The sequence below is a fragment of the Canis lupus genome, chromosome 5 (assembly GCF_011100685.1).
Source record: "Canis lupus familiaris isolate Mischka breed German Shepherd chromosome 5, alternate assembly UU_Cfam_GSD_1.0, whole genome shotgun sequence".
NCBI classification, from domain to species: Eukaryota; Metazoa; Chordata; class Mammalia; order Carnivora; family Canidae; genus Canis; species Canis lupus.
Window position 1 is genome coordinate 31,809,308 of NC_049226.1, and position 130,532 is coordinate 31,939,839.

At 58.8% G+C, this 130,532-nt stretch overlaps 12 protein-coding genes and 1 long non-coding RNA gene across 72 annotated transcripts in view; 7 read left to right on the forward strand and 6 right to left on the reverse strand.

Annotated features, from left to right (window-relative positions):
- Positions 1–10,552: 10,552 nt before the first annotated feature.
- Positions 10,553–32,692, reverse strand: KIF1C (kinesin family member 1C). 5 transcript variants are annotated; one of them, XM_038536510.1, is made up of 23 exons: positions 32,516–32,692; positions 30,853–30,959; positions 30,473–30,605; positions 29,965–30,041; positions 29,464–29,643; positions 28,777–28,842; positions 28,214–28,392; positions 28,016–28,127; positions 27,826–27,903; positions 27,649–27,714; positions 27,487–27,562; positions 26,985–27,063; positions 26,639–26,784; positions 25,520–25,689; positions 25,285–25,364; positions 25,098–25,173; positions 21,185–21,264; positions 20,256–20,350; positions 15,237–15,320; positions 14,717–14,903; positions 14,536–14,608; positions 13,191–13,802; positions 10,553–11,863 (listed from the first exon to the last, which is right to left on the reverse strand). In XM_038536510.1, the coding sequence occupies exons 3-23, from the start codon at positions 30,576–30,578 to the stop codon at positions 11,171–11,173; spliced, it is 3,315 nt and encodes a 1,104-aa protein (XP_038392438.1). In that variant the 5' UTR covers positions 30,579–30,605; positions 30,853–30,959; positions 32,516–32,692; the 3' UTR covers positions 10,553–11,170. The 5 variants fall into 5 exon arrangements, with proteins under 5 accessions (XP_038392438.1, XP_038392436.1, XP_038392440.1 ...); XM_038536508.1 differs by having other exon boundaries at positions 30,853–30,973; XM_038536512.1 differs by having other exon boundaries at positions 30,469–30,605; positions 30,853–30,973.
- A 403-nt stretch (positions 32,693–33,095) lies between these two features.
- On the forward strand, positions 33,096–39,771 carry INCA1 (inhibitor of CDK, cyclin A1 interacting protein 1). 6 transcript variants are annotated; one of them, XM_038536514.1, is made up of 7 exons: positions 33,096–33,217; positions 34,240–34,327; positions 37,999–38,112; positions 38,324–38,363; positions 38,621–38,814; positions 39,191–39,365; positions 39,534–39,771. In XM_038536514.1, exons 2-7 carry the CDS (start codon positions 34,245–34,247, stop codon positions 39,678–39,680), a joined length of 753 nt encoding a protein of 250 aa, XP_038392442.1. In that variant the 5' UTR covers positions 33,096–33,217; positions 34,240–34,244; the 3' UTR covers positions 39,681–39,771. The 6 variants fall into 6 exon arrangements, with proteins under 6 accessions (XP_038392442.1, XP_038392444.1, XP_038392445.1 ...); XM_038536516.1 differs by having other exon boundaries at positions 39,200–39,365; XM_038536517.1 differs by having other exon boundaries at positions 38,642–38,814.
- Positions 39,772–40,054: 283 nt separating this feature from the next.
- Positions 40,055–54,605, forward strand: CAMTA2 (calmodulin binding transcription activator 2). Of its 13 annotated transcripts, none has more exons than XM_038536527.1 (23): positions 40,055–40,163; positions 41,441–41,535; positions 41,738–41,841; positions 42,980–43,047; positions 43,129–43,264; positions 43,806–43,892; positions 44,102–44,255; positions 44,550–44,684; positions 45,112–46,055; positions 46,650–46,776; positions 47,947–48,081; positions 49,557–49,672; positions 50,171–50,355; positions 50,587–50,665; positions 50,751–50,973; positions 51,067–51,371; positions 52,317–52,513; positions 52,759–52,942; positions 53,099–53,170; positions 53,285–53,305; positions 53,473–53,642; positions 53,792–53,869; positions 54,002–54,605. In XM_038536527.1, exons 2-23 carry the CDS (start codon positions 41,505–41,507, stop codon positions 54,063–54,065), a joined length of 3,615 nt encoding a protein of 1,204 aa, XP_038392455.1. In that variant the 5' UTR covers positions 40,055–40,163; positions 41,441–41,504; the 3' UTR covers positions 54,066–54,605. The 13 variants fall into 13 exon arrangements, with proteins under 13 accessions (XP_038392455.1, XP_038392456.1, XP_038392448.1 ...); XM_038536528.1 differs by having other exon boundaries at positions 43,821–43,892; XM_038536520.1 differs by lacking the exon at positions 40,055–40,163 and adding an exon at positions 40,593–40,749.
- A 96-nt stretch (positions 54,606–54,701) lies between these two features.
- On the forward strand, positions 54,702–58,668 carry SPAG7 (sperm associated antigen 7). Of its 4 annotated transcripts, none has more exons than XM_038536533.1 (7): positions 54,702–54,860; positions 57,120–57,187; positions 57,277–57,476; positions 57,591–57,675; positions 57,826–57,915; positions 58,001–58,157; positions 58,260–58,668. In XM_038536533.1, the coding sequence occupies exons 1-7, from the start codon at positions 54,776–54,778 to the stop codon at positions 58,367–58,369; spliced, it is 795 nt and encodes a 264-aa protein (XP_038392461.1). In that variant the 5' UTR covers positions 54,702–54,775; the 3' UTR covers positions 58,370–58,668. The 4 variants fall into 4 exon arrangements, with proteins under 4 accessions (XP_038392461.1, XP_038392463.1, XP_038392464.1 ...); XM_038536535.1 differs by having other exon boundaries at positions 57,388–57,476; XM_038536536.1 differs by lacking the exon at positions 54,702–54,860 and adding an exon at positions 55,483–55,894 and having other exon boundaries at positions 57,388–57,476.
- A 646-nt stretch (positions 58,669–59,314) lies between these two features.
- Positions 59,315–64,458, reverse strand: ENO3 (enolase 3). 3 transcript variants are annotated; one of them, XM_038536539.1, is made up of 13 exons: positions 63,794–63,931; positions 63,590–63,690; positions 63,085–63,171; positions 62,761–62,856; positions 62,550–62,608; positions 62,331–62,400; positions 61,850–61,983; positions 60,793–61,015; positions 60,490–60,687; positions 60,159–60,360; positions 59,747–59,855; positions 59,552–59,610; positions 59,315–59,468 (listed from the first exon to the last, which is right to left on the reverse strand). In XM_038536539.1, the coding sequence occupies exons 3-13, from the start codon at positions 63,167–63,169 to the stop codon at positions 59,399–59,401; spliced, it is 1,305 nt and encodes a 434-aa protein (XP_038392467.1). In that variant the 5' UTR covers positions 63,170–63,171; positions 63,590–63,690; positions 63,794–63,931; the 3' UTR covers positions 59,315–59,398. The 3 variants fall into 3 exon arrangements, with proteins under 3 accessions (XP_038392467.1, XP_038392465.1, XP_038392466.1); XM_038536537.1 differs by lacking the exons at positions 63,590–63,690; positions 63,794–63,931 and adding an exon at positions 64,391–64,458; XM_038536538.1 differs by lacking the exon at positions 63,590–63,690 and having other exon boundaries at positions 63,794–63,941.
- A 1,618-nt stretch (positions 64,459–66,076) lies between these two features.
- Positions 66,077–68,737, forward strand: PFN1 (profilin 1). The gene is made up of 3 exons (XM_038536550.1): positions 66,077–66,360; positions 67,640–67,832; positions 68,384–68,737. Exons 1-3 carry the CDS (start codon positions 66,229–66,231, stop codon positions 68,479–68,481), a joined length of 423 nt encoding a protein of 140 aa, XP_038392478.1. The 5' UTR covers positions 66,077–66,228; the 3' UTR covers positions 68,482–68,737.
- A 448-nt stretch (positions 68,738–69,185) lies between these two features.
- On the reverse strand, positions 69,186–74,040 carry RNF167 (ring finger protein 167). 7 transcript variants are annotated; one of them, XM_038536541.1, is made up of 10 exons: positions 73,902–74,040; positions 73,408–73,597; positions 72,874–72,954; positions 71,564–71,637; positions 71,316–71,403; positions 71,017–71,107; positions 70,709–70,814; positions 70,466–70,559; positions 69,774–69,854; positions 69,186–69,690 (listed from the first exon to the last, which is right to left on the reverse strand). In XM_038536541.1, exons 1-10 carry the CDS (start codon positions 73,944–73,946, stop codon positions 69,386–69,388), a joined length of 1,155 nt encoding a protein of 384 aa, XP_038392469.1. In that variant the 5' UTR covers positions 73,947–74,040; the 3' UTR covers positions 69,186–69,385. The 7 variants fall into 7 exon arrangements, with proteins under 7 accessions (XP_038392469.1, XP_038392468.1, XP_038392471.1 ...); XM_038536540.1 differs by having other exon boundaries at positions 73,087–73,597; XM_038536543.1 differs by having other exon boundaries at positions 71,512–71,637; positions 73,087–73,597; positions 73,894–74,019.
- Positions 73,509–76,877, forward strand: SLC25A11 (solute carrier family 25 member 11). 2 transcript variants are annotated; one of them, XM_038536549.1, is made up of 8 exons: positions 73,509–73,606; positions 74,950–75,102; positions 75,188–75,394; positions 75,562–75,652; positions 75,746–75,836; positions 75,923–76,022; positions 76,104–76,155; positions 76,276–76,876. In XM_038536549.1, exons 2-8 carry the CDS (start codon positions 74,951–74,953, stop codon positions 76,429–76,431), a joined length of 849 nt encoding a protein of 282 aa, XP_038392477.1. In that variant the 5' UTR covers positions 73,509–73,606; position 74,950; the 3' UTR covers positions 76,432–76,876. The 2 variants fall into 2 exon arrangements, with proteins under 2 accessions (XP_038392477.1, XP_038392476.1); XM_038536548.1 differs by lacking the exon at positions 73,509–73,606 and adding an exon at positions 74,121–74,336 and having other exon boundaries at positions 76,276–76,877.
- A 1,465-nt stretch (positions 76,878–78,342) lies between these two features.
- On the reverse strand, positions 78,343–81,006 carry GP1BA (glycoprotein Ib platelet subunit alpha). Its single transcript, NM_001003083.1, is given in 2 exon segments — positions 78,343–80,828; positions 80,971–81,006. A coding segment is annotated over 1 exon segment (2,034 nt). The 5' UTR covers positions 80,823–80,828; positions 80,971–81,006; the 3' UTR covers positions 78,343–78,788.
- Positions 79,707–83,875, forward strand: LOC119871838. Its single transcript, XR_005359438.1, has 2 exons — positions 79,707–80,212; positions 82,827–83,875. It is a non-coding gene; the product is annotated as an uncharacterized LOC119871838 (long non-coding RNA).
- An 11,173-nt stretch (positions 83,876–95,048) lies between these two features.
- CHRNE (cholinergic receptor nicotinic epsilon subunit) lies at positions 95,049–108,987 on the forward strand. Of its 13 annotated transcripts, none has more exons than XR_005359440.1 (14): positions 95,049–95,406; positions 96,554–96,651; positions 102,282–102,550; positions 102,656–102,765; positions 102,846–103,001; positions 103,160–103,260; positions 103,439–103,824; positions 105,013–105,127; positions 105,214–105,400; positions 105,501–105,610; positions 105,708–106,173; positions 107,688–108,030; positions 108,294–108,491; positions 108,634–108,987. XR_005359440.1 is itself a non-coding variant. In XM_038536565.1 (13 exons), the coding sequence occupies exons 1-13, from the start codon at positions 95,366–95,368 to the stop codon at positions 105,855–105,857; spliced, it is 1,575 nt and encodes a 524-aa protein (XP_038392493.1). In that variant the 5' UTR covers positions 95,054–95,365; the 3' UTR covers positions 105,858–105,982. The 13 variants fall into 13 exon arrangements, 4 of the variants coding, with proteins under 4 accessions (XP_038392491.1, XP_038392493.1, XP_038392492.1 ...); XR_005359444.1 differs by having other exon boundaries at positions 95,051–95,406; positions 102,282–102,427; positions 102,506–102,550; positions 107,688–108,491; XR_005359439.1 differs by having other exon boundaries at positions 107,688–108,491.
- LOC119876292 (uncharacterized protein C17orf107-like) lies at positions 101,183–105,193 on the reverse strand. Of its 5 annotated transcripts, none has more exons than XM_038536569.1 (7): positions 104,834–105,193; positions 104,549–104,743; positions 104,189–104,467; positions 102,680–104,072; positions 102,275–102,371; positions 101,832–101,953; positions 101,183–101,675 (listed from the first exon to the last, which is right to left on the reverse strand). In XM_038536569.1, the coding sequence occupies exons 1-4, from the start codon at positions 104,897–104,899 to the stop codon at positions 103,974–103,976; spliced, it is 639 nt and encodes a 212-aa protein (XP_038392497.1). In that variant the 5' UTR covers positions 104,900–105,193; the 3' UTR covers positions 101,183–101,675; positions 101,832–101,953; positions 102,275–102,371; positions 102,680–103,973. The 5 variants fall into 5 exon arrangements, with proteins under 5 accessions (XP_038392497.1, XP_038392496.1, XP_038392499.1 ...); XM_038536568.1 differs by having other exon boundaries at positions 102,671–104,072; XM_038536571.1 differs by lacking the exon at positions 102,275–102,371.
- Positions 106,344–130,532, reverse strand: part of MINK1 (misshapen like kinase 1) — a 42,013-nt gene continuing 17,824 nt past the window's right edge. The window contains exons 2-35 of one of the 11 annotated variants that reach the window (XM_038536559.1): positions 125,199–125,291; positions 122,178–122,243; positions 119,897–119,953; positions 119,688–119,813; positions 117,911–118,021; positions 117,481–117,571; positions 116,952–117,082; positions 116,776–116,830; positions 116,556–116,634; positions 116,165–116,340; positions 115,714–115,783; positions 115,367–115,577; positions 113,882–113,995; positions 113,359–113,445; positions 112,964–113,179; positions 112,552–112,725; positions 111,970–112,230; positions 111,507–111,592; positions 111,237–111,347; positions 110,995–111,104; positions 110,773–110,861; positions 110,543–110,566; positions 110,259–110,419; positions 109,903–110,005; positions 109,684–109,821; positions 109,424–109,532; positions 108,934–109,101; positions 108,686–108,829; positions 108,386–108,520; positions 108,182–108,282; positions 107,902–108,051; positions 107,657–107,816; positions 107,431–107,570; positions 106,345–107,138 (exon numbers count right to left, since the gene is read on the reverse strand). In XM_038536559.1, the coding sequence (XP_038392487.1) occupies positions 107,055–107,138; positions 107,431–107,570; positions 107,657–107,816; positions 107,902–108,051; positions 108,182–108,282; positions 108,386–108,520; positions 108,686–108,829; positions 108,934–109,101; positions 109,424–109,532; positions 109,684–109,821; positions 109,903–110,005; positions 110,259–110,419; positions 110,543–110,566; positions 110,773–110,861; positions 110,995–111,104; positions 111,237–111,347; positions 111,507–111,592; positions 111,970–112,230; positions 112,552–112,725; positions 112,964–113,179; positions 113,359–113,445; positions 113,882–113,995; positions 115,367–115,577; positions 115,714–115,783; positions 116,165–116,340; positions 116,556–116,634; positions 116,776–116,830; positions 116,952–117,082; positions 117,481–117,571; positions 117,911–118,021; positions 119,688–119,813; positions 119,897–119,911 (3,930 nt within the window). In that variant the 5' untranslated portion in view covers positions 119,912–119,953; positions 122,178–122,243; positions 125,199–125,291 and the 3' untranslated portion in view covers positions 106,345–107,054. Of the gene's footprint in view, positions 107,139–107,430; positions 107,571–107,656; positions 107,817–107,901; positions 108,052–108,181; positions 108,283–108,385; positions 108,521–108,685; positions 108,830–108,933; positions 109,102–109,423; positions 109,533–109,683; positions 109,822–109,902; positions 110,006–110,258; positions 110,420–110,542; positions 110,567–110,772; positions 110,862–110,994; positions 111,105–111,236; positions 111,348–111,506; positions 111,593–111,969; positions 112,231–112,551; positions 112,726–112,963; positions 113,180–113,358; positions 113,446–113,881; positions 113,996–115,366; positions 115,578–115,713; positions 115,784–116,164; positions 116,341–116,555; positions 116,635–116,775; positions 116,831–116,951; positions 117,083–117,480; positions 117,572–117,910; positions 118,022–119,687; positions 119,814–119,896; positions 119,954–122,177; positions 122,244–125,198; positions 125,292–130,532 lie in introns of all 11 variants that reach the window. The other 10 variants (XM_038536553.1, XM_038536555.1, XM_038536552.1 and 7 more) reach the window with 10 other exon arrangements.

Consider the following 130,532-nt stretch of genomic DNA (forward strand, 5'->3'; position numbering starts at 1 on the left):
ATGTGTACGCGTAAAGAAAACAGGCGAATATGTGTATATGACCACATGTATGTGCACACACATATATTCTGCATTTATAAGAATTGATGATGGTGATGGTGACCGTCTCTGGGGGATTTATCCTGGGGTCCACCATAGTGCAGAGACCCACTTTCACTGCATATATATTTTTTTTTCAGAACAATTGTTTTAGTCTATTTCCCTTCATTTAATCTCTTCATTGATTGGACAGAGAGCATTCTCACCTCTCCATTCTTCCACCCATCTAAATAATAAAATAATAAAATAATGTCCGAACGGAGAAAAGAAAAGTCGGTGTGTATATCCATGGCCTGCGGTGGCCAGTCGGACTCCTCTGTGTGGGCAGCCGGGTTCCAACCTCTTTCCCGTTTCCCAGCGCGTGGGATAATCCTGCACCGGGTCCTGCTGTCACCTTCAGCTCCGACCCCCACTCATGTTCTGTCTTTTCATTTCTCACAGCGTTTTTAGGCGGTTTGGGTGTTTTCAAAAATTCATTTGACTTGTTATTATTCGAATTTTCAAACATACAGCAAAGTCAAGGCTAATACAAGGGACTGGGGCTGGGTATTCATCAGCCCCATCCAGCTACCATCAACTCGTGGCTTTTTTTTTTTTTTTTAAGATTTTATGTATTTATTCATGAGAGAGAGAGAGAGGCAGAGGCACAGGCAGAGGGAGAAGCAGCTCCCCGCGGGGAGCCCGATGCGGGACTCGATCCCAGGACCCCTGGGTCAGGCCCTGAGCCGAAGGCAGGCGCTCACAGGCTGAGCCCCCCGGGCACCCCTCACCGGCGGGTCTTATTTCGCTGCCAACCCAACCCCACTGGGGAGATTTTCCTGCCCGGCGAGAGCAGACTTGAAATCTGCTTTTCTTGGGGAAGGAACTTTTATTTCATAACTGTATTTAATAATTTTATTGACGTATCATCTACATCCCACAAAGTTCGCACCTTAAAATGTACAGTTCGGTGGTTTTGCCGCCATCACCGGATTTTAGAACACTGTCGTTTTCTGGAAAGGAAAAGAGCCCGTGGCAGCGCTCGCCCGCCACCCCCACCCGCCGCGGAGCGCTGCGCCTGCTCTAAACAGTCCACGTCACCCCCACCGGTCCCGACGCGGGGAGAGCTTCCTTCAGGCCCTCGGAAACCCAGTGCCGGGACCATTGAGTCAAATGTCAGAGAAGCTCGAGGCTTCAAGAAAGTCTACGCTGGGCCCTTCCTGCCGCTGTGTTCAGGAGCGGGCGCGGGGCGCTCCCCGGGTCTAGGTGACGCTCCTGCGGGTGACGGCGGGACGTGGCCAGGTTCACTTAAGGGAACTACGAACCGGGATCCGGGAGGCAGCGACGAGGTTTCCCCAGCTTCCCTTTCCCTCCTCCTCCTCGTCCTCACCAGGCTGCATGGAAGGCGAGAAGAGCCACCCCCCCCACCCCCGCTCCAAACTCCTCCTTGGGCCCCCCAGGCCTCCGCGGAAAACCTCACTCTTTGTCAGAACCTACACAAGAGCGATGCCCTTAAAAGGAGAGGACCAAGGGCGCGGGGAGGTGGGGAGGCCGGGAGGGAGGACCGTCCTCCCCAGGCCGCCTCCTCCTACCCGCCCCTGCTCGGGCCTGCACAGACGGGAGCGCACACCAGGGCCCTCGCTGGGAAAACTCCCAAGACGGGAGTCTGCCGTCTGTCCCTTCCTTGAAAGAAGGCAGGGTTTAGGGGGGCTCCCTGCCCCAGCGCACCTCCCTCGGGAGGCACCAGAGGCAGCGGCTGCATAAAGAAGCCGGAGGGTGGATTACGGACGGGAATCAGAATGGGGTCAGCGTGTCTCTTTCCGCGATAGCCCAGTCTTCCTCCGCCGCTGACCTTAATCCTCTGCTGGAAACGAACTAGGGGTAGTGGAAGGGGGAGGTGGGCGGGGGATGGGGAGACCGGGTGACGGGGATGAGCACTGGGTGTTATAGTATATGTTGGAAAATCGAACCCCAATAAAAAAATGTACAAAAAAAAAAAGAAAAAAATTTTAAAAAGAGTTAAAAAAAATCCCCTGCTCCTCCCTCAGCATCTCAACCCCTTTCAGGAAACACCTGTAGACCAAATGCCTTTGGTGCAGGAGGTGATGCTCAGAGAGGCAAAGCCCCCCCCCGGGGGGGGGGCACTCATGAGCCTGCGCTTTTCCGAAGGATGGTTATTAATAAGGCGAAGAAACACATGCTGACAGCCATAAAATGTAAGTGAAATCTGTACTTTGTGTCCTGTGCTGGGAAAACTGGATGTCTATTTGTTTCCACTTTCGAGAAGCACTTAAGATCTTTTCATTAATGTCGGATGAATTATTTTCATAATTCTAAGACCTGTGATCTTTTTTAAGACCTGTGATCTTTTAAAGATTTTTAGGGATCCCTGGGTGGCGCAGCGGTTTAGCGCCTGCCTTTGGCCCAGGGTGCGATCCTGGAGACCTGGGATCGAGTCCCATGTCGGGCTCCCAGTGCATGGAGCCTGCTTCTCCCTCTGCCTGTGTCTCTGCCTCTCTCTCTCTCTCTCTGTGACTATCATGGAATAAATAAATAAAATCTTAAAAAAAAAAAGATTTTATTTATTTATTCATGAGAGACACAGAGAGAGAGAGAGAGAGGCAGAGACACAGGCAGAGGGAGAAGCAGACTCCCTATGGGGAGCCTGATGCAGGACTCAATCTCAGGACCCTGGGGTCATGACCTGAGCCAAAGGCAGATGCTCAGCCACTGAGGCACCCAGGTGCCCCTTATTTTTATTTTTAAGTAAGCTCTACACCCAACATGGGACTTTGAACTCACCACCCCAAGATCAAGAGTTGAAGGCTCTTCCCATGGAGCCAGCCAGGGACCCCACATTTTGTTCATTTGTAACCTCCAGTCTATGAATGTTGTAGAAATTTATGTTTGTCTGAGCATCTAGTAGAGAAACCTTTGTTCATGTAGACTGTGAACTGTGATCCTAACATGATGACCATGGGGTGCCTGGGTCACTCAATTAGCTCATCGTCCGACTCTTGATTTGAGCTCAGGTCATGATCTCAGGGTCGTGGGATTGAGCCCCACATCAGGCTCCACACTCAGCACAGAGTCTGCTTAAGATTCTCTCCCTCTTCCTCTGCCCCTCACCCTGCTCTGTCTCAGATAAATAAATCTTTAAAAAAAGAAATATTAAGACGCTGACCTGATCCAGCGTCATCATCAACGCTCTACGACATCAATATACAAGCCCCTGTGACCTCTCAGGAACCGATCTAAAGGCATCCCTTCTTGGAAAAACAAACGCTAATATGTAAATCTCTAAGATTAACTAGAGAGCACAATACAGAATCTCAGTTTTCCAAACTCACCCGTAAAACCGTAGACCCAAACCAAGCAATTCACACAAATATTCGGGACAATAGAAGCTCTCTGGGAGGATTTCATGACTTAACGGTGGTTCAGTGGTTCGGTCACAGTATATATGGGGGCTGGGGAGGAAGCTGCTAAGTCAGAAAAAGAATCAGTCTTACTACCTGATGGCGTTCCATGTGACACATGTCGAAGGAGCCATGGACTGGTTGCCAGCACTTCCAGTGAGCCGGGCATGGGGCTAAATGCCCACTGACTCAACAGCCTCAGGAGGCCACGTACTATTATTATTCCCATTTACTGTTGGAGAAACCGAGGCACAGAAAGGTCACATAACTCGTCCAAAGTAACACAGCTAGTGAGTGGCTCAGCATCCACACCACTGGCCAGGACATTTTATTGATAAAGGGAACTCAGTTCTTTCACTCAACAAACACATGAGCCTCTACCATAAATTAGGTAACAAGGAAGGGGAAATTGGATGGGGGTAATTCAGGAGGAGAAAGGAGAGAAGCATGTAAGTAAATAATAAAGCAGAAGATGATTAGGTATCCCTAACGAGGTATATAAATCTTCCCTGTGTGTGTGGGGGGGGCGGGATTCAGAGGAGAGAAGAGAAAGCCTCCCCTCGCATCTGGTTGGGATGATGAGGAAGACTTTACTCGGAAAGTAGGGTTTGAGGTGCCTTTAATTTTTTAGAGAGAGAGAAAGAAAGAGGGGTACAAATCCCAAGCAGACTCTCCACTGAGTGCAGAGCCTGACTTGGGCCTCGACCCCATGACTGCGAGATCATGACCTGAGCTGAAACCAGGAGTTGGACACTCCACCATCTGAGCACCCCAGGGCACCCCTAAATATTGTGAAGTTTTTTTAAGATTTTATTTATTTATCCATGAGAGACAAAGAGAGAGAGGCAGAGACACAAGCAGGCTCAATGCAGGGAGCCTGACATGGGACTTGATCCTAGGTCTCCAGGATCACACCCTGGGCTGAAGGTGGCACTAAACCGCTGAGCCACCCAGGCTGCCGTATCGTGAGTTTCTTTTCTTTTTTTTCTTTTTTTAATATTTTATTTATTTATTCATGAGAGACACAGACTGAGAGAGAGGCAGAGACACAGGCAGAGGGAGAAGCAGGCTCCACGCAGGGAGCCCGATGTAGGACCCGATCCCGGGACTCCAGGATCACACCCTGGACTGATGGCAGGCACTAGACCGCTGAGCCACCCAGGGATCCCCGTATCGTGAGTTTCTAATGGGAGAGTACCAAGCCTCATCCATGGGGCTTATTTTCTAGAAAGTTTACTCCGCAGAGGTTATCTCTCTGGGGGAGAGGGAGTGCTGTTGACACTCACCTTAAAAGGAAGATATCCTGGCTGGCTGGCCTTGTTCTGCTCTGGGGTGAGCAGCCTGGATTGGAGACAGTCACGGGGAGGGTAACACTGTGGCCCTAAACAAGCACCTGCAGGGTGGGATCCCACACTGGGAGGGGCTGGGTTGGAGCAGAAGAATAAGATGAACCGGGTAAGGATTCAGGCCGACCAGGGTTCACCTGATGCCTGCCATCCCAGGCCAGGGTCCCTGAGACAGAGGGCAGCATAGGGTCAGGGTGCTGCTGCCGGTGCTGGAAGACACGATGACTCATCTGTGTGGGAGAAGTCTCTAGAACCAGTGAGGGTTTCTGCTAGGTGTTCAGGGTGCCCACCCCACACCCAGGCCAGACGGGAACTCACAGGCTCCGAGGATTTCATGTCCACCCTCCCACCCAAGCCAACATTAGAATTCCGATGGCATTGTAAGGTCTTCACAATAGGACCCCCAGCCGTTGTCAAGGGCTCTGGGTACTTCCTTACCAACAAGTGTACAGATGAGGGAAAGTGATAAATCACTGGACACCGGGATCCATATTGCTCTCCCCACATTCCCGGCGGGGACAGTACGGAGAGTGAGGAGCCGTCCTTCTTTGTTGACTGAGCGACGAGAACAGCCTTAGGGACCCCAAACTCCCTCGCTATTGCAGGGCTATTCCCCTAGGATGCCCATTCCCCCTGGAGCGGGCACTGGGTGTTTGCTGTAGGGTTAGGGTGGGTTGACAGGTAGGAGCAGGTAGGCAGGTAGGAGCTTTGGGGCTGTGAGCCCCACCTACTGAGAAGCAAGGGACTCTGCAGGTGGGAAGGGGAAGTCATGCCCCTGCCCCCAGCCCCTCCCAGGGCCCCCGCCCCTCTTCCTGGGGCACGTCCAAGGGTTGAGACCTTTCCAGGGGAGACCTACAGTGACCTGTCTCCCCGACTCTGCCCATCCTCTCGCCCCTGGCAGGTGTAAGTGGGATCTGGGGACACAGCAGTGAGTGTCCCCACCCCGACATTCCTCATTAAGTAAAGTGCTTCCACCTTCCGCTTGCGGGATCCACACTCACTGGGCTCCCAACCCCGCCCCACAAGAGGCCTTTATATCAACCCCCTGCGGATCACACTTGGAGCAGTAGCGCACCTGCTCCCTGACCCCCTTCTGGGGATCTCGCCCGTCTCCGGACACCGAACTCACCTCCCATCAAACTAATTCCAAGAGCGCGACCTGCGCTTCATTATTTTTCTTCCCCTTCCCTTAACGTCTAGGCTACGTTGATCCTAAGTCGTGGCGTCCCATCCACAAGCGGCAGCGGGGACAGGAGCCTCTGGCCTGGGGGTGAGGAATGGGGGCCCTAAGTTAGAACACGGACGCTCCCCGGGCCCGGATCCTGCCCCCCACCCGGAGCACAGCTCACAGCCACCCCCCTGGGCTGCTTGGAGGATGCCTCTTCTGCACCTGCTACACGGTCCAGACTCTGCCCCCAGGGCTGCAGGTGCCCCGCCAACGTCCCTTCTGTCCCTCTCTTTGGAATGCAAGAGCATCCTCGACAGGGAAGAAATGCTAACTCTGAAGGGGGCCAGGTCATCCCTTCTGGAAATCCAAGCGGAAAACTGGTGGTTGCCACAGGTGCCCCCGCGTCTGACCCCCGAGAGCCTCCATCCTCCACCTTCCCGGGTCAGCCCCGCGGGATGCGCAGGCTTCTGCGCATGCGCGCCCCGCCCCGGAGATGCTCGCGGGGCCCCGCACGGCCGCGCTCTGGAGGCTCTGTGAACGCGCCCGCGGGAGGCCCGCGAGGGAGCCGGCGCCCTGTCTCCCCCTGGCGGCCAGCGGCGGAACTTCAGGGCTGGGACGTCTTGCTGGGGGAGCAGGGACCCCCTGCGGAGGGCACAGATGGGAAAAAGAGCTTCAGCGTCACTCACCCCGGAGCTGACCTCGTGTGCGGCGCCCCCCTCCCTGCCAAGGCTTCCTTTCCAGTTCAGAACGCCAACCGCGCGCTGCCCATGTGTGCCAGGCCCTTTAAGTGTATTATTATCTCCTTAAATCTTCCCAAGGGTGTCATTGGGCTGTTGGTCCCAAGCACAGAGAAGAAACTGAGGCCCAGCACAGCTGATGATGAGAGACACGGTCGTAATCCTGGTCAGTGTGCCCTGCCTGCTGGGGACCCGGCCCTAAGTTTGGAGAGAGGGGAACTGCTTCTCTGCAGTTGAGAATCCTCTGCAAGAAGTGGAATGCTTATGCTTTCCATGCTCATTTCTTTTTTTTTCTTTTTAAGATTTATTTATTTATTTATTCATGAGACACAGAGAGATAGAGAGGCAGAGACACAGGCAGAGGGAGAAGCAGGTTCCATGCAGGGAGCCCAATGCGGGATTCAATCCTGTACCCTCAGGATCATGCCCTGGGCGGAAGGCAGATGCCCAACCACTGAGCCACCCAGGCGTCCCATCCATGCTCATTTCTTTTTTTTTTTTTTAAGATTTTATTTATTTATTTATTTATTTATTTATTTATTTATTTATGATAGACATAGAGAGAGAGAGAGGCAGAGACACAGGCAGAGGGAGAAGCAGGCTCCACGCACCGGGAGCCCGACGTGGGACTCGATCCCGGGTCTCCAGGATCGTGCCCCGGGCCAAAGGCAGGCGCTAAACCCCTGCACCACCCAGGGATCCCCCATGCTCATTTCTAAAGAACTTTTCATTCTGGTCTGTGTGCTGGGGGCACAAGCTTGGGGCTCCAGGAGCTCAGGGCAAGATGTTCTCAGATATCTGCACACATGCTCCAGGGATCCCGGGGGCGGTGGGGGCGCCAAGGTGGACCTGCTCACTGAGGAGGCATCAGGGACACTGCAGGTTAATGGCAGCTCCTGCAACCGTGGCATTGTTTTGGGATGAGAGAAGCAGTCTCTACAACACACATCTGGTGACCAGACCTTTAGAGGAGACACACTATCCAGACGATGCCAGGCTCCTCTCCCCTTCCAAGAGAGATCGAAATGGGAACTTGTTACAATAAGGCGAAACTGCTGGCCTTGGGCCTGGACAGAGGGAAACACTAAACCATCTTTAAGCAGTGGCCAGATATGTTAACGAAGCGGCTCAGAGTAGCGGGGCCATAGGGCCTGTGAGCCAGGTTAGGTTAGGTGGGATACTTAGAGCCAGCCTGCCTTTGGTGGCATCCCCTAAAAGTCTACTGTTAAGGAAAGCAGGACCCCGGAGACACCCAGGGTCTCAAAGTCTCCACATGGTGGTGCAAGCAGAGCTGGTGATACAGCAGGAACGGTGGGTCTCTGAGGACGGCAAGTAGAAGCCACCCAAGGTCTATCTGAACCAAAATGTCATCAAGTAGCTGGGGACATTAAATCTTTAAAAGGGAATAGAGCAACTTCAAACAAAGCCAAATTAGAAGCTAGGAATTACAGAAAGCTATGAAAAAGATGGTTTTTTATAAAGAAAGTTTGGGGATCCCCATATTTAAGATCTCAAAATTCCAGGTGGAAATAAAAATCCCAGAAAGTCCCAATGAATAAGCAACAAAGGAAAGAGGCCCCTCCAAGAGAGATATGAAGACGAGCAAATGGAATTTCCAAGGAAACCAGGGGTGAAATTGGAGAAATGTCCAAACTGAGTGGGAAAGAAAGCTGGCAGACTGGGTGGCTTCTCCCACGATTTGAGGGGGGCCACAAATACCAGCTCCCGTGTCTTTAGGCGGCAGCTTCGGGGGAGGCCAGAAGCAGAAGGCTGACTCAGGAAACCTGAAGTGAGAGTTTACGGTGGCTTCTAGAAGGAAAGGTGACATGTGACATCCTGGAGGCAGGAGGAGGGGGGTCTGGACTCCAGTCAAATCACCAGGGGCCAAGCCCTAACTTTGTCTCTTAGGAACTGTAGGATCGGGCAATCCATTCATCTATTTAGAGCTCAGTCCTCCCATCTGAAAAATGGGACACAAAGCAGACCGACTCTACAGGGTCATCTTAAGGATGACATGCATGTGGAGTGCGGGCACCGGCAGTGGGAAAGGTTGGGGGGCGCCTCTCTGAATAAAATCTAAAGTTCATCACATTTTGAAAGGTTGGTTTGGAAGGACAAAGTGGATCAATGAAATCGGTAGATACTACACATTTATATAAGGCAGTCTTCAGGGCAGGGTGGGGAGAGGAGTAATCCAAATATATTTTATTTTTTAAAGATTTATTTATTTATTTATTCATGAGAAACACACACACACACACACACACACACACACACAGAGGCAGAGACACAGGCAGAGAGAAGCAGGCTCCATGCAAGGAGCCCAATGTGGGACTTGATTCCGGGTCTCCAGGATCACACCCCGGGCTGCAGGCGGCACTAAACTGCTGCGCCACTGGGGCTGCCCCCAACTATATTTTAAAATGAGCTCAGGGAGCCTGGGTGGCTCAGTGGGTTGAGCGTCTGACTTTGGCTCAGGTCATGATCTCAGGGTCATGAGATGGAGCCCCACAACCAGCTCTGTGCTCAGCGGGGAGTCGGCTTGAAGGTCTCTCTCCTTCTCCCTCTGCCTCCCACCCCCCCCCCTGCTCTCATGCTCTCTTCCTCTAAAATAAATAAATAAGTCTGGGGGAGAGGGGAAGAGCTTTCCCATCCCAAGCCCCAAATTACTTGTCCATACCACTCAGCGTGCTCCCACCTACAGGGAATGCTGTATTCTATCATTTTCTTGCTCACACTTTGTCTCCTTGGCCAGATTCTAAACTGCTCAAGTAAACAGTGTCGCCAAACTATCCATTACAATCCAGATCCTGGGTCGCTGCCCACAGGTCCCTGAAGACCTGGCAGTCAGAGCTGCCAAAATATAGGTGGCCAGCATGAGGGTGTGAAACCAAGAGCAAACATATCGTACCCTCGCTCAGAGCGGTGGTTTGGCTGCAGGTTGGACAATGTCTATGGTTTCGGCTGCTAGTGACTCAACCCTAAGGAGCTGTGGGCAAACAGCTCACATTTTCAAATGGGTGGAAGTGTTTTCCCAAGGACAGGAGGAAAACAGGAGGTTTGCAGATTGGGTGAGGCGCAGGCAGGGCAAGGATACAACTCAACCTCCGAAATCTTTACAACACAGAGTGTCACTGTGGGCCCTTCCCTGCAGGTCAGAGCATCAAAGGGAAGAGGCAGCATCTTTCTTCCACAGTCTTAATACAAAATGCTACTCAGAATGCTGAACACACACCCCCGATAGATAGGCAGGGTACTGGACGGGATGGAAATGATCAGATAGATGCCATAAGCTTGACCAACTGGATTGCAGCTAAACACCAACAGAATAGAAGCCAGGGAGATTCTGGCCATGGGGGAGACCTTCCAGAAGGTGAGGTGATTGGGTGGAGCTGAAGCCCACTTGGCCCCCAAATCCTCCATGTCCTGTTAGGAAGAGCCAGATGGGGGTGGGTCTCCCTCCCTCCACATCATCTCATTCCTCCCTCTCTCCTTCGTCTGGGACCATGGGCAGGGTTGGGGGCAGAGGTGAGAGTCACGATGTGGAACGTTCAAGAAACCAAGACAAGATGGAAGCGGTCTTAGATCTCCATCTGGGTGGTTGTGAGGGTGCACACCTATATAAAAATTCACTGAGGGGCACCCGGGTGGCTCAATCGATTAAGCACCTGCCTTCCCTCAGGTCATGATCCCGGGGTCCTGAGAGAGACCTCCCACAGCAGGCTCCCTGCTCGGCAGGGAGTCTGCTTCTCGATCACCCTCTGCCCCCTGCTTGTGCTTACTCGCTCTCTCTCCCCATGAAATAAATCTTTTAAAATATGAAAGTTTCCCAAGATCTAAAAAAATAATAATGGAGCCGCATGCTTAGGATCCGTGCATTTTACTTGTATGATCTACACCTCTGTTAAAACCCAAACCAAACCACCACCAGCAACAAGCTCCCTCTGTTTGCTATCCTTTATTGAAGGGCCTCACACCCTCATGAGACCCCAGACAAACCAGAATCCAGGTAGGTCCCCCAGATACAGCAGGAGGCCTGGGAGGAGAAGGTAATGACTTGCGATGCCGCCAGCCTCACCTCTGAGAAACAGAAGCCCACCACAGACAGACAGACAGACAGGGGCCTGGAAGAGCACTCTCCTCACCCTAAGTCCTCTCCCTTGTGCCCCACTTTAAAAGAAAGTCAAACACTGGCTACGCAGCCCCCCACCCCACCCCTAGCAGCATTTGTGGGGCCCCCCACCCCCACAAGGGGCGCCCCCAAGGCAGCTCCCATCCTCTTCCTTCACTTTGGTTTGCTCCTGGCAACTCCGTGCGCGCTTCCTTCCTGCAGCCTCCGGCCCAGCTTCTCCCACGCCGTCCAGCACCTACTCGGACCTTCTCGCCCACCTGTGGCCTTCCCGACCCGGGCTCCTGGGGCAGCGGTGCCCGGCAGCTGCTCTGCCCCCGACTCAGCGCCCCCGACTCCCGGCGGGCTCGGGCTCACACAGCCGCCCCGCTCTCCTTGAGGTCAGGGGCCGAGCGCTGGCGCCTCATGCGCGGGGGAGTGGTGTACGGGGGGTAGCGGGGCCCTGGGGGCCGCTGCGCTGGGTACGGCTGGGGCTGCTGCGGGTAATAGTTGTGCTTTTTGGGCTGGAAGTGCTGGGGTTCGGGCTGCGCGGCCCCACCCCCCCGGGACCGGCCGCCTCCGTCCAGGGAGTTCCTGCGGGGCCGGTGGGACCTCCGCGGACTCGGGGGCCGGCGCGCCGGGGCAGCTGGAGGGGGCGCGACCTCCTCAGGGGGCGGGGGCGCCGCGGGGGCCTCCCCAGCCGCCGCCCCCGGCCACGACTCCCGGTGCTGGGGGTTGCTCTTGAACGGGAAGCGCAGCTTGCAGTCGTGAGGGGGCACAAAGCGGGCGGGGGGCCTGCGCAGCCCCCCGCCCCGGCCCCCCGCGCCCTGCAGCCCCTGCAGCCGCAACTGCTCCTGCTTGAGCCAGCGCAGACGGCCCCGGCGGAAGGCTGGGTCCTCCTCCATGAGCCGCGACACCCGCTCCCAGCTGGACAGGGGCGGCGACTGGGGCCGCACTGGGGCCGGGGGCGCGCGCTCGCTGGGGGCTTCCTCCTCTGCTGCCACATCCGACCCGGACGATGCAGCCCAGGCGGCCTCTGCAGCCTCTTCGTTGTCATCCTCATGATCCTGCGGGGGAGAGGGCGAGAGGGCGAGAGGGCGAGAGAGCAGGGCCGTGAGCAGAGCCAAGCGCTGAGGGGCAGGGCAAGGGGGCGCTGGGGCGTCTGAGCTGGATCCTGGTTGCTCCCTCCTGGCCCTGTGGTCTGCGGCCTGGCCTGGGGTCGTCACTGTGTCCAGGCTGCTCAGGCCAAAACACGGTACCTCTGGCACTGGGCGGGCGGAAGAATCAAGCGTTAACCGTGGAAGTGAGTAGCAGAGCCCCGCAGATAGCAGGCTCTCGGTAAACCGTCATGAGTAAGCACCGTGCCCCGGGCATGGAACAGTAAGTGCGAAGGCAAGACAAACACCTGCCATCATTTAAAGGCAGATTCACGGCCGACAGGTGAATGAGAAAAATACATAGTCCGGTACAGTACTGTGTCTCTATGAAAAGTTAAATTTGAGTGCATACTTATATTCTTTAACATGTTATTTACACCCCACAGAAGATCTGTACTGTATGACATGATGTGCATTATGGAAACATGTACATCCGGGTGAAAGGCAGAGCAGAGCAGGGGATGGGAGCCAGGGTGAAGGTGGCTGCCCTGAAGGCAAAGGGAGTGTCCACTACAGGAAACACCTGGAGGAAGAAGGGGGAGAAGCCTGGAGGCAGCAGGTGCCCCCAAGATCCAGGACCAACAAGGAAGCCAGGGCAGGATAAGGTAGGCTGTCAGGAACCTAGGCCCGGTCGTGGATGTGGCTCATCCACCAGGGAAGGGGCGGGGAATAGGCGGATGGGGGACAGACGGAACACAACACGACACAGCAGGAAGTGTCTGCTGCAGGGAACCGCGGTGGCCAGCGCACTGCCTGGCACACAGGAGGCGCTTGGATGTCTCCTTGTTCAGTGAATCCCTGCAAGCCAGAATTGGGCGGTCACAGGCCCCTCAAGGGCTGCTGTCACAGGGTGAGATGATGGGACGCAGTAGGGGTGCTCCACATGCCAGCTCTGGCAGGCAGCAGTCCCCACAGGACGGGGGGTCCTGGGGTGCACATGAAACCATGTCGAGTAGCCATTTAAGAACTGTGTGTTTCCCATGGGGCTTCTCAGGCTCTGCGGACCTTGAAACACCTGGGTACTCCTTACAAATCCTTACAAATGCAGATTGGTCCCAAGATGCAGAGACTGAGCAGGTGTAGGGTGCAGGTCAGAGATGCTGGGGACAGCGCCCTGGGGACCACCTGGCCAGGACTCAGCTCACACCCAGAAAGGAAGCAGGAAGCGGGGGAGGTCTTTGTGGGGAGGGGCCGAAGGAGGGAGGGGGATGAGGGAGCGGGCTGCAGCCCTCCTCACCTGGGTCAGCGGGATGACCCTCTCCATGCGCAGCATGCGGTCCCTGAGGGCCTGCAGCTCGCGGTCCTTGCTGCTGTTCTGCAGTTTCACCTCCTGCAGAATCCCTGTCAGCTTGTCAATGTGCGCCCGCAGGTCCTCCACCTCCGCCCCGCGGGCACCCTCCTCGCCGCCGCCTCCACTGCTGCCACCTTCCTCCTCGCCCACCGTGTCCCAGACATCCCGGGCCACGGCCCTCCAGGCGTCCCCAGGGCCCTCGGGCTTGCCGTAGGTGCGACACAGCTCTCGCATCTTGAGCGCAGCCAGGGCCTCGATCTCGGCACGGCCGTGGCGGAAGTCGGCCAGGGCCACCTCGTAGCAGATCTCCTTGACCGCCTGCATCTTCAAGTCAGCCATGGTGGCCCAGCGGGGGTCCTTGCCCTGCAGCCGCCGCCGCTGGGGGATCTGGTACACGCGCCGTGGGGCCCGGCGCTTGCCACTGCTGGGCAGGCCGCAGCGCTTGACGATGGTCTGCACCGTGGTCGGGGGCAGCTGCTCCCTCAAGGAGGAGATGAGGCGCCAGCTCTCCTCGCAGGAGCGCTTGTCTGAGTCATCCCCGCTGTCAGAGTCTGCATACTGGGGCCAGAGTGGGGGAGTGGTAAGGACATCCCGGAGCACCGGGGCCTCACTACCCCAGAGCTGCTGCCATCCACACAAGGGGAACCAACGGGTCTGTCACAACCACGCAGAGGATTCCTGGGTGCCAGGAGGCCACATAGCGGCTGGCAGAGCATGATCCACCAGCAGGAGCCACCACACTATGGGGTCTATGCAGCCCGCACCCAGATCAGTGCTCAGGACTGGATTACACATTCACAAGCAAATCCGCTTAAGAAACGATTGTAGGCAAATAATAGCACAGGTGGTACTCGGATTTGGTAAAAATCAGGGAGGTTGGATCCAGGAAGCCCTACTCAAGTGGGAGGGACTCCTGCACCCAGTTCGCTCCCCGTCACATTCCTGATGCATCTCCTCCTAAATGCCACAGCCACCCCTCAAGCCCATACCTGCTCCGCACACTGGCTCAGACAGCACGGAATCAAAGCAGTCGGGTTGAGCACTGCCAGCCCATCTCCCACCTCTACAGGCCCCGCGCCCCTCTGGTCCACATCACGCCCCTCTGCACACCCCCCCCACCTGTCCCCTTGTGTGTAACCCCCATGCCCTTCCCCCTAGTCCAGTCCCTCTGTGCCTGAGCCCCGTGGGCCCCCCAGTCCCTCTGCACCCATGCCCCCTGGGCTCCCCCCCAGTCCCCACCCCCCACCCCCGTGCCTGCACACCCCCCCCCAATGCCCTGCCCCACCCTCACCAGTCGCTGCTGCTCCAGCAGAAGGTCAGCCTCCTCCTTTTCCTTCCGGTACTGATTCTCCAGGTCCTGCAGCCTGGGGGTGGGACAAGAGGGAAGAGCTGCTTGGGGCTCTGGAGCCACTGTAGTGGGGAGGCCAACAACAGTGGCTGGGGGACAGTCGAGAGAGCACCCACACCCCTACCTCTTCTCCATCTCCAGCTTGATGTCAATGCCTTGCTGCTCCAACAGTTCCTTCTGGGCAAAGTTCCAGTCGACGGGCTCGGAGGGTGGGCCAGGGGGTGGGGGCACCCCTCGCTCCCGCTCTAGCCGTGCCTGCTCGGGGTGATTGAAGCGGAACACGTGGTTCTTGCCCATCACAATCCTGTTCCCTGGAAAACCAAGCAGAGAAAGGTGGGCTCACTCCCCCAGAGCAGCAAGCCCACCCCATGCCCAAGGGTATGGGGCCCTGCCTACAAGCTCAGGACCCTAGCACCATCTCTCTCACGACCCAAAGTCTGAGGGCAGGGTCCCCTGCTGATTCTTTTCCTGCTAGTCACAGGGAATCGGGAAGTGTGGCCCCCTCCTCCTGCTTCCCCAGGGCCGCAGGAGACACTGAGAGCTGAGTCCCTCCCTCCTGCACATCCCCATACTGTCTCCTGCTTATTTCTGGGTCCTGCCCTGGGGACTCCCCTGGCTAGGCCTGCCCGGGGCCCTTCCTCTACCTGACTTCAGCACCAAGGGCTCGGTCACCAGTCTCCCATTGACATAGGTCTCAGCGCCTTCACAGGGCTCCAGGGTGACCACCACTGTGCAGAGGAAGAGGAAAAAGGGGACCATTAGACCCTTGAGGGGGATTATGGTCACAGACACCCATCTTGCAGTACCCCTGCAACACATGCATGCACCCCGAGGCCCACCCCCAGTACCTGTCAGGGGTGCCACGGCCCCTCTGGTGGCAGGCAGCACAGAAAAGGAAGAGCAGAAGGAGGATTAGAGCCCCAGCTACAATTCCAGAAGCCTTTGCAGGAGCTCCCTGGTGCCCACCCCCGCTCCTCCCCAGCATGGGCTCAGGAAAGCAGTAACTCTAAGAGGACTGGGTCTTTCGTGTCCAGCAGTCAGCAGGCCGTCGCTTCTGCCTTCCAGACGTGCACTCCTTCCTTTCCAGAGAATGCTTTTCCTGGCCCAGCCTGGCTCCTGCCACAGGCTCCCAGCCCACTGATGTCTGATGCACCCTGCAGACTGCCACCTGACTGCCCTGCTTGAGCCACAGCCAGCAGAGCGCCGTGTTCACTAAACAAGACAAAGCCAACTCGACTCAAAACATCTATCAGGGTGCTCCTCGGTCCTCTGCTGCTCGTTGGGACCAGGGCATAAGCAGCTTCCCACCCTCAGGGAGCGGCACCCCACTGTCATGGAGGGACCGTGGTCAGCGCCTTAGCTGAGGGGCGCTGGACAAGCTGGCTGGCCTCCATGGGTTCTACAAACTGGGATGAGTAAGTCCCTCCTTACAGAATGCTTGAAAGGCTCAAATGAGGTGCTGTGTGAAGCTATTTAGACCACAAGGAATAAAGCAAGCAGGATGAGCGGTGGCGTAAGGCCAACGGGCCTGGGTGCTGTGTGAGACCAAGGCAAGCACAGAACCCCGCTGCGGGCGGAGAAGGAGGGCGCCGGGTAGTGGTAACCCCTGAGCACAAGCTCCAAGGCAGACTCAAACCCCTCACTTCATCACTGCGGATGCTGGGCAAGGGGAAAAAGACGGCACAGCAGAGGGTGGGGGGGGGCTTGTGGGGGGTACCCAGCTTGCCCCCATCTTTCCTACCAGGCCCCCAAATGCCTTCACTGGCTCCGCAAGTACTTTGCACCCTCCTGTGTGCCAGGTGCTGCTTTAGGTCCTGGAAATACCCTGGAGATAAACCCCAAAGCCCAGCTCCCAGAGCTCACTGCCAGCTGCTTAGACGGGCAGCAAATCAGTCAGATGATCGGGCAGTGGAGGGACAGGCGTTAGGGAGGGAAGGGGGCCTGGCGAGCAGAGGACTGTGCTCCCGCTGGGCTGGGCTGGCGTGGCCTTTCCCATGTCCAGGCATCCAAAGCCACCTGTGGGGGGAGCAGCACTCAGAGCCCGCCCCCCCCAGCTGGCCATGGGGCCACTGGGTCCCCCTCGTCAGCGCCCAGCTGCGTGGTCTTGGGCCAACGCCCTAAGTGCCGGGAGCCTCGGGTCCCTCACCAGTGGCAGCCCGAGCCGGCAGGGCAGAAATGAGGATCCACCACGGCCCTCTCGGCAATATGCTGCTGAGTCCCCAGTCCGAGGTAAGAACCTGCTGCAGGGGCTAAGCCTTCACGGCCCCTCCCTCTAAGGTGCACAGTCGGGCTGCTCTCACTGCTGAGTAGGTGTGGTGTGCCTGCCTGTCATCTCTCCCGAGGCTGGGCTCCCCTGCGACCCTGGATGCTTCTGGTTGTCACCTAGCACGTGGCTTGGGTGACCTCGGAACAGGAACTCGGCTGGAGCCCACTGAGCTGACCTCATAGCTCGCAGCCTGCGATGCCAGAAGCATCTGCTGCCTCTGGGGACCTGAATGACCCCAGAACCAGCGCCTCCATCTCCTGACCCTGAACTACTCCAGAACCAGCACCTTCACCCCCTGACACTGAGCCACCCCAGAACCAGCACATTCACCTCCTGACCCTGAGCTACCCCAGAACCAGTGTGTTCACCCCCTGACCTTGAACCACCCCAGAACCAGGGCATTCACCTCCTGACCCTAAGCCACTCCAAAACCAGCGCATTCGCCCCCTGACCTTGAACCACCCCAGAACCAGCGCATTTACCTCCTGACCCTGAGCCACCCCAGAACCAGCACATTCACCCCGACTCTGAGCCACCCCAGAACCAGCACATTTACCCCCTGACCCTGAACCACCCCAGAACCAGGGCCTTCACCCCCTCACCCTGAGCTACCCCAGAACCAGCGCCTTCACCCCCTCACTCTGAACCACACTGAAGCCAAATGGGCGGGCCTCCAACCTGAGCTGTAAGCCACACAACAGAGCCTTTCCTATCTTTAAAACGTGCTGACCACAGGTGCCCCATGTCCCTGTGTCCCCTGCAGACCCCTGAAGCACATGCATGGGCTTAGCTGAGGCAGCGCTCCCGTGTACCACCTCCAGCTTCCCTGCCCTCCATGTTTCCCATGGCTCCATGCAACTTGGGCCTGAGTAAACCCAAATCATTCCATTTTTTTAGAAGAATGACAGAGGTGAAGCTTGGGGTGGCTGACTCGGCATGCTCTGACAGCCTCTCAGGGGGCTGGCCCCTGCACCCGCCCACTGTGCTGCCTGCTGTCGCTTAGCATTTGGGACTCCAGACCTGGCAGGGCCCCTGGAGGCCTGCTCCACTTGGCCTCATTCCGACAGCCTCTTCCTGGACAAAGGGTCACCCACCTACACTTCCTCCAGGGAGCCCCCATCACAAGCCCCAGAACTAGGCACTTGCTGAGGATGCTCAGGGATGAAGGCCCCAGAAGGGATCCGCTCCCATGTCAATCTCAAGAAACACCTGTGTTGAACCACCGCAAAGCTTGTGTTACACACGTGTTGACTCTGGGTCAGAGACTTTCCAAACAAGTGAATCTGAGAAAAACAAAAACTGACTCGCGGGATTCTCCATCTAGGCGTGATGAACGTAAAGCACAAAACAAATACTGAATATACCGTCTTTGTGACCAAAACTATACCTCTCTAGCCCTAAAAGCCTGTGGACTTGTCAAAATAATGGAAAAAACTATTCAAAAAGATCTCAAGTTGATTAGAGAAGAGATGGGAACGTTTAGATAAGAATGCTTCAGGGACGTCTGGGTGGTTCTGTGGTTGAGTGTCTGCCTTTGGCTCAGGTCATGACCCTGGGGTCCCAGGATGGAGTCCCACATCGGGCTCCCCACAGGGAGCCTGCTTCTCCCTCTGCCTGTGTCTCTGCCTCTCTCTGTGTGTCTCTCAGGAATAAATAAATAACAATTAAAAAAAAAAAAAAAGGATGCTTCAGGCCTATCTCCCTGGTCAGTCTGTTTGCCACAAAGCAGTCACAGGGTTTCTTGGAAAACAAACCAGGGCCTGCCACGGTCTCTGCTCCCACTGTCCTACCCTCCTGAGGAGGCCAGAACCCGTGTTCGGATGCCCTCCCAGGTCCTCCCTGCCTCACAGCTCTCAGCCCAGCCAGGCTGGTTTCTTGTTCGTATGCCTAGTGCCTCAACCTTCCAGCCTTTGCACCTGCTGTCCCCTCCATACCCACATGGCACCCACCTTCTCTTCCTTTAGGCTTTCTTTTTCTTTTGAGTGAGTGAGAGCACGAGCAGGGAAGAGAAGGAGAAGTAGGCTCCCCCAGACTATGATCTGAGCCAAAGGCAGATGCTTCTGAGACCCAAAGGTGTCCCAGAACGTCTTTATTATCTGAAAGAACAGGCAGTGCTGGGGATCCCTGGGTGGCTCAGCGGTTTAGCGCCTGCCTTTGGCACAGAGCGTGATCCTGGAGTCCCAGGATCAAGTCCCACATTGGGCTCCCTGCATGGAGCCTGCTTCTCCCTCTGACTGTGTCTCTGCCTCTCTCTCTGTGTGTGTGTCTCTCATGAATAAATAAATAAAATCTTTAAAAAAAAAAAAAAAAAAGAACGGGCAGTGCTCCCTTGAGTCTTACCTCCCAAATCCCCACCTCCTCCCAAGAGCTGGGGACCAACTAATCTACCTTCTATCTTCACAGATTTGCCTATTCTAGACACTCCGTATAAATGGAGTCATAAGCTATGTAGTCCTTTGGGATGGGCCTCTTTCAGCATGTTTTCAGGGCTCCTCCATCCCGGAGTGTGTATCAGTGCCTCGTTCTTTTTATTGACAGATAAAATTTCATTGTAAACTACATAAAAAATAAATAATTAAATTTAAAGAACAACTGAACCAAGATACAATGATGACCTTAAAACAATACCCTGGGGATGGATGCCTGGGGGGCTCAGTTAGTTAAGCATCCGACTCTTGATTTTGGCTCAGGTCATGACCTCAGGGGGCCCATGTCGGGCTCCACTCTCCAGTGCACAGTCTGCTTGAGACCCCCTCCCTCAGCCCCTCTGCCCCCCACCTGTGTGGGTGCATACGTGCTCAAAAAATAATTATGCTAAAACACCCCAGAAAACAAAAACCACCTTGAACCACCCCAGTATCATTTTGTTGACAGACTATTCCCTTCACACTTAAGTCCTGTGATTCCTAAAAGCTTCTGCCTCTACGGCCCAATCAGGGCTGAAAATCTATGAGAGTTTTGGAACCAGAGGGATACACAGGCCAGAAGCCACTGCAGTCATAGCGGGATGGACAGAAGCAGGTTTCTCAGACATAAATTCAAATATCCCACTGAAACAAATACAGCTTTTCATAAAAAGTAACTGGGGTGCTCTCTTACACTAAAAAAAAAAACAAAACAAGTTAGGGGCAGGATGTCCTCCTCACTGAATCTTCCCCCACGTGTGCCACAGGGCTGCGTCGGCCTCAGGGACCTGCACTCCCCCACCACAGCAGACTGCATCTCCAGGGCAGGTGGAGACAGCCAGAGCTCGACCCAAGCTCAAAGGCCCTCGGAAGGCAGAGGCCCGTCCCCTCCTGCACTGCGCTCCCAGTGTGGGGACCCAATCCCGCGTCTCTATCCAGTGTGGGAGGAACTGCATGCCGTGGCCACTCTGTTCTCACCCCTCAAGCCTTACCTTCTCCATCCGGCTGAGGGATACTCCGGAACAGACAGTGTTGCTCCCGAATGAACTGCCCGGTCAGCTTGATGTCCACATCGACCTGGCCAACCCTGGAGAAGCAACGGTCGACATTTTCTGAGCATGCACCAGGCCTTTTATGAAGCCACTAACGAACACAGGATCACTCAACTCCGTAGGCCCAGCACAGTTATTCTCATTTCACGGATTAGGTAGGTCAAGGAATCTGCCCCAGGTCACACAGCCTGGCAGTGGTGGAGCTGGGATCTGATCCCGGACCTGCCGGATTCCAAAGCCCGGTGCCCCCACTCACGGTTAAACAACGGAAATGTGGGGAGCCTGGGGTGGGATGGGCACTCTGCAGCACGGGCCTCCCCTGTCCCCAGGGATGACCACCCTGAGGACTCACTCCTTACCCAGGATCACCACCAAGGACAGCTGTACATGCTTATGGTGGCACCCCTTTGGCTCCGGGAGGTGACCTCAGGGGCCCCGCGCACCAGGGGTTCATTGGCATTAGCCGGCAAAGCCACCTGCCATATGGGCACTCCTGAATGTGAAGCTGGGCTTCATGCCTCCAAGGGACACCCAGGCAACGCCATGGTGACTAAGAATGTGGCAGTTTTAGTTTCCCACACGTTATTTTGCACACATAAATCGGGGCGCTATCCCTACAAGCCAGGCTGGTTCCCGGCGGCATGTCATCCATCCCATTGCTGGGCAGAGGGCATAGCCGCTGAGCAGCTGGGCTCATGGCTTGTCAGGAAGCCCGGAGGGCGAGCCGGGCTGGGTGGGCAGCTGTCCTGAGCTCTGGAGTGTGTCCAGGAAGGTCATCAGAAAAGGGAGGCATCGCTGTGGCCACTTGTCTGCAGCCACACCCAAGGGGAGAGGCTGCCCCCCACCCCCAGCCACTGAGTAAACACTACCTGGTGATGCCATCCTTGATATGATAGAGCAGGCATTCGGACATCAGGGGGTCTTCATTCAGGTTCACCAGGTGGGGAGTCTGATGGTGGAGGGCAGAGATCAGGGGCGTTGCGGGAGGTGGGGGGAGCTATGCCCCCACCTCGGGGAGCTCTCCCACCCCCACTTATACAGCACCCCGGGACAGCCTGGCCCACTCTCCGCACACACAGGGGTCTCCAGACCCACTCCCCTTCCCCCCCCACGGCCCCAAGTCACCCACCCACCCAAGTCCCTGACAGTGACCCCAGGATCCCCTGCCATCGTCTCTGCTTTCCCGGACCCCTCCGTCCCACCTCATCTTTCCCTTCAGCACGCCTCTTGCTGCCTGTGGAGAGTGCAAGCGGGCGCTAGGTGCGGGGACCCGCACCTCCCACCTCTTTCCAGAGGGACTTTCTCAGGAACACAGGTGACATTAATAATTAAGAAACAGTGTCAACTTGATGCAAAAGCAACTGAAACCAATGGCCTCATTGCCCACAGCAGGCTCCCCACTCTTCCCCGGCCACTGCAGCCCCAGGCCTCCTTCACCCGGGGCCTCCCTAGCTGAACCCATCCCATCAGGGTGCTGCTCTGCACCCAAAACCCAGCTCAGGGCCCTCCCCAGAAGCACCTTTCCTGACTGCACTCCCTCTGCCCACATGCCCACCCTCTGCAGGCAGGGAAACTTGGGCAGCCCGGAGAGCTGGCCTCGTCCCTCAACAACTCCTCATGGCCCTGAGCCCAAGCCCAGAAAACCTCCCTTCCTTCCGCCCACTGCCCCCTTTTGGCCTGCCTCCTGCCCACCCACCCCACTGCCCAGGCGGGCCCTCCACTCAGACCTCTCCGCCTGGCACCCTGTGGCCACCCAACTTGAGCCTGCCCATGTTGGTACCCTCGGGCCTCCAGGGTAGGGCCTTCGGGTCAGGGCCTCCTGGTCAGAGCCACCAGGTCAGGGCCACCAGGTCAGGGCCCCCACCTGTGTGTCCGAGCCCCGTCCAACAGCCCCCTCCCCCTTCTGTGCTCCTGCCCTGTGGACTGCAGAGCGTCCGCTCCAGAAGGTGGCCTCTTGCACCCCTGACCACCCTCATGAGCTGCTCCTAGGTGCCCCGGCCTGGAACAGCCTCTCCCCACCCCCAAAATTGTTCACTTCCTGTCCCTCAAGGTCTGTCTCAAATGCCACTTCCTCCACGAAGCTTCCCCGAGCCTTCAAGCGAACACGAAATGCCCTGCCCACCTTCTATGAGGATTTACCGCGGCCTTTCCGTGTACAAGGCCCCAGGGCCCATGGACGAGCCCCGGTCATATGCTGCTGTCCCCGCAGTGGGGAAACCAGAGGCAACCTGGCTGTGGAACCCACGACAAGCGGGGGACGGATGTCCCACGGTGGTTTCTGGCCTCTTCACGCCCTCTGTTCGCTGTCCCTTCGTCCCCAGGGAGCTGAGCCACCACAGCAGGGACGCGCTCACGTGAAAGAGTGGAGACCGGAGCTCAGCGGCAGGAGGACAGCATGGTGGCCCATCCTTGAGGACGAGGACGCGGACAGTAGAGGAAGAGTCAGGACGGGAGGGCACAGGGTGGCAGGGAAACAGCCAGGGTCCGGGCCCACGGCACTCCGGGAGCGCCCTGAACAGTGAGCCCACAGCAATGTCCGTGGTGGGTACAACGGATACAACGTGTGCCCCCGTGTCTGCCCCAAGCCAGGCACCCAACAATCATGGCCGCCACCCTCCCCTAGTCCCGAGGGGTGCTCTCAGCTTCCTGGCTGCAGCATCAGGCCTGCTCTGGGAACGGCAAACCCAGATGGGTTCTGGAAGCAGAACGTGATCTGTCCCTCAGGAGAGGGAACATGATTTAAGGCAGTGCTTCCCGGTCTTCATTCAGCCTTGAAGCCCTTTGTGCGGATGAAACTGAACCTGGAAGCCTCCCCGTCACGCAGATGAGCAGGGCGATGCTGGGGGTGGCACTGGGGGGCGGGAGACCCCGGGAGGGAGGCACTGAGCCAGGCTGGAAACCAGTGATTTCAGAAGGCCGTGGGCCCAGTGGTGGGAGTCCTGGGCCAGGGCGGGGGCTTTCCCTCAGGTTCTCTCTCAGAGACCAGTTGGCTTCTCCCTAGGACCCAGTCCCCGCCAGGGTGCTCCCAGGCTGGAGCCATCCCCACCACCCTTGAGGCCCAGCTCTCTTCTCCCCCCTCAACCCGCACGCCGTTTCCCATGAGAAGGCATGCAGCCTCGCCACCCCAAGCACAAACCTCCTTCACCAGTAAGACCAGCAAGACCAACAAGAGGCAACAGGATGAAGAGGGTAAAGGAATGGGAGCTCTGCAGCTGTGCTCCGGGAGCATAAGTAGCGCTGTTAAAATCTTTGGGGGGCGCTTTAGCAAAATACATCAAAAGTTCACGTCTCCCATTTGACCCTAAATCTCCACCTCTGAGCATTTGTTCCCCAGATGATAAACCTCTAAAGCCATGGACCAGAACACGAACGCGAAACCACCTGAGCGCCCGTCAGCAGGAGGCTGGTTAAACGCAATCTCATACCTACTCGAACATTCTGACGCCATAGAACAGACGGAACCCTGATAGTGTCACCTGGAGAAGCAGGTAGAGAACCACCACTGGTCCAGAGACAGCCCTGCACACACGTGGACAAGTGTGTGTGGCACACACCAGACACACCTGTGTGGGCTCAGACCAGCCTTTGATGAACACGTCAGGGACACGTGCAGGCCCCTGGGAGAGGAAGATCCTTCCTCCAAACTGACCTCTCATGCCATGGGCATGTTCCTCTTATGGGAACAATTCAAAACCAACCCAAACCAAACCCTGTCTACTGGTCCCTGGCCTTAGGAGGCAGCATCCTTCCCCGGGGCAGCATGAAACACCCCCGGGAAGGAAACATCCACCTCCTCATGGGTACCCAGCACCCCTGTGTGGCCACAGACCTTGCAGAAAGCCATCCCTGCCCACCACTCCCCCCACTATCCCAGATGCAGACGACAGAGAGACCCCAAAGCCCTGAGTGCCCAGCGCCAGACCATGCCCCCGGGCCCCTCACCATGCCCTCTCCCTCCCTGGCCGTGCCCCAACCCAGGCAGGGCAAACCTCTCCTCCCCTGGGATCCCCATCCGATGACACCTACATGCTCCATTTCCCAGATGGCCCTGACCTAGAAGATGAGGAGGAACCTCCTTCCAGTAACCTGGCACCTCTTCCAGGCAGCCCTGCCGGCTCTGAGCACAGTGCACCCGACGGGGCCCAATCCTGCAGCCTTCATGCTGTGGACCAGACAGGCGGGGCTGGCTCCCAGCACGACTGGACACCCCGCTCTGCTCCCATGGACCCCAGGACGCCCTCCAGCCACACGCACTGCCATGAATGTGATGGTGGCCTACAGCCCACGTCCTCTGAGCAGCCTGGCCCCGCGCCACCGGTGGGGACCAAGGGCTCCCCTGAGCAGGTGTCACACGTACGGGGCACAAAATTCTACAACACAGACGGCACAAAGGGAGCACGTGGCCGCCCCAACCTGCCCCCAACCCCGCCCTCCTCCCCCACTCCCAGGGTGACCACCCAAACCCATTTCTTGTGAATCCAGAGACGAGTGCCACATGAACTCACACTCACACACATGCATGCACGTGTGGGTTCATGTTCATTAACACGTGGACTACAAACAGCCCGTGAACACCCACCCTGGGGAGCAGGGACCTGGCACCCATCTGCAGCCCCTAGAGCCCCTGCCATAGGCTGACTGTCGAATGGAGGCCAGACAACACGCAGGAGGTGACTCGTGCGGAACAAACGCACAGGTCAGAGTGGGGCTCATCCCATGCCCCCCTAACCCTCTGCCTTGACCCTTTCAGGCTCTCCCAGGCCTCAGCAGACCCTCACTCACCTTCTTCGGAGAGAAGACGCCCACAGTTCCCCCGTCCTCCCGGACAGCCACCCCCATCTCAGCCAGCAGCGCTTCTCTGGAGGTGGAGAGACGAGGGGTCTCAGGGGCCCCATGGGCTCTTCCCCTGTAGGGCCCTAATGCCCTCCAGTCCCCCACCAGGGCCCCGCCGTCAGCCCTCCCCTCACACCTCTCCATCCTCAGCGCTTCCGTCTTGCGCAGCTTCTCCTCCCACGTCTCGTTCAGCTCGGCTATGATCTTCTCTGTCTCCTAGGCGCACAGGACAGGTAGGGGGCTTGGGGCGGCCCAGACCCCGGGGGCTATGCTGCTCCTGCCACCTTTCCTTTGTCCTCAACTCTGGCCTTGTAGAACCCAACGCCCGGCAGCCCCCCACCTCCCTCCCCTTGCCCGCTCCGGCTGCCCACCTGCAGCCTCTCCATGGCCTCCTCAGGCCCAATCTGGGGCTCGGCACTGGGGGAGAACGATGGCTCCAGCTCCCCATTGTGTGCGGGGGGATGTGAAGGGGACACTGGGGCTGGGGGGGATGACGTGGCTGGCAGGGCACCTCCGGGACTCCCCTCGTCCACCTTCAGGCCTGCCGGGGAGAATGGGATCAAGGAGGCTAAGGGAAGGTGGAACTCTGAACGAGAGGCGGAGGAAGGGTGGCAGGGGGACCAGCCTATAAGGACTCCGGAGACATCTGGTCTACCCTCCCTTAGTAGGGAACTTGTTAAGGCCTACTGTGGCCTTAACAAGTGGGCACCCAGTCTCCGCTGGTTCCCCTCCAGACACGGAGAGTTCATTAGTGAGCACAAGAGCCAATTCCTTCCACCACGAGGTGACTTGCACTATCAGAAAGTGCTCAGTTGTGGCGTGCCCCATTCTGCCCCACATGACACCTATGCCTGTTTCTAGACCTGCCTCCTGGGATAAGAGAGGTTCTACTACTCTCCCGTTTGCAAGTCCACCCTCCAGATGCCAGAGGGAAACACTGTGTCTCCGTTACCCTGCTCCTCCGGAGAATGGACTCTCTTAGTCTCCCCACTGCACCCCTTGGCCCCGACTGTCCGCAGTGGGAAGAACCCTGGGGCCAGAGGCAAAACCCGTGGGTTACACAGCCTCTAACTAGGACGTCACCTGGCATTCGTGAGGCTGAGTGTTACGTGGTAGAAACCACCCATCCTTCTGCTGACTGGCGTTGAGCCTATGGCCAGCTGAGCCTGACGGTCCACGAAAGCGTCTGTGGAGGCAGGTGCCCCATGCTCATCCTATGTGAGTGGCTGCTGGAGCTATATGCGCAGGGCTTGCCCTCTCTCCCCACTCCCTCACTTCAGCAGCCTTCAAGGCTCTCAAGTCCTCGCTCCCCTGGATAATCGGTCCCCCCAGCTCTCTGGTGGCTGGAGGCGAGCGACAGCCCCCCTGCATGCCCGCGCCACTGAGCGTATGAAGAGCTCCGTGGGCGATGGGCCCTTTCCAGCCTCAAGACTGGGCGAGGGCAACTGAGGGCCGAGGCGGGAAAGGGCAGCCCTCCCTCAGAGCCCTACCTCCCAGAGCCGAGGCTGACAGCCCCTGTGCCAGCAGCAATTCTCGCAACCGGGCCACCTCCTCCTGCAGCTCTCGGATCAGCCGGGCGTTGGGGTCCTCGTTGATGATGGCATTACATCGGATCTGTTTGGTGCGGTCGGCGTACCTGGGTGGAGACGGGGAGGGGGTCGGGGTGGGTGTGGCCCAGGCACCCCCGCGTCTGTGGCCCATCTCACTCCATCCCCCAGACTGTCCACACACCAGGTCCGGCTAAGGCTCAGCCTGTCTCACGGCCAGGGTGGCGAGCTACCAGCCTGTGAGCTCCTGGGTGCCCCCCTCCACTGTCCGCTCCTGCGGGAGCCCCACCTGAGGGTGCTCAGAGTCTCCTCATAGTTGATGTCTGCGGGGCTCAGAGCTGCAATCATGGCTGTGCGTGAGTTCCCACCTGCAAGATGAGAGGGGAAGACTTCAGGCATGCTAGGCCTTGAGAAAAGTCAGACTGGGTCTCGGGGTTGGGGATGCCCCCAGAACTCCAACAGGATCACCACCTGAGATGGGGTGAAACTACGAGTTGTGGAACTACCCACAGACTCTGGTGGTCAGAGGTGGGGAGTGGTGAGGTCAGGGACACCTGAAACGTCTTGGGGACAGTCAGACACAAGGAGGAGGAGGAGGATGCAGCCAGCGGGAGCATGGGGTCAGAAAGGGCTGGCCTCAGCATCAGGACATCTTCCAAGAATGCCCCCCCAGAGTCAGGGGATGACAGGGAAGATTGAGGTTCTAGGGGCGGCAACGGGGCTCATCAGACCTATCAAAGGGGTTGGGGGGAGGGCAGAAGGATCCCTAAAGAGAGAGCGGAGCTCCTCACCCAAATTCTCCTTGAGCAGCCAGGTGAGTACAGAGTCCCTGTAAGGGATAAAATCCGACTTCCGCTTCTTTGATTGCTGGGGACGGAACGGGGAAGGGGTCAGGACACCGCTCCTCTGCCCCCTGTCCCAGAACCGCTTCTCTTCCCAGCCCCAGGTCTTACCAGATCTGCCAGGGCCGAGATCACCTTTCCAAGAGTTGTCAAGGATTTATTGATATTGGCACCTTCCTGGAAACAGACGAGGAACATAGGGAACGGGGACCCTCCCCACCTCCAATTTGCCTCCCCACACACAGAGCCCAGCAGTGCCCTCAGCCCCCACCCCCTGAGCCCCCTCACCTTCAGGCGCATACCCCGGGCCCCCGAGGAGTCAGCCCGCTCACTGCCAGCCAGGTCTACCAAGCTGATCTTACTGACCTGGGGTCAGGAGAGGGCAGGGGTTACAGGACGTGAGGGGGAACGGGGAGGGGGACAACAGGGGGACACTCAGCAGGGGAACGGGGCAGGTTATGAGGGATGAAGAACCCACCTTCTCTGAGTCCAGCCCAGTGAGCTGGTCATGGCAGCGCTGCGTGAAGACGATGGTAAAGACGGCATGTGAACGGCTGCTGGTCTCATTCATGTTGGTGGCAGCCACGGTCCTGGGGGAAGGGAGTGGTCACTGGATCCGGCCTCTCCCCTGCCCGGCCCTGGCTCCCTGTCCCTGCACTCCAGCCACCAGCCTCACCGAGCCTTATTTCCACAGTCCATGAGGTCAGCAATGTCTGCATAGGAGGTCACAGCCAACTTAGACAGGTCCTGCACGTAGGGGCCCAGGATGGGGTGCTCCCGGACTCGCAGAGAGCCCCGGCTCTTGGGGTTCAGGAGGTCTCGAACTCGCTCACAGTAGATCTCCATGTAGCTCACCTGAGCGGGAAAAACAAGGAAGAAGCAACAAATGTACCAGACATACCAAAAGCAACTGACCCTCAACTCCAAGGATGTGACACGGGGGGCAGCGCCTAGTGGACACTCGACGCCTCAGGCACGGTGCTGAGCACTTCCCACATGCAGGCTCGCTGAGCCAAAAGCCCAGGGAAGGGGGCCGCTCAGTCTCATTTCAGGGGTGAACAGACAGACCCAGAAGTGGAAAGACGAGCTCATTTCCCCAAAGCCTCTATTGACCACGGGCGAGCACACCCAAGGCTGCCTGACTCCTGAGACGGCCCGGCCGTGGCCCTGTCACTGCTGCCCCCACCCCACCTGGGGGCCACCGTGCCCTCCCCAAGCCCCACCAAGACCCACGCTCACCTCCACAGAATAAGAGAGCTGAGCACTCTCATTCTTATTAACACGAGAGAAGAGATCTTCACAGAGCTGCAAGTAGACAGAGAAGCAGCTGTTCACAACACACCTGCCAGGCCCTGGCCCCAGTGGCTCTGTCTCCCCCCAGCCCCGACCACAGCCCTGAGGGAGCAGATGTTCCCATTTTACAGAAGGGACGACCACCTCAGAGAGGTTCACACTGGCCTGGGGTCACCAACCAATATCTGGTGAGCCAGGAAGCATCCCAACATCAGAGCCCGTGGGCCAGGCCATCATGCCGCATGGTCAGGGAGAATTACAGTCAACTTCCGGTTACCCACACCCAGCTTTCCCTACAGGTGACACCCTCACTACAATACACACATCTGCAGGAGAACCACACTCACACGCTAGCATGAGACCAGATAAGACAGCAGTCAGAAGAAGAACCAGGGTTCAAACCCAGGGTTCTCTGACAAGGCTTTGGCTCTTCTCACGATGCTTTGCTGCTTCTGGGAGGCGCAAAGACCCCTCCCCGCGGGACCCTGGGGGTCCTTGTAGTGGCCCACCCCATTCCCCCACCACGGCAGCCTGAGAAACCCAGGTCTCCGGTCCACAATCCTCAGGCCTGTTCTCCCCAGAGGCAGCTGAGGATGCGCTGCCCGGCCACCTTGCCAAGTCCCAGGCATGTACCTGGGGCACGATGCCCTGCTGCCCTGGCTCCTGCCGCCCCATCATGGTGTAAGACTTCCCAGCCCCGGTCTGCCCATAGGCGAAGATGCACACATTGTAGCCCTCGAAGGCGTGGAGCAACATCTCCTCCCCGATGTCCCGGTATACCTGCTGCTGAGAGGCAAACTGAGGGTCCTCGGCCTAGGGCAGCAGGGGTGGAGAGACACGGCAGGAGCCCTACATCACTCACTCCGTCCTCAGGGTCTAGGTCCTGAGGGCCTTGACCCCATTGCTGCTGATCACCTAGAGATCTATGGGACCCCAGCCAACCCAGTTCACAGTCCTATGCAGTCTCCTGCCAGACCCAATTATCCCCTGGGACTCCTCCCCACCCTGGTCCTGGCCCTCCCATCCCAGTCCCAACCCATCCCTTGGAGGTCCTATTTCCATCAGTGCCCCCTCCCCAGGACCTGAACCCCTGTCCCTCACCGCTCAGCTCTCCCCTCACCCCAGCAACCTCACCGAAGTGTGCGACCAGTATGAGTAGTCAAAGGTGAAGCTTTTGGGAGCATCCTTGCTCTGTTTGGGATTGATGATGGCTGACAGGACAGGAGAAGGAAAGACAGGATGGCCAAGGTCAGGCACTCGCCCACGCTGCAGGAATCCAGGCAGCCCACTCCCCACCTCTGTCTTAAACATCTGACCCCTTTAATGTTCCCCACCCCCCTCCAGCCACTATGGCTAATTTTGGCTTCCCAGGACCCGCCCCCCTCCAGCAGGCTGCCTCCCTGATTGGGCAATGGAGGGCTCCAGGCCAACATTCCCCCTCCCAGGGACTGGGAACACGGAAAGGCCAGCCTGCCCCCACCCCGCCCCCACCCTTTGGACTAGCACCTGCTCACACCCAGCGCAGCCCTCCTCCCGGTGCAGCCCTCCTCCCGGTTCGGCCCAGCCAGCCAGGCCAGCCAGGCTAGTGTGGTGGGCCCGGCTGCCCCGCCTGTGCCCGGCCAGGCCCCTGGGACTCACTCACAGGTGGTGCTGCCCTGCATGCTGACCACACACTTGGCATCCTGGCTGGTCTCACGGGCGTTGAAGGGCCGAACCCTCACTGCCACTTTCACTGAGGCGCCAGCCATGGTTCCCGATCCTCTCACCCTCCTCAGCTGGAGGACAGAGAGAGAAGAGGTGGTCAGAGACCCTGGGGCGACCCAGATGCCGCCTCCCATCTTCCCCCAGGAACTAGCATCGCCACTCCCTTCCCCGGCTAGCCAGCCCCTCAAGGACCCTGCTCCTGGTCCTCTGGCCTTCCTCCCAAAAGTCATTGTCCGCAAGCCCTCCCAACGGTGTTCCTGCCTCTTTCCCCAGCTGTATCCCAGCTCTCAGGGACCTGCACCATCCTCGCAGAGTTACCTGGTGTCCTGGCCCCACACCGGGGGGGCTGTATCAGCTCTGGCTGCCACTGGCCCTCGGAGGGGGAGCCCCATCCTACCCTTGGGGCCTGGCCACACCAGCTGGGGCTGTGGGGGAAACCCTGGTTGTAGGGGAAGAGTGGTTAGGAGGCACCTGTGGCTCCAGAGGTAGGTCGGGGGTTCCACGGCCGGAGGGCAGGGGCAGAGGGTCACATTAGGAAAGGTAAGGACAGCGGTCCCTCCCGAGTGGCCAAATGCAATGTGAACCCAAGGACAGGGACCGTGATATTTTTATTCCCCGTCACTCCAAATGTACTGGACGTCCAGATACACAAGAGAGAGAGAGAGGCTGGACAGAGGGCAGCTCAGAGAGGGGGACGCAAAGGCAGAGACACTGAAGGTGGCAGCAAGAGGGGGCAGACGAGTGGCAGAAAATCACAGACACCAAGAAAAGGAAACAACAAGACAGGACGCGATATCGAGGTCACGCAACCCAGCAAATAATGGAAGGAGAAGAGAGGGAGCTGCAGAAGATGGCAAACACAGAAACATCAGGCAGGGAGGGCAGCTTTGGGGCCACAGCACTAAGTGGGGCCTGGGAGAGATAAGAGAGAAACCCCCTCATAAAACCTGCCCTAGAATTCCCCCACAGGGCCAGCCAAGAAGTAGGAACTAGCTCCCACCCAGAGCCCACAACCTCCACACAGAGAGTTACTGCCAGTGGGCAAAGTCCAAGGGCTGGGGATACAACCCCGGATGGGGATCCAGGGACGCGGGCCGGCCAGTGTTCCCCAAACTCCTCGCCCAGGCCCCAGCCCCAGCACTTCCTTCTCAGAATCCAGGACAATGAGCAGAGGAGGGTGGGGTCATCCTGTATCCATCATACCAACCCCCAGGGCTCCTCTGCTGGGGGATCCCTGAGAAATACCTGTGTCCCTACTGTGGGACCAGGAAGTACTGGGGGCTCCCAGAAAGGAAGCAGGCAGGTTCCAGCCCCAGCCTGGGGCCAGCGCTATGGCGTCCAGCGCCCTGGGGAAGGTGCCAGGCTGGAGCCCAGGAATGTGGGTGCCCCAGTGCTCACACCCTGGAAGAAGAGGCTGAGCAGCCCACGCCCATGGGCAGGAGAAGGGTGGAGGTTGGCGAGGGCAGACGGGGATGCGGGGCACTGGCTGCGGCCCCCCAGGCCCAAACCCCCTTCCTGCAGGTCTTGCCGGGGCCTCACCTCTGCAGCCTTCCTGGGCAGGGCACGGGGAGGGGGGACGGGGCTGGTGTATCCCAGGACAGGAAGGGAGGAGCTCACATCACAGAGGCCGTGCCAGGAAGCACAGCCCTGACCCCCCAGACCCCGGCCGGGGCAGGGACGACGACGGGGACTGGGCAGGGGACAGGGAGGCAGAGGGCCGGCCCCGGGGGGCACCTGCCGCAGCTCGCCCCGCAGGGCCCGGGTCCCGTCCTGTGCGGGCGGCCATGCCGACCCGGTGCTCCCCCTCGGCCCGCCGCCCGACGGCCGCCCCGGGCCTGGCACCTCCGTGCGCCTCCGCGGGACAAACAGCACATGACCCCGGCTCCAGCGGCCGCCCGGGACCCCGGCTCCCCGCCCCCAGCCCCGCACATTCCTCGGCGGGCGTCCCTTCCCCCTCCCGGCCCCCCCCCGCAGCGCTCACCTCGTCGCAGCGGGGCTCCCCGAGCGACTCGGCGGAGGGTACCGGGGCGACCTTCCCGGGGAAAGGGGTCGGGGGAGGCCGCGAGACGGCGGCCGCAGATCCGGAGCGGGCTCGGGGCTGCCCCCGCCCCTCGCCGGGTCCCGGGGCGGAGGGCGGCGGACTCGCGCCCCGGGGGCGGCAGCAGCAGCGGCGGCGCCAGCGGCCGGCGCCCGCCCGGGCAGCGCGAGCTGGGGCGGGAGCGAGGGGCGGGGGACCGGCGGGCGCGCGCACGCGGGCGGACGGACGGGCGCGCGCGCAGTCCCGACTCGGGCCTGGGAGCGCCCCGGCTGCGGTGAAAGGGGCGATGCCCCCGGGCTGGGGGGCCCACCGGGCGCGGACCGGCGCAGAGGGGCGCGCGGGACGCCCGCTAGCAGGAGGGTGATGGCGCCCGAGGAGCGGGCCCGGGGCGGCCGCAGAAGGGGGGGTGAATAGGGGGCGGGGGGGCGGGCCCTGGAGGGGACCCAGGCCCCGGACCCGCGCACGTCGCCGTCGTAGGAGGCGCGCCCAGGGGCGGAGCCGCACGTCGCGCCCCGCCCAGGAGGTGGCCCCGCCCCCAACCGCGCGGCGCGCCGGCCCTGCCCCTGGGCTCTCGTCTCCTCAGCAGCGCTCTCCTCAGCGCCCGGCCCCGCTGGCGTTCTAGAACTCGCCGCGCCGCCGCCTCAGGTGCGGAGAGCCCGGGCGCGGGCGGCGGCGCTGTCCCGGCCCCGGCCCCGGCCCCGGCCCCGGCCCCGACCCGCAGGTGGCGCAGGCACCGCAGGCCGGCCGCCGCCTCAGCCGGTACCGCCTCGGGCCCGCCTCCCCCACTCTCCGCCCCGCCTCAGGCCGGGCCTCCGCCTCCGCCTCCGCCTCCGCCTCCGCCTCCGCCTCCGCCTCCGCCTCCGCCTCCGCCTCCGCCTCGCCCGGTGCCGCCGTCCCGCTGCGGCTCCGAGCCCCGGCGCGGCCTGCACCTGCCCGGGGCCTCGGCCTGCCCCCCGCCTGCTGCCGAGTGCCGCCCCTCTCAGCCGCGCCCGCCCGAGAGCGAGGGCGCCCTGGAGCTCCTCACCGCCCGCAGACTCTCCTGACGCCCCTGGGGCGTCCTCTCCTGCCCTGCCCGCCCGGCCCGCCCGCCACCCCCCGCCCCCGAGTCTGGCTCGTTGCAGCCCACCTGCCTGCTCACCTTTACCTGTCCGCCCGCCGCCCCGGCCGCGCCCTCCCTCCTCTGAGTGGACCACTCTGCCCCCACGCGGCTTCCGGGAACCCTCACACCTGCTTTACTTAACCCCTTCGGATGTCTGGGTGCCCCCAGCCACCGATCCTGTTCCCACGACCCCAGTACCTCTGCCCCATCTAGTCTCCACCTGTCCTGCCCTGCCGTCCTCAGAGCTGTCACCTGTAGGCCTCGCTCCTGCCCTCCCGTCCTCGGAGCTGTCATCTGTAGGTCTCCCTTACTCTGTACTTTTGGCTCCAGAAAATTAATGTCCTGATTTACGTTTGAATGCCCACCGCCCCGCGCTGGGGGACATCTTTAGCCTGTGTGCCTGTCCAGCTCATAGATGTGCCCAACACTGGAGATATCTGCTGAGCTCACTTCCCTTTACCCCGAACCACAAACCCTCTTTCCAATCCCTAGATTTGAGCTGGTGGCATATCTACAGCTGTGATATGAGTGCATGTTTCATCTTCCATTATCCACCCCCCCCCCCCAGCACCAATGAGGAGACTTGGTCCAGCCACCCAGCCGGGCTCAGCTGTACAGGTACAGGAGGATGGAGACACACTCATCCCCTTTGCCAAGTGAGTCCTCCCCTCCTAGTGGGGATGGGATGGAGGGAAGACGCTTACCTGGCTTCTCCCCGCCCCTGCCATGGCCCCCTGCCCAACAGGAGTAGCAAATGGAGGAAGAAGAGGTACAATGCCTGGTCCACAGGGGACCAATGATTCATTAATCTGTTCCACGAATAGTTTTTTTTTTTTTTTTTGTCTAGAACTACAATGTTCTAGATGCTAGAGTAAGCACCAGGGATTCAATAATTAGAAAGATAGGACTTACGTTTGGGAGGGTGGACACAGAACGTCCAAATGTAAATATAATTTCAATGAGTAAGAAATAGCATGAAAAAAAAATTAAAAAGGAGTGTAATAAAATGGGAAACAGAATGTCGTGGAGGAATGCCTAAGTGGCTCAGTCGGCAGTGAAGCTGCTGTCTTCAGCTCAGGTCATGATCTCCGGGTCCTGGGATTGAGTCCTACCTGGGGCTCCCTGCTCAACAGGGAGTCTGCTTCTCCCTCTCCTTCTGCCTGCCTCTCCACCTGCTCATGTTCTCTCTCTCTCTCTCTCTCTGTCACTCTATCAAATAAATAAAATCTTTAAAAAGTATGGAGACACAAGTTTAGATACAGTGGTTGTGGAAGACTATTCTGGGAAGATGAGTTTGAATTGAGATCTGAAAGATGAGAAGCAGCCAGTCTGATAATAGTGGGGTAGGAGGGGTGAGGGGAGAAGAAGGAATAGGAGGAGGGAGAACCCCAAGAAAGAAAGAAATAGGGGCACCTGGGTGCCTCAGTCAGTTAGATATCTGCCTTTGGCTCAGGTCATGATCCCAGGGTCCTGGGTTTGAGCTCCACATCATCATCATCATCATCATCATCATCATCATCATCATCATCAGGCTTCCTTCTCAGTGGGGAGCCTGCTGCTCCCTCTCCTTCAGGTCCTCCCCCCCCCCCCACCATGCTTTGCTTTCTCAAATAGATAAATCTTTTAAAAGAAAGGAAGAGAGGAAAAGAAAGAGAAGGAAAGAAAAGAAAAGAAAAGAAAAGAAAAGAAAAGAGAAAAGAAAAAAGAAAAGAGGCTTAGTATCTTCTAGGACCAGGAAGCAGGCCCACGTGACGGAAACTTAGTGATCAAGGGGAAAGTAAAGAGTCAAGTCAGTCATGGAGAGGCCAGCTCATATAGGACCTCATAAACCATTGATAAGAATTTGGATTTAGGGCAACCCTAGTGGCTCAGTGGTTTAGAGCCACCTTTGGTCCAGGGTGTGGTTCTGGAGACCCGGGATCAAGTCCCACATGGGGCTCCCCGCAGGGAGCCTGCTTCTCCCTCTGCCTGTGTCTGTGCCTCTTTCTCTGTGTGTCTCTCATGAATGAATAGGTGGAATCTTTAAAAAAGGGGGGACAAAAAGAATTTGGATTTTATGCTAAGGACTGTAGAACATCAGTGGAAAGTTTTAGGCAGGGAAATGACATGAGCAGACTTTTTTTTTTCTCTCTCCAATTTCTTTATGGTGAAAAATTTCAAACAAATACCAAAGTGGAGAAAATAATCATCATGCAGCCAGCGTACCCTTTTCAACCAGCTTCAAAAATGATCATTCTACAGGTGATCCTTTCATCTGTACCACCACCCAGCCTCCTCCTACGAAGATTGTTTTGAAGTAAATCTCAAACTGTGTCTCATTTCACACAACCCTGTGTTTTTTTAAAGATTTTATTTATTTGTTCATGAGAGACACACAGAGAGGCAGAGGCAGAGGGAGAAGCAGGCTCCCTGCGGGGACCCTGATGTGGGACTCGATCCCAGGACCCTGGGATCACGCCCTGAGCTGAAGGCAGATGGATGGTCAACCACTGAGCCACTCAGGTGTCCCCCACATGACCCTGTTTATTTTTTATTTATTTTTTTTAATTTTTATTTTATGATAATCACACAGAGAGAAAGAGGCAGAGACACAGGCAGAGACACAGGCAGAGGGAGAAGCAGGCTCCATGCACCGGGAGCCCGACGTGGGATTCGATCCCGGGTCTCCAGGATCGTGCCCTGGGCCAAAGGCAGGCGCCAAACCGCTGCGCCACCCAGGGATCCCCTGCGCCACCCAGGGATCCCACATGACCCTGTTTAAAGGGTTAGTCACACTACTTTGGGCAGAAGAGATGATGGGGGGAAGGGGTAGAATGGAAGCAGGGAGAGCAGGAGGGGTCTATTGCAACACTCTGGGCAGGAATAGTGGCAGTGGAAGTGGAAAGGTGAGGAGTGGTCAAATCAAGTATATTTTTTGAAGCTTTAAAAATTTAAGTGAAACTTTTTTTTTTTAACTTTATTTATTTGACAGAGAGTGCATGAGCAGGGGGAGTGGCAGCCAGAGGGAGAGAGAGTGCATGAGCAGGGGGAGTGGCAGGCAGAGGGAGAGGGAAAAGCATGGAGCAGGGAGCCCAACACTCCAAGCCCAAGGCTCCATCCTAGGACCCCAAGATCATGACCTGAGCTGAAGGGAGATGCTTAACCCACTTAGCCACACAGAAGCCCCTAAGTGAAACTTCTTTTTAAATTAAAAAAAAATGTTTAATGTAGGCTCCATGCCAGGTATGGGGCTTGCACTCACAACCCCGAGATCAAGAGTCGCATGCTCCATCTATTGAGCCAGATAGGCACCACACACACCTTTTCTAAAATTTAAGTGAAACTTTTTTTTTAAAGATTTTATTTATTTATTCATGAGAAACACACAGAGAGAGAGAGAGAGAGAGAGAGAGGCAGAGACACAGGCAGAGGGAGAAGCAGGCTCCATGTGGGAAGCCCGATGCGGGACTCTATCCTGGGACTCCAGGACCATGCTCTGGGCTGAAGGCAGGTGCCAAACCATTGAGCCACCCAGGGATCCCCTAGGTGAAACTTTCTTAAGTTTTTTTATTTAAAGTAAAATCTGGGTATATCTTAGATGTACAATGACATGAGTTGCTGCTGGACTGGATGTGGGAGTTGAGGGAAAGAAAGTTGAGCAATAGCAGATTTTTTGGGGACTAGCAACTGGGCATTTGGGGCATCTTCCCTGAGGTGGGGAAGGCGAGGGAGATGTGGAGTGGGTAGTTGAACATGCCCTGGAGTCCAGGGGAGGAGCTGAGGGTGTTGCTCAACACATGGTAGTATATAAGTCAAGGGCCTGATCGAGATCACAGAAGGATAAATGGAGATGAGAAGAGAGGGCCCAGGTCCAGCCTTAGGACACTGCCCTGGGGAGCAGGAGAGCAGGTGGCATCCAGGGTAGGGCCTTTGGAAGTGCTGAGCGCTGTTCTCAAACTGCTCTGCACATCCCTTGTTACCTAAAGGACAGTAGTTTCTCTGAGTTAGGGGAGACAAAGTAGGAGTCGACAGAGGTCCTGCTTTGCTGGGTCCTTGCACTGACAGGACGGAACGTGCCCATGCCCGTCACATCAGCTGAGTGGCTGGGGCCTTCCTCTTTAATAACTGAATGTGATGTTCTCTGGGTGCGGGGCATAGAAGTGGGAGATTCGGTGAGATTTGAGGCTCAAATGACTGCCAGTCTCCCAGATCAGAGATCTCACCACCTCCTTTGCTGAAATGGTTGAGAGATCATGTGGGCCCACACAGAGGGGACCAGCTTGTCCCTGGAGGGAGAAGATACTGTGGGGGATGAGCCAGCTCCAAGCCGACTGTGTCCTCCTCTCAGGTGTTCCAGAGTCATCAGCCGATCCACATCCCCCAGCCTGCCTCCCCAGCACCTCGGGCTGATGCCCCAGCGTTACAGAGACATCTTCTGGGAGAACCTTAGCCAGAGGCCCAGGTGGGTAGAGCACAGAAAAGGAGGGGGAAGAAATGCTGGATGGTTTTACACTGAGCCTTACAGCAACAAGCCCTCGTCTGGCCCAGCTGGCCCACTGACTAATGGACGCCATAGCTCCTACTGCCAGACAGATGGGGGGATGGGAAGCGGTCAGAGACAAAGTACAGATGGGGGTGTCCTGTATACAAAGTTCCCCTATTGTGCTTTACAGCCCCACCTGGACAGAGGAACAGTATGCCCCACCCCTGCTGGTATGACCAACTTTGTGCCCTGGGGCACGTCTTGGGTAAACTGGTACCCACTGGCAGGCTATCTTTAGCTGACCTTATTACCTCCTCCCTCTGGTGTCCCCCAGCCTGTGCACTCACCACGCCTCCTTTCTTTGTATCAGTCACCCTGCTTTCACCATCTGAGCTTCCTAAGATCCCCGTGTCCCTGTTTCAGCCCAAGCCCTCCTGAGAGACCCCGTTCTGCCCTCTGACCCCTTTCACCCCATTCTGGGGCACAGAGAGTCCCTGCTTGCTCCCAGCCTGGCCTGAACCCCCCTGAGGGGCTCCCACCCCCGGAGGTGCTTTGCAGAAGAAAGAGAAGGAGGCCCCAGGTGGCAGGAATGCAGCAGGGACCTGGGTGCATCCCAGCCCGGGTGAGGGCTGTCGCGTATCACCTGGAGGATCTGAGAAGGCGACAGAGGCTCATCAATGAGTAAGGAGAGAGACACCTGCACTCTGGGAGCCACACAGGGTTTGAGGGCAGGAGGGTTTGAACTGAAGAAGGGGTGGAGGGCTTTGAAGGAGTTGGAGGCTGTACTCAGAGTAACCAGGGCAGGCCCTCCACCCTGAAGAGACTGGGAGGGAACCAAGGGTGGAGGATGAGCCACAGGAACTGCAGGGAGCCGAAGTGCATCAGGGAAGACTTGAGAGCTATCCAGGGAACTGGAGGACGGCGGACAGGAGGGTCCTTCAGTCTGGGGAGAGCAGAAAGGGGGGGCGTGGAGGGCTGGACATCCAGTGATAACACCCCTGGGTCCCGGGGAGAGTCGGGAAGCTTGGCCTCCAGGCACTGGGTTTTAACCCTCAAGTCCCCACAGAGAGAAGAAGGCCCAGTGGGGCGGTTCTGGGGCTGCCTGTGAGCCCCTGGCACTCGCTGAGGGCAGCAACAGAGTCCCCGGCACCTCCAAATATCAGGATCTGGAAGAGGAGAGGGCTGCCTATCCACAGGAAGAGGGCCACCCTCTCACCACTGGCAGGCCCCAGGTCTGGCGGAGGGACCTGGTGGGGTGTGGGGTGGGGGCGCTGAACTTGCCTGGAGAGACAGGGGAAGCTTGGAGCCAGGTTGGGGAGCTGGACTGGTGAGGGACAAAACAGGGCGGGGGGCTGGGAAACCCGGAGCGACGGCCTCTCCTGTTCTTCTCATTCTTACAGCTGGTCTGGTCACCCTGGAGCCCCCGGGGCCAGGGCGGGTCTTGCCTCCCGGGGCGGCTGGGCTCTCTGGCCTCCTGCACCGCTGTCACAGCCAGCAGGCAGCCCCTGTGCAACCCCTGGGGGACGGCAGTGCAGTCTGAGGAGTGAGGATGCCCCAGATGCCTCCGCGGCCCCCAGGCCCGCTCCCTGGCTCGGTGCTCCGCCCTGAGTTCCGGTATTAAAAAGCAAGCAAGCCGAACCCAGTGTGTCTTTCTACGGGTGTTGGAGAGGCTCGAGGGGAAGGAGGGCGCCGTCCCCTCCTCGGGGACCTGAAGTGAAGTCGGGCCGGGTCCCGCGGAGCCCAGAGTCCCCGGCGCTTGGGCCGCCGCGCCCCGCTCTCCGGACCGGGGCTCTGGGCGGCGGCCGAGCCTCCGCCCCACGACCCCAGAAGCCAGCCCCGGCCTACCCCGCGCCCCGCGCCCCCAGCCCCGCGGCCGCCGCCCGGGGCTGCCCGGCCGCGCCCCCATCCCCCTAACGGGAGGCCCCGCCCCGTGCGCAGTGACGTCGGACGCCGCTGTCAGCGGGCGCCGGGGGGGGGATTGGTGTGGGGTAGAATGGCCGCTGCCGCCGTCACCCGCGGGACCCCGGGAGGTAAGACCCGGGGCCTCTCGCCCGCTTCTCCGCCCACGGGCCAGGGGGCGCAGCTCCGGGGCCAGGCCGCCGGGCGTGGCTCGGGGACCCCTGCCCCACCACCCCCCCGGCTCTCCCCCACGCCGGCTCCCGTCCTCCTCCCCCGCGCCAGGGGGCGCCGCTCCGCGCAGGGCCCCGCGGCCGACCTGCGGCGCCGGCACCCACGGGGGACCCCGCGTCCCGGTCCCCCGCCCGGCCTTGCCGCCGCGCGCCCTTGGGCTCTGCCCCGCGGCGTCCCCGGGGCGCCCTGCGTGCAGGCGGGAGGCCGACCCTTGCACGTCGGGGCTTCTCCGGGGACCCCCGCCCCGGGCCGCTCCGCACCCTGGCAGGCTGCCTGGCCGGGACTGCGCACCTGCGCCTTGGGGCGGAGTCCTCACGCCGACCCGGCTGCCCTGCACACCGCTTGCGCGCACGGGCCTCCTCCCCTCTGCACCCCGGACACCTGGCGGAGCTCGTCGCCCGGAGCCCGCGCTGAGAGCATCCTCCAGCTCCCATCTGTTTCCTCGGGAGGGTGGGGGCTCGGGCCGGAGCCAGAGCGGCGGATGGGGTACGGGGGTGCTTGGCGTCCAGGGGAAGCAGAGGCGATGGGGGAGAGCGCTGGTGGGGGAGGGGAGGGCCGGGCCGTCGGCCTCCTAGTGGAGGATGGGTTGTCCTGAGGGTGGAAATGGGGGCCTGGGTACCTGGCCCGATCTGACGGGGTCTGCCCAACCTGGCTGAGAGAGAGGAGGTTAGGATCAGTCGTCACATCTGCCCTTGCAAATCGCAAACCGAGAAGGAACTCAGGGTGTGTCCTGTATGGCCTAGCTCTTCAGTAGACTTGGGTCTCCTGCCCTCACCCCAGCACCCAGGCTCTCATCTGCCCAACCGAGCTCCTAGGACCAGGTGCCCGGCGTCCCAGCCCCCAGGGCCCTGACCCCACCGCAGTCCCAGTGTCTATGAGAGAGCCCCTGCCGTGGGCCCTCCCCCTCCCCCACCCCACTTGTGTCTTCTGATGACTCTGTCGGTGTGTCCCGTTCCCGCCCCCCAAGCGGGTTCCTGGCACCAGGTCTGGATTTTCCCTCTCCTGCCTTCCCAGCACTACCCTCACATGTCAGTGTGGCCCCTTCTCCTCCTGTCTTTCCTGGATCTCACCACCCAGTATCCTTCTCCCAGCTCATCCTCATCCTGTGTCAATCGGGAGTGGGGGTGGGGGGGTGGAGAGGGGGCTTCTGCCATGACTCTGTTCTCTCCCTTCCCAGCACAGACTCCCCCTCCCCCCGGCCCCTCAGGCCGGGGGTGACCTTGCCCCCTGGAGCCCTCACCATGAATACCAAGGATACCACCGAGGTTGCTGGTGAGTTCTCAGCCCAGGTTCCCAGCCCTTCTTTCTCCTGGCTGTGTTGACCCTCCACTTCTCATTCAGGGTGACCTCTGTTCTCCTCCTGGTCATGGTTCCAGTTCTCCCCAGCGCTTGGGATTCACTCCCTTTGCCCCAGGCTGTCAGAGGTGTCCAAGGCGGCTCGGCTCGCTAAGCCCTCCCTTCTGATTCCCTCTAGAGAACAGCCACCACCTGAAGATCTTTCTCCCCAAGAAGCTGCTGGAGTGTCTTCCTCGCTGTCCACTGCTGCCTCCAGAGCGGCTACGGTGGAATACAAATGAGGTCTTCCATGGAGCCCTGGGAGAGTGGGGCCAGGCAGGATGGGCTGGGGGGACTGTGAATGGGGGTCTTCCTGAGTGCAGAATATTGCTCTGAGGTCTTTGGGGGTTGCAGAGGAGGTATAAGGACCTGCATCCTGTGGGAGCTCACTGCTGGGCTTATCCACCTGGATAAAAGCAACAGCAAGTGGCAGCAAACTATTTCTTACAAACTGGGCACTGTGCTAAGCACCTGACCTGAGTTGTCTCATTCCGTCCTTTAAGGACCCTGTAGAGCAAACACTTGTTCTCCTTGCACTGTGGAGGAGGAAACTGGTCTATCTTACGGAGTTTATTTAATTCCAGAGCCTCTGCCTTAACCACCACTGATGCTGTCTCCTGCTGGAGGCATCATTCTCATGTTATCCACCTTACAAGCCTCCTACATACAATGTTTCGTGTGTACCCGGTGCTCTATCATCATCAGCTCCATGATTTCATTAGACTAGAGTGGTCAGCATGAGGCTATCTGTGTGTGTTCTTGCCAGAAATGCAGTGGGGGGAGGCTAGGGCAGTGAGTGGGGCTTCGTGGAGATCTGGGAACAGATGTGGTCTCTGGGGTGACTAGGGTGTCCACACACAGAGAAATGTGTGTGTGGTATTTCAGGCCCATGGGATACTAACAATCAGGAGCTCACTGCTCAGGGCACATTCAGAGAAGAATCTGTGGCCTGGTCTGGCAGGAACAGTAGGTGGAATATAGGTAAATCATGGGAGTGGCAGTTTTATCCCTGGTCTGGGAGAACCGTGGAGTCAGGCTGAGGAATCCGGAATTCCTGGCAGCGTCAAGCCATTGAGGATTTTGGAGCCAGGAATTGGCACCAAGATGGGATTTAGAAAGTAAAATCATATGTGGCACGAAGGACAGAGGAGGAAGAGTTTGGATTTGGCCCCAGGATAAAGACTCAAGCTGACAGGGAGGGAAGGAGAGATTAGACTCATCTCTGAGATGGGACCTGGGACTCTTAGGAGGGCAGTGGTCCTTGATGGGAGCCTCCACTAGCCACCAGAGCGCAGCAGAGAGGGAGAATGAGGGACCCATGTGGGAGGCTAGGCCCAGACTCTATGAGGGGACCCCCACCTGAGTGTCCCTTCTTTCACAGGAGATTGCATCCTACTTGATCACCTTTGAGAAGCATGACGAGTGGCTATCCTGTGCCCCGAAGACAAGGTGAGCGAGTGTGTGAAGATGGGAATGGCGGGGCTCTTGGATCCTGCCCACAGAACTCAGGGCCAGCCCTCCCCCCATCAGGCCTCAGAATGGCTCCATCATCCTCTACAACCGCAAGAAGGTGAAATACCGGAAGGACGGTTACCTGTGGAAGAAGCGGAAGGATGGGAAGACCACGAGAGAGGACCATATGAAGCTGAAGGTCCAGGGCATGGAGGTGAGGCAAGCGTCCAGCTGTGTGCCCTGGCCCACCCTCCTCTGTCTCCTGCGGGGCTCCCACCCTGCTGCCCACCCTTGCCTTCTGGCTCCTGTGGGTCAGCCCGTGGGGGCCTTAGCCCATGCACCACTTCCCATGTCCCTCCACTTCCCATGTCCTTCTGTAATCCTGCTCTCCAGGACATAGGCTCCCCCGGAGGGCATCCCTCACCCCCACTGCCCCTTCCCCTCACTTGTCTCACATTCCACCAAGGGTCCACATCCTGAACTTCTGAGGTCTTTCTCCCCCGAATCACTGTTCCTCCTCTGAGACACGCTCTTGCCCTCGTCTCTGATTTCGAGACAGTCCCTCCTACACTTTGAGGCCCCAGCCCCACTCTTCCCTTCTCTCCACCCTCATCCACGGGGAACCAGGACCGGGAAGGTGGGGTGGGAGGGGGTGGGCAAGGGCTGGAGAGGACGTGGTGGAAAGACTGGGATTCCTGCAAAGGGACTGAACAGAGGAAGAGTTGGGGAGCAGACTAGCCCTCCCCCCACCCCAGCCTGTCTCCTGGCAGTGTCTCTATGGCTGCTACGTTCACTCTTCCATCGTCCCCACATTCCATCGGCGCTGCTACTGGCTGCTCCAGGTAAGGGCAGCCAGAGGCTCCCTGGCTCTCAGAGGGACATGGGGTCTGGGACGATGGCTGGAAGGACCACTAGGGTCTGCGTGGGAGCAAGGGGCATGGGGGATGGGGGAGCCGGAGTTCAGAGGTGGGGGTGCTGCCTGGGGAGAAAGGCACAAGGAGGCCGAGCCCCTGGGGACCCCACAGCCCTGTGTGTGCCCTTGTACTCTCAGAACCCTGACATCGTGCTTGTACACTACTTGAACGTCCCTGCCCTGGAGGACTGTGGAAAAGGCTGCAGCCCCATCTTTTGTCCTGTCAGCAGCGACCGTCGCGAGTGGCTGAAGTGGTCCCGGGAGGAGCTGCTGGGGCAGCTGAGGCCCATGTGTAAGGCGGCGGGGTTAGGATGGCGCCCACAGGAGGAGTGAGACAGGGCATCCTGGAGGGCCCGGGGTCTGCATCCATCAGTGTGGGGTTACTAGGTCCTTCCGGGCCTGGAGGGCACTTCCCTAAGAGGGTGCAAGGATGCCTGGGGTGTTCTGAGGTCTTGGAGTAATGGAGAAGGGGCTGAAGGACATTTGTGAGCTGCATCCTGGGGCTTGGGGGGCCATCATGGTGCCTTGGGGACTGTCCTCTGGAGGTCCCACAGCACCCCCCACCACACCATCACCACTCTTCCAGTTCATGGCATCAAGTGGAGCTGTGGGAACGGGACAGAGGAGTTCTCCGTGGAGCAGCTGGTGCAGCAGATCCTAGACACCCACCCGACCAAGCCCGCACCCCGAACCCATGCCTGCCTCTGCAGTGGGGGCCTCGGTGAGTGCCACCTGGCCCTGGAGCCCTCTTGGACCAGGGCACCTCGGTCTTGCTAGGATTTGCGTGCTGATTTGCACATCTTTTGCATATCCCAGAAAGATGGCCAGATGAACAGAGTTCTTCCTGCTTGGGGGCTTGTCTGGGGACTCCCCGACCCAGCCCAGGCCCTTGATCTGTCTGCTGCCCTCAGCAGCCCCGGGCCAGTCCAGCATGACCGTTTACACCCAGCCTTTGCTTTACTCCTAGTTCATACCCCCTGGGTTGTGTTCTTATGTCCTTTCCATATGCCTTTCCCTCTTCTCTCCAGGGTGCCCCCCAGAGCCCCTCCAGGCCTGTTTAGTTTTGGGGGAAAGGGGACCACTCCTGCCTCCCAGTGGCCACAGCCAGTAGTGCAGCGCTGTGATCTCCCTCCCCTTTTCCATGGCAGGTTCCGGGAGCCTCACCCACAAATGCAGCAGCACAAAACACCGCATCATCTCTCCCAAAGTGGAGCCCCGAGCTTTAACCCTGACCTCTGTGCCCCACCCACACCCCCCTGAGCCCCCTCCACTGATAGCCCCTCTTCCCCCAGAGCTCCCAAAGGCACATGCTTCCCCTTCCTCTTCCTCGTCCTCGTCCTCTTCTTCCTCTGGCTTTGCAGAACCCCTAGAGATTAGACCTAGCCCCCCCACCTCTCGAGGGGGTTCATCCAGAGGAGGCACCGCAATCCTCCTCCTGACGGGACTGGAGCAGCGTGCGGGGGGCTTGACGCCCACCAGGCACTTGGCTCCCCAGACTGACCCTAGGCCTTCCATGAGCTTGGCTGTGGTTGTGGGCTCTGAGACCTCTTCCCCACCTGCTCCTCCCAGCCCTGCCTTTGACCCAGATCGTTTTCTCAACAGCCCTCAGAGGGGTCAGACCTATGGAGGGGGCCAGGGGGTAAGCCCAGACTTCCCCGAGGCAGAGGCCACCCACACCCCCTGCCCTGCCCTGGAGCCCGCTGCTGCCCTGGAGCCCCAGGCGGCTGCTCGGGGGCCTCCTCCTCTGCCAGGAGCAAGTGGGAGAAGAGGAAATCGCTTCTTCATTCAAGATGATGGCAGTGGGGAGGAGCTCAAGGCCCAGGGGGCTGCCCCACCTGCACCTTCACCTCATCCCTCGCCCCCACCTTCACCTGCCCCCTTGGAGCCACCAGGCCGGGGAGGAAGAGGGGAGACCTTGTTTGGAGGAGCTGCAGGGGCCAGTGAACTGGAGCCCTTCGGTCTTGCATCATTCCCTGACCTCATGGGAGAGCTCATCAGCGACGAGGCTCCAGGAGCCCCTGTCCCAACTGCCCAGCTCTCTCCGGCTCTTAGCACCATCACAGACTTCTCCCCGGAGTGGTCCTACCCAGAGGTGAGTCTCAGGCCTGTCCCTCCTCCATCCCACTCACCCAGCGCTGCCACCCACTTGATCTCCGTCTGCATGGCTTCCCACCCTTCTCTGTACACAGAGCATCAGAGTAGGTGCATCCCTGCTTCACTCCCTCCCTTCCCCTGGGTGCACCCCCAGGTGCCCTCAAGGACTCTCAGGGTGTGATTGCAGACTTTGGGAAGCTGAGGGTCTGTCCTCCACGGTGAAGTTCTGCTCTCTAGTGCCCCAGAGGGGGAAAGGAGAAACTTCCCTGGGAGGACCGTGGGAGCCCAAGGCAAGGGCTTCCGCCCCCATGACAGCTGTCTGCAAGTGAGTGGGTAGCCTTGGGGGAACAGCGAGTTCCCCATTCCTGGCAGGAGTGTTGGGAGAAGGGACAGGCTAGCTGACCTTACCTCACTGGTCCTGCCCAACCCTTGTACCCCAGGATCTAGCACAGGGCCTGCTGGACTGCAGATGCTCCCTCAGGGTCTGAATTAATGATGAATGAGTGAGTGAATGTGAATTAATGATGAATGAGTGAGTGAATGAACAGCCAACAGAGTTCTAGTCACGTGATTCTGGGCTTTGTCTCTGCAGGGTGGGGTCAAGGTGCTCATCACAGGTCCCTGGACAGAGGCTGCGGAGCATTACTCCTGTGTTTTTGATCACATCGCTGTGCCAGCCTCTCTTGTCCAGCCTGGTGTCCTACGCTGCTACTGTCCTGGTATGGGGCAGTGGGGGAGAGGCCTGCATGTGGGCAGGTGGCTTCAGGACGTACCTGGGAACCAGTGTGTTAGGTCCTGAGGCTGAACCTGGTGTTCCCCCAACGGGCAGATGAGTCTGGGCTCTGGGGTCAGAAATCTAGTCCTTAGCTGACTGGTCACGTTAGATGAGTCTGCTTCTTTCTCAGGTCCATGGCTTCCCCTCCACTGCCCCCCCACACCTTAAGGTCAGGCCTTGACCCAGTAGGTCCCCAATGTACCTCCAGGGCCTCTGGCTTGGTTGGGGTCAGTCTCCGGATCCAATTCAGGGAGCTCTTAGGTGCATAAGAAGGAGGCGTGGGTCTCCCTCAACCAGCTTTGGACCTAAAGGACATTGCTTTCTAAACCGGTGCTGTCCAGTACAGTAGCCTCATGGGCCTCCTTAAATTAACTAGAATTAAGATGGGAAAGTTGGCTCCTCCGTCACAGTAACCACACGTCAAGTGTTGAGTAGGCACGTGTGGCTTTGTGCTACCCTGCTGGGTGGTGCAGATCCAGAACATTCCCGTCCCTGGCTTAGAGGTCATTGCCAAGGCTCGCCTCTGCTCTTCTGCCACTGGCTGTGCTCCTCATGCTGCACCCCACAGTGTGGCCCTGGGACCTCTGGGACCACCAGAATGACAGGCTGACAGACTTGTCTGTGAAGGTGCTCTTCCCCAGCTCAGCAGCTGGCCCGGTGGTGTGGGGGCGGGGGGGCACAGGGACACCCAGGAGGCTGGGTTTTGGGATTAGTTCAGCTCGTAGTCTTGGGATCAGGGCCCAGTGGTCTCCTTCTCAAGGCCATAGACACAGAGCCCGGGTGGGACACAGGTTTCACTGTAGTGAGTGGTGATTTCTCCTTCCTCGACCTTAGTACGAGGCTCATGACCTCTGCACCCTGACCTTGGGAGTTGGGCTTCTTCATAAGCACGGGTATCTGTGGACTGGGAGCGTCCAAGCTCTGGAGCTGATTTAACCATGGGGTCTGCAATCCCAGGTGTCTCAGGCCCAGTCCATTGTGGGTATTAGGCAGTTGACTGAATGGAATTGGGGGCCCCCAGGCTCCAGGAAGGGCATCAGGCAGCCAGCTGCGGAGTGGTTGTGTGTGGTTCTCACGTGGACAGAGCCCATGTCGCTGACCCTGCCCTCCCCAGCCCATGAGGTTGGGCTGGTATCTTTGCAGGTGGCGGGGCGGGAGGGCCCCCTTTCTGCCTCTGTGCTCTTTGAGTATCGAGCCCGCCGGTTCCTGTCATTGCCTAGTACTCAGCTTGACTGGTTGTCACTGGACGGTGAGTACCCTGCGTGGCGCCCAGCAGGGATATGCCTCTAGGCCCCTCAGGACTCAGGCGCCCACCACCCAGCTCCTCCTCCACAGGTCATCTGTAGAGGGGGCAGCGAGTGTCCATCACATTGTCTTCCCTGGAAGGCTTGAAGTGGGGCATCCCAGCTTTTGGCCCGTCCTCTCTGGGGAAGGGAGGGATCTAGGAGACGAGGCCAGCGGGTGGGAGCAAGGGAGGGTCTGGCGCACGTGTGTACTGATGCAAGTATGATGCATCTTCTCTACTTTCGATGATGGGTGCTTGCGGTCAGAAATTTGTCAACAACAAAGAAGCAGAAAGTAGAAAAGTACTTGGATCACTTGTTGGTGACATTCACCTTTAATACACCTGTACAACAGAGACGCAGGCACACATGTGTGTTCCTCTATGGGTTCTCCCTGCAGCAGCTCTCCTCCTCCCTCCCTCCATGGGGACTGTCTCCTCTCAGGGGCTGCCTTCCGCCTCACCCTCAGGGGCCCTCCCACAGCCTGTCTGGCTCCCTGTCAGCCTGCCCCACGGATTTTGCCCTGGGACTGTCCCGCCTGGGTCACTCTCCCCTCTTCCACCATCTTCTGTCCCTCTGCCCACTCCTTCACCTTGTGCATCTTTCCTGCTCTTTCTGCTCCCCGAGCACTGTCCTCCCCACCATTGCCCTAGGCCTTCAGCACCTTCCATCCTGGTGTCTCAGGCAGGACATGCACAGCCTCCACCCTGTTTCTCTGCCTGTTCTCCCACGGCTCTGATCCTCTCCTGCCTCCCCTCCTTGTCCTCGTGGGATCTCAGGAGGGGATGGTTATGGCTTGGGGTGTACGTGTGCATGTACATGTGTGTGAGTGTGTGTGTGTGCATGCATGCATGCGCACGTGTGAGCATTCCTGTGCCAGGGGTGGGGGAAGAGGAGGAATGCACATGGCTGTCCATCTTTGTCACCTGCCAGCCCAGCCATCCTCCCTGGGGACAGCTGCGGGGGGTGGGGGGGTGGAGGGGTTGGGCTTTCTAGATCCCAGCTCCTTAGCTCCTGGGGCAGTGGTAACAGAGAGGAGCGCCAGAGTCCCACAGCCCCGCATGGGGGACAGAGGTAGGAGGTAGCATCTGGGCCAGGAGCTGGCGAAGGGTTCACCTAGAAGGCTCGGGGCATACGCAGGATCTGGGGCAGCTTGGGGCCACAGGCTGGAATTCCTACCACATCCAGGTCTTGAAGGATGTGGTTTTGGTTCTAGATGCTGGTCCCAGGTGGCTGGGGAGTGTTAAAGACCTAGTTTAAGGACTGTGTCCTGGGCAGGCTGTATTCAGGGTGGTGATAAAGGGACTGTTTGGGGGAAGAGAGGAGAATGTAACTCTGTTGTATCGTCACCTCCTAGATGGTGGGACAGGTCCAGCTGTGGTGCCCGGGAGTCTCCCAGACCCCACCCGCCACTCAGCCTCCTGTACCTCTTCCCCCTTAGACAACCAGTTCCGGATGTCCATCCTGGAGCGGCTGGAGCAGATGGAGAAGCGCATGGCCGACATGGCAGCAGCCGGGCAGGCTCCCTGCCGCAGTCCCAATGCACCTCCAATTCAGGTACCTCCACCAAGAGGAGGGTCTCCCCGGAGAAGCAGGCTCTGCTGTGTGACTGTCCTGTTCCTCCTATTCCCAGCCTCCTCCTCCCTGGCGTCCCCCGCTCCCACTCCACCCCAAGGCAGGAGCAGTTATTCTGGGCACCTTCTTGGCATGACAGGCTTCAGAGTATTTCTGATTTGAAAGGGGTGGGGGTGAAGGCAAGTGGGGGTGGGGATCAGGAGAGCAGGGGCCCGGTACTTGTGGGCACGAGTCTCTGAGGCAGTGGACAGGGACAGGACTCTGGGCTCAGGGAGGGAGAAGCCACCTGTGGACATGGCACTGATGGGAAAGACTGGGTGAGACCTGGCTGCCTGGGCAGCTAGAGGAAGTGAGCCATGTGAGCAGGGGACACCCAGGAGCCCAAACCAGGTCTGGGTGTTGGGAGCCTGGGGTGGTCAGGGCTGTCCCAAGCCAGGGCCCAGATGCTCAGGTCCCTGTGTAAGAGTGTCTGTTCCCCAGGATGAAGGCCAGGGGCCGGGGTTTGAGGCCCGAGTGGTGGTCTTGGTGGAAAACATGATCCCACGCTCGACCTGGAGGGGTCCTGAACGTCTGGCGCATGGAAGCCCTTTCCGGGGCATGAGCCTTCTGCACCTGGCCGCTGCCCAGGGCTACGCCCGCCTCATCGACACCCTGAGCCAGTGGCGGTGAGCGGGTCAGCGGGGAGGGGGGCAGAAGTGCCAGAGGATGAGGAGGAAGAAGAGGACCTGCAGCCCTGGTCACTGTGGGAGGAAGGGTTGGGAGAGGACTTGTGACACTGATCTCCTGACCCTAGTGCTTCCAGATGGCTTGCTCCCCAGTCCCTTTATTTCTGAGGCTCCCGCTTGGCCTGTTTTTACCCTGACTGGGCTCTGATGTCCCCATCCCAAACCCTCCAGGAGCATGGGGACAGTGAGCTTGGACTTAGAGCAAGAGGCTGACCCGCTCAACGTGGACCACTTCTCTTGCACCCCACTGGTGAGTGTGTGGTACAGTGCAGGGAAGAAGCGGACAGTGCATGGTGGGGCCCCAGGCCTCACCTCCCCCCTCCCCACTGTCTCAGATGTGGGCTTGTGCCCTGGGGCACCTGGAGGCCGCTGTGCTCCTCTTCCGCTGGAACAGACAGGCGCTGAGCATTCCTGACTCTCTGGGCCGGCTGCCCCTGTCGGTGGCGCAGTCCCGGGGTCACGTGCGCCTGGCCCGCTGCCTCGAGGAACTGCAGAGACAGGAGGCTGCAGCCGAGCTTCCACTTGCCCTGTCACCACCCTCCTCCAGCCCAGACACAGGTGAGGGCTGTCCCCCATCTTTGCAAGGGGAGGCTGTGGTGGGGAGAGGAGGGGTGGCCAGAGCTCCGCTACCCTCACCCACCCCCCTCGCAGGACTGAGCAGCGTCTCCTCACCCTCGGAGCTGTCGGATGGTACTTTCTCCGTCACGTCAGCCTACTCCAGCGCCCCAGATGGCAGTCCTCCCCCCGCCCCTGTGCTGGCCTCCGAGATGGCTATGGAAGAGACCATGCCAGGCCAGCTCTCCTCCGGTGCCCCTGAGGGCCCCCTATTTCTCATGGACTGTGAAGCCACCAACCCCCAAGAGCCGGTACCCTCACGGCCTCCTTTCCCCCCAGCCCCAGAGGGTGGGGCTGCCTCAGAGGAAGCAGACAGCCCCCCGGCTGTGGATGTGATCCCGGTAGGGCACCCTACACTGCTCTTGTGCATGGAGCTGAGGGCCAGAGTGGGGGTGCGGGTGGGCAGAGACACCTATCATCCCACAAAACCAGAACCAGGCTCTGGCTTCGCTTTGCGAAGAAGGGACCATTTACCCTCCTCTGGGGACAGGCAAAGTAACCTTTTGCTTACCTCCTGTCAGAGCTTGTGACTCCAAAATCAGGAGGCATCCAAGGTTAAGCATTCTGGGGCACAGCCTCAGGCAGAGCTGGGTCTAGGGGTTACCATGGATCCCTGCAGACACAGAGCTCTTGGGGAGCCAGCGTGATGCAGGGAAGCAGGTGGAGCAAATTGCAGAGAGGCTGGCAGTGAGGAGGGCAGGGCGGAAGCATGCACGGGGCAATAGCAAAGACTCAGGCCGGGAGGCAGTCTTTGAGGGTAGCAGCACGCTGCCCTGCTAAAACCTGGGGTGAGCATGCCTTAGAGAGGCGCCCCAGGGTGACTGGGTAGTTTATGTACAGCTTGGAGAACAGGGTGCTGCACGTGGCCGGCTAGGGGTGCTGTGTAAGCAGCAGGTGACAGACTGGTTCCTGAGGAGCTCGAGGGGCCAGGGCTGTGAGCACGGCTGAGCCCATGGGGAGAACGTGCTGGCGGCTGGCATGGGGCAGGCCCCAGGGGGGCAGCGGGCAGTTAGCCTAGGAGGGCAAGTGCTCAGTTCCTCCATGCCCACTTGGAGCAGGTCTGTCCTGTTCTGCTTTCCACCTCTCAACACAGAGAGCTGTACGTCCAAGTAGGAGCCCAGGGGCTATAAGTGCGAGACTCTGAGACGGTGGCCGAGGACAGGGACAGCCATCCCTGAGGCCTCATCGTCTGGTGGTGAGGGGAGTGATGGGACAGGAGGGGGACTCTGGCTACAGCTCTGGCAGGGACACCAGCTCAGGGCTCACCCAGCTTCTCCTTCACCCAGGTGGACATGATCTCACTCGCCAGGCAGATCATCGAAGCCACACCAGAGCGGATTAAACGAGAGGACTTTGTGGGGCTGCCTGATGCTGGAGCACCAATGAGGGAGCGGACAGGGGCCCTGGGGCTCAGCGAGACCATGTCCTGGCTGGCCAGCTACCTGGAGAATGTGGACCATTTCCCCAGCTCAGCCCCTCCCAGGTGAGCAGCTCAGGACGAAGCATCAGACCTATCAAAGCAAGATGGGATCGAGAAGAGGCCTTTCCTACAGCCAAACTCCACTGCGGCTCAGGCCCTGGGGCCTTTGAGGAAAGGACTGGAATTGGCTGGGGACCCCTGAAGTCCCTCATCACACTCCGTTGCTGGAGGTCTGCCTTCACAGAGGTCCCCAGGTGAAAGAGGGGGACTTCAGATGCCCTGTGACCTCTCCTCCCTGTCCCCTACAGCGAACTACCCTTGGAGCGTGGGCGCCTGTCTGTCCCTCCAGCACCCTCCTGGGCAGAGTTTCTGTCCGCCTCTGCCAGCGGCAAGATGGAGAGTGACTTTGCCCTGCTGACGCTATCGGATCATGAGCAGCGGGAACTGTACGAGGCAGCTCGAGTCATCCAGACAGCCTTCCGAAAGTACAAGGTTCGATGGCTGGGGGGCCCAGAGCATGAATCACAGCAGCTCAGGCCAGGGGAGATGGTGGGCTCCTGGCAAACCGAGGGACAGGTCAGATGGTGGAGGTTGGCAGTGTCCCAGTGGTGTGGGCCTCTGGGTGTTGACTTCCTTCTCTTGCCTCAGGGCCGGAGGCTGAAGGAACAGCAGGAGGTGGCAGCCGCTGTGATCCAGCGCTGCTACCGGAAGTACAAGCAGGTGAGCACTTTCTCCCTGGGAGGCACACCCACCAGTGTGTGCACACACTCACATCCACTGTGCCCAGCATCCAGAATGCTGCTGACGCCCTAACTCCCCTTCTCTCTCCACAAGCTGACCTGGATTGCACTGAAGGTATTAGGGCATGAGGTCTGGGTGCAAGGTTGTCTGTGAGGATTCAGCCTTTCCATGAGCCAAGAGCATGTGGATTACAGACTGGCACCAGCTGACTCAGGGGTGACCTGCAGGGTTCCGGGTCTCTGTTCCTCCACTTCAGCCCCTGTCCCTCCCCCTGTCTCCAGTTTGCACTCTACAAGAAGATGACCCAGGCGGCCATCCTGATCCAGAGCAAGTTCCGGAGCTACTACGAGCAGAAGCGGTTCCAGCAGAGCCGCCGCGCGGCGGTGCTCATCCAGCAGCACTACCGCTCCTATCGCCGCCGACCAGCGGGCACCCTGCAGGCCCGCAGCAAGTAGGCGGCCTGCAGTCCTCCGTGCCCGTGCCCCCCTGTCCGCAGAGACCAGCCCCAGCCCAGCTCCTGCCCCAGCCTGTCCCTGCAGGGCCCCAGGGGCTGAGGGCAGGGGTTGCTGTGCCAGGGCCTCTCATCTTTTCTTCTTCCAGCAGAGGCTCCTTTCTCACCAAGAAGCAGGACCAGGCAGCCCGGAAGATCATGCGCTTCCTGCGGCGCTGCCGACACAGGTACTCCCTTCTCCGGCTGGGTCCCCGCCCCGCCCCCCCACACCCTCCCCCACTGCGGGCACCTGCGCCCCCCCCCACACACACTCCGCGGCACATGGGCAGGGCACTGACTCCCTCCCGGTCTCTCCACAGGATGAGGGAACTGAAGCAGAACCAGGAGCTGGAAGGGCTCCCGCAGCCCGGCCTGGCCACCTGACCTACGCCCCACCTTCCTCACCGCCCTGGGGGCCGCTTCTGGCAGTCTTAACCGGGAGAGGGCTCTCCGGGGGAGGGGAGACCCTGTCGGCAGCTGTTCCCCCCCCACGCCCCCGCTCTTCGGCCCCCCCAGACCCGCCCTCCTCCTTGCATCTTCAGCCGTGACCTGCGGAGCCGTGCCTGCGCCCGCCTCAGCCCCCTCCTGACTTGCCTTATTTATTTGTTGGACGCGTCTCTGAATGTATCCGCCTCGGCCCCCACCCGACTCCGCATGTTGGCGTGTGTCCCCCCACCCCCGCGGCCCGCCTCCCCGACGCCCGCGGGCGGCCCCGGGCCGGGGAGGGGGTGCGGCGTGGGCGGGGTGGTCCCCGCGATGGGGGGGCCTGTACATACTGTAACATACAGATTATAGTGAAGAATCTATTTACGGCGCCGCGGGGAGGGCCACGGCGCGGCGGGGGCCCCCGGCCGGCTCCACGAGCACTTTCTACTTGTGCATGGGCTTGGTTTCTACGAGTTGCCATTAAACATCGCTGCACCAGCCAGCCTCCGGCCTCTGTCTGCGCGGGGCGGGGCGCCGGGGCGGGGTGCTGGGTGGGGTGAGGTGGGGCGGGGCGGTCGCGGAGCTCCGCGCCTCCGACGTGTTTCCGGCCTTAAAGGCATTTCGCCCTTCCCTTTAAGACGCACCGCCCCTTCTCAGTCACTCCCAAGATGGCGGACCTACTGGGCTCCATCCTGAGCTCCATGGAGAAGCCACCCAGCTTCGGGGACCAGGAGTCTCGGCGCAAGGCCCGAGGTGAGGACCCTAAATTCACAACCGCCTTTCTTCGCCCGGTTCTCAGGACCGCACGCTTCCCTCCTTCGGACGGTGCCGCCGCCTCAACCTTGAAAGACCCCCTCACAGGCCCCTACAGAGACCCCCAGAGTCCCTAAAAGGGCTGTCGGCCCGCCTGCTGTCCTGAGCGGCTTCTGATTGGCTGCCTGGAGCCCAGCGCCAGCCTCCCGCCTCTTTCCTACTGGCCTTCCGCAGTCCTTGCTTCCAGTTCGCCGGGGGGCCCGCCCGTCCGCCGCCGTCGTGCTCTGATTGGCTGGCTGCCTCCGTCCGCTCAGCTTTCCTCGCCTCCCCTCCGCCTGGGGCCGGCCTGCGGGTCGGAGAGGGGCGTATCCGCCTCGCGAGTCCCCGCCCTCGTCCTCATTCCGATTGGGTGCGGGGCACGCCCGTCCGCTGATCCCTTCGCCCCTATTGGCTTCCTCCGCCTAGGGATCTGCCCACGAAGTCTGGTCCGACCTTCCCCGGGCCCGCCCCACCCTCGGTGCCTCCGATTGGTGGCGGGGCCATCTGGGTGCTCGCGCTCCTCCTACTTTAACCCGGTCCCTTCCGTGTCCCCACCGTCCTTCCTCTTGGGCAACCCTGTCCCCGGCGGCCGATGGGAGGGACTGAGGGCGCCCTGGCCGCCCGATTGGTCGTCGGCCCCCCGCCCGGCTTCCCGAGCGGCCCCGGTGGGGTCAGGTCCCTGCGCGAACCGGGGCGCGCCGGGGCGGGGGGCGCGGAGCCCTCAGTCTGCGGCTTGCCTGCGCTGGTCACCCCAGGTTTGCGGGCCCTCTTAATGACGTGCCCCGGGAGGAGTTGTCAAGGGTCCTGGCCGGCCCCGCGCGGGGCTGGCAGCCGACGAGGGACCAGTCAGAGGGACCAGTCAGCGAGGAGGCAGCCGCCGGCCCCCTAGGGCGCGGATGTGTGTTCGCCACCGCCCGGGATGGGGCACATGGACCAGGCCGTTGGAGACCACAGTTTCCTACCCGCCGCGGCAGAGGCTGGCCCGGGAAGCCGAGGTGCAGAGTTCAGGCACCTGCCCGAGGTCACGGTCTTACCAAGGGGGAGGGCTTTAAACCTGCCTGCGATTTTTCCATTTTTTGGCCTGCGTTCTTAACCTTCATCTTAAGGCACCTCCTCAGATACAGAGGGAAGACCCAGACCAGTTAGAGAGCAGCCAGTGGTCAGGACGGTCAGGCCAATCAGGTCTCTGGTGGAAAAGCCCCTGAGGTTAGAGAGGGGAGGCTGGCCAGTTGTCAGGCCCTGGAAGCTTAGAGTAACTGGGTGGGAGGTGAACAGGGGCCCTTGCTGCAAGAAGCCCAGTCTCGCCACGGTGGAGAAATTACACTCTGGTTCTCAGCACACACTAGAATGAGTACTTGAGCAACTCTGACTCATGATGAGGCTTGATGTGCAAGAGGAGGAAAAGCACTCCAGGCAGAAGGAACCACAGGTGCAAAGACGCTGAGTGGTTAGGGGAACAGGAAGTGGTCCAGGGCAGTTGGAGGGACTCTCACCTGTGGATAAGAGCAATTTGAGGTGGCAGGGGAGAGGGGACGGGGCATGAAGACCAGAGCTGGAGGAGCACTGTCCCAGCTCACCTTGGACACCTGTACTCCCAACGGGGCAGGTGCCAGACTCAGCACTTCAGCTTTGTCCTCTCTGCAGAAGTGAGAAGTGGGGGTGTTACCAAATATAGGAAGTTAAATAGTTTCCCCTTTCCTGTGTAGACAGCCTGATGGTAAGCTCTTGGAGGCCAGGGCTGACTACTCCCAGCTCGCCAGCTGTCTCAGGTCTCAGACCACCACCACCCCCGGGGGGGGGGGGGGGAGGAGGGCCCAGCGTGATTCTCCTCATTGCTTCCAGTAAAGACTGAGGTCTTTTTTTTTTTTTTTTTTTTTTTTTTATTTATTTATGATAGTCACAGAGAGAGAAAGAGAGAGAGGCAGAGACACAGGCAGAGGGAGAAGCAGGCTCCATGCACCGGGAGCCCGATGTGGGATTCGATCCCGGGTCTCCAGGATCGCGCCCTGGGCCAAAGGCAGGCGCCAAACCGCTGCGCCACCCAGGGATCCCAAGACTGAGGTCTTGATGGGCAAAACTTCGCGTCAGAGTTTGTGCCGCAGGGCCTGGCACTGCATGGGGCCCAGCCGCTCACCCTGCTCTCCTGTGGAGACAACCCCCAGAGGATGCGGGACCTCAACCCCTGTGACCCCGGCCTCATGCCACCTTCTCTCCCCCCAGAGCAGGCTGCGCGCCTGAAGAAACTACAGGAGCAAGAGAAACAGCAGAAAGTGGAGTTTCGTAAACGGGTGAGCCCACGGGATGTGGCAGAGGGCAGCCTCACCACGGACTCCCAGTGATTTAGAAGTGGAAGGTTGAGGACTCGGCTTGTCCCAAGTGTCTCCAGGGAGAAGCCTGGATGCCAGAGAAGGCGTGGGGGGCAAGGCCCGGTGCCCCAGGCTTGGGAGCTGGTGCAGTCACCTCATGTGTTCCTCTTCTGTCTCCCAAGATGGAGAAAGAGGTGTCAGATTTCATCCAAGACAGTGGGCAGATCAAGAAAAAGTTTCAGCCGATGAACAAGATAGAGAGGAGCATCCTGTGAGTGTCTCCGGGCTCCGGGAGGCGTGAGAGGGCCGGTGGCAGGGGACCTGGACCAGGGGGTGCTGGGCCCCCGGCGGCCCTACAGCCTCTCTCCTCCACCTCCCTTCCCAGACACGATGTTGTGGAAGTGGCCGGCCTAACGTCCTTCTCCTTCGGGGAAGATGATGAGTGTCGCTATGTAATGATCTTCAAAAAGGTGAAAGGCTCAAGCCCCCCCCCCCACCCCCGTCCCCACCCCCCCCCCTCTCTCCTTGCAGCCTGCGCCTCCCATCCCTGGATGGGGGGAGAGGCCTGGATGGGGGGGCATGCATGTGGAGCTTCCACCCCAAAGTGCCTTTATATGCAGGAGTTTGCGCCATCAGACGAGGAGCTGGACTCCTACCGCCGAGGTGAGGAGTGGGACCCCCAGAAGGCTGAGGAAAAACGGAAGCTGAAGGTGAGCTCTGTAGGCAGCCCCACAGCCCCCCTCAGAGAGGTGGGGGCAGGCCCCCGAGCCCTGTGCCCCCACTCTGCACCCCCAGGAGCTGGCCCAGCGGCAGGAGGAGGAGGTGGCACAGCAGGGTCCGGTGGTGGTGAGCCCTGCTAGTGACTACAAAGACAAGTACAGCCACCTCATCGGCAAGGGGGCAGCCAAGGATGCCGCCCACATGTTGCAGGCCAACAAGACCTATGGCTGTGGTGAGGCACGGGTGAGGCGTGGGCGGGGGAGGGGGTAGGGGGAGGCTGTGATCTAGGCTTCTAGCCCCCCCATGCTCCTCTCCCCCTGCTTGCCACCCCCAGTGCCCGTGGCCAACAAGAGGGATACGCGCTCCATCGAAGAGGCCATGAACGAGATCCGGGCCAAGAAGCGCCTGCGGCAGAGTGGGGAAGAGTTGCCACCCACATCCTAGGCACCACGGCCCCCAGGGGCAGGGCGGGGGGTGGGGGGACTGGCTGCTGCTACTAGAACCCATCCTGGAGCCCCAGCTCCACACCGCCCCGGACAGCCGTGTCTCTGGCTTGGGGGGTCCAGTGTGCGACGTGTCACTGCTGGAGCTTGGACGAGTGTGCGGCATGTGTGAGTGCAAGTGTGTGAGTGTGCGAGTGTGCAGGTGGGTATTTAACGTGTATTATTCTTTTTCCTTGGACTGTCTTCCCCATGAAAGGGGGCTGGGATGACTTCACATTCAATAAACACTGTTGGACCTGATGTCGGGGTTTGTGAGCAGACGGGTGGGCCCCGGGGAGGAAGAATGTGTTAGGCCGGACGGCGTAAGGTGGTTCTGGCACAGCCCAGGGATGGCCAGCTGCCACCCTGTCCCCGGGGTTATGGGAGGAGGCATTCGCTGAGCACGATCGCTGGACGCCCAGCTTTGGCTCCGGGCTCCAGCACTTCTCCACTGTCACCTGAGGCACGGGGAACTTTCTGTGCCTCAGTTTCCTCACATGTAAGGTGGAGAGGAAGAGTAACTGACGACGTGGTTTCAAAGATTACATGGGTCCACACATCAGACATCTACAGGGGTTCCAGATCCCAAAAGCTCTGCAGCGGTGTGGGTGGCTCTGGTTCCCCGTCCTCCCCCACGGGCAGCTTCCTGAGCAGGAGCACACAGCCTTAGACCTGCAGCACTCACAGATGCATGGAGCTGATGCGGCCACCCCTCAAGAGGTGTGCACACCACTGGTCCCTGCCCTCCAGAGTGAACCCCACTTCCTCTGTGACCGGCCCACCCCTTCCTCTGTGTCCCAGCAGGTTACTGTGTGTTCCCCTCCTGCCCCCACCTCTCCACCTCCTGTCTGGCCTGGCAGCCCGCACCCCCTCCATCCCACCAAGGAGCACACCAGCACACCGCTGCCTCAGTAGCCACCACTGTTTTATTTCCCAGGGAAGGGCTTGAGGGCCCAGATGGGTCCCATGGGGTCTTGGGGCGTCCAGCTTCTCACTTGGCCTTCGGGTTACGGAACTTGCGTCCGGCAAAGACAGCCTTGTCCCCGAGAGCCTCTTCAATCCTAGAAGGTGGACAGAGTCAGCTGTGCCTTCCAACCCACTAGTCCCGGGCTCTCCACCTCCAGGCCCACCGCATGCCCCATACCTCATGAGCTGGTTGTACTTGGCCAGCCGCTCCGAGCGGCAGGGAGCACCAGTCTTGATCTGGGGAGGATAGGGAGTTGTCAGGGTTGCCTGGGGCTGGTGGTGGGGGCGGCCTGGCCCTGAGGGAGCCTGCATGTGGTGGTGTCCCCCTTGGGGCCTCAAGCAGACTTGGTCAGGCCCTTGGAGCCCAGAGTACCTGCCCTGTGCAGAGCCCCACGACGAGGTCGGCGATAAATGTGTCCTCCGTCTCCCCGGAGCGGTGGCTCACCATCACCCCCCAGCCGTTAGACTGAGCCAGTTTGCAGCTGGGAACGGAGGACACTCGATAAGGCCTCAGAGGGAGCACGGGGGTGGGGGTGGGGCTTCTCCCTTGGGTTTGGGGCAAGAGGTCACATGGGAGGGGGGATGCCTAAGTCTTCCAGGAGGTGGGACAGAAGGGGAGAGCCTTGATTTTGGATGTGGGCTCCTGAGATGCCCACTAGAGGAGAACACAATCAAGGAGAGAGCAACTGTGGGGGAGGGTAGACGTGGGGTACAGCAGAGTCAAGGGGGCAAGGCCAGGGGGTTGGGGAGGGTGGTGAGGCTGAGCTGAGGAGGGGGGCACTCACGCCTGGATGGACTCAGTCACGGAGCCGATCTGGTTGACCTTCAGCAGCAGGCAGTTGCAGGCCTTCTTCTCCACGGCCTGGGCAATCCTCTTGGGGTTGGTGACTGTGAGGTCGTCCCCCACAATCTGGATGTTAACCCCCGAGAGGAATGAGGTCCAGGTGGCCCAGTCGTCCTGGTCAAATGGGTCCTCGATGGAGACCACTGGAGTGGGCGGCAGAGGAGTCAGGTTAGAGGGCTAAGGTGGGGGCCGAGTCAGTGGCTGTGGAGGCATCACGTGTGGAACGGCCACCAGGGTCTGGGGCAAAAGACTGGGACACCCGGGGGGCTCACCAGGGTAGTTCTTGATGAAGCTCTTATACAGCTCGCCCAGCTTCTCCCCAGTGATGTGCCGAGCAGGGTCATCAGGTGACTTGAAGTCCAGGTCGTACTTCCCGTTGCGATAGAACTCAGATGCTGCCACGTCCATGCCAATCACCACCTTGTCTGGGTAGCCGGCGGCCTGGATGGCCGTCTTCAGCAGCTCCAGGGCTGGGAGGGACAAGAGGGCACCTGAGGCTCTAGGGCACACGGTCCCTGCAGCCCTGCCTCCACAGGGACCCGGGCCCCCATGCTGCCCCACTTGCTCACACTGACCCTCATTGTTCTCCAGGATGTTGGGTGCGAAGCCGCCTTCGTCCCCCACGTTGGTGGCATCCTTCCCATACTTGGCCTTGATGACACCCTTGAGGTGGTGGTAGACCTCAGCGCCGATACGCATGGCTTCCCTGAAGGAGCTGGCTCCCACGGGCAAGATCATGAACTCCTGCATGGCCAGCTTGTTCCCGGCGTGGGAGCCCCCATTGATGACATTGAAGGCCTGGCAAGGGGAGAGGGAGTGGGCTCAGACCCCCAGACCCCAGGCCTGGGCCAGCGGGGAGGGTTCGGGTGGAACTCTGGCTTCCCAGATTGCCCACCGGACAGTCTAGGGTGAGTCCTCTTAGTCCCCAGAGTCTCTTTTCCCCATTTCTGTAAGACTGGGACACCGCCTACTTATTCGCAGGCTCTCCTGTGGAGAATCTGAGGAACGGACAGGACAGTCTGGGCCTTAGCATGGCCTGGTCTGTGACAGCTGGTGACACTGCCCTAGCCCCACTCTGAGGGGCTTCCACGTGGTCTGTGGGCTTCCTCCCTGCTCCCTGCAACCCTGTTCCCTGGGGACGGTGACCATACCCGTTTTACAGACAAGGAAATGGAGACACAGGGCAGTTATGTAGTCCCCTGAGGTTGGACAGGAGCAAACACGCAGGGCCAGCCACTCTCCAGAGCCCCTGCTCTCATCCCACCCACCCAGTCAGGAGATATGCACTAACGTGACAGCTGACCGAAGAGTCCAAGGGTCTCCATGAACAAGGCCCGGGTTGGGCAAGGACCGAAGAGGACACTAAAGACGTGCCCAGCCCCCGGCACAAAGCAGTGCCCAACCTGACTCAGGAGCTGGGGCCCAGGCAGGACCAGCAACTCGGTGATGCCTGAGTCTGGCCCTGGAATGTGATGGGCCGGGCTTATGTCAAGGGGAGCTCGGATTGTGGGAAGGAGGGAGGGGCCAGAACTGCAGGAGAGGTTCCATCTCAAGAAACCCTGTTTTTGGAGCTGGGTCTGAAGTGTAGACCTTCCTGGGGTTGCTCCACTGGCTCCCAGGAGGGGCACTCACAGGGACGGGCAGGACTAAGTCAGGGTTCCCGGCGAGGTCCGCGATGTGCCGGTAGAGTGGGACCCCTTTCTCTGCCGCTCCAGCCTTGCACACAGCCAGGGACACACCCAAGATGGCATTTGCCCCGAACTTGGCTAGGGGACACAAGCACAGAGAAAGGGTGAGGGCTTCTCCCCCAGGGCCTGGGGTCACCCCACAGAGGACCCGGAACACCACTGCCCTGAGCATGAGGGGGGCGCTGACGGGTCTCTCCCCAGCAGCCAGAGGGGCTCTGGGAGCCCCCAGCCCGGGGAAGGTGCCAGCTTCGCATCTGTGGCCACAGCCAGGCCTGGACAGCAGGCACCAGGAAATGCCTGTGCAATGAATAAAAAACCCAGCCAGCCACCGTGTGCCCCAAAGCGCGGGCCAGGGAAATAATCCCGGGGTCACTCCCACCCCTGCCACGGCCCATCCCTTCCCCCCCGCCCCAGCCCCAACTCACACTTATTCTCTGTCCCATCCAGCTCAATCATGAATTTGTCAACTTTCTCTTGATCCACCACGCTGAGTTTCTGGAAAGAGAGGTTGGAGGGGGAGGGAAGAGCAGAGGTCACGTTGCTCAGGACTCAGGGCATGTGCCAGAGGAGGCACAGGTGCCTGGTGGGGGGACGGGATGGCTGGGCAGCAGGGCTGCAGGGCAGGGAGGCAGGCTCCCTCTTGCCTTTTCCAGCAGAGCAGGGCCTAGGGTCTTGTTGATGTGTTCCACAGCCTTGAGGACACCTAGAGGGGCGGGGGGCGGGGGGTTGGCGGTCAGAAATCGGAGTCCATCAGGCATCTTCCCGGGGCCCCTGCTCCTTGAGGGCTCTGGCTGGGAACACAGATCCCGACGCCACCCATGTGCATAGGCTCCTCCGGCGGTGGTCCTCCCTCACCTTTCCCTAGGTAGCGGGACTTGTCTCCATCTCTCAGTTCCAGGGCTTCGTAGATACCAGTGGAGGCTCCGCTGGGCACAGCTGCTCGAAATCGGCCTGGGCGGGTAGAACAGGAACGTCACCCAGGGCCCCCGGTAGCCCCACAGGCCGAGGTGGGCTCTCTGCGCCCAGGGGCAGGGGGTCTCCTTGTCCTGGCCCAGGAGCCAGGCCTGAGGAGCAAGGCCTGGGGAGGACTCTGGCGAAGGGGACCCCAGAGAAAGGAGAGGGCATGGGGCCTGTGGGCTGGGGTTTCGCAGGGCAGAGCAATGCTGGGAGCCATGGTACCCTTGGCCGTGTGCAGGTCCACTTCTACCGTGGGGTTGCCCCTGGAGTCCAGGATCTCCCGGGCGAAGATTTTCTGCATGGCCATGGCTGCAGGAGGAGAGGTGTGACTGAGTGTGGATAGTTGATCCCTCAAGGAACCCGAAATCCCTTGCCCTTTAAGAGTCTTCCCCACCCCAAGAAGGCAGGTGCTGGAGCTAAAAATATCCCACAAAAAGGTCACAGCCCAAAGAGGCAGGCGCAGCCCCCTCCCCCACTCACAGCAGCTCCAGTTCCACCTCCATCCTCAGGGTCCGCAGCCTCTCCCCTAACTGGTCCCCACAGGTCTCCCTGGACCCCCATCACCCACAGAGTGCACTTAGGCCTCCTCCCTTCCAGTGGAGCACTCGGCTCTCCGTAGCTTGCCAGCCCCAGACCCTCTTCTCTCTTCTGGTTGTCATCTTCCTCCAAATCCACGGGGACCCCAAATCCCCCACCTGGCCCCAACTCCCTCCCCTCCTCCACCCACCTCTGCCTATGGCTCCTCATGGTCTTACAGTCTCCTTCCCTGTCCTGGGTACCCCCATGCTGCTCGCTCCCACCCTTCCAAGTCTCTCAAGCACCCTGGTCCTGGAAGGTAGAAAAAGCTGACACCTCTCCCAACTTTGTCCAAACCAGCACCCACCCTCACCCTTCACCACCCCATCCTCTGGGACTGGAGAACTCAGCAGACCTGGGATGTCTCCGCTGGGGGGAGTCGAGGTGAGCTCTGAGCCTAGGTGGCAGCTGGGACAGTGTCAGCTCACCCCCTCAGGCCGGGCATTTATCTCCTAGCCACCCGACGCCCTGGCCAGCCCCGCCTCTCCCTCTCCATCCTCCCCCTCCACACTGGGCTGGCAGCCAAGTGCCCACTGCAGCCTAAAGCGGGAGCCTTTGGCCCCGACACCTGCCCCCTTCCCAAAGGTCAATGACGACCCCTCCTTCCTCTCTGCTCCCCAATAAAAGCCCCCACATTCAATTCCAGCTCTGGGGAGGGGCCTGGGAGGGCCTTCGGATTGGGGGTCTCTCCCCTGGCCAGGATTATACGCCCCCTTTGCAAAGGTTAAAGAGGAACTTGTGCCCTTTAGCAAAGGCCAGCGGTAACCCGAGCCGGGCAGGGCTGGGGAGGGGGCCTGGAAGAGGGGCTGCAGGATTGATGTCCATACATGCTTGGCTCCCTGGGCAGGCGCCCCCAGGAGGAGGAGGGCGGGGGAGGGGGGCGGTGTGTGTGTCTGGGCAAGCGCTGAGGTCCACCTCGAATTCCCCATGCAGGGAGGCGAGAGGGTCTCACCTCTCAGGGTCCTCATGATGGCCTCTCGGGCCGCCCGCTCTCCCCAGCGCCCCGGGCCAGCAGGGGGTGGGGGAGGGGGCGGGGAGCCCGATTTAGACGGGCGCTCAGCCTCGGCGCGGCGCCCTGCCCGGGGCGCTGGGACAGCACTTGTCGCCCCGCTCATGGAGCGGCGGTCGGGAGCCCCTCTCCCAGCCGAGCCGGGGATTTGGCGACCCCGGCCCTACCCGTGGACGGTGCTCCTAGACCAGGGCTCAGAATGAATGGCGGGGCGGGACGGGACCGGACCGGAGGGGGTGGCCCCTGCGGTCTGAGCGTCGGGTCTGGGGGCGGCGCGGGGTGCGCCCCGGCCCGGGGAGCGTGGGCACCTCGGGGCTCCGGCCCTGACCCTCCACGCCCGCCGGCTCCGGCCGCGCCCTCCCGGACTTTTCCACCCCGGGGTCGGGGGTGCGGCGGGCAGAGGTCAGCAGCCAGCGGGCGGGGAGCGCCGCCACGTGCCCGAGCGCGCCCCGCCCGAGCGGCCGGGTGACTCAGCGGCGCGGCTGTCGAGGAACGGGCTCGGGGGGCGTGGGGGCCCGGAAGCGGCCCAGACCCTCGGCAGCCCCACCTGGGCGGCCGCGGGGCCCTGCCCTTCCCTCCCTTGCCCGCGGGGCGCCCGGCGAGAGCCGCGCGCAAAGCTTCCCAGCACAAGTTTCCCCGAAAAGAAGAAGAAAGAGCCCGAGGGGCCCGAGCGGGAGGGGACTTTCCCCCTCTTGGAAAAGTTGCAAATCTGGCCACCTCCCCGTGTCCTTCCGCCCCGAGAAGTAGTCCCGCCCCTGCCTCCCGCGCCCAGTGACCTCGGCCGCGCCGGGCCAAGGGGCACGGCCGGTGACCCAAAGTGCTGGCAGCGGGGGGCGGGGACGTGGGGCTTGGGCCTGCCTGGGGGGGGGGCTGCTCCTGCACGTGTCTGTCGGGCAGATACTGGAGACACTCGTGCCCCCCCTTCCCGGTGGACGCCTTGGACTCTTGAGGGCGGCCGGGCCCATCTGTCCTCGCGACCCGGGGCTCCCGCAAGTCGTGACTGAATAAAATAGAGAGCGAGCCGCGTGCCCGCCCCTTCCGCCCCGCGGGAGACACGTCCCCGGCCCGCCCGCCTCTGGGGGGTGGGGTGCCGCCGCGCGCACCCCGCTCCCGCGCCGCGGGCCGCCGGCCCCAACCGCCCCGCGCCCTCCCGCCCTCCTGCCCGGCCCGGCGCAGGCGCGGACGCACGCGCCGCCGCCGCCGCTCCTGCCCTCCGGCAGGGGTGGGGGAGGGGCAGCCGTTCCATTTAACCCTGAGCGCCCCGCACCCCCCGCCGGCCCCGCGCGCGGCTCGCCCGTCCGCCGGCTTTCGCATCCTTTCCTCCCTCGGGCTCGCTCCCTTCCCCGGCACCACAGTCCCGTTTGTATTCAAGGCGAAGCGGAGCGGGCCCTGACCCGAACTTCCCCCTGCCACCCGCACTCCCCCCAACCACCATCACCCCACCCTCCATCCTTTTACAGAGCTTTCCACCCAACTCTGCAAATTTTGCAATAGGGGGAGGGATTTTTAAAATCGTCTTTTGCAAAGTTCGGTATCTGGGCAGGCGAGGGGGGAGGGAGGAAAGGGAGCAGGCCCCGCCCCTGCCGCCCTTTGCAAATAAAAATCTAGGGGGGGGGGAGGAGCAGGAAGTGGCGGTGCGAGGGCTGCTGCACAGCGAGCAGAGCCGCGGTCCGGACGGCAGCGCGTGCCCCGAGCTCTCCGCCGCCCCCCGCCCGCCAGCCCGAGGCCCCGAGCCCAGTCCGTGGCCCCCGCAGCAGCCCCGCAGCAGCCCCGCAGCAGCCATGGCCGGCTGGAACGCCTACATCGACAACCTCATGGCGGACGGGACCTGTCAGGACGCGGCCATCGTGGGCTATAAGGACTCGCCCTCCGTGTGGGCCGCCGTCCCCGGGAAGACCTTCGTCAACATCACGGTAGTACGGGGCCCGCGCGCCCCCGGGGCACCGGCCGGCTCGGGGCGGGGCGGGGGCGGTCGGGGCAGGGCGGCCGAGGGCCGCGACCGGGTCCTCGCCCGGAGGCGGCGGACGGCGAGCGCACTTGAACAGGCCCCCCCGAGGTCCCCGGCCCTCGCTCCGGGCGGCGGCGGCGCCCATCCCTCCCGCCGCCCCGCTCTCCGCGCCGGGGCGTTACATCCGGGGCACAGGGCGGGGAGGGGCGCGCCGCCCGGTGCGGAGGCCCACTTCCGCCTGGTCCAGGGCGGGGCGGGCAGGCGCGGCGGGTTGCGCCGGGGCCGGGCACCAGGCGGGAGCGGGGACCCCGGCCCCGCCACCATTGTTCCTCTTCGGTCTCTTCTCCCCGCCCCTCCCCGCGGGAGGCCGCCCGGCCGCCCCGGCCCCCGCCCCGCCCGGCCCCGTTACGGAGGGCGAGGCCGCCCCACGCCCCCCCAAGTCGGCGCGCCGCGCTCCCTGAGCCCCGGCCCGGAAGTCCCCTTGCCCTCCCTTCCCGCCATCCGGCAGGGCCCGGCGCGGGGGAACTTCGGGAGAAGTTGCAGGGCCGCGCGACTTGTGGAAGGAGGGATGCCTGCCGCCGTCCCCATCACCACCTCCCCTGTCCGCGCTGCCCGGAAGTGGGGAGGGGGAGCGGAAGTGCGGGAGGGGGGGAAGGGGATTTCCGGGCGGGAGGGGACCGGATGTGGGGGTTTGGGGTGTTCGGGGGAGGGGAGAGGTTCCCTGGGGTCCGTGGACCCGGGTCTGGCCGGCCGCAGTCCCGCACCGCCGTGCCAACTTGGCCAACTTTCCCGGAGGGCCCCCGGGGTCGGCTCGCTGGTCTGGGGACCGCGCCCCTGCCCTGGACTCGGCGCCCGGAGACCCAGGCGTCCGGGCCCCTCGCGGCTCCTGCAGAACCTTTGACCAAATAAGGACAAAGTTGCCTCCTGCTCCGCCCGCCCCCTCCCTTCCCCTCCACGCTTCTGCTTTTCCTGGAGGAGCGTGGTGCGCGTCCATGGGCTACCCGGCTCTGCCATGCCACTGTCCGCTCCGGCTTCGCCCCCGCCCCGTTCCCTGGGTGTGTGTTCCCCGTGGGATGACACCAACCTGGGATATGGTCTCCCCGTGTCTCAGCAGTCTCTTAGGAGTTTGTCGGTTTCCACACGTGTGCACAAAGCAGACGGCATACACCCCATGTGGGGCGCGGTGCAGGGCAGGGGGAAACCGGGGGATCCTGACGCTGACGGCCGCTGCCTTCCCCTTGCAGCCAGCTGAGGTCGGTGTCCTGGTTGGCAAAGACCGGTCGAGTTTTTTCGTGAACGGGCTGACACTGGGAGGCCAGAAGTGTTCTGTGATCCGGGACTCGCTGCTGCAGGATGGGGAGTTTACTATGGACCTTCGTACCAAGAGCAGCGGTGGAGCGCCCACTTTCAACATCACTGTCACCATGACTGCCAAGAGTGAGTTTCTGTGACCCCTGACTGCCTCCCGGCCTCCGATGTCCCCTCATGAACCTGTTAGCCTCTGGGGTTTCCTTTGTGGCTCCCCAGTACTAGGAGATCACAGGCCGCTGGGTGCTTCCTCCACTCCTCAGTTCCTCATCTCCTAATAGAACTTGAACTGCATTACCTCTTCTGTTCCTTCCTGGCCTGAGCCTTCTAGGGGGCAGAAACCCTGATTTCTGGGAAAGGGTAGACTGATGGCCAAAAGACTGGGTGTCTTCTGAACTCTGTTAGGCCTTGGGGTAATAAGCCCCACTGTGCTTATTACTCCGAGCCTGAATCCCTGGTCCCTAAATTAGTTTCACCCGTTTCACCCTCTGGAGCCCTAAGCTTGATTCCCTCTCCTGAAAAGCCCCATTGTTTCAAAGTGACTGACAGCCTGCCTGTGTGTTGGGGGGGTTGGGAGAGAGGAGGTTGGGTTACAGCCCCCAGGGCTGGACAGCTGCTCAACAGCTGGCAGGGGGTGGGTTGTGACACCTGGGTCCTAGCCTCCATTCTCTTTCCTCCAGCGCTAGTCCTGCTGATGGGCAAAGAAGGTGTCCACGGTGGTATGATCAACAAGAAATGTTATGAAATGGCTTCCCACCTGCGGCGTTCCCAGTACTGACCTCGTCTGTCCCCGCCCCCTACCACTCCCCACTGCTTTTGCACCCCTCTCCTCCCCATACACACACGTACACCATTTTTATTTTTTGGGCCATTACCCCACACCCCTTATTGCTGCCAAAACCACATGGGCTGGGGGCTGGGGCTGGATGGACAGACACCTCCCCCTACCCAAACCCCTCCTGTGTGTGGTTGGAAAACTTTTTTGTTTTTTGGTTTTTTTTTTTTTTTTTTTTTCTGAATAAAAAAGATTCTACTAACAAGGTGCTGTGTGGTTTGGCCTGGGTGTCGGGGTGGACAGTTCCCATGACCTGTCACCTCTATCTTGGCTGCGGGTTAGGGAGTCAAGGGCACTCCAAAGTCTAGGCATTTGGGCTTCTTGAGTCCTGCCCAGGGGGTAAAGCAGCACCTGCCAGAGGCCCACCTGGTCAGGTGGCACAGCCCTAGGTCTTGGTAGATAATGGAAAAGAGCTGGACCAGAGAATGGGTCCAGGCCTGCGGGCAAGGCAGGACCAGTTGAGTCATCCCTGTGTGGGTGGGGCTCCCCCTCTCTGAGTCACAGTATATGCCTGCTAGGGCTGTCCCCATGGCTACAGGTTCTCTCCCAGAAATCCCCTGCCCCTTTGTGGCAAAAAGCGGGAGGGGGGGTGCACATTCCCCAAAAGGATAAGGAGTTCACCTGCCTGAAAATGATCTCACCCTTCCTTAGTTCACAAAAACAGTTTTATTTACTGAGTAAGTGAAGACCTCAGGCCCTTTACACCCCCAGCCCCCTCAAAAGGATGGGGCTGGAAAAAGGAGCAACCTGGGGCAGAAGATCCCCTGTCCCTCAACACAAGACGAGAGAGGCTCAGGGGCTGTGCAAATAGGTCACAGGAGGTGTGGGGAGGGGATGAGGGGGGACATTAGACCAGGATGGCAGCTGAAGAAGATGGAGGGGAGGAAGGGGGATCTGTTGAAGACCCTGGGAAAACAAGAGGGGTAGGAGCTAGGGAGCCAAAGGTACTCGGAAGTGGGGGGCTAGAGCCCAGAAGTGGGGTCCGTTCTGAAGCAGGCTGGTCCCTCAGCTCCCCTTCCTCATCACCCTCTGGCCCCTGTGTCTCTTCCTCCTCTTCCTCATCCCCCGGGCCCCGATGGACAGGCTGCTTGCAGATGGGACAGGTCTTCCGGGTCTGGGTGAGCCAGGGGTCCACACAGCGGCTGTGGTAGGCTGCAAGAGGCACACGGTGAAGCACCTGGCACCTGTGGAGGGGTGGGGGTGGTGGTGGTGGTAGCAGGAAGTGAGGGCCTCACCGTGAGAACAGGGCAGTACTCGCAGCTTGTCCCCATCCTCATACTCATCCAGGCAGATGGCACACACATCATACTGGTCTCCTGGGGCAGGAAAAAAAGCCCTTCACTGAGCCGTCCCGGACCCCAAATCACTCTGGGAGAGCTGAACCCTACCAGGTACCCCCTCCCCTGCCCCTACAGAGCCCACGGAAGAGCTAAGAATGGGCAGGGTGAGGCCAGAATAGGACATGAAGAATCTGGGGTTAGAGGGGACCAGCAAAGGTAAGAAGGGAAGTGGGTTTCTTGTGGGGAGAAAGGGAGTGGGAGGAGCGGAAGTGGGGGGCAGGGTTTCTACTGTGGCCTTATATGGGCACTGAGGCTCCAGGGCCTGGACACCCCTCCCCTCCTCACCTGCTGCTTCCTTCTCACACCACCTCCTCCCCACCTTCCATGTGTCTGCTCTCTTCACCCCCTCCCTCAGGGGCAAGGTCAGTTCTCCAGTTCCCCACCCCCTCACTATTCTGTTACTCATCCGTGCTTTCCTCACCCTGTTCTGTTCCTGTCCTGTCCTCAAGTGTGTGAGTGAAGAGGAGGGAAGCTGGCACCCCAGGCTGACACCTTGTGCCATCCTCACCCCTGGTCCCCTGAGCTCAAAACTCCCTCAGAACCAGGCAAGCTGTGGGAAGGGCCCTGCCTCTCCCCACGCCTCTCACCCTTCTGATAGTCATGTGTAGGAATCTGTTTCAGTTGCTCTTTGGACAGTCGATTCCGCTGGAGCCGCTTCCGGTGCTGGATACAACGAACTACCTGGGTAAAGGAAGTGTGGACAGATCTGATTTAGGGAACAAAACTGGGCAAACCCAGTATGGAGCCCTGCCCCCCTCCACCTCCCATGCATGGATTCAGTCTGGCTTTAAAAGGCCTCAGCTCTTCCCATCACTCTCTGAGCTACTCACCATCACCGCTCCCATGGCCAGAACGAGCAGTCCCACAATCCCTGTGAAGGGGATGAGGTAATACCCCAGTGGGAAGCTATTGTCTGGAACCAGAAGCACCCGAGCCCTGGGAAAAGAAGGCCAGGATCAGAGGAGCAGGAAAGGCAAAGGGACAGGGTGACCGGTGCTGGATGAGGCCCACGGGCAGGGGGTGGGGTGGGAGGAAAGTCTAGAGGCAGAGGATGAAGGCCTGGGGCTGGGTGGCCAGGGCTCCAGGCTGGCTGGGAAGGACTGAAGAAGGAAGAGTGGGAAGGAGGGTCCCGTCCTACCCCTTCTCGTAGACAAACAGGGCACGCAGGTACTCAGAGCTCCTCTCCCCGATAAACACAGACGGGATCCAGATCTGCTGCTGGATTTCCTCTGCGGGGATCAGGGCATGACGCTGTGGACCTGACCCCCCTACTCAACTCCTTCGCTAAGCCTGGCACTAGCTCTTTGGCTCCATCTCACCCAAAGGACTGACTTGTTTTCCCCAAGCTCTCAGCCACACCTCCATCCCCGGCCCCATCCCAGCCTGAGCTCTACGGGAATCCCAGCTGTCCGGAGGCCCGCCCCCCCCACACCTTACCACTATTCCACACCATGTTCAGAAGCTCGTTGGAGTTCACGTTGTGGACCACAGCTGCGCCATACCCGGCCTTCTGAGCATTCAGGACCTAGGGAGACGAGGCCGGGGATGAGCGGCCATTGTGGCCCTGGCCTTCCTGCATCCCAGTGCCTCAGGTCACCCTCAGCTTCCCAGCTCCCCCTCCACAGTCAGCAACCTTGAGGTCAAAGTTGCAGTCGAATCTTCGAAGCAGTGCAATAAACACTGACCCATTGACCGGGGCTGGGGGTGGAGGGGCAATAGGGCTGCAGGCATTGGCTGGGTGAGCCTCCACAAGGAAGCCCTAGGGAAGAGAAACAAACAGCAGTTGGATTCCATGTCAGCAGGTTCCACTCCCCACAGGGGCCCACCTAACATACTGGCTCCCCCCCACTGCACATACTCTGCCCCTCACTCCTTCACCCTGGAGCATCCCGCCCCACTCAGAAGTCCACCTCCTGAAGATGCAAGTGCCTCAAACGATAGCCCTTGGCCAAACCCCCCATCACCCCTCTCCCTGTCCCACACTCCAAGCTAATTCAGATTCTTCGGCCTTCAGTTTCCCATGTTGTAAGCCAATCCTCCGCTCAGCCGGGTTGCTCCCTGGCAGGCTCTGTTCCCCGGGCCCTTCCCCAGCACACACTCCTACAGGACACACTCCCCTCTGTTAGGAATACAGCAAGAACCCCAAAACAGAGTCACTTGCGCTAAGCCCCACAGCACCAAACTGAGACTTAAAAACCTAACTGAAGTACAGATTCGGCCTCCCCCAAGAACAGAATTGTAAACCAGCCCATCTGGAATCACCCGCTCAGATCTCGCGAGGTCAGCTGCCCAACAGATCCTTGCCATCCCTCTCAGAAAGACCATCTCGCCACGGTCAGTTCTACCACTAGCATAAACTTACTTGTCCTGCCACCTCGTGCCTACAAAAGTCTGTCATTTCCGTACAGCTCTTCGAAGCTCCTTTCTATCTGTTAGACAGGATGCTGCCCGATTCATGAACTGTTGACTAAAGCCAATAAGACCTTGAAAATCCCCACACTGGCAGTGTTCCTTTGTTTCTTTCTTTCCTACCACGTTCAATTGCTCAATCATCCAACCACCCTTCTTGCTACCAACTACACTGACACCTATGGCCCAACTGAATTTTTGCTTTAACACAACAGACTTAATGCTGAAGTATTACAAAACCACTAAAATCACTTCTTACAATAACCTCGAGAAAACCTCCCTCAACCCTATTTACAGTAACACATACCAGGCTGCAGAGAGATCATACAACCATATAACCCTAGAGCTGGCTCCAGAGACCCTGCTGACCCCATGCCCACCTGTCATCGTAGTCAATTTCCAGCGCCCCTCCACCAGGCTCAAGGTTCCGGGGGCAGACTGTCTTCTCCCTCCAGATTCCGAATTCCATCCTACCTGCGCTCCTGCACCTGTACTTCCTACACTGCGAGGGCAAAGGGCTGCCCTAATCCCCTTCCCCGCCCACAAGAGAGGATGTAGGGAAAAGGGTCAAAGGGAAAGCAATCACCTGAAGTCCCTCCTGGCTCAGGGCAGCCCCAAAGAGAGCTGGCAGGTCTGCAAAGTCCATGCTGGCATTGTGGTCGGAGGTCTGCGGACAGGAGAGCCCGTGTTCCCCCAGGAGCCTGCAGCCCCGCCCTCCGGCGCCCCCTCCCCGCGCGGGGGACGACACCCCTGCAGCCCCGCCCCCGGCGTCCCCTCGCGCACAGGTCCCCAGACTCACCGCTCTGATGAGCGCCCGCGCGGGGGACGCTCCCCACAGCACGGCGGCCACGACCACAGGAAGCGGGAAGGCCGCGGGGCGCATGGCAGCGACGGGGGGATCCCGAGGACGCCGCGTCCCGGCAGCAGCGGCACAAGCGGGGTTCCGCGCCCTCTCCGTCCCCCTTCAGAATCCCAGGGGTCCGACCACCCCCAGGCCCCGCTTCCCAGCTACATGGGGGCGCGGGGGTCGAACCCTGGGTCCGGGAGCGGGGTCCCCAGCCCGGCCCGTGGAGCAGGGAGGGAGACACCAAACAGATCCTCCGCGGGCGCAGGGACAAACCCGGGAAGGGGGCCCGGAAGCCGGCACAGGTGACAGGAGAACTTCTGGCAGGGTGGGGACGCCCCGAGAGGCGGGACTTCCGGGCAGGTGAACTGTCTTCCTCGCGGCTGGAAAAGGGCTTCCGGGAAAGAAAGTCAGGCCGCCTCCGGCATTGGGCGCTCAAGAGGAAGGACTTCCGGTCCTGAAAGGCCTGTCAAAGGAAAGGTTGGGAGTGGAGGGAGGGTGGGTGGAGGGCGTGCCTCTGCAGATGCAGCGAGCGCCCAAGCCCCAGCAGACGACCTAGTCGTTCCCCCTCTGACGCCCGGGATCTCGGAGCGGTCCGATTTACGAACCTCTCCACCATCCCGGGCCCGCCGCCGCCGCCGCGGCCGCGGTACCTTCCAGTCTCGCGAGAGTCCTCGCCACACTTTCCCTCCCACCCTCCGAATGCTCGCTGCGTGCTATCGCGAGAGACACCCTCTTTCCCCACCCCATACCCAGGCCAACCTCCACACCTCGCTCTGGCTTCCCAGGCGCACTCTGTCTCGCGAGATCTCCATACCCTCTTATTTTCCCGCGAGTCCAATCTCGTGAAAACTGCGTCTAAGCTATGGCTTCCTGAGCCGGCCACACCCCTTCCCGCTCCCCTCCTGGAGGCCCCGCCTTCGGCTCCGCCTTTCTCCCGGCCGCCTTTGCGCCGCGCGCCTGCGCCTGCGCCGGCTTCCAGCTGGAGCTGGACCCGAGAGCCGGAGGGGCGTGCGCGCGCCCTCGGCCCTGTTGCGCGCGCGGTGTCACCTTGGGCGCGAGTGGGACCGCGCGCGCACAGGACCCGGCGCCGAGGGCCACTGAGCGGCGATGGCGGCGACGGCGAGTCCTGGGGCCGGCGGGGTGGACGGGAAGCCCCGCACCTCCCCTAAGTCCGTCAAGTTCCTATTTGGGGGCCTGGCAGGGTAAGCTCGGGCCCCGGGGCCGGGAAGGGAGGAGGAAGGGCCGGTTGCAAGGAGTCGGGCCCGCTTGGGATTCGGGTGTGCGGCACGGGGTCAGCGCGGTCCCCAGCGCGTTGCCGAGGTTCTTGATGGCTGCCAGGACTTCTCACCCAATGCACGGCCCCCGCTGGGCTGCGTGCACCCTCCTTGCTCGCAGCCTCCTTGCTTGGCCCCCCGGCCTTCTCTGGAGTTTCGCACCCACTGCTTGGCTCTCCCGGATCGTGTGCGGTTCCAGGTCATTGCATGGTACCTGTCGGACTGGGCGAAGCCGCAGGTCATGAGTGCCCCCTCTCCTCTCTCTGGGTGGGACTGCAGGCAGTTTCAGGTCACCACTTGACCCCCTTGGAACTCCGTGGAACACTTTCACTGTATGGCCCTCGCTGGACTGCTGGACTTTTCAGACCTGTGGCTGTTGGTCCACGCAGAGACTTACACACATAGCCACTAGCCTCCTGAACACTTAATTAATCACGTGGCAGGCCCTGTACCTTGTGACATCTCGTTGCTAGGTTCCAGTGGGCATAGGACGGTAGTCAAGGGACACCTGGCTTTTGACCCTGCTTCTGTCTTCTTCCAGGATGGGAGCTACGGTGTTTGTGCAACCGCTGGATCTGGTGAAGAACCGGATGCAGCTGAGCGGAGAGGGAGCCAAGACACGAGAGTACAAAACTAGCTTCCATGCCCTCACCAGCATCCTGAGGGCAGAAGGGCTGAGGGGCATTTACACTGGGTACTGGGGCCACAAGATGGGGGCGTAGGGTATGGGTTGGCAACTCCAGACCTGGGCCTGATGCACTGACCCCTTCGCTCCCCAGGCTGTCAGCTGGCCTGCTGCGCCAGGCCACCTACACCACCACCCGCCTTGGCATCTATACGGTGCTGTTTGAGCGCCTGACGGGGGCTGATGGTACACCCCCTGGCTTTCTGCTGAAGGCCCTGATTGGCATGACGGCAGGTGCAACTGGTGCCTTTGTGGGAACGCCAGCTGAGGTGGCACTCATCCGCATGACTGCCGACGGCCGGTGAGTTCCAGGTCTGAGCCTGCCCTAGCTCTGTTCCCTGGAATCTAGACTCAGAATGGATTTCTTGGTCTGGAGCAGAGCACTAATGTGTCCTGGCCTCCCTTTCTTTGCTCCTGTGGGGCAGAGTGGTGTATCCTGAGCTTGGCCTCTCCCCACCTTCCCACTAGGCTTCCACCTGACCAGCGCCGTGGCTACAAAAATGTGTTTAATGCCCTGATCCGAATCGCCCGGGAGGAGGGAGTCCCCACATTATGGAGGGTGAGTGAAGGGGATGGAGACTGGGGATCAGGAGGGGGCAGGTTTCAGCCATTTCTGACACCACAACCTCACCCCCGTCCCCGCTCCCCACAGGGCTGCATCCCTACCATGGCTCGTGCTGTTGTGGTCAATGCAGCTCAGCTCGCCTCCTACTCCCAATCCAAGCAGTTCTTACTGGACTCAGGTGAGACCCAGAGCTGGGCCCTCAGCCCCCGGCCTTGCCCCGGGCCAGCTCCGCACTGACTGTCACCCCTGCCTCGCCTCCCCCAGGCTACTTCTCTGACAACATCCTGTGCCACTTCTGTGCCAGCATGATCAGTGGCTTGGTCACCACTGCTGCCTCCATGCCCGTGGACATTGTCAAGACCCGGTGAGTTGTGCAGGCTTGGTCCTGGAGCAGAATGGGAGGACCTGCTTTATGTTTCTCATACCTCTGTGTCCTCTTCTCTAGGATCCAGAATATGAGAATGATTGACGGGAAACCAGAATACAAGAATGGGCTGGTGAGGAGGCAGAGGCGGGGCCGGGGGCTGGGGCAGGAGGGTGGGGAGGGCCATGGGTATAGGGATACAGCCCTAGAAGCCAGATCCTGGTTCCAGCGCCCTGCCTGCCTGCCTGTTTAGGACGTGCTGGTGAAGGTTGTCCGCTATGAGGGCTTCTTCAGCCTGTGGAAGGGCTTTACACCGTACTATGCCCGCCTGGGCCCTCACACCGTCCTCACCTTCATCTTCCTGGAACAGATGAACAAGGCCTACAAGCGTCTCTTCCTCAGCGGCTGAGGCGGGCAAGGGGCCTGGAGCCGGTGTGCTGGGGCTTCTGCTTACCCGCTACTCTCACCCGGGGGCCTGGACTCTGCCACCCTGGGCCCCTCTATTTATTTTCCCTCCACAGTGTGGTTCTGTCCTCTGCCGTAAAGGACTTGGTCTGTCCTATCCCTGCTCCGCCTTGCTCTCCTGGTCCTGATCCTCATGACCTCTCTGCCCCTGGCTGTGCCTTGGGTGGGGGAAAGTTGGGAAACTCTGCAGGTTTCCAGGCCTCCTCTGGGGTGTTAGTTTCAGGGCATGTAGGATGGCAGAGACCCCCCCCCTTCTTGGTAAACCAAGGCAGGGCCAAGGGACAGGAGACAGTAGAAGCCGTCAGGATGGTCAAGGTCTGCAGTGGAAGGACGTGACCCTTCCTCCACCTCACCGAGGACATGATCAATAAATTGGATTGATGACACCACCCCCCAGATCTGGATAGTTGTGGGGGTGGGAGGGGAGGAGGCTGCACGGAGCGGCTGAGGTGTCCAGAGAACAGGTACCACAGTCTTAAGAGGTGTTTGCTGGGTGTGTGCGAAGGCTACGTAAGTGGTAGTGGCACAGCACCTGCACACAGGTAAGGAAAATCCACACTCGGCCCCGCGTGGAGCTTCCCGGCTACTTGCCCAAGAACGTCAGAGGCGTGGGTCATCTCACAAGGTGCCCAGGAAAGCCTGAAGAGGAGAGGAAGGCTGACCTCTGACCTGTGGGGGCTTAGGGGTGGTGGCCAGAGATTGGATTTGAGCCCCACCTCATGGAAAGTGAGTGCCCTATCCGTTTCTTTAGTAGAAGATGTGTGATTCCCGGGCCCTGCCTCAAGGAGCCTAAATAATCTGGGGCGTAAAAGGGCACAAGAAGGTCAGTTGGAAGGAGGGCCAGACAACGTGAGGCCCAGAGTTTTCTGAGCCAGGCCAGGGGACAGGCAGGCAGCAGGTGGAAACTCTCCCCTTGGCAGAGCCTCCTCAGGAGAAGACGAGCTGGGCAGCCAGGCGCCCCTGCTGGGCCCTCCCGCTTCTGCCTCTCTTACCCACTCTCGGTGCGTGCTAGCCTGGGCCAGGGTGGCCTCTCAGACACTGGGAGCCCTGGCCATGTCCCTAAGAGGTTCAAGTCCAGAGGGGAAGATGCCCCAGGGCAGGTGGCATGGGGAGTGGAGCAGGAGACCCAAGGGGAAACACACCAGGTGTGTGTGGAGGGGGTGGCAGGTGATCTGGAAGCTTGTAACAGCTGCAGCTCCGATAGTGGACCACCTGTTGCTAGAGGTCAGCTGGGGGCATAGAAGTCACGGAAGCCCTTGGTTGCCAAGCTCAGGACTTGTCCCAAGTCCAGGACGGTTCAGAGCAGGAGAGGTGCCCTCGAGTTGCCAGGTTCATGCCACCTGGAGAAGGGAGCCTCAAGCCAGGTGGGTTCAGCTTCCATCCCCGTTCTCTGGGCCCTAAATGTTGGTTCGGGCAGGAGACAGCCCCACTCGGAGTTGTGAGGAATGGGGGAACCTAGGGGATCAGGAGAGACGTGGCTTCCCATTAGCTGTGTTCCAGCATGTGAGCAGGACGCTCTACTGAGGCTGCTTGGTAACCCCTGCCAGGGCCACACCTGGCTGTATCGCTGCCTGGGCAGGGCAGGAGGCTGCAGGTGTCAGCAGGTGCCCACCTTGGCTCCCACCAGGGCTACAGGCAGGTATAATATCAGCAGTCACCGCTCCAGGGAGACGCAGTGGGTTCTGAGCTGGAATTAGTGCCTGTGAGGGGACTGGTGTGTGGGCGCCACTGGAGGAGAGGAGGTGCCCCAGGCCGATAGATTCTGTGGCTCCCACTCCTGACCACAGGGGCCCTGGTCACTTTTCATCTCCAAAGGAAACTAAGCTTGCTTTTTTAAGTTACTTTTTTTTTTTTTTAATTATTATACAAGTAACATACGATGGTGGAAAATGCTAAACGGGAAGAGGAAGAAAACCCCTAGGCTTGGGCTCCCCAGGGATGACGAGGGCTCTCGTCTTGGTGCATCTCTTCCCCAGTTCCCTTAGGTACCTGCACGTGAGAATCACGCTCTGTTCCATTTGCTTTTCCCTCAAGCACCCCCCCCAAGGTGATGGTGATGTCCGAGTGGTCTGTGAACCCCTCCTGCAGCATAAGGAGCTCTGTTGGGTGGCCCGTCCGGCTCCCCTGCCCATGCTGCTTCACTGAGGTTGCACATGCAATGCGGAGAGGAGGCTTCTGACCCAGAAAAGGTGCTTAAGGCCTCCCCCCAATCCTGTGCTCCCTGCCCACCCACCCCCAGCAAGATCCTGATAGGAGGGCCCATCACAGCCTCTCAAGGTCCCCAAACTGCCCACCGTCGCCTCAGAGGCTGTGGCTGGAGTACCTAACGCCCACCGTACCTAGCAGGTCCTGCCCACGACCCAGGCTCAGGGCAGAGGGCCGCCGTCCTGCCATCAGAGGCCCCACGTAGCTGTTAGCTCGGACCCACAGGAAGAGGCTGGAGCGGAAAGTGGGGAATGACCCTTGAAGAAAGAGCAGCCAGGCCCAGGGCACAGTCACCTGCTTTCCCCACTGCAGCTCCAGATGGGTGGTGTACGTGGCCATGGCCAGAGCTTGGGGCTTCACGTGCTGGGCCCAGGTCAGCAGCAGGATGAGGACCACAGAGGCAAACAGAAGCCAGAGGAGACCCAAAATATAGAAGCCCAGGGGGAGGAGGCAGCAGAGGTCAGGGTTGAACAAACGATGGTTTCTGGAGCTATCTGAAGTTCCTCGAGCCACCTCATGGGCCTCTGGGAGGTGGACAAGGGAGGGGACTATTGGGTATTCTGAAGTAGTACAAGGTGAAGTTAATTCTGGGATGCCTAAGAAGGTGTTTGATTCGGAGAGAATTAGGGTTGTGGTGGGGCTGGTTGGAGTTGTGGTGGGCTCCAAGGTGGTGGGAGGCATGGTGGGCTCCGGGGTGGTTGGGGGCGTTGGGAGCTCCGGGATGGTTGGGGTTGTGGTGGGCTGCGGGGTGGTGGGGGTTGTGGCGGGCTGCGGGGTGGTGGGGGTTGTGGCGGGCTGCGGGGTGGTGGGGGTTGTGGCGGGCTGCGGGGTGGTGGGGGTTGTGGAGGGTGTGGTGGGCTCTGGGGTGATTGGGGTTGTGGTGGGTTCCAGGGTAGTGGGGGGCATGGTGGGCTCTGGGGTGATTGGGGTTGTGGTGGGCTCCAGGGTGGTGGGGGGTGTGGTGGGCTCTGGGGTGGTTGGGGTTGTGGTGGGCTCCAGGGTGGTGGGGGGTGTGGTGGGCTCTGGGGTGGTGGTGGGCATAATGGGCCCCAGGGTACTCGGGAACATGGTCTGTTTCTCAGTGAGCTCCAGGGTGGAAGACAAGTAGGCCATTTGGTGGTCTGGATAAGCAAATGTTGGGTAGAGCAGGCCCCAGTGGGTTGTGTGGGCTTTGGTGTGGGTAGAGAAGCTGACCACAGCCCGTGTGGCAGGCGCCTCAACCCCCGGGAGTTTCTCATCCTCATCGTCATAGTTGTCGTAGTCCATGTCACCCCCGTCCATGGGGCTGGGGCAGTCCTTCCCCTGGTAGGTGTGCACGGGCACATTTTTCCAGTTGACACATCGCACGCTGTCCACGTTAGGCGTCGTGGCTTTGGCTTCCACACCCTCCTTCCACAAGTAGACATTATTGCTGTTGTCCCGCAGCCAGCGAGCCAAGTAGAGGATCTCGCAGTCACAAGACCAGGGGTTGCCATGGAGGAAAGTGAACGGCAGGAGGAGGTCCCCAAAGAAGCCTTTAGGTACGGTGCGCAGCCAGTTCCCTTGGAGGTAGAGGGTGTCCAGTTCCCCGAGCCCCTCCAGGAACCCCGGGGGCAGCTCAGTCAACCTATTGTCGGCCAGATTGAGCTTCCTCAGCTGGGCCGTGGGCGCTAGGAGCCTCGGGGGTAGCGTCTTCAGCTTGTTGCCGCGCAGGTAGAGCTCATGGAGGTGGCTCAGGCCATCGAGTGTGCCAGGGGACAGTGCCACCAGCTCATTGAAGGACGCGTCCAGGGTAGTGAGTGCTGGCAGGGCCCGTCCCAGCGACGGCAGGCTTTTCAGCCTGTTGTGGGACACGTCCAGGGTCTCCAGCCGCGGCAGCATCCCATCCACCTGCAGCTGGGTCAGCTGGCTTTGACGCAGGTGCAGCTGGGCCAGCCGGGTCAGAGGTCCCAGCAGGGCCGTGGAGAAGGCACCCAGGGGGTTCTCGGCCAGATGAAGGATGGCCGTGTCCCCTGGCAGGCCCGGGGGCAGTGCCTTCAGCCCCTTGTTGTCACAGTTCACCTCCACCTGGCTGGTCACCTTGGAGACCTCGCAGATGAACTCAGGGCGGCAGAGGCGGGCCAGCAGAAGCAACCACAGGAGCAGATGCATGAGGACCTGGGGAGGGGAGCTTGAGTGGGCACCTTGTGGGTCCTGGCTGCTAGCCCTTGCCCACACTGACCCCCCCCCCCCAGCCTTAGTGGCCAGCACCACTGCCTGTGTGCCGGCACACCCCCCCACCCGCCCCACCTCTGCTTACCGGCAAACAGAAAGACCTCTGAGGGTGCAGAGCTTCCCGCAGGCTGTGACTGTCCTCTCCTCCAGCTCCAGGGAGGGCCTGGTCGGGGGCAGGAAGGGAACGGGGATGGGGAGGAAATGCCAGCCTGATAGGGACTCCTGTGACCCGGGAGCAGCGTCCCTGCCGGACACAGGCCCTTATCGCCTCCATCCACTGCTGCCCCCAGCCCTCCCTGTGGCTCTTGTCCTGCTGTCCGGCTGCACAGGGCAGATCGGGAGTGGACTCCTCCGACCACCACCGGCCCCAGCTTCTCAGCTTCTCTGGCTGCCACTTGCTTCCCCTCTCTGCCCTTTGCCCTCTCTGCCGTGGTTCCCTCCAACCCACTGGCTGCATTCCGGCCAAGATCACTGGTTCTCCCCTCCCCCGCTGCCCAGCATCCACTGGATTCGTCTCCATTATAACTTCGCTTGTTTTGTGCAGCACGCGTACCTGTGGCCTCTCCCACCTTGGGCCCTGTGCCCCTTATTTTCTTCTTACTTCTCTGGCTGGTTATTTCTCAGTGTTTGTTGATTCCTCTTCCTCTGCCTTTCGTGAAAAGCAAGCCTGCCCCCAGAGTTTGGTCTCTGGCCCTCTCCTTTCTTTTGTGCTACACAAAACCCAACGTGATCCTCATTTGTTTCCATCTTTCAACCACCATCCACGCACCCCAGAGACTCAAATCTACCTCTAGGCCAGACCCCTCTCCAGACACCCGAACATCTGGGTCCCCTGCCCTTTGGATTCCTTGCGTGTTCCACAGGCATTAAGACAATATGTCTAAAGCTAAGCTCGTCATCTCTCCAAATAGCTAACCTTCCTGTGTCATCCAGCCAGCCAGCCACTCAGTGCAAACAATCCCTATCCATGACTGCCATCCTTAACATCCTTAACATCCTTCATCCCCCATCCAACCTGTTGCCAAGTCCTGCTGATTTTACCTCCTAATCTCTCCGGAATCCACTTCTTTCCATCCCTGCTGCCACCATTCCCAGTCCAGGACACCAGTTCTCTAGGGCCTCCCCACCATAGCCTCCTGGCCGGTCTCCTAACTCTGCAACCTCCCATCTCCCCATTTCATGTGGGAGTGGTCTTCTAGAACCACAGATCTGTTCATATCCTTCCACTGCTTAGAACTCATCAGTGGCTCCTGACAGCTCTGAGATCCCTTACGTGGCCTGCAGGGTCCTGCATGGTCTGTTCCTTGCCTACCTGTCCAGCCCTATCTCTTACCACACCACCTTTCATTTTAGATCATACTCTTTCTGCCTGGTCTGTCTTCTCACCCTCTTATCCCCTTATACGCAGTCCTTACTTATCTGGAAAGTCCCAGCCCACAAATTTCTTCCTTGTCGGAGAGGCTTTTAAGACTTCCCAAGACTTGGGGCGCCTGGCTGGCTCAGTTGGTGGAGTGTGGAATGCTTGACTCTTGATCTTGGGGCATGAATTCAAGCCCCACGTTGGGTGTAGAGATTACTTTGAAACCAAACTTCCCAAGACTGACAAGTTGGGTGCCTATTTCAGACAGCCTGTCACCATGACTGTTGGTCCACTGGCCCTTCGAATGACTAATGTCCTAGCAGGGGTGTCACACAGCCACACCAGTCTGCCCCCGTCTGCTCGCCTCACCACCATTAACACTTTGGCCAGAGGCAGTTAATCCATAGATTTGCCATTTATATTTATGTAATATGTGATATGCCCACTGCAAAAAGTACTTGGAAGCATGGGGGGTCGGGGGACTGAGGAATCAAGCTGCAAGAAGTGTGGGGAGAAGTTGCAGAGAGTGATGTGGAGTGGAGCCCCTGGAGCTGTTGACGATTGCTGTATTCATATCACAGGTTTTAGTCGTGAGCAACAGAAAATGTTCCGGCTAATTGAGGATGAAAAGGGATTTGCTGGATGTACATTGGCCACTCCACACACTTCCCAGTAAGGGCTGGAGAACCAGACCTGGAGCTACCCAGAGCAGACCCAGACTGCAGAACCAGTGTGGTGAGCCAAGCTCTGCTCCTGCTCCAACACCAGGTCCCACTGGTCTTGCACAGCCCCAGCTGCTGAGCTGGAGACCAGTGTCAACCACAACCGCCCCGCACACAGACACAATCCTGCACCGCCTCTGCTCCCTTGGGCTACCAGCTCCCAATTCCAATTCTGGGTGTGTCGGTTTGATCATCGGCCTGTGACCTAGCTGTCAGGGAGTGTGGGAAAACAGGTCCGGCGGTTTCAGCTTCTGTAATAGGAGGCTTCTTCAAACATTCCTAAACTGAAGGCCTTTGCAGACATGGAAAAGAGATCCACATGCTTTGGAACCCACTGAAACGATCCTACATTTTACTCTCTCCCTATGTTCATGCGCTGAACTTTTGTTCTAATTTCACATCTTTGAATGCTTGGGGTTAACCCTACTTGACTGTTATGAATTCTTTTAATATGATTCTAGATTGGTTTGCTCACATTGTATGTAGAACTTTTTATCTCTAAGAAAGTAGAAGTGGCCCATAGATTTCTTCTGAGGGACATGGTCTTTTTCTGTGTGTTTTATTTTGTTATCAAAGTTGTACAGGCCTCATAAGTCAAGTTGGAAAATTTTATATTCTCTAGAAAAGTTTGAGATCACAGGAATTTTCCATTCCATGCAGGGTTGGTGGAAATCACCTATAAAACCGTCTGGACTAGATGCCATTTGGACGTTAGCTTCTGGAATATCTTTCCTGTTTCTACTATAATTTCAGGTCTGTTGAGAGGTTCCTTGAGTCAATTTTGGTAATTGACAGCTCCTCATAAAATATCTATCTCATGTGGCTATTCAAATTTATTATTGCAGGTTTGAACACTTTAACACTTCTATTATTTATTAAAATCTCCATACCTGGAAGTATAACACTAATGTTTGTTTGTATCTCACTCTTTGTCTTTTCTCTCTCTCTTTTTCTCCCTAGTCTCTCCTGTTTTCATTGGACTTGCCAAAGATTGTCTATTTTATTGGATTTGTCAAAGAACCAGATTTTTTAGTTTTACTAGTCAATTGCTGGTTTTTTTTCTCTTTGATGATGAATGTCTGCTTCCACTTTTAATAACTTCATGCTTTGAGTTTATTTTCATGTTCTCTTCCTATCTTTAAAAAAATTTTTTTAAGACTTAATCATTTGAGAGAGAGAGAGAGAGATAATGAGCAGGAGGGGGAGGAGGGGGAGAGGCAGAGGGAGAAGCAGACTCCCTGCTGAGCCGGGAGCCCAATGCGGGACTCGATCCCAGGACCCCGGGGTCATGCCCTGAGCCCAAAGGCAGACGCTTTATCTACTGAGCCACCCAGGTACCCCTCTTCCTACCTTCTTGACTTGAAATCTTAGTTTACTTCAATCTTTCTTGCTTTTCAGGTAAATCCACTTTTAATTCACACTTTTCATCTGAGTACTGCCTTGTGCTATTTCATATGTATTATCATGTAATATCTAAGGATAATATGTGAACTAAAAAAAATCCAACATCCATTCCTCTCGGATAAGAGGACCCCGGTTCCCTTTTGGGAGATTACATCTCCTCAGACAAGTACAGATTTGATAGGAGTCAAGAAGTAGGCACACTGCCCTCTCACTTCGGAGACCCAAATGTCTCTGGAAGTTCCTTCCATCGGATCCTTCCTGTCATGGCCTGAGTTTAGCCCAGGGGTGTAACCTAATCACGGGCAACTATTCTTGTCCTAGGATTTCAAATGGTGAATGTGTTGACAAGAAAGGAGAAAATAGACCTGGACAGCATTCACTTTGAGAAAGTGCTCAGGAAAAGCCATAGAGTGGTTCCTCCTACAAAGGCCACCAGAGCCACCTGATTCCCAAGCAGTCCTGGGTTGTCCATGTTCATTTGTACCCAGTGAGTCCAATATCTTTCCAGCAAGTCTCTGTTTTTTTTTGTTTTTGTTTTTTTTTAATTTTTATTTATTTATGATAGTCACAGAGAGAGAGAGAGAGAGAGGGAGAGGCAGAGACACAGGCAGAGGGAGAAGCAGGCTCCATGCACTGGTAGCCCGATGTGGGATTCGATCCCGGGTCTCCAGGATCGCGCCCTAGGCCGAAGGCAGGCGCCAAACCGCTGCGCCACCTAGGGATCCCCCAGCAAGTCTCTGTTGCATTAAATTAGGCAGAATTGATCTCATCCAAAGAGCCCAATTCAGTGCGTTAGCTGTGGTTCCTTTTCAAAGAGTTCGTACAGGAGACATTAGTTGGTGGTCTACTCAAAATCCACTCAATTTTTTAAAAAGATTTTATATATTTATTCATGAGAGACACACAGAGAGAGGCAGAAACATAGGCAGAGGCACCCTCATTTCTCTCTTTTTTTTAAGTGGAGTTGATGGCAAAGGTATTTTTAAAATTTCGGGTGGGGGAATCCCTGGGTGGCGCAGCGGTTTAGCGCCTGCCTTTGGCCCAGGGCGCGATCCTGGAGACCCGGGATCGAATCCCACGTCGGTTCCCGGTGCATGGAGCCTGCTTCTCCCTCTGCCTATGTCTCTGCCTCTCTCTCTCTCTCTGTGTGTGACTATCATAAATAAATAAAAATTTAAAAAAATACTAAAAAAAATAAATAAAATAAAATTTCGGGTGGATTTTTAAACATTAAGCTTTTTTTGAGATCATTACAGACCCACATGCAGTTGTAAGAAATAAGAGACCCTGGTACCCTTTATCCAGTTCCCCCCATTAGTAACATCTTGCAAACCTACCACGCAATATCACAACCTGGATATGGACTCTGTGCTCCCGGTAAGGATCCCTTATGTGGCTCCTTTAGACCCACGCTCCTTTCCTACCCCCGACAACCACCGCTCTGTTCATTTCTGCTGTCTTGTCATGCCGAGAAGGTCTCCTATGCATGATCACACAGTATAGGACCTTTCTGAGTTGGCTTTGTTCGCTTTGCACACTTCTGTGCAGTTTCGTAGTTTGTAGGGTGCACAGGTAGCTCATTTATTTTTATTGCTGGGCGGTGTTCCACCGTGTGGATGTAGCACGGTTTAACCATTCACCAAGTGAAGGCCATCCAGGCTGATTCCAGTTGTTGGCCGTTATAAATAAATCTGTCATAAACGTTAGCGTACAGACTTTTCTGTGAACACCAGTCTCCATTTTCCCAGGGAAATGCCTAGGACTGCGATATCTGGGTCATATTTCTGGGTTGTTGTGTGTTTATATGAGGGAGTTTATCTTTGGGTTATTTTTTTTTAAAGATTTATTTATTTGAAAGAGTGTGAGCATGCATGAGCGTGGGGAAGGGTAGAAAGAGACTCTCCAGCAGACTCCCCACTGTGCGGAGCCCACTGCAGGGCTCAATCCCAGGACCCTGAGATCCTGACCTCAGCTGAAATCAAGAGTCTGATGCTTAACTCACTGAGCTACCCTGACGCCATCAACCACCCCCCCCCCCCCAAGCCTGTTTTCTGTCTGTTGTTCGGAATGGGTGATTTCTGTACTTGTATCTTCCAGCTCACTGGTTCTTTTCTCTGTTGTCTCCATTGTGTTGCGCAGCTCACTCCCTGAGCTTTCATTTCAGCCGTCCTGTCTTTCAGCTTTACACTCTCCCTTCAGTGCTTCCTTAGATCCTCTGCGCCCTTGCTGACATTGAGTCTGCATGGGTTTCATGCATACCTGTAATTTCTTGTTAAAGCATTATTATCATGGCTGCCTTAAAATAATTACCCAGGCATCCTCAATGAACCTCTGTCCTTTGGACGAGCTGTTGGTTACCCTTGTCATTCATTCTGAGCTCTTTGCAGTTCTTGGTATGATGAATGATTCTTTTGTGTGTGTGTGGAAACATGGCCACTATTGTATTATTTTACAGGAGTCTGGTGGGGTTTTTTTTTAAAGATTTTATTTATTTATTCATGAGAGATGTAGAGAGAGAGGCAGAGACACAGGCAGAGGGAGAAGCAGGCTCCCTGCAGGGATCCCAATGCAGGACTCGATCCCAGGACCCCGGGATCACACCCTGAGCAGAAGGCAGATGCTCCACCATTGAGCCCCCCCAGGCATCCCTATGAGAGTCTGTTTTAGCTGGCATTTTTTGACACCACTCTGTTGAGGAAAGAAAGGTGTTGCCAGGTAGAGGTACAAGTTTGAGCACCCCCTTCAGCTTCTGTTGACATCTGCAAGGGACTTCTTACTGTGTGTGGGGGTCCCCGCAGCCTCCCAAGTGCTGAAATGAGCGACAGTCCTGACCCTCCTGGCCTCCCTGACGCCCTGCAGTGGGGAGGGGAAGCGGTGCCTCATGACTGCCTGGGTTGGAAGTCCAGGCTCCCCTGTGGTTACCAGCTGGCTAGGGTGAAAGTTCTTGCTCCCCTACTCAGCCTTCCCAGGGGGACCCCACCCTGGCAGGGATGTTGGGGTTCCTAATTGCAAGCCCGGGGAGGGTGGAAATCCAGGCTCACCCTTTGGCCTTTGCAAGTATGGGTGCAGCCACAGTGTGTCTGTGGGATTTGTCTGGAACAGAGGGGTGATTTCCCAGGTTCTGCCATGGTAGGCTACCCTCCCCTGGTCCTTTGGCTAGAGAGGGCAGGCTTTTGTTGGAGCTTTATTATTATTATTAAGATTTTATTTATTTCAGACAGAGAGAGAGAGATTGAGAGCATGAGCAGGGGGAGGGCCAGAGGGAGAAGGAGAAGCAGATGCCCCGCTGAGCAGGGAGCCTGATTTGGGACTTGATCCCAGGACCCCAGGATCATGACCTGAGCCGAAGGCAGATACCCAACTGACTGAACCACCCAGGCACTATTATTATTATTATTATTATTATTATTATTATTTTATTTTCTGTGCCTATTTCCAGGTTCGTGTTTATATGGAATATTCTAGGGTTTCATTGGACTTATGGGCTGAACAAGGGAAAAAGCACATCCACTCCATCTTCCCAGAAGCGGAAATCTCCCTGGTGGATTTTGCTATCTCTCTATTGCAAACTTCTCAGTGTCGCACAGTGGACGATAAACGTACCGCAGGAGGGTGGATTTTATGTATTAACTTGGTCCAGATGCACCATTTGTTAACATTTTGTCTCATTTGCTTTATCACCCTTTCTCAAGTGTGTTTTCCTGAACTGACACGAAACTGGAGACACCATGTCCCTTTGCCGCTAGCATTTCCATGTGTGTCTCCTAACAACAAAGACATTTTTCTTACCTCACTGCAGTGGGATCATTGATTTTGGGAAACTCAACACTGGTGCCCTACTGCCATCCAGTCTGGCGTTTGTATTCCCATTCAGCCAATTGTCTAAAAAAAGTCCCTTATGGCTACCCCCTCTGCCTGGGACCACAGCTCTTTGTTTTCCTATAGTTTCTTTTTTTTAAATTTATTTTTATTTATTTATGATAGACATAGAGAGAGAGAGAGAGAGGCAGAGACACAGGCAGAGGGAGAAGCAGGCTCCATGCAGGGAGCCTGACGTGGAACTCGATCCAGGGACTCGATCCCGGGACTCCAGGATTGCGCCCTGGGCCAAAGGCAGGCGTGAAACCGCTGAGCCACCCAGGGAGCCCCTGCTTTCCTATAGTTTCTTAAACTGTCTTTATTTTTCGGACTTTGACATTTTTGAAAAACCACAGTCCAGTGATTACATAGAATGTCCCTCAATTATGTAGAATTTCCCTCCGTCTGCCTGATGTTTCCCGTGATTGGATATTGGGTGTGTTTCTCTGGCACAACTGTCACCGAAGTGATGTGGCTTTCTTGGGGCAATCGTATCAGGAAATACCTCGTGTCCATTTGACCTGTTTCTTTTTTTTTTTTTTTTTTAATTTATTTATTTATGATAGTCACACACACAGAGAGAGAGAGGCAGAGACACAGGCAGAGGGAGGAGCAGGCTCCATGCACCGGGAGCCCGATGTGGGATTCGATCCCGGGTCTCCAGGATCGCGCCCTGGGCCAAAGACAGGCGCTAAACCGCTGCACCACCCAGGGATCCCCGTTTGACCTGTTTCTGATGATGTTGACTTTGATACGCAGTTAAGGTGGAATCCACCGAGCTTTTCCACTATCGAGTTCCTGTTTTTCCTTTGGTCACTCAGGAGGGCTTTCGTGGGGACGTATTTGATGCTATGTCAATACCCTGTTCCTTATTAAACTTTGGCCTGTAAACTGCAGCACCCAATTGCCTGAATTGATTATTGCCAGGAAGGTTAAAAAAAAAAAACAAACCACTTTTTTTTAGGTGATTTAAATTTGTTCCTTTTCCTTGTAAGCAGAGGAACCAGACTAAAACATAACATTAGGATCGGAGACAGGGTTTCATGGGGCCGGTGCCGAGTGCCATCGGATGGAATGGAATGTCTGTGCCCAGTGTTTGCACAGCAAGGCCTCTCACGGAGCCGTCTCCTGGGGTCGCTTGGGCTCTACCCCTGGGCCTCCGTCAGCCCCACCGCAGCAGATTCGGTGGCTGCAGCTCCTCTGGGACCCCCAGGAGGGACACCGGTCTTCAAGCTCTAGACGGGGCAGGTCCCTGCACCCTAAGTTCCCCAGCCCTGCCGCCAGGGCTGCTGTGGTGCTGCACGTGGCCATGTCTCCACCCCGCAGCGAGCAGACCTTGGGACGCCGTTCGGCTGCGGGCCTCAGGGGACACCTGCTCAGTGGGGGGAGAGGAGCCAGCACACCAAACGGCAGCTGTCCCGTGGTTCCGGTCTGCGGCCACCCCACGCTCACGGCTCCTGCTTCCAGCCTCTCCGGAAGGCTGCCCACACCCCGTGGCCTGGGCATGTCGTTCACCGGGACAGCCCGGCCTGCGGGCCACTCGAGCCACGCAGAAATTCTCCCGTGTTATGGTTTGTGGTCATGGTATCTTGTTTAAGAAAATCCCACCCAGGGACACCTGAGTGGCTCAGCGGTGAAGGCACTCAAGTGTCTGCCTTCAGCCCAGGTCATGATCCCGGGGTCCTGGGATCGAGCCCTACATTGGGGTCCCCGCAGGGAGCCTGCTTCTCCCTCTGCCTGTGTCTCTGTCTCTTTCTGTGTCTGTCATGAATAGATAAATAAAAATCTTTTTAAAAATCTTTAATCCACCTGGAGTTTACTTTTGCATACCATGTGAAACAGGGATATAACTTTCCTTCTTTCCTTTTTGTTTTCTCCCACACACAGTGAGGCAACCACCTACCCTGTCCGCTGGTCTAACCTGTCCTTCCTGATGTCACTGCACTGTTAGCCCACACCACGCTTCCGTGTGCACACGGGCAGCTCCTCTGCTCTTAGCCGGTTCTCTTCTTCTATTTATCAGCAGCTATGCAGTGGCAGTTGTTTGTTTGTTTGTTTTTTTAAGATTTTTCTTTTCTTTTTTTTTTTCTTTTTTTCAAGATTTTATTTATTTATTCATGAGAGACACAGAGAGAGAGAGAGACAGGCAGAGACACAGGCAGAGGGAGAAGCAGGCTCCATGCAGGGAGCCCAACCTGGGACTCGATCCAGGGTCCCCAGGATCAGGCCCTGGGCTGAAGGCAGCGCTAAACCACTGAGCCACCCGGGCGGCAGTTGGTTTTTGTGTATTTGTTTGTTGTTATTGCTTGCTATAACTTCTGTGGTATGTTTTAATATCTGGTAGGGTGACTCCCTCCCCTTTTCTTTTTCACACCTGATGTGGCTATTCATGGACCATTAAACTGTCATAAACATTTTATCTTTTTTTTAAAGATTTTATTTATTTATTCATGAGAGACAGAGAGACAGAGACATAGGCAGAGGGAGGAGAAGCCCGATGCGAGATTCTGTCCCAGGACCCCGGGATTATGACCTGAGCCAAAGGCAAACACTCAACCACTGAGCCACCCAGTTGCCTCGCATTTTCCTATTTCTAATTGTATAAGCATGGGATCTGTCTCCATGAGTCCACTAGTGCAGTTAATAATATTGGTAGATTTTTCTGTGATAAACCATTTGAATTGGTTAAAAAAAAATGGTCTCAGCAGCACGTAATAGAAAACCAGCAATGCGGGATCCCCGGGTGGTGCAGCGGTTTAGCGCCTGCCTTTGGCCCAGGGCGCGATCCTGGAGACCTGGGATCGAATCCCACGTCGGGCTCCCGGTGCATGGAGCCTGCTTCTCCCTCTGCCTGTGTCTCTGCCTCTCTCTCTCTCTCTGTGACTATCATAAATAAATAAAAATTAAAAAAAAAAAGAAAACCAGCAATGCGTTCTTAAAATCTTTTTTTAATTAATTAATTAATTAATTGAGAGAGAGGCAGAGACACAGGAGGAGGGAGAAGCAGTCTCCATGCCGGGAGTCTGACGTGGGACTTGATCCCGGGACTCCAGGATCGCGCCCTGGGCCAAAGGCAGGCACCAAAGTGCTGAGCCACCCAGGGATCCCCTGCTTTCTTAAAATCTAAGGGCATTATTATTTTTTTTTAATTTATTTATTTAAGTAATCGCTATACTCAATGCGGGGCTCAAACTCACAACCCCAAGGTCAAGAGTGGCAGACACGCTGCTCCACGGATTCAACCAGCCAGTTAACTCCCCAGCCAGCAGTCTGGAGATGGGCCCCTCTCAGGTTGGCCTAGCAGCTTGATAGCGTCATTCAGTAGCAAGGAGCTCATCCTTCTAGCATACCATCTTTGTCCTCTGTCACGGTCACCTCATGGTCACAACATGGCTGCCACCCTCAAATGCATAAATCTGGTGGTGGAAGGGAAGGGGTGAGAGCAGAAGCACAAAACTGCTTTACCATACGTGACTCTCCTTTTACCAGCCGAGGACAACCTTTCCCAGCAGCCCTGTCCCCTGGCTGACTTCTAGTGACATTGGTCAGAGGTGGGTCATGGTGCTTCTGACTGCAAGAGAGGGTTGCCTTCTGAGCGTCTGGAGAAGATAGGCTTCAGTGACTAATCGTGGCCCATCCATTGGGGCTGGGCACAGGCGGCTGCTCTCAGCAAGATGGAGCTCTGTCCAGAGGAAAGAAGAGCAAATCATCCTGGCATTTGTGGGACGGACTTGACTTAATCAGGTTGGATGGTGTCCTTTTCAATAAACCTTTGGATGTGGTTGGCCCATGTTTTATGTAGGATTTTCACATTTATGTTCCTAAGTGAATGAGGCTGGTGTTTTAATTTTCTTGTGGTGTCTTTAGCTGAAGTCAGAACTTCTAAAATGAGATGGCTTGCCTTCTTTTTCTTTTTTATTTATTTGAGAGACAGAGTGCATGAGCAGGGGGAGCGGCAGAGGGAGAGGGAGAAGCAGACTCCCTGCTGAGCAGGGAGCGCAATTCGAGAGGCTCCATCCCAGGACCCCGGGACCATGACCTGAGCTGAAGGCAGACGCTTAACCAACTGAGCCGCCCGGAGTACTTTGCCTTCTTTATCTATTTTGGGGAAGAACTTGTGTAAAATCAGATGATCCATTCCTTGAAAGTTTGATAGATCTCACCTATAAAGTCACTAGGGCGTCCCGGGGTGTTTGTTACCTGGCCATCACTAGCTGATCTTTGTAGCTGCTTCTTTCTGCTTTTACTGATACCGCTTGCTGCTTTTACATATGAAGTGGCACTTATTTTTAGTGATGAACAAATCAAACGAATAAAAAAACCCAGCCTTGGGCTAAAATGAAGAGAATTTCCTGTTTCAGATTCTTGCCCAACAAATCCTCTCCCCGTGTTGATAGGTTGTGGGCTGAAAAAGTCACAAATACTCTGCTCTTAGAACCCACAGAGAAAATCCATTTATTTTTTTTTTAAGATTTTATTTATTTATTCATTCATGAGAGACACAGAGAGAGAGGCAGAGACACAGGTAGAGGGAGAAGCAGGCTTGATGCAGGGAGCCTGATATGGGACTCAATCCTGGGACCCAGGGATCATACCCTGAGCCGAAGGCAGACGCTCAACAGCTGGGCCACCCAGGCATCCCGAGAAAATCAATTTAACTTCGATCATCTCTTCCCTTTAAAAATCAGTTTTACATACGATTACATAGAAAGGGTCAAATGAGGGGGCAGCTGGCTGGCTCAGGCAGTGGAGCAAGTCACTCTTGATCTTGTGGTTATGAGTTCAAGCCCGTGTTGGGTATGGAGATTATTTAAAAATAAAACCCGGGATCCCTGGGTGGCGCAGTGGTTTAGCGCCTGCCTTTGGCCCAGGGCGCGATCCTGGAGACCCGGGATCGAGTTCCATGTTGGGCTCCCGGTGCATGGAGCCTGCTTCTCCCTCTGCCTATGTCTCTGCCTCTTTCTCTCTCTCTCTCTCTCTCTCTCTGTGTGTGTGACTATCATAAAAAAAAAAAAAACCTTAGGGGTGTGTGGGTGGCTCAGTCAGTTAAGTGTCTGACTCTTGATTTCAGTTCAGATCATGATCTGGGGGTCATGGGATCAAGGCCTGCATTGGACTTGGCACCTAGCATGAAGCCTGCTTAAGATTCTCACTCCTTCTCCTATCTCTCTCTCTTAAAAAAAAAAAAAAAAAAAAACTTATAAAAAGAAAGGATCAAATGATCAGAAAAATAATTTTTTTAAAGATTTTATTTGGGATCCCTGGGTGGCGCAGCGGTTTGGCGCCTGCCTTTGGCCCAGGGCGCGATCCTGGAGACCCGAGATCGAATCCCACATCGGGCTCCCGGTGCATGGAGCCTGCTTCTCTCTCTGCCTGTGTCTCTGCCTCTCTCTCTCTCTGTCTGTGACTTAAATAAATAAATAATAAATAAAATATTAAAAAAAATAAAGATTTTATTTATTTATTCATGAGAGACACACAGAGACACAGGCAGAGGGAGAAGCAGGCTCCCTCTGGGGAGCTCGAGGTGGGACTCGATCCCAGGGTCCCAGGGTCACACCTTAAGCCGAAGGCAGACGCTCAACCACTGAGCCACCCAGGCACCCGTGATCAGAAAAACAAACATCTTCTGTAAAAATTGGTGACATTTAATCAAAATGTGACCTGTCATATAATGTAATTACTATGAGGACGGCTTTCCAGGGCGTGACAGCGTTGTCAGCCCTGACAGGCGTGACTGTATCTGCCTTTGCATTGCTTTGGCTCAAAAGACTAGAAATCAGGGACAGTAAACTGCACACCTGCATGTTGCCATCATCAACGCGGGATGGGGTGTCGGCATTCATGACGAATAGTTCTCTTCTGACGAAGAATATCCAAGGAAAGGTGTTTTTCATGAACTCATCATGGGACTAAGGGGACTTTGGGAAGGAAAATGCGGAGGGGCAGGAGGGTCACGGCAGTTTCACAGAGCATGACCCGTGTTAAAAAGTGTGTCTCCGTGATTATGAGGAAGAGAGGTCAAGGATGCTAACGTGGAAGGAAAGTGGGAATTGTGTTTTGTATTTTATGAATGTCATACTTTAGGAAAATGGACCTGACCATGGAAACATGACCCAGCACATCTGAAAGCAAAGTCTCCTTGGGATTATTTGAAAGGGCCTCTTGAGTGTTAGAACTCCAGGGTCTGGGCTCTGGGTGTGCTCATCAGTGGCACATTGAAACAGAGGGCTTATTTTTATTATTATTATTTTTTAAAGTTTTAGAAATTGAGTAATAGGGCAGCCCTGGTGGCGCAGCGGTTTAGCGCCGCCTGCAGCGCAGGGTGTGATCCTGGAGACCCTGGATCGAGTCCCACATCAGGCTCTCTGTTTGATGCCTGCTTCTCTGCCTCTCTCTCTCTGTCTCTATGAATAAATACAAAAAATCTAAAAAAAAAAAAAAAAAGAATTGAGTAATAATTTATACACAGAGAATTACTCCCAACTTAGGTGTGCTGCCCCATGAGTTCTGACAAACATATCTCCGGTGGAATCACCAAGATGATGGAGATTGAGAACCTTTTTGGGGAGCCTGGGAGCTCCATTGGTGAAACATCAGACTTTGGCTCAGGGCATGACCCCGGGGTTCCTGGGATGGAGTCCCACATCAGGCTCCCTGCAGGGAGCCTGCTTCTCCCTCTGCCTGCGTCTCTGCCTCTCTCTGTGTCTCTCATGAATAAATAAATAAAATCTTAAAAAAAAAAAAAGTTGAGTTCCACTTACTTGCACTATGAAGGGTACATATACTGTGTGTTAACAGGATGAGGCTCACCAGGCGAGGCGAGCTGCCTCTAACCTGTCTCCTTTGAGGATGGCTCCCTCTCAGGGCTGTTGAGGAACTGGAGTTCCCAGTCCTGGTGTCTCTCTGGCTCTGAATCCTCTTCTCCTGGGTTTCCAGAATCATCGGTGGAATCTGTGCGGTAGCACAGAGGCCTTCTCTCTCCGGACCCAGCCCCCAGCGTCCCTGGGATGCGCTGTGTGCTGGGGTGATGCTGGGACCTGCCTCCCTGCGTCTCCTCTGTTCTCAAAGGAGAAGGAGGTTCCAGAGCTCCTTTAAGCAGGTGGCCAGACTGGACTTCCATCTGTCTGTCCTGCATGGGGAAGTCCCAAGGACTTCAGTTTCCTTTTGCAGGCAGGTGAGTGAAGAGGTCCCCTCCTGCGGAGGGTGCCTGCATCCTCCCAGGCCCAGGGGCACCCCTGGCTGTGTCTACAGCCCCAGATCCCCCCTTCCCTTCCCTCTCACCTCTCCCTCTCCTATCTCGGTCCCTCTCATTTCTACTCCTCCCCATTGAGCATTTTTGTTATGAGTCTTTTCATATCTTTCCTGGGGAACCGGCGGCCCTCCTGCTCTGGTCCGTGTTCGCCTCCAACACCAGGACCGCCAGTCCACCCCGTGGTCTCCTCCTGCTCCCCGGCGGTGCTGTGACACGTGGGGAGGCGCCCACCCCCTCCTCAGCCTTGGGTGGCTTTCAGCCAGCTCCTTGGTCAGAGGAGATAAGTGGCGGCTGCAGGCACTTTTACCCCATTTGTCACTTGCTTGCCTTTGGGTTTATGTGTTGTTGTTTTTTTTTTTTTTTTAAAGATTTTATGTATTTGGGTGGGGGGGAGCACACAGAGGGTGAGGCAGAAGCAGGCTCCCTGCTGAGCCGGGAGCCCAATGCAGGGCTCCATCCCAGGACCCTGAGATCACGACCTGAGCCAAAACCAAGAGTGGGAAGCTTAACCAACTGAGCCATGCAGGCGTCCCTGGATTTATGTTTTGGATCCTACAGAAATGTCTTGCATTTTTTGTCTTTTTATGGTCCTGGCCTGGAGCTGCAGGGGAGGGAGGCAAGGCCTTCTCCCCCCGAGATAAGGAAGGCCCTGGTGCTGGCTTTACTCCAGGACTTCCTTGCTTTCATTTCACATTCAGAGTATCCGGCTCACTGAGCGGCAGTTGGGAGCTGAGGGGCTGGTGGTTGGTTATTTCAATGATGAGTTTTCTGGGTGCCCTACCGGGATCCATCTGCTTAAGTCATATTTTCTACATTGACATGCTAGGTTATCTTCTTTTTTTTTTTTTTTTTAAGATTTTATTTATTTATTCATGAGACACAGAGAGAGAGAGAGAGAGAGAGAGAGAGGAAGAGACACCGGCAGAGGGAGAAGCAGGCTCTCGCTGGAGTCTGATGTGGGACTCAATCCCGGGTCTCCAGGATCACCACCTGAGCCAAAGGCAGATGCTCAACCGCTAAGCCACCCAGGCGTTCCAACGTGCTAGGTTATTTTTTTTTTTCGTGCTAGGTTATTTTTGCTGTATGAAGGCTTCTCTCCTATGGGGATGAAGACAGCCCGAGCTTCCTTGTCAGCACATCACAGTGATGGGACAGCAGCTGTCACCTGTTAGTTTGGCAAAAATTTTCAAGCTTGATGCTCTTCTGTCCTTGGGAGGGCGTGAGCAAGACACGCACTCTCGGACTCTGCTGGTGTGATTGGTGTACGCGGTACATGCTTTTTTTTGGAGAAAGGTTTGGCAAAAGGCATCAATGGTTTTGTTTTGGTTTTTGTGTGTATGTTTTTTAAGATTTTATTTATTCATGAGAGACACAGAGAGAGGCAGAGACACAGGCAGGGGGAGAAGCAGGCTCCCTCTGGGGAGCCGGATGTGGGACTGATCCTGGGACCCCGGGGTCACTCCCTGAGCTGAAGGCAGATCTCAACCACTGAGCCACCCAGGTGCCTTCCCCCCTTTTTTAAAAAAGATTTTATTTGGTTGGCATGTTAAATATCTACCCGTCAGGACTGGATCTGTGCACCGGGAGCAGCTCTGGAGAACGAGAGGCCCGGGGGGTGTGGCCAGGCCCCACGACAGACCAGGCCAGATGTTGCAGAAAGTAAACACGGATGCTTCTGTATGCATTAATACTTATGCACATACACACATGTGCTGGACTTTGGTCTAGAAAGATGTACCTTGAACAGAAGATATTGATCTCTGAGGGGAGGGATTGGGAAGAAAGAGAAATGATGTTATTTTATTTATATATTTTTTGGGGGGTTAGACCCCAATGTTACATTAGTTTCAAGAGTACCATCTAGTGATTTAACAAGAAAGGCTTGAGTTTCATTATATCTCTCTGGACTTTTCACTGTTTCTAGGAATAGCATGTGTTACTTTTGTGTTTTTTTTTGTTGTTTGTTTTTTTGAACAGATACATTATTCTTTCGTGACCAAATGTTCAAACACAGGGACAAGTAGGCCATGATGACTGGAAGGGAAACAGAACAACTGCATTTTCAGGATAAGGGTGGTGGTGGGATTCATGTAGGGCAGAGTGGGGGCACGCCAAGGGGCTTCCAGGGACAGGAAGAGGCTGTTTCTTGGCCTGGGCAGTGGGCACCTGAGTGTTTATTTATTTTATTATTGCTTTTTTAGCTGTACGGACGTTCCTATACCTACTCATATGTAAGATACACTTCATGATTTTAACAATAGACACGTGTGGGACGCCTGGGTGGCCCAGAGATTGAGCATCTGCCTTTGGCTTAGGGCGTGACCCTGGGGTCCTGGGATCGAGTCCCACATCGGGCTCCCCACAGGGAGCCTGCTTCTCCCTCTGCCTGTGTCTCTGCCTCTCTCTGTGCGTCTCTCATGAATAAATAAATAAAAATCTTTAAAAAAAGAAAACAATAGGCACGTGTTAGGTGAGGCAGTGGGTCCCCTATGGTTTTAGGTCGGCTTCATCTGAACTTGATGACGTGAATTTGCTCTTCTATTTCAGACCTTCCCTCTCCACTCTTTATGCCTCTTTCTGTTTCTGGATTCCACGGTTTCCTTGCCTCTTCATGACAAGGCCACCCACCTAACAGTTGCCGCCCCTCCCCGGTCCTGCAGGGCAGGAAAACGCCATAGTCTGTGGGCAGAGGGCTCATACCCAGGCAATTACGGAATTAGGAATTAATGCATTGCCTAAGCTCATTCTTATCAAAGTCATGCCTAAGCTGCCTGCTAAGTTCTGGCAGCCAGGCCACTGCTGCCTGGAATAGTCTGGCCAGTGGTGATCAGGGGACAGTGGGTGTCAGGCAAGCGGGGCTACCTGGGGGGGGTTCTCGGTTGGTGGTGGGGCAACAGGTAGAGTGGGTGTTGTGCATTTGTCATCTCTACTTCAGAAGGACAGCATGCATTGATTTTTTATGGTCAGAAGGATTTTTCTGGGTATTGTGTTCGGGGCATTTTTGTTTTCTTTATAACAGTTTACTTTTTTTTTCATGCTACTATTTTTTAAGTATTTTTAAGTCAAAGGGGGATTTATTGAAAAGATGCAGAGGTGCCTCAGTTGAAGGACGTGCTGGGCGCCAGCCTGCAGGAGGCAGTGAGCACAGCCAGCGGGGGCAGGGATGGCCCAGGCCTGCTGTGGTCTCCGCATGTCCTTATGTGGCCCGGGTGGCATCCGGGCTTCTCTGCGTGACCAACAGGCTGCCCCCGGCCCTGTCCTGTGGCAGCTGGGTTCCTATGGGACATTCTCAGGGAGGGCATCCTCCCCTGCGCCCATCAACCCTGGCCCGAGGCCGGGCGTCTCTAAGTACCTGGTGGTCCTCTGGGGTCCCAGGCTGGAGAAGAGAAGGGACGGGCACTGAGAAGACGACCCTTCATCTGCGCTTACTCGGCTCTGTCCTTACCGGGCGCCTCTCGTGCAGGGGCCTGGGCTTCATGCCTTGAACATGTGACACCAGCAAGACCAGAGACTAGAGAACATGGGCTCTCAGAACCACCCGCCAGGGCCACGCTCCCCGTGGGCAGAAGGAAGGGGAGCTTTCTGCGGCGGGCAGAAGGTGCCTTCCTCACACTCCACAGAGGGCTTGGGGTGTCGCCCACTGGGAGGGGACTCATGGCTAAGAAGCCAGACCTGGAGCCCGGGGGCTGCCACTGCTGGAATTGCCGGTTGCCTGGTAGGCTGGGATTTGGGGGTCCAGCCTGGAAGTCAAGGTGTCTGCTGGGACAAAACGGTCGGGTTTATAGGGTGTTATTGTAGAAACACAAAGCCCAGGCCTGAGTCTGGTGCCTGGCCCCACACATGGGGCAGGAAGCTGTGTCCTGGCACCTGCTCTGTCACCAGCATCAGGCACCTGTCCTGTTCTGGGAACCAGCAGAGAGACTGCCCAGGGCTGGGGCGGGAGAGGGAGGGGCCCCTCCTGCTAGAGGCCTGTGTGTGAGCCTCAAGGGCCTGAGCACAACCTCCCCCCCGCCCAGTCACCCCGGGAGCGGCTGGGGTCTCCCAAGCAAAGTGCTCTCCCGGAGAATGCCGGCCATTCGGAGCCAGCGACCGCAGCTGCGCCGCGAGGGCTTGGGCGTCGAGGGGGTATTGGCACTGGCTCCCTCCACCCGCACTCGGCTCTCCATGTGGGCGGGTGTCCCCAGGCGGCTTGGTCCGACACTGCTTCTACCTCTACGGTTTGGGGTTTGGGGCGTGCCTGTGTGTAACATTCCTGCACCATGTGGCGGTGAGGGTCTGTCCCCCCCCCCCCAACACTGTGTGCAGAACGGGTGGAAATCCCAGCTGGGCCCTGGGCCCTGGGGCAGAGCCAGTTCCAGGGGCCCCTACCCCAACCACTGTCATCAAGGCTCAGTCCTGCGGGGAAAGGTACCATTTCTCAGCTGTAGCCGAGGAATGGGAAGTGGGCTGGGTGGGTAGGGGGTGGAAGGCTCTGGACGTGTGGTGGCACCCACCACCCATGGGCAGTCATGGGCCAGTCCCCTGCCCCTTCTGCGCCCACACCCACCCTCTGCCTCGGGGCATCAGATAGGGGTGGGGTGAGGGGGTACATAGGAGAGAACAGGCAGGCTGGTTGGGGCCAGAGAATCGGAGAGCAGAGCAGTGGGATGGAAGGAGGGAGCGGTGGGTCCCTGGGTCCCTCTGGGCCTCTGACACAGTCACTCTGTCCCCGTCCATGTGGGTGCCCACAGGACACCTGGGTTGTGGAGCTGATTCTGGTCACATAGGGAAGCTGGTGACAGGGTGCCCTCCCTCCCTCCCCTCGGACCTCAATGCTGTTGCTGTTTGTAGGCCACTCCCTCCTCCTTGCGGCTAGGGTGGTGGCAGCTGGGCCAGTGCAGGGGACCTCGTTCCAAATAAAGCTCTGCATTTGTCAGAATCCCTGGCCCAGGCCCTGAGCAGGGGCCATGGGGTGTAGGCAGCTGCATGAAGCAGGTGAGCTTGGCCCAACAGATCCCAATAGATCCCCTCTGCGGGGCTGCAGCTGAGAACCTGGAACAACAGCCTGTTGGTGGTGGAAGGAGCGGCCTCCAGGACATGTGGGAAATGGACCAGCTACATGGACCCTCTGGTCTTTGGTGTCCTTGAGTGTGACATGGGGGCGAGGAGGAGGGACCTTCTGGGCAGAGTAAGGACCCCCCAAAATGACGGACCCCAAAGTGTTTTGTGAAGTGTACAAGGAACACAGGGGCACAGGATCAGTAAAGCAGACTGTAGAATCTCTGGCTTTCCTCAGTCTCTCTGTGTGAGTGTGCACCTGAGTCCTCTCTCGTCCCTTTGGGACAATGCTAATCGCTTCCCCAGGGTGGACTGAGCCCCAACCCAGTGAGCACACACGGGGAGCTTCTTCCAAGAAAACCCAGATTCCTGGCACCCCATCTCTGGCATCCTCCTAACCCAGGGTTCTTTTTTTTTTTTTTTCTAATTTTATTTATTTATTTATGATAGTCACACAGAGAGAGAGAGAGAGAGGCAGACATAGGCAGAGGGAGAAGCAGGCTCCATGCACCGGGAGCCCGATGTGGGATTCGATCCCGGGTCTCCAGGATCGTGCCCTGGGCCAAAGGCAGGCGCCAAACCGCTGCGCCACCCAGGGATCCCTAACCCAGGGTTCTTTAGGGGTGGAACCTAGGAACACAAATCTTCAGTAGGCACCTCAGATGGTCAAGGCGGGTGGCCCAAGAAGACTTTATTTTTAAAGATTTTATTTTTTCATGAGAGAGACAGAGACACAGGCAGAGGGAGAAGCAGGCTCCCCGCGGGGAGCCCGATGCGGGACTTGATGCCAGGACCCCGGGGTCGCTCTTTGAGCCCAAGGCAGGCGTTCAGCCGCTGAGCCACCCAGGCATCCCTCAAGGAGACTAGTGTTAAAACTTGAACCACCAGTTCGAGGGCGCTCAGCTCGAAGGCAGCATCACCACGTTTGGCCACAAGGTGGCAGCAGAGAGGCCAGGAGAACCGGGCGTGGGCGGCAGGTGCGGGAGGTGAGCTCACCTGGGCTCGGCCTGTGGAAGGGGGCGGCCCCCACGCCGCACGGCCTCCTTTGCTAGGTGCCAGTTGTGCCCTGCAGCCGCCTCTCTCAGCCGCAGGCCTTCGTGGAGGAGACTGCCGAAGTCTGTGGGCAGCAGCCGCAGGCCGTGACCTTAGCTGGGCTGGGAGTGGTGATGAGTTCCACGTGAGTGACAGAAGACAAGGGACGTCACTTGCGTGGGGCAGCTCACGCAAAGGAAAACAGCGCAGGTTGGCAGCAGGGGTACCCCACCCGCCCGACAAGCTGGTAGGTCCAGGTGCTCATAAAGGACCCGCACCTGCAGGGTTGGCTCCAGTCCCCAGAGGGTCAGGCCGGGCCGGGGCGACGGCCAGCAGGAGGCAGAGGATGCTGGGACGGGGCAGCTGCCTCCGGGAGCAGCCAGGACGTCTCTGGCTGACACTGCAGGGGGAAGAGGATTAGATGACAGTCCCCTAACCCGGCCCGGAACTAACACCGCCCCCCCCCCCAGCCTGTCCCCCTAAAGCTGCCAGAGCTCAGAATAACCCCGAGGACCAGACAGTGGGATGGCAGGGGCTCTGCTTGGTGCCCTGCTCCTCCTGCAGCTCCTGGGTACGCGCGTGCTCGGCCTCCTGCGGGAGGGACACTGACACGCAAGGGATGGGGCAGAGCCAGCAGGACGCAGGGTCTGGCTAGGGGCAGACACACGGAGCAGCGGGAGTCGCCCCCAGCCCCTCCTGGGCAGCGAGCCCACCGCCTCACCCATCAGCAGGTGGAGCTGAGGCCAAGAACGAGGAGCTGCATCTGTACCACCATCTCTTCGACAACTATGACCCAGGAAGCCGGCCCGTGAAGGAGCCTGAAGACACGGTCACCATCACCCTCAAGGTCACCCTGACCAACCTTATCTCCCTGGTAAGATGCCCCCACCCGCACCCACCGTCCTGGGGGCTAGTTCCGACCTCCACCACCCTGACTCCGGCTCGTCTCCAGAACGAGAAGGAGGAGACCCTGACCACCAGCGTCTGGATTGGAATCGTGAGTGAGAGCCGGGGAGCCGAGTGGGGGTCCTGCCCAGGTCTCCCCAACTCCTGCGGGCGCCAGGTGGAGACGCAGGGCACTGCCGGCCATCCCCACCCCTAGGACTGGCAGGATTACCGACTCAACTACAGCAAGGACGACTTCGGGGGCGTGGAGACCTTGCGGGTCCCTTCGGAGCTCGTATGGCTCCCGGAGATTGTGCTGGAGAACAAGTGAGGCCGCGGCCCTGCACCTGGCGGGCGGGGCCGGGGTTGGGCCCGGGCAGACGCCGGCTCTCTCGCGGCGCCCACAGCATTGACGGCCAGTTCGGCGTGGCCTACGACGCCAACGTGCTGATCTACGAGGGCGGCTACGTGAGCTGGCTGCCCCCCGCCATCTACCGCAGCACCTGCGCCGTGGAGGTCACCTACTTCCCCTTCGACTGGCAGAACTGCTCGCTGGTCTTCCGGTGGGACAAGCTGCTCAGGGGCGGGGGGCAGGGAAGGGGCTGGGGGGCGGTGGGCAGGAGGGCAGGGGGCAGGGGGCGGGGCGGGGCCGCCCGGGAATGGGATGTGGGGGTCCCGCCTCCGAGCTCCTGGGGGGGGGCGCCGGGCCCTGGCTCCGCAGCTCGCAGACGTACAATGCCGAGGAGGTGGACTTCGTCTTCGCCGTGGACGACGACGGCGAGACCATCAGCAAAATCGACATCGACACCGAGGCCTACACGGGTGAGGCCCCCTCTGCTCCGAAAACCCGCCCCTGCACGGGCCCGGGGTGGGGGTGGGGTACTGGCCAGCTGGGGCGACCGCAGACCGTGGAGAGCAGGGTGGACGCGGCCGCCGCCCTGCTCGAAAGCACTCCCGACCGTCCCGGGCCCCGTCCCTCCCACCCCTTCCCGCCCCGCAGAGAACGGCGAGTGGGCCATCGACTTCTGCCCCGGGCTGATCCGTCGCCCCAACGGAGCCTCCGCTGGGGACCCGGGGGTCGTCGACGTCATCTACACGCTCATCATCCGCCGGAAGCCGCTCTTCTACGTCATCAACATCATCGTGCCCTGCGTGCTCATCTCGGGCCTGGTGCTGCTCGCCTACTTCCTGCCCGCGCAGGGTAAGGGGCCGCGGGACCCTGAGCCCGGCTCGCTGCTGGCGGGGCGGCTCTCACCGGGCGCTCCCTCCAGCCGGCGGCCAGAAGTGCACCGTTTCCATCAACGTCCTACTCGCCCAGACCGTCTTCCTGTTCCTGATCGCTCAGAAAATCCCCGAGACGTCGCTGAGCGTGCCGATGCTGGGCAGGTGACGGCAGAGGGTCCCGGGGCAACCCGGGGAGGGCGCGGGGGCGGGGGCGGGGCCAGGCAAACATGGAGGCGGAGTCAGGAGCACGCGAGGGGAGCCGGGCAGGCGACACCGGGAGCAGCTCGGGGGGGTCCGCGCCCTCCTGGGCTTTATTTGAGCGTGGGGCGGGACTGGGGCGGCGGTGGGTGCTCGGGTCCCCCGTCCTCCGCGCTGCAGCTGGACGCCACCTCGAGGCCTCCTGAGTATCTCTGTTGGGGATGGGCCGGCTCAACCCCTTCCCGCGAGCCCCGCCACCACCCCAGCCCCCCACTCCCCTCCCCCGGCCTCGAACTCCCCGGTGCCCGTGCCCCCATCCCGAACTCACCGGTCCTCCCTCGGTCGCGAGGCCCAGCGGGCGCCGCCGGTGCTGCAGGAAGGAGGAGGACCCCCGCAGGCCCCGCCCGCACAGGCACAGCCACGCCCCCTGCAGCACCAGCCGGGCGCTGGCGCCCACCGCGGCCCCCGCCTGCCGCACCCGGTGCCCCGCGGCCTGGGCTAGCCGGCTCAGCGCTGCGCCCGGGTCCCCCGCGCCCGGGGCTGGGCCCGGACTGCCGGCGCCGCCGTCCAGTCGCCGCGCCTCCTGCTGCAGCCACAGGGCTGAGATCTGCCGTGGGGGGTGCAGGGGTTGGGGGGTGTGGGGGCCTGTGCCCCCGTGCCCCCTCCTTCCGCAGCCCCCCAGCCCCACCTCACACAAGGTGGCGCCGAAGCTCACGACGCTGGCCGCGGCCTCTCTGAGCACCAGCCTCAGGGTGGGCGTCGGGGCGGGCGGCCCCTGCGGCTCCCGGTGGGAATCAAGCTCTTGGAACCTCTGCTCCAGATACTCGTGGGCTGAGGCCACGGCGAGCTCCAGGGAGGACAGCAGCGGGGGCTGCAGGGCCACCTGGACACGGAGCAGGGGGAGCGGGGACAGCGGGGCCGTCGGGGCCGGGGACAGTGCGCGGGGAGCGCGGGGCCGCGGGCGCAGCCTCACCTCCGTAGAGCTGTGGAAGTGGTACACCCACAGCAGGGTTTCCAGGGAGCTGGGGGTCCCCTTCATGGTTGCCGGCGGAAGAGGGAGCACCGAGCCGCGGGCGTCTGGCCCCGCTGGGGAGGAGCAGACTCGCCAGCGAGGCCGGTCGTTTGTGAGGTCACACGCCGCGGGCTCTGCAGGTACCTCATCTTCGTCATGGTGGTTGCCACGATCATCGTCATGAACTGTGTCATCGTGCTCAACGTGTCTCTGCGGACGCCCACCACACACGCCATGTCCCCGCGGCTGCGCCACGTGAGAGCGGCGAGGGGGACGGCTCCGGGGGCGGGGCGATGACCCGGATGGGGCGGGGCCTCGAGCTCGCTTCGCCCCGCCCCCAGGTCCTGCTGGAGCAGCTGCCCAGCCTCCTGGGCTCCAGCGCACCCCCCGAGGCTCCCCGGGCCGCCCCGCCGCCCAGGCGCGCGTCCTCGGTGGGCCTGCTGCTCCGTGCGGAGGAGCTGATCCTGAAAAAGCCGCGGAGCGAGCTCGTATTCGAGGGGCAGAGGCACCGGCACGGGGCCTGGACTGGTGAGCCGAGGGGCGCGGGCGGGCCGGCGGGGGCGCGGGCGGCAGGGGCGTCCCGCAGTGACACTCCCCTCCCTCTCTCCCTCGCTCCTCGGCGCCCCAGCAGCTGCCCTCTGCCAGAGCCTGGGCGCCGCCGCCCCCGAGATCCGCTGCTGCGTGGAGGCTGTGAACTTCGTGGCCGAGAGCACACGGAGCCAGGAGGCCTCCGTCGAGGTGGGGCAGCCGGCGGGGGGGGGGGGGGGCGCCTGGAGGCTGCCAGTCTCTGGCTCCGCGGGACACGCAGCTTTGTGTCCGCCCCTCCCCTCCCCAGGAGGTGTCCGACTGGGTGCGCATGGGGAAGGCCCTGGATCACCTCTGCTTCTGGGCCGCCTTGGTGCTGTTCGGCGTGGGGTCCAGCGTCATTTTCCTTGGGGGCTACTTCAACCAAGTGCCTGAGCTGCCCTACCCACCGTGCATGTAGCCGGCTTCCCCACCCGGTTCCCGGGGCGGGGTGGGGTGGGGGGCTGCTGTACGGTGATCCTTTACCGACCTCACTTTTATCGACCGCCCGACCGCCCCTAATAAATCGGAGCTTTGCCAACCTCACAAGAGGAGTTGCGTGTGCGTGCGGCATGTAGGTCTGGCCACCGCGGGGTCCGGAGCCGAGGGTTCTCGGATGCCGGCCCTCCGGAAACCACTCGGTATCCCTCCTCAAGCCCTGCTGACCCCTCTAGCCCCAGGAGCTGTTATCGTCATCAGCGGATCGCCAAACTTAAAGGTCCCCTCCAGCCCACAGGGTAAGGCTGAAGGCACCCCTCCCCCTCCAGTCTTTCTTCCGGGTTTCTGGACCCAGCACCACCCCCTCCCTCCCAGTTCTGCTGGCTTACCCTGGCTGGTATCCAAGACTGGGAAAGAAAATGGAAAAAAACAGGGCGAGCTGGTGGGAGCTGGTTGAATTGTCTTTATTAACAAACGGAAGATCCAAGGCCACTACATTGGGAGGGGGCGGGGCTACTTGCTGCTCACACTATATACAGAGGCAAGCAAGGGGGTGGGGGTGGGGGTGGGGGGACAGAGCTCCCTGTTCCCTCCCTCCACCAGGGAAGGTCCGAGGCTAGAAAGAACTGGGGCTGGAAAGGGGGAAATGTTTTGGCTGGCGGGGTCCCCCCTCCATTCCCTGGGGTTTGGGGAGAGGGGAATCATTAAAGTGCTTTCAGAAAATGAGGAAATGGTCCCTGCCCCTGGAGTGGCAGGCGACACCCCCCCCCTGACACCTAGGGCCCAGTGACCCCCCCCAGGGTCTGGTACATTCAAGGGGGGAGCCGGCTCCCCTGACGTGCAAATGAAGGGGCCCAGGGCCCTGCCCGGTCAGCAGCAGTGGGGTACGGGGTGCATGCCCCGAGCACTCTCCTCAAGTGGAGAAAAGGGAGTGGGGCTCAGTCCACTTGGTTCCTGTAAGGGGAAGCTGTGCCTCTCCCCAGAACCGGGACAGGCACAGTTTTGGGGGGAGAAGTATTGGGGGGAGGGAAATAGGATGGTCACGTGATCACAAAAGCATCAGGGGTCAGAGGTCACGTTCCCAGCAGGCTCCAGTGAATCAAACCAGTCGAAAGCAAAAGCCCAGGGAGGGGAAAGGAGGGCGGCCTGGGGAGTCTGGCTGTGGGGCGAGCTGGCCCTGTCACCAGTTCATGATGCAGTTTCGGTTCAGCGTCATGAAGTAAACTTGGCTGCTGCCCCCAGAGCGGACGGAGGCGAAAAACACCTGGGCGGGGAGGAGAAGGGATTGGGGAAAGAGTCTCAGTTAACTGGAGAGAGAGAAGCTCCAGGATTTAGTCTCTTAGGGCACCCCCCACCCTGGAGGCAGAGGTAAGGGGAGAGTGCGGCATGTAGGTCTGGCCACCGCGGGGAGAGAGCAGCTGGCAGACACTACATGAAGGAGTCAGAAACTGCAGGTGACAAAAGGCAGGCAGGGACCCCAGGACCCCTTCCCAGGAAGACCCCACGGCCATCCCCTCTGCCAGGGGGCTGAGGGGCATAGGGGAAGGGGACCCCACCTTGTCATTCCGCTCGCACAGGAACTTGAGCCTCTGGGCTCGTTTGTGCATGAAGACACCGTCCAGGTGGCCTGTCTCCACGGAGCGGATCTCAATGGCTTTCTCACCCCAGCCCATGATCTGGTTGGAGCAGATGTAGGCTGAGGGGAAGGGGAGGAGGGGCTGTGAGTGGGGGCCAGGCAGGTAGCTGGGGGCAGGGGGCGCTCCAGGTGGGCCCCTCACTCACCTACAGAGGTGGGCATCTCTCCCCACTGCAGCACCACGTCCTTAATGATCCGCCCATATGTGTTGACGTAGACGCCTTCGTCCTCGTAGCACAGCAGCATCTCCATGCCGTCAGTGTTGGGGAGGAAGATGATGGCATGGGGCGTGATCTGGCTCTGGATCTGGGGATGAGAGGATGGACTGCAGGCAGTGCACCCTGAGCCGGGGCTTGTGGCTGCGCTCTACCCAAAGCCCTGCCGAGCTTACATGCACAGGGATGTAGATGTCATAGCTGTTCCCCGAGTCCACGTCCACAGCATGGAAGCCGGCACTGGAGCCATAGATGACCTTGAGCCGCTGACCCTCCTCCACAGTCAGGTCAACCAGCAGAGGACGGTGAGGGAGATCTGCGAAGGACTGAGGAGGGGAGGGGACTCAGGGGGGATGGCCAGGGACTCAGGGGGGGGGTGCAGAGGGGAGAAGGGGCTCAGGGGGCATGTCTAGGGCAGTGGGGGGTACGGGGGCAGAGGGGGGCCCCTGAGGCTACCTTGAAGGCCATGAACTTGTGGTAGGGTTTGGGGGCCCAGGCGTACACCTCCACGGAGCTCTTCAGCGCGATGACCAGGAACTTAATGCGCTCGTACTTCACTGGGGGGCAGGCAAGCAAGGGGAGGGGTGTCATCCAGGAAGCCCAGACCCCGATCCCTCTTCTTGGAAACATGCCCCTGGCACCCCACGGTGCCCTCCTCACCCACGCGGTAGTGCCCGCAGCCCTCCATGTCGCCCACGGTGGTCCAGCCCTGCTTCTTCTCCACGTCCGGGTCATTGTGCAGAATCTTGTTCCGGAGCCAGGACAGGTAGTACACCCGCAGTTTATTCCTTTTCCCTAAGGAGGACATGTGGCCCCTCACCAGAGGTCAGCGGGGCAGAGTGGGGCGGGGTGGGGTGCACCCCACAGGGGTTGGGGACGCGAGGCCACCCTCTTGGCCCTCCTCCCAGGCTACAGGCAGCGGACGGAGCATCTGGGGTCCCCAGCCTGTGCCCCGCGCACCTGAGATGGTGATGAGCAAGTTGAGCCCTTCTAGGACATCCATTTGCTGGAAGCGCCGCCGCCCGATGAGCCCATACACCTTGCCCTGCCCGCTCCGGTCCAGTAGCATCAGGCCATTCTCTGTGCCCACCAGCAGGTTGACACCTGCAGCGGGAGCCCCTGGGCGGGTCACTGGTGGCCAGCCCTCGCCCGACTGGGGGCCCAGGGGTGCCAGCAGACCCTGCTCTCCCTCCCTGGCCCTGGCTCACCCCAAAGAGCTGCACAGAGGATCTCTGAATTAAACCGCTTCTTGTACTTGCGAATCTCGGGGGTCTCGCTGTGGGCGCGGGTGTTGGTAGGGTTCACGTTGACCACGGAGCCTTTACGCACGTCGTACTGGAGCTGATCTAGCCGGCCGCCCTCTCCCCCCACCAAGGCTGCCAGAAAGAGGAGAGGGAGAAGGGGAGGAGGGCTGCAGCCCCCCTCCCCTCACCCCTGCACTGGGCAGGGGGTGAGGGGGTGGGGAGGGTGGGCAGGCCTCCTCTTAATCCTCAGGGGGACAGGGGAAAGGTGGAGAAAGGAGAAGGTGCAGGGGGCATGGAAATGGGGCGCAAGGCCTGGCAAAATCCTCCTGTCACTCAAGGGCCTCAGGGCCGGTCTCAGGCCCAAGAAGAGGCCGCGACCCTTGGTAAGGCTGTGTCCCAGAGACCCCCTGTGCCCTTCCCCAGGCCCCATGGCACCCTGTCCTCCTGTCCTCACCTGTGATGGGGATGGTATCCCCACTGCCTCCAGGCTGGTAGATCCCTAGGTCCACAAACATCGTGAATGAGCTCTTGCCAGGGGCCTTTACCAGCCCACGAGACTGGTACTGTGGGGGTGGGGCAGCAGTCAGGCAAACCCCGAGACCCAGCCGCGGGCTGCCCACTCCTCCCCAAACCCTGGCCGTCTCGACCCTGCTGTGCGCCCCCCAGCGCCCCTGCCCGCTGCCCCACACATCAGGGTCTGCACTGTCTACTTACATCACTACCTCCATCCTTAGATGGGGGGCTTTGACCTTTGCCGCTCTCGGTGGGTGAGTGGCTGGGCTGGACGACATCTGGCAGGTTTGTGTAGCCATTGCTGTCTGCATGCAGCAGGCTGCGCTCCTCTTCAGGAGTCTAAGGGAACAGAGGGAGGGGAGCCAGTGCCGGGCAAGGAGGGGGCACAGCAGGTGCTTGGAAGAAGGTGGGGGCACTCACGCGCTGGACTACCATGGTGCCACCCCCATAGGGGGTCTGGGTCCCAGCTATCTCTTCCACGTCGTGGACCACCATGGTGCTGACGCTGTCCGTGTCCCCGTCGCTGCCACGGGAGAGGGGGGGGGCCGTCAGTCTCAAGCCCTGCTTGTCAGCCCTTGGCAGACACAGGGAGGACCAGTGCTCTCCCCTCCACTCGGCACAGGCCCCTCTAGCTGACAAGGCCGTGGGAGACAGATGGGGCCACCAGCCCAGACCCCCTTCTCTAAAGAAGGGGAAGGGAAACCGACCAACAGCAATAGCCAAGGACCCCAGCCTAGAAGAGGGGGAGCCCTGCCCATCCCCAGGCACCCCCATACCGGGCCCCAGGGGGGTCTCTGCTCCCCTCTGAGGGCTCGCCGTTGCTTTCATCCTCATCTTCACTGCTCTCCACCTCCTCACTGGAGGACGAGTAATCCATGGCCTTCTTGGGTGGCCGTGGGGCATCGTCCAGGGCTCGCTCCTTCAACAGCACGAAATCCTGTGGGGAGGGGGTGGGGAGGGAGGCGTGAGAAAGGGGGAAGGGAAGGAGGAGCAAGTATGATGGGTGCCAGAGGAGAAAGGGCAAGCGACAGGGGGCTCCCAGGCAGGCCTTCTCACTGACCTCACCGATGGCACGCTTATAGCTCTGGGAGGGGCCGCAAGGGTGGAAGGGCAGCCAAGAGAAGCAGGAAAGAGGTGAAGAAAGGTCAGTAGCCCAAAAGTGCAGCCCGCAACCCCTTCGCACAAGGATGGAGGGGGCCCTCCCAGCACCGCCCTGGGCTCCTGGGGGCTCTGAGGCCCCAAGCCCCCACCCAGGGGCAGGCAGGGCCAAAGCTGCCACCGATGACTTACTGCGGGCCGGCCTGGCCGTGAGCGGTGGTCATCAGGCTTGGCTTTGTTCCCAGGGGAGAGCACTGGGGAACTATCCAGTTTGGAGGAGGCTGGATCGGGGAGGGTGGGAGAAGGGGGGTCATTGAGTCCCAGTCACCACTGTGAGCCCCAGCCAGCTGCCCCCAGGGAAGGGTCCATCGACTGGGATAGGGCTGGAGACCAGCTGAGCAGTCTGTGGCATACCTCCTACACGGTTCCGCTCCAGCGAGCCAGCCTGGGGCAGGTGCCCGTGAGCGGGGAGGGCACCTTCCGGCCGCTCCCAGCTGGGGTCGCTCCTCCTGAGATCCGGGTTGCTGCAGGAGAGCAGAGGCAGGTCAGAACAGGGGCTCCTGTCGGGGCCTGAGCCGCACTGCAGAGGGGGACACCACCAGGGGCAGCAGGTGGCAGTAGTGAGGGTGGGCGTGAGTGGTGGGCAACTCCATTACCTACAGGCGTTGGGCGGGCCAGGGGGCTGAGCGGGGGGCCCTGGAGACTTGGGGGTGCCCCGCTCTGCCCGCCTTTGCAGATAGATTTGCCAGGCGGAGTTGCTGCGAGGTCTGTGGAGGGAGCACAGGGGTGCCGGGGGGGCGGGGCAGGGGGCACTGAGGTGATGGGTGTGGGGCTGGCCCACCCCTAAGCGGGTATACCTGGCGACCTCCCCTGTGCACCCCCGCCCCCCACCCCAGGGCCACCGTGCAGCTCCACCCGGGCACTACCTGGCGCGGACAGCCTGAGTGGGCCGGGCCCCTCCGGCCCCACTGGTGTTGAGCGCGGCAGCAATGGAGGAGGTCCTCTGAGGCACCTGTGGGGGGAGGAGGGGTCAGCGCCGCCCTCCCTGGGCGCTCCTCACATGTGCGCATCCTGGCCTCCACCCTGGCAAGTATTTTCCTGGCTCTCTCAGACAAGCAGACTGAAGTTAGGGGAGCTCACGAGTTTTCCAGAGTCATGAAGCTGGGATGCCAACCCAACAAGTCTGGGGCTTCCAACACCTGGCCGCATCTGCTCCCTCCCTTGCCCCCAACAGCAGGGACAAGGTCCCAGGGCAGGCAGCCCACCCTCCCGCCCTCCCACCAGAGTGGAGGCAGAACAGGGCCCAGGGCAGAACAGGGCCTCCCCCCCCATCTCCACCTTTTCCTTCCCACTTCTCACCTCTCTCCTGGTTCTGCACAGGGCCCTTACCTTGGGGGGGGCCTCAGTATCCGGCCGGACCCAGGCTGGGGGGTTTGGGCCGGGGCCAGGCCCTTCGGAGGTGGGATCTGAATTCTGGCGGATGACGGCTCCTCGGGCGCTGGGCGTGGTGGTGGGCGTGGGGACAGCAGGGTCAGGCTCATGGGAGGCTGGGAAGGCAGCCAGGTTTCGGGTGGGCTGGTCCTGCAGGGACTGGGATCGGGGTACAGGCGCTGCATATGGCTTCAGTGGGACCCGGTGTGCCACCAGGCTCTGCAGGGAAAGACCAGGGAGGGTGGGCTGCCTGCTTTGTGGCACATCCCCACCCGCGAGCGGGGGCCTGGCTGGGAGGAAGGGGCAAGGGAGGCCTCTGGCTTCCAACTGTCTATCAGGAAGGGGCTCTGGCAGCCTGAGTACAGGTGAGACCTCACCAGATACATGCAGCAGCCGGCAGGTGCTATCTGCCCCCGTACCCCGAGATCCACGATTCCCAGCTAAGAGATGCACGTGCGCGCGTATATACAGCCATGCTGCAGCCATGCAGAGAGAAGCTCCCGCATCAGTGTGTTAACACGGGAACGGGGAGAGGCTCACCTTGTGCGGTCCCTCCTGGGGCTCCACCGGCCTCTGCATAGGCGGAGTTTGGGAAAGGGGGCCCGGAGGCCCGGGGGCGGCCTGGGGAAGGGGGGGCTCAGGCCCTGTGCTGCTTGGCTTGGTCTTGGCCAAGGGGGAGTTCTGCTGCTTGTTCATCCTCGTCCTCTCCTCAACCTGTGGCATGACAGGGTGCCCAACAGGCCAGCTGTGCTTCCCCATGCTCAGAGCATGCCTCCCCCATCCTGCACGCTCTGCCCATGGCCCATGCCAGGTCCCCCCTTCCCGGGTCTGCCAGGGCTCCATGCCCCCCCATCCTGCACGCTCTGCCCTCAGGCCCATGGCCCATGCCAGGTTCCCCCTTCCTGGTCCTGGTCCCGAGAGGAAGGGAGGAGCCAGGGAGGAGCCAACCTACCTCTCGTGCCCAAGCAGGCTTGTCAGCGGGACTGCTGCCCCGGCCGTAGTGGTATAGCGGCTTCCTATCGGTGGGCAAGCCCGGTTGCTGCTGCTTCTGCTGCTGCTGCTGCTGCTGCTGCTGCTGCAGGGACTTGAGGTAGGCGTGCTCCTGCTGCAGCTGCCTCTGGAGCCGCTCGGACTGCCGCTGCTCCTCCAGCTGCTTCCGCTTGTACTCCTGGGCCCAAGGGTAGGGAGAGCGGGCTCAGCGGAGCCCAGAGCCGGAGCAGGAGGGCCCTCTGTCCAGCTGCCCGTGGCATAGGGCTCTGCCCCAGACGCCTGGCCGGACCCCCTTCCCACTCCAGCACAGAGGCTCTGAATCCGCTTCTTCCCAGAGGAGGTCGGGGACCCCGTTACCAGCAGCAGGGCCTGTTCCTGGAGCAGCTGTTGCTGGAGGATCTCGAGCTGCCGCTGCTCCTCCTCTAGCCTGTGACGAATATACTCCTGGGGGGCAGGGGGGGGCAGAGGGCAGGGGGAGAGGCGGGCAGGGGGGGATGCGGCGGCATGGGCAGGACAGGAGCAGTTGGGCGAGGATGAAGAGGAGAGCGGGGAGAATCAGAGAGGACAGGTGGGGTGGGATGAGCCCCCAGAGGGCAAGTGATGAGGGGGCCAAGGTGCAGGGCCCGAGAGGGAAGGGGCGGGCAGAGGAGTCAAGGCCAGGCAGAGAGATGGGGAATGAAGGCACAGAGACAGGAGGGTAGGAGCCAGGGTGGGGGTGAGGGTGGGAAAAAACAGAGAGAGAGTGAAGCTGGAAAGATAGGAGGAATCTCGGGGAAGGGAAGACGGGGAAGGGCGTGGGGTGCAGGAGAGGCAGGCGGCAGGAGCAGAGGGGAGGCGGGCTGGGAAGGGGTGAGCCCGGTGAGTGCTGGGGGCGCTGTACCTGCTCCCGCTCGGCCTGCCGCCTCTCCTCCTCCCGCCGCAGGGCCTGCCGGTCCTCCAGGCGCTGCTGCTCCTTCTCCTGCAGCTTCCGCTGCTCCCGCTCCCGCCGCTGTTGCTGTCGGGGAGAAGACCGCTCCCTCTCAGCGCCAACGCCAGCACAGCCGGCCTCTGGCGCCAGCGGTGAGGGGAGCCCTACTGGACAGCGCGGGCGGCCCCTCCCACTACAGCGGCTCTCCCTGACCCGCGGCAGCTGTGCACGGGACCCCCGCCTGGGGCCCCTGCTGCCCCTGGGGGGCCACCTCGAAGCCTCCCGTCCATCAGCTCCTCCACCAAGCAAGCGACCCAGGCCGCCACGGGGCGCACAGCGGGCCGCAGGGACGCCGTCCGGCCACAAGAGGGCAGCAGGCGCCCGCATAGAAGCCATCCAGGCCGGGCCTGGTCAGAGTGTACCGACCGAGACGGGTAGAGAGGGGTGAAGGGCGATAGGGACAGGGGGCTGGCTCACGGAGCCCTGCCTGTCCCCGCGAGGAGGGCAGGGCAGGCCTGCTCCCCGGGACACGGTGGCACATGGCCTCTGTGCCTGGCTCTTGGGCAGGGCAGCCTCGGCTCTGCAGGGAGTACGGGGCTGCCTGGAGGGCAGCACACCGGGATCTCCAGTGCCTGAGCCAATTTTCTTTACCTTTTTAAGATTTTATTCACTCATGAGAGACACTGAGAGAGAGGCAGAGACACAGGCAGAGGGAGAAGCAGGCTCCTTGCAAGGAGTCCGACGGGGACTCCATCATCACGCCCTGAGCTGAAGGCAGATGCTCAACTGCTGAGCCACTCTGGCATCCCTGAGCAATTTGAAGTCTGGCTCTCCTTGAACTTTGAAATCATGTCATTGTTTCAACAAAAGCCCCAACATTTAAGGCCATTTTCATACCCTCTCCTCCCTCACCATGTCCCTCCTGAGGAACAAATGCATCTCAGTACCTATGGATACAGATGCATGCTTTCTACAGTGGTGATTTAGTTAACAACCCTGGTATTTAAAAGATTCTCTATTATTTGAAAGGTACTTCTCCCACCCACCTCTAATTGGGCCAGGGACCAGACTATTTTCCAGCTAATCTATGCCCAAACCACTGGAAATAAAAGCAGGATCTTTAGAAGGAGCTTCCCGATGGGACCAGACTGCTGCTGGGAGCAAAAGCATGGGGCTCTGGAGTGTGTGCGGAGCCCTAGCTCCCTGACCCCTGAGGTAACTGCCTACAGGACAGACAGGAGTGGGGGGCTCCGTGCAGGGCAGGGACCATCCTCTATGTGGGGAAGGCGGCCCCTGTGTGGAGGGCTGACACCACCCACACAAGGTTGGCCAGAGGTCTGAGAGGCTGGGGAGCCTGCGCATGCTCCCTCTGTTTGGGCGGCCAAGGGAACCAATGACAGAGCCAGGACAGGGTGGTGAGAGGGCGAGTGGCCCAGGCCCCCCCCAAGGCGACCCCACCTCCTCCACGCGCCGCCGCTCCTCCTTCTGCTCCTCAATGCGGCGCTGGCGCTGGTGCAGGAGATGCTTGATGTGTGCCTCAGGGTCTCGTTGCTGCTGCTGCTGCAGCTGCTGCTGCTGCTTCAAAGCCTCAGAGTTGCTCTTGTTCTCCTGCTGCAGCCGCAGGAACTCCCGGCGCAGTGTGGATTCCCCCGGCACGTTCATGATAGAGCTGTGCCCAGTGGGCAGCACAACACAGGGCGGGTCGAGGCCTGGTCCACCCCTGCAGGTCTGCCCCACCACCACCACCGGGCACTCGGGGGTGGTTCTGCACAGCCCTGTGCCCACCACCCAGCCCCAGGGCCCACCTGGGCTCGCCCTCCTCTCCATGGCTGTCATCCTCCTCCTCACTGCCGCTGTACTCGTACTCCGTCTCCTCTGTAGGGGGAGGTCACTGCTGTTCCTCCCCCAGTGCACCAGAGCCCACCCGGGCTAGGGAAGCTTCCATGTGGATAAACCACCCAGCCTGGCCCCTCCACCCTTGGAACATGGGCTGAGACAACCAGGGGCCAGACCCCACAGCGGGCAAGGCGTGGCAGACCACGCACAAGCACTACACCGGGCCCCCGGCTCACCATGGAGCTTGTCAGGAGGGAAGGGGGGGACCTTCACTGGACAGGCTGCCTGGGATGGTGGGGGAGTGGAGGGGAAGCAGCCCCGGAGCCAAGGCAGGTGGGGGGTGGGGGAAGGAGCCGGGCAGAGGTACCACCTCAGAGCCCTGCCACCTTGCTCTGGCTCCTGCTTCTGCTCCGCACCAACCTTTCTCGCCTCGCTTCTTGCGGGAGCGGTCGATGTGGTCCTTGAGCTGGATGCGGACCTGCCGCTCTGTGGGCTGGTCCCGGATGAAGGGGAACTTGAGCAGCTGCTCTGTAGGTGGGCGGCTCAAGTAGGTCTTGATAAGACACGTGTCAATGAAGTCAGTGAACTTCTTAGACCTGGAAGTGAAGGGGGCTCACGCTGGGAGGGTCCGGGGGGGGGGGGGCAGGGTCACAGGCGCTAGACAGGGATCACCCATCTGAGAGCCATCTCCACGTCCCACCACCGGCCAGCCCCCACCCCTCGGTGGCACAGACCGTTGGACACAGGGGTTAAGGTGGGAGGCCTGGTCCGAAGACCTTCCTTTCTAGACATGAAACCCCCAGAGACCTACCATTTCTTGGACTTGAGTCTGGGGGGTGGGTTCCGTGGGATGAGGAAGAGGGCTCGCATGGGGTGCATGTCACACAGAGCTGGCACACGGGAGGGACACCATGAGTCCCTCTCACAGCCACAGAGTCTGAAGGAGCCCTGCCCACTGTGACCTCCCCAGACCCATGCCCGCCCCCCACAGCCCCTCTGGGGCTCCCTCCATGCCCAGACTCCTCACTTACGGGGGGCCCCCTCTGCCATCTCGATGGCTGTGATTCCTAGAGACCAAATGTCACTCTGCAGAGGGGGGGGGGGAGGAGGGACAGGGGCATGTTCATGACAGCCCTCCTCACCCCACCCCCTGGGCTTCTTCAGGGATGCCCCCCCACCCCACCCCACCCCATCCCTCACTCCGTACCCTGTAGTCATAGGTGGCATCGGGGTTCTCATCACAGGCGATGACCTCTGGGGCCATCCAGTAGGGGGTCCCGATGAAAGTGTTCCGCCTGCCCACAGTGCGGTCCAGCTGAGCACTCACCCCAAAGTCCACTGGGAAGACACAGAGGGAGGGGTCCTAACAGAGGGCCGCATCTGTTCTATCCTGGCCCCCACCTGCATGTGCCCCAAGGGCAGCACCCAGACTTTCCCTGGCACCCCTTCCACCCCATCAGCATCCCGAAGAGCCTCACCTAATCTCCCTGTGTCTTGGGGGAAAACCAATGGGCGAGGGCCAAGGGACAGGCAGGAGGAGCCGAAACGTCCCACCTCCCCAGAGGTATCTGGGTCATGCAGGGAGCAAAGGAAACTTCTGGAGTGATTTCCAGCAAGGGGCAAGGCCTCTCAGGGCAGGAGCAAGACTCCCAGCCTCCAGGCAGGTGACATGAGCCAGCAGGGGGAATGAGGGGCCTCACACTCAGTCCTGGAGGTCAGAGGCCCCACGTGCGTACCTAGCTTGACCTCGGCGTTCTCTGTCAGCAGCACGTTCTGCCCTTTGATGTCTCGATGGATCACCTTGTGGGCATGGAGATGGGCCAGACCCTGGGGCAGGAGGGCACGGGAGTGTGTGGACGTGAGCCGCGAAGAGGGGCCGACCAGGCTGGGCCGAAGAGGCGGCCCCTCCCCATCCAGGAGCCCAGGCACAGGCTGCATCCAAGGGGACTGTCCTGAGAGCAGCAGTCCCTGGAGGTCTCCTTGTGCCGGCAGGGCAGCTGTGAGGCAGCGGAGGCGCCATGATGGTTCTCCAGAGCTGGGACTCCGTGTCTACCCTACCCGCCCAGCGCCGCTGATGCCTGCGAAGACGACACGGCTGCGGCCTCCCTCCGCGGCCTCCCTCCCGCAGGCAGGCCTGGCCTGGAGCAGGGGGAAGTGGGCGCTCACCCGGAGAATCTCCCTGCAAATGTAGGCGATACAGTCCTCCTTCAGGGCATTCCCCTTTGTGTTCTTCACTAGGTCTGTCACGGAGCCAGCCCCACAGAACTCCATCACCAGCTACGGCACCAGGGAAAGAAAGGGGAGCATCCATCAGGCAGGGCCTTCCGCCCCTGCCAGCCACCCCACCCCCCCAGAGGAGGGCACAAATGGTGTGCAGACCAGGGGACACTCCTTGTGGAAGCCAAGGAGCTCCCTGAGCCAGGGAGAGGAGGCCATGCAGCGGCAACAGGGCAGGCAGGGCCGACGGATCCCAAGAAGGCGCCCTGGGAACCCTGGAAACTGTAGCCAGAATGATGGGCATGCACGCATTTCCCTCGGGGGGGGGGACATGCTTTTGTCAGGTCCCCCTGGGCACCCTTCACCCTGAAACAAGAACTGCTGCCCTGGAGTGTGGGTTGGCAAACTTTGGCCAGGGAACTAATAAATGTGTTTTTTACATTTTTAAATGGTTGAAAAAAATCAAAATATGGATCATAAAAATTTCAAGTCTCAGAGTCCTAAACAAAGGCTTCTGGGACACAGTGACATTCCTATCTCCGTTCATGTATGCAGGGCGTATATGGCTGCTCTCATGGCTCAGCAGCCAGGGTGAGGAGCTGTGGCAGAGACTATAGGGTCTACAGACCCCCGACACCTACCACCAGGCCCTTCACAGCAAAGAAGTTGGCCAAGGCCTAGCCCAGAGGCAAGAAAGAGACTAAGAACCTGCAACTCTCCAGGCCTGCTGTAGGCAAAGCAGCGCGCCTGGCCAGGGGGCTACAGGAGGGAACCTGTGGAGATCCCAGTGGGACCTGCAGAGGCCGTGGCCACGTCAGCGCCCCGGGGATTGGGAGGCCCGTCCAGGTGTTTCACTGCACAAAAGCCACATCTGATGCAGAAAAAGGCTGGAGGGGATGTGTGTACATTCAACAAGTGATATGGAGACTGCCTGTTGTGCATCTATGCCCAGGGCTCTCCCTCCAACAAGCCCAGGAGAGGGGGTGGAGGGAAGGACAGGTGCCCAGTCAAGCAGCTAGCCTCTGGTCCCCGTGATCGCCCACTCACACACAGCTGGCAGGTAGACCCCAGTGGAGTGTTGCCCCCCTTGCTTTGGGTATAGTGTGTTTGAATGCCTTGGAAGCAGGGTACACAGAAGGCACTCAGTAAGTACCTGTCTGGCAACTGGTAGGAGGGAAGACCTAGAATGAGCCCCAAGCCCACCACCACGGCCACCACGCACCCTAAGCTCTCTTCCTGGGGGCTGGGGGCTGGGCCGTGTAGCAGAAGGGGCGAGGCTGGGAACGAGCCCAGGCCTGGGAGGGCAAGGTCTCTCAGGAATGTTCTGGGCCAGGAGAGAATCTGGTGGAGGCCCAAAGGAGCCACAGCGAGTTTGGGTTAGACAGATTATCTGGAAGGGTGTGCACTCCACCAGGAGCCTCCGAGCCCTGCCACACCATGCACAGGGATTTGGGGACATGGCTCCCCCGCGGTTTTGCGTGAAGGCAGGACCAACGGGCTCACTACCTTTCCCAGCACGTGCGAGGGTTATGCTGTCACTCACTGTGTGTCACGCACAGTGTAAGCTCCTGGTCAGGACAGAGGCGTAGGCAAAGCCCAGGCCACCTTGGCCACCCAAACAGAGGCCACAGCATGTGGGCACTCCACGTGAGTCACGAGGCGCTGTGCATCCAGAGGCAGGGGACTTGTGAGGGAGCCTGGACACAGGGAAGTGGGGACCACTCACCCAGAGCTGGTCGTCATTCCCGGGGGGGCTCTTCTTTATGAAGGCCCCATAGTAGGTGGCGATGTTACGGTGGTGAGAATATTTCTTCAACATGTTGATCTCCTGTTTGATCTCTTCCTCCTCATCCTGGGGACATGGGAGGAGTGAGCCCAAGAGCCCCCAGCCCTCCTCAGGGCCCTGCCCCGCCCTCTGCCCTCATTGCTCCCTACCTCCGTGACATCCATGACCTTGATGGCAGCCAGCTGCCCAGTCTTGACGTGCCGACCCTGCAAGACAGAGAGCCAGGTGTGGAGGGTCTGAGTCTACAACCAGGGACGGCTTGATTCTGAGGCAGGACACACCTTCTGGCTCTTCTCTGTCTTAGAAAGTGTCCCTGTGGCGACTGGACACTTCACTTATGGGTCAGGCACAGGGACGGGCACAGGCTTCCAAGAACAACTATAGAGCCTGGAGTCCAAGTGCTAAGCTGAATAAAGATGAAGGGTTTCTGGGATGCCTGGGTGGCTCAGTAGTTGAGCATCTGCCTTCAGCTCAGGGCGTGACCCCAGGATCCTGGGATAGAGTCCTGCATTGGGTTCCCCGCAGGAAGCCTGCTTCTCTCTCTGCCTGTATCTCTGTCTCTCATGAATAAATAAATAAAATACTAAAAAAAAAAAAAAAAAAAAAAGATGAAGGGTCTCCTCCCCTAAAACAGCTTAGGGACACACGGCAGAGTCACTTCTGTTCTGGACTTCCCACAGTTTGGAAGCTGAGAAGGAAGTAAAGGAGATCCTTCCCCACTGGAGGGAGCTGGGAGCAGCTGGAGGAGGGGCTCTGCCTCTCTGGCACCTTCTATGCCAGACAAACTGCCTCCTGCATTCCGGCCCCGGCCTGCCCCAGTCAGGAAGCCTTTCCCAGAACTGTCCCCCTCCAAGGCTTGCTTGCTTGCTTTCTTTCTTTCTTTTTTTTTTTATTATTTTTTTATTTTTTTATTTTTTATTTTTTATTTTTAATTTTTATTTATTTATGATAGTCACAGAGAGAGAGAGAGAGAGAGGCAGAGACACAGGCAGAGGGAGAAGCAGGCTCCATGCACCAGGAGCCTGACGTGGGATTTGATCCCGGGTCTCCAGGATCGCGCCCTGGGCCAAAGGCAGGCGCTAAACCACTGCGCCACCCAGGGATCCCTCTTTTTTTTTTTTTTTAATTTATGATAGTCACACAGAGAGAGAGAGAGAGGCAGAGACATAGACAGAGGGAGAAGCAGGCTCCATGCACTGGGAGCCCGACGTGGGATTCGATCCGGGGTCTCCAGGATCGCGCCCTGGGCCAAAGGCAAGCGCTAAACCGCTGCACCACCCAGGGATCCCCCTCCAAGGCTTTCTATTATCATTGGCAGGACAGAATAAAGATAGAGTTGGGATTTTAGGGACCTCTGGGAAACACAGAAGGCTGACTGGCCTGGCAATGCCCCATCCCCGGTGCTAACGGGAAGTAACTTCTAGGGTACATCCCTGGCATCCCTCATCCACCCCCTATCCTTCTGACATTCCTCCAGGAACCATCCCAGCCCTGGTCAAGGAAGTCCAGGCTTCCTGGGGGAGAGGGAAGCAGAGAAGGGGAGCAGAGATCCCAGATCATTATCCTCAGCAGTCACTTGAGACCCCAAGCCCAGAGAAACAGGAGAACAGAGCTACTATTTCCATGGCAACGACCAGGCTGGTGATGGGTGAATGGGGGAGGGGATGCCTGTCCCCCAGAGCTTACATGGGGGTCCCAGTGACCCAGGAAGCAGCCCCTGAGATTGCAGAGACTTATGGAAAACCTTAGCATCAAGTTGGGAGACCAAGAGGGCAGGTGTGCCCTGGGGCCCTCCAGCTCTGGGGCAGCATGTACTTGGAACATCTCTCTGCCCCCTCTCTGCCCAGCTGCCTCCCTCTCCACATGTGACCTGTGGTCGGGCTGGGCTGGCCAGGGTACAGAGACAAGCATTGGGGAAGTGCTCCTGTGGGGAGGAGAGGGGTAGCCCCCAGAGCAAGGCCTGCTGGAGGCCAGCAGTGGGAGTTCTAGAAAACCACTTCCCTTCTGCAAGAGGTCCTGGGACTCCACCAACCTGAGGCTGGGTCTCACTGTGGTCTTGGAAGGAGCCAAAGCTGAACCGGGGCCTGAGCTCTGCTCTGAACTCTCAGGTGAGCCCCAACACATGCACATAAACATGCATACACACACACACACACACACACACACACACACACCACCGCCCCCTGCGCTCCTCCCCACATCCACCAGGCCCCAGGCCTACACCTGCTGCACTCAGGACTCATTGAGACTCAGCACACAGGCCAGCAAGAACACCCCACTTCTTGGGCCTTCTTCCTGCATTGCTTTTACCCTCCCTCCTCCTCTCCCAGCACCCCTCAAAGTCCCCAGACCTAGGGCCCACTACCCGCCACCCATGTCCTAAGGGACCCCATGGAGGAGCGCCACGCTCCTGCACCATTAGCGCCTCACCTTGTACACCTGTCCGTAAGTTCCATTGCCGACCACTTCCACCAGCTCGAAGATTCCAGCAGGGTCCTGCGGGGAGGGAAGGGGCAGGAGGTAGAAAGAACAAGGTGTCAGGGCTGGAGAACAGGACAATGTGACCAGGGAGCGGAGAGAGGGATTCAGTCAGATGAGTGAGCACAGGTGTATCACAAGGGGGCTGCAGGGAACCAGACGGCCAGCTGTGCTTCTGGAGAAGTCAGAAGAAGGGGAAGAGATGACAGCGGCCAGAGCCTAGCTGGCCTTCCACACTTGCCCCTGATCCCATATGCCGAACCCTGAGCAGCTGCACCCTCATCTGCAAAATGTGGGTGTCCAGTGCATGCCTCTGGAGCTGGGGTCAACTGTAAATGACGCGATAGCCATAATGAGCTCCAGGCGGTGCCTGGCATAGAGAGTGTGTAATAAAAGATAATCATCACTGTGATGGTTTTTTAAAAGCACGGGTGAGGAAAGCTAGCAGGAGGTTAGAAATCCAGAAGCGCCCTCCACCTGGCCCTTTCCTGCTTCTTCCCCAATCCTCCTGAGACCCAGGGCAGGAGAGCAGGGGACAGAGAGAGGGCCTCTGGGGGTGGGGGTGGAGCCCTTGTAAGTGCCTGCTCTCTGGAGCCAGGAGGTGCCAGGAAGAGACTTGAAGGAGCAGACAAAGCCTCCACAGAGGCTCACTGCCTGCTGGACCGAGGGCAGGGCAGCAGGTGCAGCTGCGGGAGGCCACCCACACTCTCTGGGCAGGCCTTCCTTCAGCCACCTGCAGGCTGGACATGTGGGACCCATAGTGAGGACGTCACCAAAAACAATTCTGGGCCAATCATCTGAGAAGTACCTAAACTGAAACTCCTTTCTCCCCGGTTCTGAAAACCAGGATAGGATTTCTGGAAAACAGAAGAACCCTTCTCCACTCCTCGGCCACCACCAGCGAAGGGAAGCTGCCGTGAACGTGGTGGATGGTGGGGAGACAGTGGCGAGGCCTCTGAAGACGGTATCTATGCCCACTTCTCAGCAAGGGAAATGAAGGCCGGACCACACCCCGCTCCCTGCACAGCCCCCTGGGCACGTGTTACTGCGAACCCCAACTGGGCACTTGGGTGGGTGTCAGCTCCCAGAGGGACGGGGCCGAGCCTCCTGGTGCTGGGCTCGCTCACTCAGTTCCGGCTGAGGCTGCCCCCAAACCGAAACATGATGACATAACCACCTTACCCGGGGGCTGAGAACACAGCAGGCCCCACGGGAAAGGGAGAAACTGTCACTGCAGGGGGACGGCATGACCAGGGGCCTGCACAGGCTCTCATCTGCCCCCTGCAGAAGGGCTCATCTGCTTGGGGAGCCTCTGAACTCAGCCTGTTGGGAAGTCCCTCCTTATATCTACTGAGCTTTCCCAGGGGGTCGGAGACAGAACGGGACTCATGGCGGGGATTTCTGCCCAAATGGGGAAGCAGGATGGACTGGAGAGGCCTAACCTCGCACATGGGCGGGCCTAGTTCTGTGACCTCACACCCAATCGATCAGGCCTCTTCCTCAGAGGCTAGGGGAGAGCCTCGAGGAGTGCCGGGCAAAGCAGGCCTCGGGTCAGACTCCATTTCCGGGGCAGCTCTGTGGTGGCGCCAAGCCGGTTTCCTGACCCACAAACCAGTGCCTCCGGGGAAGGGCCTCCAGGGAAGGGCGATGGGGGGGACAAAGCCGCAAACCCTCAGGCAAACCTGTGACGGCATCGTGGGGCTCAGCCCCTGGCACAGAGCAGCTCCAGAGGGCTCCCCACCCTGGGCCAATGCAGGACCTGCTCCCCACCTATCGCTACCCCTCCTCCCCTCCAAACATCCCCGTTCCTGCTATCTTCCTCTAAATGCTGGGCAGCCCCTCCTCAGTCCTCACCCCTCTTCAGTCCTCACCACTCTTCCTTCTCACTCCTCCTCGTTGTCCTCATCCCTCCTCATCCTCACCCCCCCTAGATCCTCGCCCCTCCTCTGTCTGTGGCCCAGGTTCACCCTCCTGCCCTTCCTCCTGTGTGCAAGCCGGCAGGGCCCTGTGGCTCTCAGAAGAGACCCAACACCTCAGTGTCTGGTATTCAAAGTTGCCTCATCATTAACCACCCAATAAATACTTTCTGAGTGAGTGTCTACACCCACCCAGGGCCAGCCTAGGCCCTAATCAGGGGAGATCTGTCAGGCAACTTTCTCTTCCTTCATTAACTGTTAAACATTTATTGAGCACCAGCTGGGTGACAACTCCCCAATTAGGCGCAAAGGGAGCTCAGTGACACACGAGAAACACGGAAGGTCCGGGATAGACCTTGAGACTTACAGGCCAAGTACCCCAATGAGGACAGGCAGCCGTCAAGGATTTTGTGCCAGAGCAGGCAAGCACCAGGAGGCTGCCCGGCAGAGCCTAGGGGGTCTTGGGCATCAGCTGTGTCCTGAGTGAACAGCTAACTGCCTGGGGCCTTTTTGGTGCACAGAGCGGGGGCTGCACTGGGTGAGGGGTCCCTTGCACAGCTTCAGGGACAGAACTAAAACCGGGCAGGGCACGTAAGGCCAGCTCCTGGAGAAGACAGTGCAGGATGGAGGGGCGCTCTGGAGGCTGCGTCCAAGGTCAGCTGGCCACAGGAAAGTGAGAGCTTGTGTGTGTGTGTTGCGGGGGGGAGCGATAAGCTGGGTGGGGCTAGGCCAGGGACAACACTGTGGTCTGGTCGCTGACTTTGCAATGTTGGGAGACATCAGGAGGTTAGAAACGAGAGTCTAGAGACAAAGACAGAGAGTGGACAACCAGGCTGAGCTATAGGGACGGATAAACAGAAGAGCCCAGTGCTCAACAATGGATGGCAGGACAGATGGGCACACAGGCCCGAGGAAAGCCCTGCCGGCCCCCAGCTTGGGGCAGCACTGGGAACCGATGTGGGAACCACAGCTGGGGGCCAGGGGGCAGAAGGCCAGCGACTAGGGTGGGCAGGGGGGGGTACAGGCGAGGAGGAAGGGGAGCCTATGGGCACAGTACCCTGTGCCGAAGCCTGGCCAGGTGCAACGGGAAACAGATGACATGGCAGCAGGGTCGGACAAAGGGTTTTCAAAACGGGAAGCTCTCTCATGCCTGTGGAAGGGAAGAAGAGACGACAAGGACCGGGGAAGCTTGCCGGATGGATTTCTTGGCCTCAAGTGTACACATGTGCATACGTCCCCCGCGGGGTTTCCAGCCGTGCTGCTGCTGCTACGGTCCCGGTTGGGTTTCTCCCCTACAGGCCTGAGCATTCACAGGGCCTGATTCAGGTGGGATTTGTGCACGGATCTGGCTTCACATGTCCGTGAGCTCGGCCATTCTCTTACCAGGGGTGTGCAGGCGCCTCTGGAGGCAGTCCTGGCTCCCCTGACCCACCCTGCATGCAGGCCCAGCTCCTTGATCATGCTGCAGAAGTGGTCTCCAGCTCTTCCTCTGGGTGCTCAAACTCTGTTGTCAGCAGCTCGGTTCTTGTCCAGCCAGATGCTGGGAGGTGGGGAGGGCCAGGGACAAGGGTACAGATAACTAACAAGAGGAGGGAAAGAGGAAAGGAGGGGTTGAACATGAACACTGTTGGAATAAGTTAAAGACCCAAGTAAACAAAGATTTCCCATGTTCATGGATCAGAAGGCTTAATACTGCTAAAAGCTACAGATTTGCACTTCTATCAAAATCCCAGCATTTTTACAGAAGTTAACAAGTTTATCCTAATGTCATATGGAAATGCAAGGGATCCCACAGAGACAGTCTTGAAAAAGAAGAACAAAGTTGGAGGATTCACACTTTCTGACGTCAAACTTACAACAAAGCTACAGTCATCAAGATAGATACAGCGTAATGACAGACACACAGATCAATGGACTAAAATTGAGAATCTAAAATTTAACTCTTAAACTTGTGGTCAAGTGATTTTCAACAAGACTATCAAGGCACTCAATAATCTTTTCTTTTCTTCTTTATTTTTTTAAGACTTTATTTATTTGAAAGAGAGAGAGAGAGAAGAGAGAACATGAGCAGGGTGAGAGAGAAACATACTACCTGCCAAGCAGGGAGTCCCATGTGGGGCTCAATCCCAGGACCCTGAGATCATGACCTGAGCCCAAGGCAGACACTTCACTGACTGAGCCACCAACATGCCCTGCAATAGTCTTTTCAACAAATGGTGCTGGGACAACTTGAGCATCCACATGCAAAAGAATGAAGCTGGATTCCTACCTGATACCATAAAAATTTTAACTTAAAATGAATCACAGACCTAAAAATGTAAGCTCTAAAATCATAGAAATATTTTTTCTCCTGCCCCCTAAAGCCATGGAAATCTTAAAACACAGGAGTAAATCTTCACTACCTTGGATCAGGCAGGCAATGGTTTCTTTCTTTCTTTTTTTTTTAAGATTTTACCCATTTATTCATGACAGACACAGATTGAGAGAGAGAGAGAGGCAGAGACACAGGCAGAGGGAGAAGCAGGCTCCATGCAGGGACCCGATGATGTGGATCTTGATCCCGGGTCTCCAGGGTCACGCCCCAGGCTGAAGGCGGCGCTAAACCACTGGGCCACCAGTGCTGCCCCAGGCAATGGTTTCTTAACAAATAACACCAAAAGCATACACCAAAAAAGAAAAAAAACACATAAGTTGGATTTCCTAAAAATTTAAAACTTTTGTGCTTCGGAGGACACCAGCAGGAAAGTGAAAAGGTCACATAATGAGAAAAAATATTTTATGTTATATCAGATAAGGGAGTTATATCTGGAAAGGGACTTGTATCCAGAATATAAAAAGGACTCCCTAAGAATAACGATAAAAGGACAAATAAGCCAATTAAAAAATGGGCAAAGGATCTGAATAGACATTTCTCCAAGGATATATAGTGCCCAAGAAGCACACGAAAAGACTGACTTCAGTCACAAGAGACATTCGAACCCAAACCACACAAGATAGCACTTCACAGCTGCTGAGACGGCTATGATCACAAGGACAGACAACAACAGGTACTGGCAGGGACATGGAACCCTCATACGCTGCTGGTGGGAATGTAAAATGGTGCAGCCACTCTGGGAAACAGCGTGGCAGTTCCTCAAAATGTAAACAAAGAGTTATCACACGACCCCACAAGTACACGACCGGAAGGACTGAAAGCACATGTGCACAAAAGAAATCCGTACATGCAGCATTCACAGCAGCTTTACTCACGACAGCTGGAGTAGCAGTAACCCCAACGTCCACCAACTGATGGACGGATAAATGTGATGTATCCATATGACAGTATTATTTGGCAATGAAAGAATAGGGAGCACTGATACTCACTACAACACGGATGAACCTGGAAAACATGGGAAGTGAAAGAAGCTGATCAAAAGGCCACATGGGGATGCCTGGGTGGCTCTGCGGGTGACTGTGCGCCTTGGGCTCAGGTCGTGATCCTGGAATCGAGTATCGCACTGGGATCCCTGCAGGGAGCCTGCTTCTCCCTCTGCCTGTGTCTCTGCCTCTCTGTGTGTGTCTCATGAATAAACAAAATCTTTCAAATAAATAAATAAATTTTAAAAATTTAAAATCCAGAAAAATGTAAAAAAGAAAAATAAGCCTAAGAGAACTTCCCACAGCACTTAATAAATTACTCTGATTAGTGACAGTCTCCGTGCTAGGCAAGCGACCCTAGGAACATGGAAGGGAACCCTCAGAGTGCTTTCGGTCTATTAACACATTTGAAAGAGTCCTGAACCAAACACAGAAAATTATAAAATATAACACTTGAGTGATTAAGAGTTAGGGAACTTGGATTCCATCTCCTGGCTCTGTGGTTAACAGGCTGTGTGTTTGGGAACGAGTCACTTAATTTCTCCGGATTCCCTTTCAACAAGGTAAGAAAACCTCCCCAGCACTCACCCCATGCCTGCAAATGCTGCAGGCCACGCCCTAGGCAGCTGCCACCTAAGGGCCGTGTGCTCCCACCCCACGTTATGCCAGGGGCCGTGAAGCTCAGGACACGGCAGTGAATCACAGTGTAGGAATGCAGCCGCCCCTCTGCTTGTGCTCCGGGGGTGTGCAGTCAGTGGCTGCTGCAGCTAGGCTCTCTGGGAGGAGTTGCCTGCAGGCTTCTGACCGGGTGGGGCACGCGTGCCCCCAACACCGTGGTGGTTAAGGGTCAACTGTACTTTTGTGGTGCAGGGAAAGGGACAGTCCGTACTGCTGTGTCACTCCCGAGAGCCTCTGTACCTAAGCACTTCTCACGCCCCCATTCCCCATACATTCCAACCTCAGAGTTTTCAGTGCACAGGGAAGCAGCGGAGGGCGTCATACAAGCGCTAGAATCTGTGACTGATGCACAGGATGGGAGATAGGCACCCGAAGCCTTGGGGAGGTCGCTGCCTCAGGGAGGTCACTGTGGCACAGCCAGGGTATGGGGTGCTGTGCCCCGCCCCCGCCACTTCATGGGGGCTGCACGCAGGCACTGCTGCCACCTGCACACTCGGGACACCACTCCCCAGGGACCACAGCCCCTTGACCTGTTTCCTTCCAGCACCAGGCCCACGTGAGTGCATGGGAGAGACTTGGATGCTGGTGACCTAACGCGTGACCGGCAGGCCAGATGCAGCAAGGGAAGCTTCATGCCAGAGGCCCAGGGATAAAGGGCTGGAGGCAGAAGAGGCAGCAGCCCGGCCAGGAGGCACCCAAGGGCACAGAACTGAGGGAGCAGTCCCATCACACTCTCTTCCTCTGTCTTAAAACCTGGCTTTTCTTTTTTTTTTTTTCCTTGAAAGAGAGAGCACCTACAGCAGGGGTGTAGGGGGCAGAGGGAGAGAGAGAGATTCTCCAGCAGAGTACCCACTGAGTGTGGAGCAGGACCCAAGGCTCCATCCAGGACCTTGACATCATGACCTGAGCCGAAATCAAGAGTCCAATGCTCAAATGACAGAGCCACCCAGGTGTCCCTTACATCCCCCTTTAAAGAGGTCACCGGAGTCAGTGACCCCAGCAAGGCCCCACATGCCCTGGAAGCACTGCCTTTGGCTCTAGGACCCTCCCACCTTCACCCCCCCGCCGCCCAGCACTGGGCACAGGCCGGGGGCCCGACAAACATCAGTAAGCTACAGTGGAGCCCGGTGCCTGGATCCTTCTCAGGGTACCCACTCATCCCTTTGTACCCACTCAGTTGGCCAGGACAGACCTGGGTGCACACTGGCCTTGGCTCCTTGTCCCCTGCGCTGTGGGCTCTCCAGGCGCACCCCAGGCTCGCCCAAGCTCCTAAATCGGGACCGAATGGAACTCTGATAACCAGCAAGGCCACCAGTCGGGGCCTGGGGGCCCAGCGCCAGCTGGCACTTTCCTTCCTGTCCCCCAGAACCTAGAGCCGTTTCATGCAGCGGTGGGACAAACGTTAGGTTCTGTACGTATGAAGGCTGGGACCACCTCCCAAAAGAAACACACTGGCGGGGTTCACCATCCGGCCCAGAGACTGCGGTGTGGTAGGGGGCAGGGGCAGTCACGGAAGACTGGGTTCAAGGAACAGAGGGCCAGGGTGGGGGTAAGTGACAGGGGCAGGGACCTACAAACAGACAGGAGGGCTCCAGAGTCCCAGAGTGGTCTAGGGGAAGAGGGGCAGGTGACCGAACAGGCAAAGGGCTGCCAGCACCCTAGGGTGGGAGTGACAATTCTTGTAAGAGGCCCAGACCTGGCACGGTTGATGCTGGTGTCCGGGCCTGTCCTCCAGTGGCCTTCAGATCGCCGTGCCCACAGGTGGACGCCACTTCCTCGGCATCCACTCTGCCTGCAGATAAAACCCGCGAGCCGTAGGGGGTCCATGAAGGGCTTTAAGGACACACAGTTGCTAACAATATTAGCCACAGCTGTTTTAAGTGCCTGTCAAACAATGCCTCTCTAAACCTGGCTCTGCCTTCTAGGAGCTTCTAAGTTAGACACCAACACGGAGAGGAGAGAACGAACATGTGGACGAGTCACCTGTGCTGCAACGTGAGGCATCAGTGAGGCATCAGGCCGCGGCGGGACAAGAAGGCAGGACGGGACAACACACCCCCTCCTCTTCTGCTGACCCGTGGGTCTTTTTTAAGATTTTACTTTTTAAAAGTAAGCTCTATGCCCAACATGAGGCTTCAACTCATAACCTCAGATCAAGAGCCACATGCTCCTCCAACTGAGCCAAAGCAGGAAGGGTCCATCCACTCAGAATTCCCAAGCAACTCTAGGAGGCTTTCCAGCGGCAGAAATAAAGAGAACAGTAAGGCCTGGCGAAGGGCCGCAAGTCCCTGGGAAAGAGATGGGGGAGGGCTGGTCTGTCCTGCGCGGCAGGCCCAGCCCTGATTATTCACTGGGA

What these genes read in the sequence shown, in the direction of transcription:
- KIF1C (XM_038536511.1), bottom strand. Translation starts at nt 30,578, where the DNA reads ATGGCTGGCGCCTCAGTGAAAGTGGCAGTGAGGGTTCGGCCCTTCAAC. An exon ending in ATCAAGGATGGCATCACCAG is followed by an intron (nt 20,351 to 21,184) that starts GTAGTGTTTACT and finishes TTGCTTCTCCAG; the next exon opens with GGTTGGCCAGGTCGATGTGG. An exon ending in AAGCTGGAGATGGAGAAGAG is followed by an intron (nt 14,609 to 14,716) that starts GTAGGGGTGTGG and finishes TCCCACCCCCAG; the next exon opens with GCTGCAGGACCTGGAGAATC.
- INCA1 (XM_038536514.1), top strand. Translation starts at nt 34,245, where the DNA reads ATGAGGAGACTTGGTCCAGCCACCCAGCCGGGCTCAGCTGTACAGGTA. An exon ending in ACACTCATCCCCTTTGCCAA is followed by an intron (nt 34,328 to 37,998) that starts GTGAGTCCTCCC and finishes TCCTCCTCTCAG; the next exon opens with GTGTTCCAGAGTCATCAGCC. An exon ending in CGACAGAGGCTCATCAATGA is followed by an intron (nt 38,815 to 39,190) that starts GTAAGGAGAGAG and finishes TTAACCCTCAAG; the next exon opens with TCCCCACAGAGAGAAGAAGG.
- CAMTA2 (XM_038536520.1), top strand. An exon ending in CCTACGCTGCTACTGTCCTG is followed by an intron (nt 46,777 to 47,946) that starts GTATGGGGCAGT and finishes TGCCCTCCCCAG; the next exon opens with CCCATGAGGTTGGGCTGGTA. An exon ending in CCCAGCTCAGCCCCTCCCAG is followed by an intron (nt 52,514 to 52,758) that starts GTGAGCAGCTCA and finishes TGTCCCCTACAG; the next exon opens with CGAACTACCCTTGGAGCGTG.
- SPAG7 (XM_038536533.1), top strand. Translation starts at nt 54,776, where the DNA reads ATGGCGGACCTACTGGGCTCCATCCTGAGCTCCATGGAGAAGCCACCC. An exon ending in GTCTCGGCGCAAGGCCCGAG is followed by an intron (nt 54,861 to 57,119) that starts GTGAGGACCCTA and finishes CTCTCCCCCCAG; the next exon opens with AGCAGGCTGCGCGCCTGAAG. An exon ending in AAGATAGAGAGGAGCATCCT is followed by an intron (nt 57,477 to 57,590) that starts GTGAGTGTCTCC and finishes CTCCCTTCCCAG; the next exon opens with ACACGATGTTGTGGAAGTGG.
- ENO3 (XM_038536537.1), bottom strand. An exon ending in GCCCTGCTCTGCTGGAAAAG is followed by an intron (nt 62,401 to 62,549) that starts GCAAGAGGGAGC and finishes CTCTCTTTCCAG; the next exon opens with AAACTCAGCGTGGTGGATCA. An exon ending in AAGTACAACCAGCTCATGAG is followed by an intron (nt 59,469 to 59,551) that starts GTATGGGGCATG and finishes TCCACCTTCTAG; the next exon opens with GATTGAAGAGGCTCTCGGGG.
- PFN1 (XM_038536550.1), top strand. Translation starts at nt 66,229, where the DNA reads ATGGCCGGCTGGAACGCCTACATCGACAACCTCATGGCGGACGGGACC. An exon ending in AGACCTTCGTCAACATCACG is followed by an intron (nt 66,361 to 67,639) that starts GTAGTACGGGGC and finishes TTCCCCTTGCAG; the next exon opens with CCAGCTGAGGTCGGTGTCCT. An exon ending in TGTCACCATGACTGCCAAGA is followed by an intron (nt 67,833 to 68,383) that starts GTGAGTTTCTGT and finishes TCTTTCCTCCAG; the next exon opens with CGCTAGTCCTGCTGATGGGC.
- RNF167 (XM_038536540.1), bottom strand. Translation starts at nt 73,946, where the DNA reads ATGGAGATCTCGCGAGACAGAGTGCGCCTGGGAAGCCAGAGCGAG. An exon ending in GAACATGGTGTGGAATAGTG is followed by an intron (nt 71,108 to 71,315) that starts GTAAGGTGTGGG and finishes TGATCCCCGCAG; the next exon opens with AGGAAATCCAGCAGCAGATC. An exon ending in TGGCCATGGGAGCGGTGATG is followed by an intron (nt 70,560 to 70,708) that starts GTGAGTAGCTCA and finishes TCCTTTACCCAG; the next exon opens with GTAGTTCGTTGTATCCAGCA.
- SLC25A11 (XM_038536548.1), top strand. Translation starts at nt 74,242, where the DNA reads ATGGCGGCGACGGCGAGTCCTGGGGCCGGCGGGGTGGACGGGAAGCCC. An exon ending in GAGTCCCCACATTATGGAGG is followed by an intron (nt 75,653 to 75,745) that starts GTGAGTGAAGGG and finishes CGCTCCCCACAG; the next exon opens with GGCTGCATCCCTACCATGGC. An exon ending in GCAGTTCTTACTGGACTCAG is followed by an intron (nt 75,837 to 75,922) that starts GTGAGACCCAGA and finishes CGCCTCCCCCAG; the next exon opens with GCTACTTCTCTGACAACATC.
- CHRNE (XM_038536563.1), top strand. Translation starts at nt 95,366, where the DNA reads ATGGGGAAGTCCCAAGGACTTCAGTTTCCTTTTGCAGGCAG. An exon ending in CAGTTTCCTTTTGCAGGCAG is followed by an intron (nt 95,407 to 96,553) that starts GTGAGTGAAGAG and finishes TTTTCGTGCTAG; the next exon opens with GTTATTTTTGCTGTATGAAG. An exon ending in TGGGACAGCAGCTGTCACCT is followed by an intron (nt 96,652 to 102,281) that starts GTTAGTTTGGCA and finishes CTCACCCATCAG; the next exon opens with CAGGTGGAGCTGAGGCCAAG.
- LOC119876292 (XM_038536571.1), bottom strand. Translation starts at nt 104,899, where the DNA reads ATGAAGGGGACCCCCAGCTCCCTGGAAACCCTGCTGTGGGTGTACCAC. An exon ending in ACTTCCACAGCTCTACGGAG is followed by an intron (nt 104,744 to 104,833) that starts GTGAGGCTGCGC and finishes CTCCGTGTCCAG; the next exon opens with GTGGCCCTGCAGCCCCCGCT. An exon ending in TCGGCGCCACCTTGTGTGAG is followed by an intron (nt 104,468 to 104,548) that starts GTGGGGCTGGGG and finishes CCCCCACGGCAG; the next exon opens with ATCTCAGCCCTGTGGCTGCA.